The following is a 134,070-nucleotide window of genomic DNA, read 5'->3' as shown; positions in this document are numbered from 1 at the left end:
CGGTGGATCAACTCGACCATTCACAACCTTGCCGAACTCGTCTTCTTGAAAGATCTTTGTGGTTTCTGCTGCTTCTCGATGAGATTTGTCGTCTTCATTGATTTGTTCGGCACATTGATCCTTCCTGCAACCTGCACGTATCTCGGATACTTGATTTATCGAGTCGCATCGCATACCGGCCAATTTCCCCTGATCTCAATTGTGATCATTGCTGCTGTGTACGGTTTACAAGCAATCATCTTCATCATCAAACGACAATGGCAACACGTGGGATGGATGCTCATCTACATATGCGCTTATCCTATTTACAGCTTCGTCCTACCAATCTACTCGTTCTGGAATCAAGACAACTTTTCATGGGGTAACACGAGAATCGTGATTGGAGAGAAGGGTGACAAGAAGGTCGTTGCTATTCAGGATGAAGGCTTCGATCCCCGGTCGATTCCTCTTCAAAGGTGGGACGACTATGCCGCTGCCAACAACCTGCCAGGTCGTCGTGGAAACTCTGGCACTTACCCGGAGAAGGGTTTTGAGTATGGCTACCACGATGACGCCGCAATGATGGAGATGGACGACATGCAGTCAAGCTACTCGTCTGTCAAACCAGCTAGCACGATCCTGGCAGGCTTCCCCCAGCAATCAGGGCCATATATGGCACCGCCTCGATCGTCGACACCGTTCACGGCAATGCACAATAACCGCACCAGCACCATGACTGGCCTTACACAGTTCAAGGACCAACCCCTCAGCCTGCATGGACGGAACATGAGCATGATGAGTTTGGGCAGCCAGATGCGGTTGAAGTCTCCTTCCCCTGTGCCATACCAGGATAACCCGCGGAGCCGCAGCCCGTACCTCCAGGGTGGCATGCAACACTCGGTCAGCAGACCCAGTCTGTTGGGCGTGGGTATGACAGGCAGCCGACCAGCATCAACGGTGATGGACTTCCGCACCGTTCCTTCGGCGGGACCCAGTGACCATGACATTGTCGAGGCGATTCGCGCGGTGCTGGCTGAGGTAGATCTCGACAAAGTCACCAAGAAGCAAGTCAGGGCGCTGGTGGAGCAGAGGCTGCAGTGCGAGGTACCCGCCGGAGAGAGGCGCACCTTCCTTGACAAAGCGATTGATGGAGAATTGGCCAACATGTAATTTGAGCGGATACCTATCAACACACGGATTGAGTCCATTGGGTCATTGGCGTCTATCAATTTTGGTGAAGCGAGGATTTCATAGAAGAATTTGGCCATCAACGACACTGCCCTAGATCGAAGCTAGGGCAAGGAACAAACAATTGGATACAACGGGTCTTTTGTGCTATGTGCATTTGTTGTATCTTGGGATGAGATGATGACGATACTGGCAAAACTTTCCTGGGGTAAAAAAAATGGCATGGGGTGGGTGCTATTGGCGTCGCGCGGCAATGGGCGTGTGGCACACCAATATGGGAGGTATGGAGGAACTATAGGTAGATGTGTGTGAGAGGGAGGACAGAGGAGACTCGGGCGACTTTTTATCATACTACAAGGACGCCAGTCCGTTAATGCTATATACCATACACCTCTATGCGATGTATATATAGGTGCCTGGAACTGTGCTTTATTCCTTAGCGTTTCAATCAGGAAAGGGGACAAGGCTGCTTTAATCGGCCACGTGACAAAACATCGACTAGCCCAGGCATTCCTGTGGCACGTGATCCCGAGCCGCTTTTGCTTGACTGCCAATCGCCTTTTTGTTCATCTCAATTATTTAGAGGTGATTATTGTCATTCTTTATTTATGCCACGAGCAAAAAGGCCATCCATCCTTTGATGTTCATGCATATTGAGACTTGCAATGATGGATACCTCGTGTACTCGGTACATTGGGGAAAGAGCTGGCGGCACTTTGCGAATCCAGTCAGGCCCCTGGCAACCTGATTCTTCCACCTTCATTCATTCGCGAAGGACCTACCACTTCGTGTTGCCTTGCGCCCCAACGTGGCCGCGGCTGATTGGCAAAGCAAGCGCCGACTTGAGCCGCCCGTTGTCGCAAAAAGAGGTTTGGATGGTTTTCAGCTCTCTTCTTTTGTTCTTCGCTGGCCTCACTTTCCAGATAACCAAAATTTGAGTCCTGTGCACTTGAAGCGCTTCCAGTAATGTCCAGGTTTCTTCCTCATCTGCGAATTGAATGAGACCATGGACCCGCTAAGTTTAACAGCCAGCGTTGCAGGTCTGCTCAGCCTTACCATCGACGTCACCGAGATCCTCTCCAAGTACATAAGATCGGTCAAGAAGGCTGAGCCAGAATCACTCGAGCTCAGACAAGAGCTTTGTTCACTCTGTGAAGTACTGAAGCAGCTTGACCAATTCCTCGATGGTGAGAACGGACCACCCCCACGGTTCAAAGACACTTCAGCCTTGTTTACTTCGATCCAAACCTGCCACGCAACACTCAATTCGCTTTCAACAATTGTACAGAAGCTCCCGAAAGAAAGCTCGGAGAAGAAATGGTACCGAAAGTTAATCTGGTGTCTCCAACGTGATGGGAAGATGGATACTATCGCCACAATCCGGCGCTGCATCCAGATATTCCAATTCTCGTTGACAATAGAAGGATGGTAAGTCTTCATCTCGAACCCATGATGGAACTGTAGTGGGCTAATGCAAAGGGCCATCGTTGCCTTAGTGATGTCCTCTCTAAAACCCTGGATGAGGTTCTGGTAAATCGTGAAACGCAGCTAAACACTTCGAAAAACGTCACGGAAATCGTGGAGCTTGTCAAGAAGATTCAGACCGATCTTGACAAAAAAGGGAGTTTGCACGACAGTCAGATGAGCCAACTTCATCAGCGTCACATGGGTATACATTCCTTCTTCGTTTCAATATGATCTTGGGAGAAGCTAATGTTCTTAGCCGATGAACGACAGAAATTGCTGGAATGGATCGGCGGCTCAACTAATCCATCATCTAATCATAACCGGGCTATGGCTCAGAGAGAGCCAGAGACTGGTCTCTGGTTTCTGGAGTCAGACGATTTTAGCGGCTGGATCAAATCGCCGGGCTTGCTATGGCTGCACGGAATTCGTAAGCATCTAGCCCAATACCCTCCGGGTGCCTCCTTCTTTGACTGGACTGCAGCGCTTATTTTTGGGGTCATCTAGCTGGTTGTGGCAAAACAGTTCTCTGGTACACACGCCTTGTCGAAGACTTTATGGGATTTTACATCCTCTGCTAACTTGAATCAACAGCTCAACGATCATCGAGGCTGTTAAAGAATTGTGTTCTGACGGCACAGCTGGAAAGTTAGCCTATTTTTACTTCAACTTTCAGGATTTCCAAAATGATTCTCACAAGGAGGATCTGTCCATGTCCGCTCTACTCCGGTCGCTGCTCAGACAACTCTGTGCCAACGAGCCCACACTGCCGGATCCAGTCCAAGCAATATGCACTCGGCACCGCGGGACCGGATCAAACCCTACCCATGAGGAGCTAACGTCTGCCTTGGACGCTGTTATTTATCACCTGGCCACAGATGTTTATATCATACTGGATGCGCTCGACGAATTTCCAGAGAATACAAACAACGCACAAAGGAAAAAATTGCTCAAATGGATCACCTTAATGGTCGATGGTCGTTTCCAGAACCTCCACATCCTGACAACAAGCCGAAAAGAGTGGGATATCGATGCGGCTCTAGGAAATCTGGCAAATGGGGGTCTCTCCATCCAGGGCTCTGCGGTCGACGGTGACATCCAAAGGTACATACAATCCTCTCTGGAGGAAGGTCCACTTAGCAGATGGCGGGACAAGATCGATATCAGAGCTAGCATAGAGACGAGGCTCACAGAGGGGGCTAAGGGAATGTTCGTTCGAGTTCCATGATTTCCGCATCCGGAAAATGCTTCGACTAATTATCAACAGGTTTCGTTGGGTTGTCTGCCAGCTTGACATGCTGGGGGAATGCACAAACGTCAGCTCCATTAGACAAGCACTGACCGAGTTACCGGAGACTCTCGACGAGACATATGAGCGGATACTGAACGCAATTCCAAGAACAAACAAGGTCGATGCTCGATCCATTCTTCAGTGGCTTGTATACTCGAAACGCCCTTTGACACTGGAGGAGGTCGCAGACGCTGCGGTTCTGAGACCTGGAGATGACCCGAGTGACCCGGATGAATTATGCAACCTCTCAGAAGTTTTGCGCATTTGTCGCAGTCTCGTTACACTGTCGACGGAGAAACAAACGGAGAAACACTTTACCCGGAGGGGTTATTTGGAGGTTGAAGTGGTCAGGTTCGCCCATTTCTCCGTCCTTGAATACTTGACATCTGGACGATCGGCCTACTTCTCTGTTTCTGCCACCGAGGCTCACAACTATATTGGCGAATGCTCCATTTCGGTTCTCCTTCAGTTGGACCAGCCTTCACAATCAAATAAGGATGCCGACGCAAGGCCAGTGACCGAATACGCAGCGCAGTACTGGCACAAACATGTCTGCGAGGTTGAAAAGGTAACCGGCGGACTTTCGAAAATTTCGGACAGTGCATACCGGTTCCTCGGCGAAACTTCTCCTCGTTGCTTTTTGAGATGGCTCCAGATTTTTGATCCTCGAGATTCTATAAAGGAAGACATTTTCAGATTTTTCGCACCCCCCCGGCCGACAGCGTACTTCCCGCTGTTCTACTCGTCGCTGCTAGGCTTAAAGCACGCCACCCGCCGCCTGATCAAGAGCGGAGCTGACGTCAACCAGCAAATTCCAGGGTATGTTAGTGCACTTCATATTGCTGCGGAGAAGGGTCACTATGAGATTGCTCAGATTCTGCTTAAATCCGGAGCAGATGTCAACCAGCAAACTCCAGGATATGGTAGTGCACTTCATGCTGCTGCGAAGAGGGGTCACTATGAGATTGCTCAGATTCTGCTTGAATCCGGAGCAGATGCCAATCGATGGGCTAAAGATTATGGCACGCCATTGGAATGTGGCGTAGCTAACCAACATCTGAGTATCTGCCAGCTGCTTATCGATCACGGGGCCGATGTGAATGCTGCCACCACACATGGCAATGGTAGTGTCCTGCTGGCGGCCTTGGAGCGACTAGGCCCGTCCACATTACATAGTGTCGAAATCGTGCAGCTGCTGCTTACCCACGGTGCTAACGTCAGTGCTCGGACGGCTAGAGGCTGGGGAGGAGAGCGCACAGCTCTAGATTTAGCCTCAGCAAAGGGTTTTCTCGGAATTGTCCAATTACTCCTTGATAAAGGGGCCGATATTAATGCTCCGGGTAGATATCAGGTCGGTACTGCTCTACAGGCAGCCTCGGCATATGGACACCTTGAAGTTGTTCGACTACTCCTTGATAAAGGGGCCGATATTAACGCTCCGGGTGGAATTAACGTCGGTACTGCTCTACAGGCAGCCTCGGCATGTGGGAATCTTAAAATTGTTCGACTACTCCTTGATAAAGGGGCCGATATTAATGCTCCGGGTGGAATTAACGTCGGTACTGCTCTACAGGCAGCCTCGGCATATGGACTTCTTGAAGTTATTCGACTACTCCTTGATAAAGGGGCCGATATTAATGCGCCGGGTAGATATCAGGTCGGTACTGCTCTACAGGAAGCCTCGGCACGAGATCAGGTTGAGACTGTGCAGCTATTGCTCGAACAGGGGGCAGATGTCAACGCTCCGGCTGGAAGAAAGGGCACTGCTCTGCAGACGGCCTGCGCGAGAGGAGCTGTCCAAATGGTTCAGTTGTTGCTCAAACACGGTGCGGATGTCAACGCGTGGACGGATTATTTGTGGCCTCCCGGTCATCACGGAAGAGAAGAGCCCAGCACCGCACTGCAGTGTGCGTTGGTGGATGACCGTGCGGATATCGTGGAGCTGTTGATTGAATATGGCGCAGACATGAATGCGACAAATGAAAATGACCGCACAGCGCTGGATTTGGCGAAGGAGTGGGGAAAGGAAGAATCAATCAAGGTATTGGTCGAGCGCGGAGCGACAGAGAGAGACGCAGTGTCAGACTGAGAGTCAGAGTTGGCGTCGCCGTTTTGGAGTAAAGGGGTAGGTAGGGCATATCACTACGAGTCGAGCGGACGGATATGGAGGATGGTTGGTTAGTTAATTTGAATTATGACCAACAAGAAGAGGAAGATCAAATTAAGCATTGAGCATTGAGCATTGAGCATTGAGCATTGAGCATTGAGCATCAAGCATCAAGCATAACTATTCCTCTTCCCTCTTCCCTCTTTCCTTAATATTTCCATTGATTTCCTATTTGGGAAATATCCCCCCAAGACCCGCTGATCTTGATTGGCTGAAACACGTGAAGCCAGCGCATATGATTGGCTACTTACATACTTGATTGCTACAAGTTCAGGCCTGCGACGAGTACGAGTACGGGTTCGAATACGGGTACGAGTACATGTGTGGGTAGGTGGGTACATAGGTAGGTACACAGTAGTGGTATTTGTACCTCCTCGTACCTCGTATTTTCTCGCACCTCACTCAAAACAGGTCGTGCGTCTTGCTTGGTGTATGACGACACTCGAGACGCAAGAGCTGCGCAGGCACGAGGCGCTCAAAACAGGCACACTCGAGGGGGGCAAAAGCACCCAGAGAGAGAGAGAGAGAGAGAGAGAGAGAGAGAGAGAGAGAGAGAGAGAGAGGAGAGGAGGTGCTCTTCTACCCATCCATCCATCCATCTACCTAATCCAACTCCCACTCCCACTCTACCGGCTACCCCGTCCAGAAATATATATCTTATCTACCTTTTTGTATTGTCTAGGGAAGAGGAAGGGAAGGGCAGGGGACGGGGATCTTTCACGTTCGGCACAACTCGCTCGACCCGCACGACCCGTACAGCTTCTGTCTCTCAACACAACTCTCACGACTCTCACACCCAGTCCAGTCCAGATATACGGACAGACAGACAGAGGGACAGACAGACAGAGGGACAGACAGACAGAGGGACAGACAGACAGAGGGACAGACAGACAGAGGGACAGACAGACAGAGGGACAGACAGATACACGTTATAGTGCATCAGGGAGTCAGGGAGGGTATTGGACCTAATCTATCCTACAACATGTATCTGTCCGTCTCCGAAATGTAACATACCTGTCTTCTTCCTCTTCTTCCTGCTCCTCCTCCTATTACGGCCAGTCAAGATCAATTGTGACAGACGCAGTCGTCATCAAGAGCTACGTATGACAAGAGCTTACACGTAACTACCTGTCCGAACAGAGAGATCACATGGCATACAACTCTGCCCACCAAATGCCAATTAATCGTATAGGATTTTTGTTCTAGAAAGGTATATACAATCTCGCATCTACCACTCACACCCTGTCAGTTTCTCAGCCCTTCAAGAGCCGGTCAACTTGCTCACCTCCGTCCACTGACGAAGGCATCATTAGCAGGTAGTGGTCGCGATTCACATCCTGGTCGTCCTTGTTGACGAACCTATCACCCCGCGTCTATTTTCTGCCAGATTCCCGCTCCAATGTCGAAATGAACCAAACCGACTGGGTATCTCAAAATAAGTCAACGAGAGTCTCGAAGGTCCAAATGCCTGAGCCACCAACAAAAACGAACGATTCCTCCAACTTTTGGCATCAAAAGACACCCTTTCTCTGGCTTTGCCTGAGCCGATTGAGGTGCGAGTGAGGGAGAGGTGAAAGATGATGTCCTCATAGAAGAAAGCAGTCAAACAAAAGAAAAATGCGGCAACCGCATTCACCTCAGAAAGCAACCCCCACACCTGGACTTCGCAGGGGCCCGCCAATTTCTTTGATGATGATTTCGTCGGCATCCTTGATGAGCTCGGCATAGCATGGCGGCACATCAGGGACACCACTGACAATGGGTCTTAATGTCCCACCTCCCTTGGAGACACTCCTTACCGGGCCACTTCGACCTTGCCATTCCCCGGCTGTCATGGTGGTGACACTCGTTGCGTCTGTCTGACTTTGGTCACCATAGGAAAGAATGTCAGTGTCAATGGTGCTGGCGACAGTGGACTCAGTCATTGTCCTGTGATGCTGGCGTGGCCACAGGCTCAATGGTTTGGGTGGTGCTGCTGCTGGCGCAGAGAGTTGATAGAATTGAGTCCGCTTGCGGCGATGCTCCGCGAATGATGACGACGTCGAAGATGATTTAGTGGTACTGATTGAGGAAGAATGACTGCGGTGCGCGAGCCACTGAGAGATACGTTTCTGTGTCTGATAATTGGGATGGAAGTAGCCCGAAGGCGAGTTCATGTCGGTTGGTTTGGAGAAGTTTCTGGCGGGTGCTGAAGGTACTATCGGAGGAGGTGCGGGCGCTTCGGGGGGAATGCGGTCATCTTGCGCTGCTGGAGCTTCAAGGTCCCGCGGAAAGTCGAGCACAGTATCACCAATGGCGACCGACGTCGCAGGAGGGCTAAACTCCTCTTGCATCGGCGTCAGGATAGCCACAGATGCTTCAGAGCGAACACCAGGAAAGTGGATCTGTGGAGGTAGGCCAGGGAAAGATGACCACGACACGGGGTGGGAGTGGAGCGCGTCGTACTCCGAAGGGGGCCGCGACATCGATATGACAGTCGACGAGGTATCGGGCCGTATATGGGACATGCGGCGTTGTTCAATCATCGAGGCAGGTTTCGCAGGAGCAGGCAGTAGAGAAACCTTGTGTGGGAGGAACTCTTCTGACTTTGTCCGCACCAATGCTCGAGGAGGAGCTTTGATATCGCCGCCGTCGGTGAAACTGAGCCTATCGAAAGCTGGAAGGTCTGATAGTCGATTGTTGGGCATGTAGATGCTGAGCTCCAGTGGACGGAACTCGTGAGCCGCCCGTCGGAAGGGAAGCTGCTGTGCCACAGGCAGTGGTGGCTGAGGACCAGAGATGATGGGTTTCGCAGCCTGTCTTCGCAATGACAGGCTCGATCTGAGGGAAGCTTTGCCATGAGAAACCCATTGCGATAACTGTGAAGGGAGCGGTGGTGTAGGAGTGGGAGGCAGTCCGTCAAACAAGGTGAGCTTCATGGGTGGAACCAGGTGAGGTTGTTGGTACATGATGCGCATTTCTCGCTCCACACCTATAGATACGTCAATAAATCCCTCTCATGCTCGTGCTGGGAGAGAACCACAAACCAGAGGGAAGTGGCTGCTTCTCCAACTCTTTCTCATCGTTTCTCGCAAAGAAACAATCGAACAGCTCGAAATGGCATGTTGGCTCCAGCGAATCCTCCGGCGCGACCTTGGACTTCATATTGGCGAAGGCGGAGACGACGTCTCAACACACGGTGTTGCAAGCGACCCGTTGCACGATTAGGGCTTGACCATTAACGGAGATGTCGACGATGCCAGCATCAGTGATGGATAGAGACCAGGAACCAAAGGTCAAGGACAGAAGAGGACGAAAACAAGGAAGGCGTGATGCTTCCAAAGCTGCAGCTGCAGCCCGACAAACTACCACTCTTCCTTGGAGAAGAAAAGAGGTCGAGATGGCTGGCCAGAGGAAGAGGGATCTTTGAAGGCCATGAAACGAAGCTTTCGACCATGGCATGCTGCTGTGGGGGAACCGCAGTTCCCGCTAACACGAGCTCACTTTTTCTCCCTCCGTCTTCTTGTCCTCCCTACCTCGTCCGTTGCAGCGGAGCGGGTGGAGAGTGGCAGGGAGCCCTTCAATCACATTTCTTCATGGGCGCTTGTCCTGTGGTAGAGGGCAGGTGGAAAGGAGGCCTTGCGGCGAGATGAAGCCTGGAGTCGTGGCATTGGAATCGAGTTGGTTGGATGAGAGGATGCCAGCAGAGAGGGTCGCGCCATGTCAGCAATTATCCGAGAGGCTCCAGAGTTCAGCAAGCGCCCAGACCATGGCATAGCGCATTGAGTGTTGACAAAGGTGTCCTCCGTAGACGAGTTGCTATTCGCAGGGGTCCAAGTGTGAAGGAAGATGAGGTGGGCGGCTAGTTGGTTCGTGTGTGGCCAATCGCAAGCCTCAGCGTGCGTTCTCTACAGAAGAACTCGAACTCGCGTGGGAACAAGACAAGATGAAACAATCGCACAATGGCACCAGAGAGAAGAGACAACACTTTGGAGGCTGACATGGCTTGGTTTCAGAATCATCATGTTGATGTTTGAAAGTGGTTCTCCAGCTCGTCTTGCTTCATATTATCGGCTGCTTCATCGACAGCCACAACCGCATTTTGAGCTTCTGCGAAATTTTATACACGCCATCCATAGGTTCGAGGTACTTGTACAGATAAAACACACACATACGTAGCTCGCTCTCCACCAGCAATTCTGATTATTATCAACACAAGTCTCCACGCAGAAAGACAAGGAAGTCCCCAAATCTCATCTCCGTCCCCATTGCAATTTCAGTACCTCTCCATTACTCGGTGTCTGCCATCCATTGATCCATCCATCGTGAGTCTCTCCCTGTCTTCGCTATTGACATACCTCCTCTCTGGCTCCATTGGTCGGTATCGAGGTTGGTCTACAGGAACATATTCCGGTAGGACCGGCCGTCTATCATCCACAAAGACACTTCCTTCGCGACCGACAGGACGCATGCTCTGTCCACGTGTCACGAGTCCCATCGGTTGGGGTTCTTCGTACCGTAGTGCCGGCGGTGGCCGCACGCTTCCCATTCGAATGGGCTCGCGGTAATCGGTCCGCTCATCAGCGTAAACGGCTTGTCGTGCTGGGCGATCCATCACCTGGACACTGGAGCTTCGTCTTGGTGGAGCTGACTCAATGTATTCTCGAGGAGCGGACCCAGGCACAGCGGACATTACAGGTTGCTCGGCGAGACGATGATATGAGACTGGTGGTGGAGCCATCTCGGTGGCATACGCTCTGTCCGGTGCTGCCTCGACGAAAACTGAGCCTGCACGGGCTTGTCGTGGATATTCTTCATACCGCGGCTCCGCTTCGGCACCACGAACTGACATTGCTCGAGGGACAACGGAGGGACGCTCCTCAATGCGGAATTTCCTGCCGTACTGGTCGATGAAAATTCTTTCGACAGGAGGTGGTGGCGGCGCCATAGGCTCGACGGTGTAACGGTGATAAGTGCCGTCACGATCATCGTAGACATCCCGATAGACAGGCGCCGGTGTGCGTACCACTCTCACCTCCGGAGGAGGCTGATCATAATCGACTGCAACCTCGCGGAGAGGGCGGCCTGGTTCCATCAAGGCAGGGCTTTCCACTCGAGCATAAGACATTGCACGTGTGCGCGTAGGCGTCTCGTAGTATTGGTCGACGTATTCTCGCGGTGGTTCAGCTCGCAGACTCTGCATACTTGCCACGCGACGCAAGTCCTGGTCGTCTCTAGCTGGTCTCACACTGGACCTGGACAACGGGCGAGGCTCACTCAAAGGCATCAATTGTTCAACCCGGCGTGGGAGTGGTCGCGAGGGAGATTCCACATACCGTTCAGGAGCGGGTATATAACGCCCCTCTTGAACTGGTTCGTCATCAATGACAATGGGCCTATCCGCTCCGCTAGATCGGAATCTGCCCGAACCAAGTGGCTGGACGTCGTGGAAGGGTGGTGGGGACACGTCCTCCTCCTTGACATCGGGAGAAGTCAAGCCATTTTTTCGGGCCTTGCGTGCATTGCGAGCCTCCCGAGCCTCGAGCTTTCTCTTCTTCTTAGGGGGCAATGCTTGGTTATCATCAGGACTTGGGGGAGATCCTGGTCTGCCAATCCATTGTTTCCGGCGCGGACGTGCATTCTGTAATAGGGGAGAATCCTTAGTTATAGCCAGAGGCGAGACATGGGACGGTTGAGGGCAAATGGGAGAGGTGATATGGTTCCTTACTATCCGCATGTTGGCTTCCGAGGGCGAACCAGGCCTGACCCCACCGTCTTCCAGTTCCGAGTATCTGCGCAGGGGGCGACCGCGTGGATCTCTACTGTCCTGCATTTCCTGTGCTTGAGTGACCTTGGGAGTGGGGTATTGCACCATGGCTTCTGGGGGCGAATACTCTCCTTCCTCTTCATCCTCATCAATGCCCATCGCCGAAGTATCGATGGTCGCAACAGGCTTTGGAGGTTGGACGGTAGCAGGCGCAGGCGGCGCAGCTTCGGCAGAGATGCCATCAGCAGCATCGGCGTACAGCGGCGCGCCCATGACGGCGCTAACGACGCGCGGGCCCGAGGGCTCATCTGCCTGCTCTTCATCAGCGTCCTCAATAGAGTCGCTGGGAGGTCTCTCGGGCGTCGAATCGGGGGCTTTGCTAGAATAGTAGGCATCTTCGTCGAAGGAGTCTGTAGCATCGGCATCTTCCTTGGAAGACGGGGACCTGACAGCACCAGTCACTCTGGCAAAAATGGCGGGTAGGTCAAAGTCTGGTTTCGCCTCGGCGGGCGCAGGTTTCTTGCGGGCATCTGCTTTTCTATGTTCAAATTGTTCTCTCAATGCTCGCTCAAGTCGTTGTCGCTTCAGCTGTGTCTCGGCCCGAACTAGATCATCTGACTTTGTCAAAAGGACAGGGTCAAATTCAGAAACATTACTGGTAGGTTGAGTGGCAGTCGCGACGGAAACACCGTTTGGTTTTGTTTGAGCTTGGGTGATATCATCTTCACGCTTGGCCTGAGCAGCAGCAGCCCCAAGATGGTTGGGAGATGCGCTTGGAGGAAACGGAGGAGGTACATTCAATTGGTTCTGAGAAAGGGTCGATGGGGTCTGAGAAGCAGGCACTCGGAGGGCATGGGCTGGCACTGTCAATCTAGGATGACTTCCAGAAAATACCTCGTCGCGAATCCTCAGTATCTTCTCATATTCCAAAGCCTCATTGACGGGTTGCAGAGAGGTGGGCAGAACGCCGTTCAGTAGAAGGCCAGTGGAAGCGGACATGCCTAAGGGGTGTGCGCGCGTCTGAGCTGCGCAGAGCTGACAGATGGATTCTACCTGGACTGACACATAGCAAGGATCAAAGGAGCAACAACTGAGAGGGAGAAGGCGATGCTGGAAAACGTGTCAACAAGGAACAAACGAAGCCCCAACAAGGTAGCGGGATCACCTCTTGAGAGAGTGATGAGACTGCGGAAGGAGATGATTTCGTGCATCTCTCCCCCAGTTTTTTTGAGGACCGCAACCCAGCCATCGCCAAGCATTATATCACGTGTAGAGTCATGTGTAAAATTCACGTGACCTCAGTTTTCAACTCGCCGCCAAACGCCGCTCATGAATCAACAAGTTGTGCGGAGGAGTCATAGATTTCATCCATGCGTATATCAGAGCTTCGGTGGCCGATTCTAACTACTCCATTCTGTTACGACACTGCATTCTCTGGGGTTTATGGATTTCTTATTGTCTTTGACGTCTCCCCATAGCACTGTATTGGTATCATAGATCTCCTTGCAACCACAGCCATGGGCTCAGTCCAAAATGAAACCGCAACCGCAACGGCCGATAAGCGGGCTATTTTCTTCTTCGACATCGACAATTGCCTCTATCCAAAATCCAGAAAAGTTCATGACCACATGGCACTCCTGATCAACAAGTACTTTGTGACACATCTCGACATGTCGGCCGAGGAGGCGACGTACTTACACCACAAGTACTACAAAGACTACGGCTTGGCTATCGAGGGCCTGTCGCGCTTCCATAAGATCGATCCCCTAGATTTCAATCGAGAAGTCGATGACGCATTACCTCTGGATGAGCTCCTGTCGCCGCATCCTGAAACAAGAGCGATGCTGGAGTCCTTCGATAAGTCAAAAGTCAAACTGTGGCTCTTTACGAATGCGCATATTACCCACGGCACACGTGTCGTGAAGTTACTGGGGATCGACGATCTTTTCGAGGGAATCACATACTGCGATTATTCTCAACAGCCACTCGTTCCCAAGCCACTTCCGGAGATGTTCACCAAGGCAGAGCGGGAAGCTGGCGCAACACCAGAGACCCCGATTTATTACGTGGACGACTCTTATCTGAATTGCCGAGCAGCATACGAGCGTGGATGGACCAATACCGTCCATCTAGTCGAGCCGGGCGTGCCCGATCCACCAGAAAAGGCGAGCAAGTATCAAATTAGCGATCTCTCGCAACTTCTGGATTTATTTCCCGAGCTTTTGAAGACCAGTAACGGTTCGGTATAGGGAGAATGGATACTAGAATATGGTACAATTTTTCCCAAGATAAAAGAATACAATGTTATTCTCCCACCTCAAGGCCGATCCCCGCTGAAAACAGGACAATGCTTGAACGCTAGACATATACAAGGAGATCTTCCCTCCCAGGGACATAATGGTCATCAAATCATGTCAAACAAAAGAAAAGAATAACCAACGCTTGCCACTTAGGACGTGGGCAGCAGACGCCGTTTGCCAGACAGATCACTGGGGCAGAATTTCCAAGCTCCTGCATGCTTCTTGGCATGCCAATTCCTGATCACGGCCTCGATGACCCAAGGTACGTCGGGGAAGCCACACTTCTCTCCGTCAATAGTGAAGGACTTGTCCTGGCACCCCAGTGTCCAGGGGGCGTCGGTGTACAAGCTGTTGTCCTTGGTTGCCATATGCTCCGCGTGCTTCCAGATCTTCGTCAGCTCCTTGCCATCCACAGTGTGAAGGCTTGCAAGGGTGGGAATCTCATCATGCAGATGCTGGATGAGATTGGGCGCAAATGACTCAATGATGTGACGAAGGGTGGATCCGTTGTACTCGGCTGGCTTTGTGATGAAAACATATTTCTGGAAGATTGTGAGTCCCTCGGCAAATGAATTATGGCCCTTGGTGTTATCTTCCATTGCGCCGGGTTGGCCCAACAATTTTTCAATTGCTGGGAACATATAGTCGTCCTCGACATGATGATGGTGATTCAAGGTGTTGAAGAGCATTTGGTTGAAGAGAAGGAAATCAGCGGCTTCTTGGGTATCAGGTTGAACCAAGACTGCCTGGTTCCACGCTGCATTCAGAGCACGGATGATGGTGTTGTGGATCTGGGCCATTTGACGTGCACACCAGAAGGCTGGATGATCCTTTGGCACCGAAGCAGGAATGTTGTCCAGGTGGATGGTGACGATCAAGGGATAATGGTCGTCCACATATCGAGGTACATGCATGCTCAGCTTTGGTATATCACCTGTCGATACCGAGGTTTGTGACCCTGCCGAAGACGAGGCGGTGCGATTTGACCGGACAGAGTTGGAAGAGCGAAGAGATGAAGCTGAGGACTTTTCCATCTTAGAGACATAGAGCTGTCGCTCTGCCTCTGACAAGTAGAGAAGATGGGAATATCTTTTCTGTGTGGGCGACTTTGACCGAGAGCGAGTCGGCGAAGAGTTTGCTCGGGGAGTAGGCTCCCTTATAATGGGAACAGTCTGCATATCGTCGGGATGGAGTGTTGCCTGCCTTGGACTCGACGTTGTCTGTCGATGTCTTGTCCTGTCCAGCCAATGTTGTAGCACTTAATGCTAAAGGGCAGTCAGTTTCTTGTGAGAGGAAGATATGGTGCGGCTAGGACGCCCAGTCTCTTTATGTATCCCGCACCGTCCCGGACCCATGTCGATGACTTTACTAGCCAGAAACCCCATGTCAATGCAGCAACCGGACACTAGGATCTTTGAGACTACTCATTCTGGAAATGCACGGCTACATCGCGGTAAGAGCCAATGTAAGCGGCCAAGGGATCTCGAACCACGCCAACAAACTCTGCAACCAAGGTCCTAGAGAACGCCATTGCAGGCTGTGTCTGGTCAAGGTGGCACCACCCAGCTAAGTTGAGAAGGTTGAAGGGCCCATTTCTCCTTGCCGTAATGGATGGTTGCAAAAGGACAAGCCTTACCTCCAGCGACGTGGGCCGGGAAGTTTGGAACTTTGTTGGTTGGCTGACTGGCTCAGCTGAATGTCGTGATGCAAGCAGAGAGTTCCGAGCCCCTTGCATCTCGCATTGGGTTTGGCGCCAGGTACGGTTGCAAGGGCAACTTTCAAATATGGGTTTCGACACGAGAACGAGACCCAAGAACGTCCAGGCCACTTCGCTAGCCAGGCCAGGGTACCACGTGTTGCCGGGTGTCCCTTTTGCAATTGCATCGCTGAGTCTTGCAATCACAGAGATCACAGGGGTGTTCCAGTCCAAATTTGATGGCTTGTCAAGTAGTTTCCCGAAGTTGTACGACAAGGGCTCATGCCTTGTCTGGCAATCACCTACGTACCTGGCTCGCTGGGGACATCCCAACCAGGTGGTCGGCAATTAGTCTTCGGCTGCGCGTGTAGACGGTCCCAAATTTCAGCCCACTTTTGACAATTTGGCGTGATCATGAGACCCCAAGAGGCCAAGTCGAAGCTGATCAGGCACACTTGGGCTAAGTCTACCCAAGCAGGTAAGGTGCGTACAAAATTGGATGAACCGCGGGGCTTGGTCATTGTTCTTCGCGTCATTCAGTGCTCGAATACGAGGTATGATCGGGCGATCCGAGGTGCAGAGGGTCGCTCTCGGAGACCACGATGCGAGAGGCTTGGAGCAACCCCTGGGCGTGACACTCTCGATGCGAGTGTGCGCAGGTTTCTGGAGTCAGTGGACAACGTCTCTTTCTCATGCTCTGAGAAGGTGATGCAGCAATTCTCTTAGGCTGGAGAAGGTGACGAGCAGGTCTCCGCTCTTCCGCTCAGATGCCCTGTCGAACTTTGATAAGCGGAGGTTGTGGTGTGTCGAGGGTGGGCACTGCTGAGCGGCCACAAGCCTGGTGGCTTTCACTGCCTGTTGACTTATCGAATGGCTGGCTGACTTTGAGTTACACAATTGTCCTCCTGAACCAGCGAACCTTCCATCTTCGGCTGGATCTAGATTTCCATCTCTTGTCTGCGCTGAAAGTCTGCCACATGTCGCCTCTAACCTGACACCGTTTGTCGGAGGTTCGTGTATTTTTGCTCAAAGAGGCTCGCATCGCATCTAGGCATCTGGCATGTCTGGTCATCAAAGGCTGAAACACAAAGAACGACGTTTGGCACCATGTTTCGTAAGCTGACGATATGACTGTGGTGACTAGATTGTGTAATAAATGAGTGTGATCGCCCAAAGTGGAACACACAGTTGCGTACCTTGCAGAGGCCGACGGCCTTTACGCTGATCTTGTTCGAGGAACAGGGAAGGTTCCAAAGGCAAATTCCGGGGGTGGGAATAGGCAACCCACTACTCGGTACACTGGCCTTAGGGCTGCCCATTTTTGATCAACGACTATTGCAGTCCCAGACTGACCGCCTAAGCGGGTGCCCGCTACTCATCCACTGTAGCCTGCAAGCACTTTGATCAGCCAGCAAATTCATCCTTCCCGACGGGAACGGCAGGGACCGTTCTTTGAGATCAGCACCTTGGTGGTCGTCATCATCATCATCATCAGCAGCAGCACCAGCAGAAGTCACTATCACTATCGCCATCTCACTCAGATAATATCCATCGTCTCCATAAATCAATCAGAGATTGATACCCCAGTCCTTACCGAGGATGAGGAACGGATTCGAGAGCCTACGAGTTACACAGAGCCACCCGACCATCATCTCCGATCTATGCGTATTCCAGGGGGGTTGTTCTCCAAAGGGGTTTTCTCGCCCCTGCCAGGGGATGTGGTGCTTCCTCGTCCTCCCAATGCCTTCGATACTCGCTCGTACGAATTTTTCAAGCCCTCCGAACACATTTTGGCCACTGTTCCCTCTCTTCCCCGCGGAAGTGGATTTCGATCCAGAATTGCTTCTTGCGAACCCCACGAAACCAGCCTTCATCTGCTCCCAGGTGACTTAGCGGGCCGTCTCCTGAATCAAGAATGATCTCGGCTGGATGCCGAGCACAACTAGTCCAAGAGCGATGGGATGGGTGCTTTCCACAGAGGCTCCAAGATACCCAATCTGGACCGCAACGAATCAGTCTGCCCGTATCTGGTGCTGTGACTTTGACGCCTTGCCCACTCCAATGCCGAAAGGGGAGAAGCGACAGTTCTGGAACAAAGTATAACAAGTCCTAGTCCCAGCATGGGTGAGGACGGCACAGCACAGTTACCCGAAAAGTATGGAAAAAGTATATAGGGAACTCTACAATCATGCCGCCGCGGACAAGAACATCTGTCTCAAAAGTCGAGCAATAAAGACCCATTGATCATCGCGATCTACATATTGCTTTAAAAGGTTGTCACCCTCCTTTACAACTCGCGTGGTTGCTAACAGAAAATCAAGGCCATGCGCAACTCAACTGAATATTGTTGCGCAAAGCATACGGCTCAATCAGGTAGTCATTACCAGCCGAGTGTGGCATGCCCACCGTGCCCCTGAACGCTTTGGAATATCCAGCCAGTCTTGCGTACTCTTGCCACCAGATTTGAGGATCAGAGCTCGACCCGTGCATGTTTCAAACACCTCAACGGTTTGGACGAATGTTGAGATGTAGTCTGGACTCTGTCGACTGCTGTTCGAGGGAGGATCTATTTCCAAGGGACATTCGAGCCAACATTGCCTAACCAGTCGATTTCCGCCGATAAACGCATACTCTTCCGCTCCTAGCAGAGCCCAGTTCTGCATTTCTTTTGACAGCCAACCTATTCGTTCGGCCGTTACTAAAGGTTTAAACATTTCCGCTTTCCATGAGAATCTGGAGACAGCCTTTTTCTGACCGAGAGAATGGGCAGATCATCGTAGCGCAGACGTTTTCAACGAGTCGTCCGAACCACATGGAATACACGCACTGTTGTGAGGGGGCATCGGACGATTCGATGCGCACCTGGATTGTAAACTTTGGGAGATCCTCACCCCTTTGTTGTGCAGTCTTCCGCGGCAACTGGCAGAACACGTGTGTTTATGGTATAGGCTTTGTGAATTTGCCTTCTCACATGTTCAAACCATATGCAGGTTTTCTGGGCAGATGGTCCAGAGCTAAGCAGCCCACTTACACTTTGCGGTGACAAATGTTTTGGTTGAGCCCACGGACTCCAAGAACGGTTTCGCACTCCTATTTTGACTGCTTGGTCCAATGCGCTCCTCCTATTAGGAGCCCCATTCGCAGGGCGATGAGGCCTTCAACGGCGTCAGAAGTGTCCCCGTTTGACCTCATATTTGATGTTTCGCCCTACGCCGACTGTAAGAGCGTACACCGAAGAGGTAAGAATATCCAAATCGTCACATGAATATTCCAGCCGTGTTCACGGCAGCTTTCACTGCTGAAGGTTATGCAACCGGGAGCCGAGGGGAGTGGTAAACAGCAGTAATGCCATGCCGGCTTGACTTGTTTTCCCTCTATTTGGTACCATATCTCACGCTGTCCCCATGGTTCTGTTAGACATCTGCTCAACAAACATTGCACGCCTGTCATCACATGCACATCCCTTCTCTGGGACTGGGTATTTGACAGTGAACGATGGGAGAGAGGTAAGACCAATACCAATTCTGTCGGATCTGCATCATCGGATGACCACCAGGTAGGTTTGTATGCGTAATACGAGTACTGCTGACCTAGGATTTGCTGTGGCGTGAGGATGCCCAATGTTGTCTGAAGAGGTACTCGAACATTCCCTCTTCGTCCTCGAAGTAGACTGGGCCGACCGGCGGAGCAGGTTCCTGTGCCTGGATATCGGATATTGTGACGGCCCCTTCGAGGACTCCCTCGATCCGCACTTTCCATGACTCCAGATCAATGGTATAGTTCTATCGCGACACACCAGTTAGTTCAGCAAAGCAAGCGGGATTTGGACAGCAAAAGGAAGAAATAGGAAAGAAATGATATAGGTCCGGTCCCCTTACCGAGTGAATGGTACTGTCAGCGTTAGCGGCCAGCCGCAGCCACAAGCTCCCCTCCAGCAAGATTCTCCTCTCACATCTTCCAGCCTTCAACATCTCCTTGATATAGAGATGGTCGAAACGATAGCCCGTCAACAACGTCTTGATGGGGTCGAGCTTGACCTTGTCGAGAAACTCCTGCGTCAGTCCCGGTCCGTCAAAGACGCTGTCGTTGTTATTTCCAGGCCTCGTCCTGCCCATCTTCCGAATCGTCATGGTCTGCACCTGTACCATCTTCGCAAAGACTTGGTCCAGCCAGTCCGAGTTGAAGCAGTGGCTCTCTAGGATGACGACGTGGCGCATGGCCTCGTACGTCTTGGGAGAGACCATCTGTGGCGGAGGAGGATCTCCCGGGTGTCCTGTAAAGTCGAATGTGGCTCTCGGGAGGAGGTAGGGCGTCACCTCTGTGTTCCATTGTCTGCACACCGCCAAGGACGAGAATGCCGGAGAGGGAGTCGACTCGTTCATCTGCATCCGCATCTGCGTCGTCGAGTCGGGGCGCTGGAGCGGTTTAAAGACGAGTGTCCCGTACGCGAACTCGTATACCCTGTTGCGGATTTCTGGTGGGAGCTGGAACCACGACCACGACCACGACGCCATCTTTTGTTTGGTCTTGAGCGGCGTGGTGCTTGAGCACAGTGATTACCGGAGGGTGCGTGTCGATCTTATTTATATACAACCGCTCGTAAGAACCACGAGTGGAGCTGGTTTGATTTGATCCGGCAAGTCCAGCAAGCAAGGAGGATACGCGCGATACGCACAATGACCTAGGCCATCTATCCGTGGGTCTCGTGGGTCTGGAGATGTCAGCCTCAGCCTCATCCTCATCTCTGACAAAGCGAGTGGTAGTCGTGAACAACGACAGGACGGCGGGAGCAGCAAGCAGCAGCGGTGGCACAAGTGCGGCATATCCGGTAAGGTGGCTGATGCTGATGTCCATACCCACGAACATTCAAAGAAGCTGTAGAAGCAAGGAGGAAGTACAAGGGAAGAATCTTGTACTTGGCCTCCCCGACTATCGAATGGCACCAGTATGTACTCGGTATACAGTGTATCCGATATGTGTGTAAGTAGTCCACCATCTTGAGCGAGGACTCCCCTTACCCGCTAACAACGGCAATAAAGCATCCATAAAAGCGCCCCTTACAAGTAATCGAGTGTCTCGTACTGGGGTAAGGTAGTATAACCATCTAAATATTTGCAAATGGGAGTGTACCTCGTAAGATGGCTCGATGTGGTTAAGTGATTACATGTACACGTCCATTCTCCGCGTCCGGTGCCTCTCAAGCCTCGAATCTGGAACACGGCTCGACGGAAAAACACGCACGAATTCTTCGCTTACGAGTTCCAAGTACGAGCGAGTTACAAGTAAATTAGGTAAGATTGGAGGAAGCGAAGGAATCGTCCCGCTCCCACATTGGATGACTTTTCTCCGTCCCTTCTCCTTCCATATTATCCTTGGACTTGACATGTACCTGCACCTTGTACCTGTGTCTATACCTGTCCTTGTCATCCGGAGGGAAGAAAGGAATATTGTGGGGAAAACGGGAGGAGAAACAGGAAGTTTTTGTGGGTTCTGTGGAGTTGGTGAGATTACATTTCGAGTATAAGCAGTGCGCGCGCGCATGCACAGTGCGTCTCGATGAGGATTTTACTACCTGCATAGATACTGCACAGGGACAAAGTATCAGGTATATATAATTCATAATATGGAAGAGCGTCGTGGAATGCTGACCTGGAACCCTAGGACCTGGGGACTTGGAGTATATACAAAACATGACGTGTAAGAGCACAGCGGGATGTTGACCACCGATGGAAAGGGATTAAGGGATGGCGAAATGGAGCAGGGTGACCAAGCTTGCCAGGTAGGATTCGATGGCTCCCTATAAAAAGAAAAGGAAGGACTCTATAGCACTCCCTCTCTCTTTCTCTTGTCCGACAATGCATCCACACATCCGCGGGAGATCGGTTCTATAAACGTCCAGTATGTGTGTATGTACGTATGTAGTGTACGTCGTTGTATCATGCCTGGTGGAGGTGCAGAAGATGGTCTATCTGTATTCGCCCTTGCATCACCGATCAAGAACCCCTTTCTATGTGGATATATAGATAGGTGAGAGTTCCTCGATCGTCGTCACTCCCTGATGCATCATCACTCGGGCTGAAATATGAGAACCTAGTATACAGATAGATAACTGCGTAAAGGGACTGTGTTCCCCTGCTCCTTGCCTCGCATGTCGTCGAGTCTGTACCTCAAGGCCCTGGTGCGTCAATTCGCCTATGAAAGCTCTTCCCGTGTGTATCTATTCCACCATGCTGTCCACCAAGTCCTGAAAGACATCCACACTGCTCAGAAACCAGCCCCTGTCGCAGAATGTTGCCGGAACTTCGTCGACTGATCTGGAGTGCCATCCTCACCGCTCCAATCCGTCCTCATCGAACGCGTTTATCTAACGAAGAGCCATGTCCCCGTTTGGGTCTTCAAGACAATCCGCACATCCACGTAATTCTCGCATAGGGAGTTCAACTCTCGCACCTGATGGGTTGTAGTTTCGACTCTGACTTGAGGTCTCCATGCTGGTTGAGACAAGGATACCACCAGCGATGTGCTCTGGCAGCCCGAGTTGCTCTGCTGAGAGTATAATAGAAAGTCCAGGACGCGTGCATCCGGATCTAAGGTCGAGTTAAACCCTGGCTTGCAGGCTCAATAGGATAACAGTAATCCGTGAGCAGTCCAAAGTTTGGTGCTTGTTCAACAACGTAACCTCAAACCTCCTCCAGCTCCTTGAGCCGTGCCTCCCACGCGTCCACTCCCCGGAGCAACATCTCCAGCTCCTCCTTTTCGTCTTCCAGCTTGATCCTCCTCTCCGCGTCCAGCGGACAAAACACGTACCCGCCCTGTCCGTCAAATTGCAAGATCATGCTGTGGTACTTCCACAAACTTCGTCGATGACTCACTGTCATTAGTGTCGTGCCGAGCCCTTTGGCTGTCTCGTACATCTTCCTTTCCATCTCCAAAGTTACCGAGCTAGTGCATTCGTCCAAGATGGCGTATTTGGGCTTGTGGTAGAAGAGGCGAGCCATGGCAATCCGCTGTTGCAACCCCCCAGAGAAGACGTCTCGCCATTCTTCCACGGCGTCCCATCCATTAGGTCGATTGATGATGGCCTCGATCTCCAAGATCGCGAGAATCTGCCTCAGCTGCTCCTCCGAGCCATTTTTGGCCCGGAATTCCCGCAGGGTGTCCGGGTAAATGATTTGATCTCTCAGTGTGCCTCGACTCAGGTACGGACGTTGAGGAATGTAAAATATATCCTCGAATCTGGGTTTCTTGACAGACCCGCCATAGACGGGCCAAAGCCCACCAAGGATCCTGAAAAGGGAGGACTTGCCACAACCGTTGGGACCAACGATTAACAGGTGATCCCCCGGTTTGATCGCAAAGGTCAACTTCTTCACCAGAACATCGCCGTTGGGACTCACGATGGGGACGTCGGTGAATTCGATATTTTCGCTCTCTTCAATTGTCCCTCGCCCCCTGAGCACCGCGGCGTTTTCTTCCGTCGAAGCTGAGCTGACCAGTTTCTTCTCGAATCGGCCTGCCGAGACTTCGTCCATGACATCCAGCAGCCCAGCAACACGAGATGTATAGCCTGCGAGTTCTGTTATTTCCTTGTAAGAGAACATGATGCGGCCGAAAGCGTCAGAACTGCTCAGCAACATGCGCCGGTTCGTGACAAAAGATTCCGTGTGGTCGCCTCTCGATTCTCCCGGAGTGAGGTTCTGCCCTGGAATCTTGAAGAAGACGGGCAATGAGCAAAGAAGCAGGCCGAGAGCACCCCAGAAGTATTTGATGACAAAGTCTTCCATGAAGCCGTGATAGAACCGTCTCCTCAGAATTCGATTGACATGTTTGATCAATGTGAAATAGCCCTTGTCCAGCCCGTCTTTTTCAGCCTCATGGCCTGCATATAATGCAATCTCTTCGCTGTAGTCGATCAATCTCGTATGTTGGAACCGGAACTCCCCCTCAAGCCGCGCCTCATCGGCGACGTATTTTCCGAATGGGGGTGTCAATGCGCGCATGACGTTGGCGGATATCTGTACAAGTAGGGCCATAGCGAAGAGGCCTTCTCCACCAACGGACTTTGAGAGGGAGTAATTGTAGATGACCATGTCGAGGATGGGTTTTGCGAGGTTTGAGTAGAGCTCAGCGAGGGAATTGGAGAAGCGAGACACGTCGACGGTTATGAGTTGGTCAGCGTTCTTTATTCGATCGTCGAGTGCCGACAGCGTGTAGAAGGTCATGTTGTTAAGATACTTTTCGTGGATGTATTGTGTGAGCCTTGTCCTATAGGCCAAAGCGAGGCGCGTCTGATGGTACTGAAGCATCGAGTTCGTAAAGGTTGCGGGCACGGCCACGAGCATCCACCACACAAGACCCAACACGAACTCTCGCCCTTTGCCCCGGACCAGTGCCGATACGACTTTGCCATCAAGTTCGGCCACGTAGAGGGACAGCAGGGTGCGGATGACGAGAAAGACGCTGTGCGAGACGATCAGTCTCAGCTCTTTGCTTCTCCAGCCGGGGATCACGATCTTCAGGAGCCGCAGGAGATTGCGGAAGAACTCTCTGTTGATTTCGACTCTTTTCTTTCTATGTTCCTCCTGTTGTCTTTCGTTCTTCGCATCTCCGCCTTCTGTTGACAGCTGGGAGTGGCGAGTCCGCTCTCGCTGAATCTCGACCTGCCTCCTCGCTGCGGCCTTTTGCTCTGAGATGGCATTGTGGACTCGATGGATCAGTGCGACGACTAGGGTGATGTACACGGTTCGAGAGATATTTGTGCGATTTTTGAGGTAGAGCGACGTCAACTGAGAGATGATTTGCTTGACACTCCGGCCTGGGGGAAGCAGCTTGGACTGAACCGCCATTGTGCCGGCGGAGGGCGAGTCTGGCGCGGGATAGAAGAAGGAAGCAAAGGTGGTAAAGAGAACCAAAAGGGCTCTATAACCACATCGTCATGACCAAGATTGAGACAGACGCCTGGAGTTGTTATTACGATCCAGCTCTGTTCACATGCTCCATGTAATAATGCAGAGTGCGGCGAGGCGGGAAGCGTCCGGTGTTTGCTGTCGAATCTGTTCATTGGAGGGGGGCGCAACAAGCCTCGGTCAATTCATGCATGTGCTAATAATTGATCCCTACACATCTCCTTACAAGAACATGACGTATTGGATTTTGTGCAGACGGAATATCAATATAGCATGGATACTACCAAGTATCGATACCCATAGCTCCATACATTGGACTACAACAACAACATCCCGTCGCTCGTATCTCATGGCATTCACAACCGCAACGGTCGCGAACACCCTTTCCAAGGCTTGGTTGCTTTCTTATTCTGCCAGTCGTGCTCATTTTCGGGCTCAAAATCCGTCCAGCAAGTCCCTCAGTGTGATCGGTTTCCGAACGGCGTTTGAGAAGCCCTCGTGAAATGAAACCCACACTCGACTTTCATTAGTCCCTAGCTTTACTGGCTGTTCCTTTACGCCTTTACCGGCTGATGTAGGCCGGCTCTCGTTGATGATCCGACCAAAGAAGTCGCGCTTGATTCCAAGGTCCTTCGACGACGCTCCCCTCGCCTTGTCTGCTGGGCTTTCATTTTCCTTGTCGGCTTCTTCATCAGTGATCCCGTTAAGGCCAGATATGGTCGAGCGAGCGTGTCGGGCAACTGAGTTTTGCAATAGTCTCTCTTTCCTGAGTTCTTGATCAAGCACTTGTCTAACTGCATATCGGACTGGTGCGGTGACCGAACATGACTTATCCATGTGATAGCTTAGTAGCGTATCGAGAGGTCTGTAATTTTGTGTTAGCAAGAGACTGATTCGATGGGAAGACAACTTACGGTTCCATCCGATATGCATAGCCGCCGTTCGAGTGAGCACCGCCGCCCTCAATTTCCACGCGGACTTTTTCGAATGAAACATCCAGAGCCAACATGGTTCGAACTGCGTTGCGGATACAGTTTTTCTCAGACTCCTTCCGCACGCTGGCGACACTGGCGGAGCTCCCAGAACCTCCGATCACGACAGGCTTCACATCTGGCGCGAACATCTTACCCACATTCGGTATCAGCTCTGTCGCAATATCGTCCACGGAGCTGAACAATCTCAACAAGGACCCTGAGAAATTCGACTGTAGCTCAGTGAGCAAGGTACGATTCTGCTTTTCCGCCTCATAAGCGGCAAAGTCTGCTTTCAGGCCACTGAAGGGGTGGATATCCTTGACCTCTTCCTCTAGCATTTCTTCATTCCAGGCCACTGTACCTTTGTCGACAGTGGCGAAGAGATGGTGAAACCCACAGGCACTGGTGTTGAGGTAGGGCGTCAATTCCCATTCCTGTCCTGAGAATACTCGACTCGACAAGCAATCGTGAAAGTGAAGCCACTCGTAACTGGCGTTCGGTTTGGACAGTTGGACATCGTCCTGGAATACCTGGGTTGGATACGTGGCAAAGCATTCAGTAACGACCCGGTCATGCTCCCCACAGGTGTCAATCATCTCCCGGAGGGCGGTGATTGCTGCTCGCTTGCGAAGATTCGCGACTCCAACGGGATTACTTTTCGAATCTGCAACTAGTCTCGCGTCGTCTGCAGTTAGAGTAGCTGGAAGGTTGGGCAAGCCGGCTCCTTCTAGAAATATCCGCTCAACAACCTCTCGGACACCGCCTCGTCCAAGGCCTTTCTGTCCCGTTCGAGCTTCTTCAAGCTGAGGTTCGAGCCACTGCCTTGTGAGGCGGGGTTTGTTTTCGTTGGCGCGCAATTTGTGTGCGATCCATTCGGCTTGTACAAGCACGCTCCTGATATCGCCTTCTCCGGATCCCCGAGAGCCTGGCCCTCTCTGCTTTCGCATTGCCAGACCCCAAGCATTTTCGCAAAGCCGACGAACGGCATCATTATCACAAGCAATGCATTCCCTCTCGAAGACAGACTTGACTCGAGCGATGACCTTGTCCAATGGTGCTTTCCGAACATGGACGATTTCAGCGATGGAGCTCGTCCGCAATGGTCGAAGCGAAGGTGCATAGACGTCGTTGCATACCAGGATCAACGGTCGGAGCATTCTGAATTTGTCGCCCTTCTTTCTACCCTTTGGAGCTTCCTGGTTTCCCTTGCCCATGGAGTTTCTCTGATCGAGTTGTACAAGGTCGATCAATGCTTTGACAAATCCGCCCTCACCACCGCTTGCACTAGAACCGGTAGTGACGCCATCGACTTCATCGACAACGACGCAGACAGGGCGTCCGGCTTTTCTAGCTTTGCCCTGTTCTTTGATCCCACGGACCGTCTCCGTTCCAAGGGCATCCTTGATTCTGCCTTTGACCACGTCGCGGCTTCTGTCGTCACTGGCGTTGATTTCGAGCACCTCATATCCTGCTTGCCTGGCGCAGACATGAGCCAGTGTGGTCTTCCCGAGACCAGGTGGGCCAGTCAGAAGCAGGATCTTTCGGTGTTGCTGGCTTGGCTCATTGTCGTCAAAGGCTCTCATTGATTTTAATTTTGCACTTCCCGGGAAGACCACTTCATCCCACCCTTTGAGCCATCGAAGGACCTGTCGATGGGTTCTCTCATCACCCACAAGCTCGGTGAATTTCTTTGCGCGGTATTTCTCCGTCCACATCTGATGTAACATTGCGTTTGAGCCTGCTGATTTCGCATTTGTGAGCGAAGTCGTGGCTGGCTGTTGCTTCTTCCTCTGCTTCTCAAACTCATCAAGCTGTTGGAGTGTCTTAGCATCATCCATAAGCTTGTGGATTTCAATGCCATAATATGCCTTTTTGGCACGGCCTTCAGCGGTGACTGAACGTTGCGCAATGGTCTTCTCGTATGACAAAGCTTCGGCCTTTTGTCTGATGGGAATATTCAATGCAGCGCCAGAAGATGTTTGCAGGGTTACACCTCCGTGTTGCCGCTTTCTGAGTAATGGGCGAAGGAGAGGAGGTAGATCTGGACTAGACGAAGTATGTAGGCTTTGTGATATGCCACTTGTACCTCCGAGGCTTGTGAGATCTTTTGGTGGAGGAAGGACTGGGGCTGTTTCTGTCCGCAACAGTAGGTCGTTATCCTTGGGCCTGTTTTCAGCGTTGTGCTCTTCCTCATCTTCGTCGTCCTCCGCTATGAAGCCGCCAACCATCTTAGTCCTCTTGGATTGCTGTTCAGCGGGAAAAGGTTGGAAGAGTCGGCGCTTCTTTTTGTTCGCCGGAACAGGGAGAGGGGAGGAACTGGGCGCATAGTGTATGGGAGACGACGAGAAGACCATTGTGTCCGATGTGAGGCTATATTCGGATCCTGAAGAGCATAAAAAACCATCAGATTTGTTCAAGGTTGCATGAGTAGAACTATTCGAGTCGGGTTTGTCGTCGAGGTTGCGGAGGTAAATGCTTTCGATGTCAGTCTGGTTCGGAGACGACGGGATGATGTCGAGGCTTTTGGTGTGTCCAGAAGTGCTGTCTGTGTTGTTCAGATCTTCTGTTTCACAGTCGTCAGGTAATAAGAGCATTTTATTTCGGTCTGGACCCGAGTTGCAAAATAAATGGTTAACAGTGTGAACTCTGGTTGTTCACACACGCGCGACGCGCTTCTCCAACTGCAACGCGTAACGGGAGGCGGCGGGACCCTGCAGCTCAACTCCGGAAGTGGTCAGGGCCTTCGTCATACAACGCACCATCCATTATTATTTGCCTGACCAAGCTAATTCCTTTAGACGATGTGCCTCTAAGCGAAACTTTGGCGTGTTTGGGGCTGGACTTGGCAGTGAAGAGGGGAAAATTCCATTGTCAGACATGTCGGGTTTTTTTCGCCTCTCAAATCTCGGGTTCTTCAGCAGTGCAGCGCAGTCGTGATATCTACAATACCCTTTGCTACATTCCATCGAGTATTAATAACTAAAACAATGTCGCATGGGGCATGTTTCCGGTCGCTTCGATCCATTTGTCTCAGAGACACCTATAAAACCCGCCTTGCGCACCAATGCGACCCCCCAGCCGCCGAATACACTTGATCGCATTTATTCGACATACCGCTACCGGTCGCCGCAGGCTGAGATGCCTGGAGAGAACATAGGAGATATCTCCGCGAAGAAGTTTGCGGAGTAAGTGGGAACCCATGATGAAGCGTTGATATATCAGACACCGGTCTAACTCTGAGTGATAAGATTGCGCTGACCTATGCGTGCGAGAAAAAGGTTGTTATCCGGCCCATTGCTGGACGTCTTCGTCGGGCCTGAGCGCCGCCGTTGGTCTCTACACCAAAATCTTCTGGTTCATCATGCGCGCTTCTTTGACGAGTCCTTCATAGTCAACGGTGAGCACAAGCGCATCAATGACGGCAAACTCGAGCTCCGAGACGAGGACCCCAACGCATTTGAACTGCTTGTGAAATGGCTGTACCAGGGCAAGATTGATGATGTCTCTTGGATGCCCAAAGACGTCAAGTGGGACTATGCATTCACATGCCAGAAACTTTATCTCCTCTGCGACACGATAGGGCTGCAAGAACTCAAAAACCAAGCCATCGACCAATTCCGGCGAGGATGTCACGAAGCAGGACTCGTCCCCGGTCCGGAAGAGATGAAGCCCATCTATGAGAAAACCCCTCCAGATTCTCCATTCCGCAAACTCGTGAGCAAGATCGCTGCGAGACAGATCATGGACCCCAGTTCGGAGAAAGATGCAACCAGTTACAGGGAGTGCTTTGCCATCAGCCCTGACTTTGCCGTCGACGTCATCAATGCAATCAAGGAGGGAAGTGGTGGGCTATTGTTTGACGATCCAACAGAGGGTAACGGGTGTCGATATCATGAACACGAGGACGGCGAGAGCTGCCACAAGACGGTCAAATTTAAGGGTCTTTCCTGAGAGGGAGTACCACCCCAAGAAACGAAAAGAGGTCAAGATTTCTAGTCGAGGAGTAATGGAGCGCTTCTAACAGGAGTAGATGGCGTGTCCATTGGAACAAGCAGACCTCAGTGTCCTATACGGGGCCCATGTCCACATGTCTCCGGCAGTGGGCATTTGTGGTTTTACTACCTCGGCGGAATATTGGAGGGCTAATATAAATCGGTAAGAGGTCCAATATCACGACTGAGATAAGCGCAGAGTAATTTGATGGGGATGCCGGTCCGTTACCTTCGTCGCCTCGCCTGTTGGAATCGATATCATTGGGAACACCTTTCGTTCGGTATTGTCGAAGGAGATCCTATCGAGCTGTCCTCAAGATCCATATCTTGATCAAGCCAAGTAGCTTGCTCTCGGCGTTGTTTGTAATCATAGGGACATTGGAGATGATAGAAACGATGGAAATGATTGAAAGTGCCTCTCGTATTTGTGCCCTTGAAGTGTAGGAATTTTCACAACACCGCCTTCCGGACGCATTGGAGAAAGTCAGCCAATCTCTTGATTGAGAAATTCATAACACTACAACACCAGCAGCCATGCGCTTCTGCATTTCTCCCTCGTGAAATTTATTTCAATCTTGCGCGAAGACGAGTCACATATCGTAGGAATCGGCCCGGATTAACTATTTACCATTTAAACACGTGATCTACTAGCTTGGCAGTGGACCGCAGTTCGTTCGCCGCAAACTTGGATGGTCGTGTTGTTCGCGGCGCAGTTCGCGACAGGGTTTCAATTTCCAGCCAAAAACATCAAAACGCACCCCCCGGAGTGATGTGCTCAGCCCACCTTAGAGTCCCAGGCGCTTGAAGTGGTTGAGATAGACTCCGTACACCTTTTGGCACATACCGGGAAGTTCGCGCAAAGCCCTGGAGGACTGGGAGGGCTCAGGTGGTGGATTAATTATCTCATCAGTTTCATGATACCACAATGGCCGATTCACAACAGCCCGCCGAGTTGAAGCATGAGTCTTCAGACGCTGTCGACCTTGGCGCAAATGATGTCGAAGTCGCTGCCGCAGATGCAGAGACACAATCACCAGGTACGCGCATCACCCTGCCGTTTCCCCTGTGCATTTGCAAGTACCGTTTGGCTGGGAAACAATTCTGACGAGACTCTGCAGATGCTCAACCATCAGCCGATTCCAATGGTACCACGTCGGCTAATCCTCTAGATGCCCCCAATGCACCGCCGGCTCAAGATGATCCTGACGGCGAGCAGGAGGATGCCGAGATGGGCGGCGTGGAAGAAGATGCGAAAGTCGAGGACGTTGATGCTGAAAAGGATGGCGCCGAGGACTCTCAAGATACTCCAGCCGCGACACAAGCCACAGACGGTCAGGCAGCACAGGCGAAATCCAGCCTCGAAGCCGCAGCGAATTCTCACCTCGTTGCGCAAACACATCAAATCATCCTCCCCAGTTATAGCACATGGTTTGACATGCACACGATTCACGCCTTGGAGAAAAAGTCGCTTCCCGAGTTCTTCAACAGCCGAAACCGCAGCAAAACACCTGCTGTGTACAAGGACTACCGCGATTTCATGATCAACACCTACCGCTTGAACCCTATTGAGTATCTTACAGTAACTGCGTGTCGAAGAAATTTGGCCGGAGATGTCTGCGCGATCATGCGAGTACATGCTTTCCTAGAGCAATGGGGTCTTATTAACTACCAGGTAAAGTCTCCCATAATACATTGATTGATGAAATACTGACTGTGGCAGGTCGATCCACAAACTCGCCCGGCTAATATTGGCCCTCCATTCACAGGCCATTTCAGAGTCACTGCAGACACGCCTCGAGGCTTGCAACCATTCCAGCCAGCTCAAAATACTTTCACCACCCCGGGAAAGCCACACCCTGCAACTGATCGGGCAGCTTCAGCAACTCCTGCTACCAAGGCAGATTTGAACCTTGAACTCAGACGGAATGTCTACGACGATAAAGGAAAGGAAGTCAAAAAGTCCGAAGAGCCTGAAAAGCAAACAAACGGCGAAGGGGCGACTGCGAACGGCTCCAGTTCAGGTGCCGCTGCAACCAAGGCCATGGATGCAGCTGCCAGAGAGCCCATCAAAAGCTTCAACTGCTTTTCGTGCGGGATCGATTGTACGCGATGTCGCTTTCACTATGCCAAGTCAGATCCCGTTTCAGGCGCCACGAACTCCAACGAGCTTAAGTACGACCTCTGCCCGAACTGCTATTTCCAGTCTCGGATGCCGGCGAACCATCGCTCGTCCGACTTTGTCAAGATGGAAGAACCAGCGTATTCACATATCCCCGACAAAAGTGCCGCTTGGACCGACTCAGAAACTCTATTGCTCTTGGAAGGTCTGGAGAATTTCGACAATGACTGGAACGAGATTTCCAAGCATGTTGGTACACGAACTAGGGAAGAGTGTGTACTCAAGTTCTTGCAACTCGACATTCAGGATCAGTACCTCGAAGAGGGACCATTGAACGGTTCGTCTGCTCTGAAGGCGTTGACAGGAAGGACCGCCATTAGCGAACTGGACAATCCTGTGATGTCGGTAGTCAGTTTCCTTGCTCAAATGGCGGACCCTGACGTGGTTGCCGCGGCCTCGAACCGTTCTATTGCGGTCATGCAGAAGCAACTGCGGGCACAACTCGAAAAGGGCATGGGAGGAACCGAGCAAACCACATCGGGAGACGCGGATAAGGGGCAAGTAAAATCAGAAGACCAGATGGAAGTCGACGAGTCTGCCCCATCGATCGAACAGCCAGGTACTGAAGTCAATGGGTCATCGAAAGTCATCAACGACATCGCCACCACAGCACTGGCCACAACAGCTGCACGTGCCAGCGGTCTCGCCTCCCACGAGGAGAGAGAGATCACGAGAATGGTATCGGCAGCCGTTAACCTGACACTCCAAAAGTTTGAGCTGAAAATGGCACAATTCGCGGAGATGGAAGAAATTGTACAAGCCGAACGCCGCGACCTTGAAAAGGGCAGACAACAACTCTTCCTGGATCGACTGTCGTTCAAGAAGAGAATGAAGGAGATGGAGAACACGTTCCGTCAAGCCAGCCTGAAGGATCCTCAAGAGGGGATGCGCATGATGCAAGAAGCGGTCAGCACTAACTCAGGCCAGAAATTTGGCTTCCAAGCAGAAGGCGACAGAGCTGAAGGTGTTCTCAGTTTTCCTACGGATTCAGCTGACACAAGGACGATGGAGCTCTAAAGGAAAGGATCTGAAGAGCGGTGTGCAGCAATGTCTGGGTATGACGCGAGGGATATGTTCTGCACAAATACGGGCCAATGATTTTCAGGTTTTTTTTTCTCCCTTTACCAGAAGGTTGAGGGTGGTGCAAACCACAGCTTATGCCATGACCGTGGATGTCCGTGGCCGGGGGATAACCTGGAGCCTCTGGGCGAAGAATGCATTGGGCTTATCAGCTGTGAGGGATCATGGGGGTTCTGGGCATGGCGTTCTCGTTCCCAATGTGGTGCATGTACTACATAAATCAGTCTGGAGGGGCCGGCTTGCCCTTTACAGGAAAAGAAAGGAAAGACAGAGGACTCAGGGGATCGGCATTCGTCGAATGTGTTATCAACAAGAGATGCGATACCCGGAAGGGTGTACCGAGCTGGTTTTTTTTCTTTTTTGCATGACAATGGATTTATTTATTGTTTGTAGAACAAGGTACCGACCGAGTATGCTTCCTGTCGTTGTGTTGGTAATTGGCGAGGCTGAGTTTATTTCCTTTTGGAGCGCAAGGCTGTGAAAACGCGATAAACACGCGCCACGTCTCTGCATCGAGCGAACTTCAGCCGAAAAGACCCGAGGCTGGCAAGCGACACACGGCGATTCAACCGACACCGGATCTTGTATTTCCCCCCTTTCATTTTTACTTATTTGATATTACTTGGAAAAATCTTCCGACGCAAAGGAAAGGATCTATACATCACATCGTATCCTGACGTGCACGCTCTTTTTTTCCTCTTGCGACATATAGACTGTCTGGTGTCCTTGCCATCATAATAGTGTCTTTTCCGGTTGTGGACTTTCTCTTGGAGATTTCCTTCTTGGTTCTGCGGAATATTTAGATTCTTGTTACCAGCAAAAAAGTTACCAAGCAAAATGGTGGCCGACGATGTACGTGTTCTCGGATTCCTCGTTCTGGACCCTTCGAAGCGCACTCTCTAACTGTCAAGTGTTGTCGTTCTGTACTGGGCATGTAGGGGTCGAACAAATCTCCGCTCGTTTCATTGATTGCAGGAGGTACGGCGGGTGGAGTTGAAGCGACAATCACTTATCGTAAGTTTTTCTCTCGCGTTTGCGGTTTCGAACAAGGGGAAAGGACAATTTCTCTGCTCCCTGGGGGATGTAGAGGAGTGGTAGACTCAAAAGGTCGAAGGACCAGGGCAAGTTACAATGAGGAAAAAGGTCTGACGTTGCGCAAAAACATACAGCATTCGAATTCGCAAAGACGCGCGTGCAGCTGCACGAACAGACGCCGACTCGAAACCCGTTCGTCGTTATCAAACATGTCATTGAGCAGGAGGGCCCGCGCTCGCTGTACAAAGGGTGCTCGACCCTCGTGGCGGGGACGGTGGCCAAGGATGCGATCCGGTTCATCTCGTTCGACACTATCAAGGCACAGTTCAAGGACCCGGAGACCGGCACGCTGTCACCGCTGAGGAACCTGATGGCCGGGATCAGCGCCGGGGTCGTCGCGAGCACCTTTGCCGTGACGCCGACGGAGAGGATCAAGACGGCGCTGATCGACGACGCGCGCTCGGAGCGCAAGTTTCGTGGCCCCGTCCACGCCACGGCGACGCTCATCAAGGAACACGGCGTCCTCAGGGCCCTGTATCGCGGCTACGTCACGACGACGCTGAAGCAGGCCAGTACCACGGCCGTGCGGCTGGGCACGTACAACATCCTCAAGGACTTTGAGCGGCTGCGCAACATCCCCCAGACCACCGCCACCACGTTTGCCAACGGCGCCGTGGCCGGCACGATCGTCGTCTTCGCCACACAGCCATTCGACACGCTCAAGACCCGCGCCCAGTCCGTCCGGGGCGAGGGGGTGCTGGAGGCCTGGAACGGCGTCATTGCCGACTACGGCTTCCGTGGCCTCTGGAGGGGCAGCACCATGCGGCTGGGGAGGACCGTGTTGGCTGGCGGCATCCTCTTCACCACGTATGAGTGGATTGCTGCGTTGATTCAGCCGGCTTTGGAAAAGACCCGGCTCGCACCTACGACCGCCAAAGAATGAATTCACCCATTCGACTGCGATTCGTCCCGGAGACTCACTTTTGGATTTCGTTCCATGCGACAGTCCAATCCGGGTTGAGGGGTCCCATTCCTGGCAGGGAAGAAAGAGCGAGATCGCTGGGGTTGTGGTGTAATCCTCGACGACTTTACCCCTTCTTTTATCGGGAAATGTTCCTTTGGGGGAGCGGAACACTTCAGCTTTGCGCACGCCACTCTCTGAAGTTTGAACGCATAGCAAATGGGAGCATTGCTCCAACAAAGATATCGCGCAATATCTCTGAGCCAAAGAATGACATCAATGGAGAGTGCAGGGTCAAGAAGAAGGGGCCGAGAACGAGGCGACCGGACTACTTGTAATCCTACACATGTGAGAAGACATGACGAACGAGGAGGGCAAGGCACAGCACAGCACAGCACAACCAGGCCAGGACAGACCGAAACGCTTGAGACCCAGACCAGATAAAGTCTAGAGGGAACGCAAGACCAAACGCACTATCAAGGCATCCACATGATCCGCGGACGGCTTCGTCAGAGCTCTCGCTCCATACCCCCGCGGATCAGTCTACAGCCTCTCTTTCGTCTCTTTCGACAACTGTGCACATACAATGCAGGTGGAGTTTGATGTTAAAGAACACATTCCCACCTATGTACTTGTACACGAGCGAACGAACGAGTTCAACGGGCTTTGGTCATCGGCAATGGAGCAATGGTTAAGGAAAGGGCACTGACTGCTCACAGAGAGAATGGATGGGACAGATCTTGAAAGAAAGAAGGAGGAATTCTCCCTGGCCCGCCTTTCCGAAACGTGCCGGGTAATTCGTTCAAAACCAGTATCGACAGAGGTCAGGTCAGGCCGGGCCGGGCATGAAGGGGGGTAGAGGAGTAGGACAGGAGAATGGGATGAATAATCTCTGGCTGGATAGAACCTCGAGAGTTGCGAAAATTTGGGACAGTGAAACGCAAAAAATTCGGAACAGCTGAACGGCTAAACGGACAGACTCAGACTCGAACTCAAGATTCAGATTCAGAGAGATTTATTTTGTACAACAGACAGCACCATTTACCCATGTATGCCAATGCCCTGTACTTGTCCACGTTCGATGCCACTCCCTATTCCCTTGGAAGTACCGAGTATACCGTCCTTGGTCCTTACCACAGCCACTGACTCAAACATGAGGGTGCACTACCAAGGAAAGTAGCTGAAACATCCGCGAAAGGTGTCCCTGATCCCCTCGAGGCCGCCGGCCTCGACCACGTTCGCTGTAGGCTTCTCAATTGAACCGGCGGTGACCCCGGAATCCCCAACGCGATTATGAACGGGTGGCGGCCGTCTCGACCATGTCCGCTGCAGGCGTCTCAAATGAACCGGCGGTGACCCCGGAGTCCCCAACGCCATCGTTGGCCTCTGTCTCGTTGGGCTCTTCCTGGCTTAAGAGGGCTGGGGCATAATCGCGAGTACGGCGAAAATATATACAACTGCACACAAAGATGAGCTCTACCAGCCGGGAAAGAAAGTTCATATGGAACGACTGTACAGATATGTACCGAGTATCGAGTACATGTACACAAAACAAGAGATTACCCTCGATCGCTGGCTCGCTTGCTCAGCCACGCGCTTCACAAACACAAGACCACATTCGGGTCGATGGAACTACCCCCAGAGACACCCTCTCCAAGGCACAGACACAGCCGGACACACCTATGTAGGCCAGGTGTACGCCTTGACCACCGCGCGGGATGACCTCCGAAGGCGAAGACGCTTTTTGGCCTTTTTCAACCCAGCTGCCCCCATGACCTGTGACGATGTGACGGGCGGGCTCCGGAGTACCCATCTCCACCAGCACCAGCGCCATCATCATCATGAGGCGTTTCCTCCCGGGCGTCCTCATATCTAGGGGTCGTGTTGTTGGTGGTGCAGCCGTAGTCCACAGCGGTCCACGCGGCGACCAAGAAATCGACGGCGAGCTCGTTGAGCCGGTCGAAGCCGGTCAAACAGGCCTGCCAACGCCCGCTCGCATTCGCGCCGGAGGCCGTCAAACACCTTTGCCCACCCGCTCCCGCCCTGGGAGGTGTCTAAACGTGCCTGTTCCCACTCCTGATCCTGGTCCTGGTCCGGCGTGCTCCAACTGCCAGCGTCTTCTGCCTCCTCCGACGTGCCGCCCATGGCAATCGGCGGCCTGGCGATATATGGGCTCGGTGCCCGCGAGGGAGGTTGTCGCTCAGTTGGTCTTGGGGCCGGGTTCTCGACGATAGTGATCCCGGGTCTACTTCTGCTGCTGCTGCTGCCGCCGCCGCTGCTGCTGTTGGGGCCGGCCGCGTCTTCCCTGAGGTCCTCGCTGAATCGGGATATTCGCCCGTTGATGGGGGAGCCACCCAGGACGGCCAACGGGATAGGAGAAGGTCCCATGATCCCGTTTCTGTTTCTATTGAAGGCGGCTGCGGCGGCGGCGTCCTCTCCAACAGCGTTTGACAATGTATTGGTGTTGGTGTTGGTGTTGGTGCTGGTGCTGGTGCCTGTGACCGTACAAGAGGCAGTACCTCGTTTGCGCCGGAGGTTTCCTGATGAGGAGATGCTTCGCCAAATCTGTGGGATGGGAGAGGACGCTGATGAAGAAGAGGAAGCCATGACTGGTTGGAATAAAATGAAGTGTCTGAGTGCCGGGCGCGGTTGCTGCCGTTTTACATATGAGACTTGAGGATCGGGTCGAGGATCGGGTCAAGAAAGCACGGGGGGGGATATGATCAACGAGAGACTGGAGGGAAAGAAATGCGCAGAACAGAAGAAACAGCGAGCGACTTACCATATAACGGTCCTTTGCTCGAGGAGCCCTGCTTTTTCTTCGAGAGATCGCCCATCCATAAGATTTCTCTTACAGAATACTTCAGCAGAGTCACGCTTCTCCCCAAGCCAATGTCAAGGCTGATGTTCTGTTGGTGAGCCAGCCATTTCCGCAGGATCCAAGAATGGATCCGCGAATAACCTGTGGAACAGCCATCGACAGCATCGTGTCGTCTTGTCACGTCGAGCCCTTGTGGCAGCACCTGTCCTGTTCCTCACGCTCACAAGAAAAGCCTATCTCTACTCCACCCAAACCGAAGGACGTATAGAAGTTTGTTCGTCAGGACAGGGGGATTTCCGCACACATCAAAGACAAGGAGAGCTTGTTTGTCTGGTTGTGTGGCAGCCTCTATACGCCAAGGAGAGAGGATCCTGTTGTTCATGCGAAGAACCATAGATTCTCAATTTCTCAGACAGTGGCTCTGCAGAACCTTCGACACCAAAAATAGTAACACCATCATTTTCGAATCCGCGTCAAGCTCGACTTAGACAAAGCTGTTTGCTGGCCGCACAAGAATCGTGATTGTCTCCAGATGTACCTCATCAACATCTGTTGGATAGTGGAACAAGATGGTCGACTCGAGGAGGCACTTTGGTCAAGGCCGACACTGAGCTTCTGGTGACTAGACTGGCGGTATGCGCCTACAATGTCGAGGAGAGGGAGTATATCGGAACCGCAGTACTCACCTATGAGTGGCTGATGCGGCAAACGAGAGCTTTTTTCACATCCAGCTGTGCGCACCTATCGAGGCTCAACGCCGAGCAAACTCCATTTTTTGGCGAGAATGCTGGCTGAGGAAATCCATAAGAGCCTGGAGAGCATGAGCAGCCTGCGAGAAAAGATCCGGAACCAAGTTTGACGTTGCCGCGAAGGTCGAGGGTTGGATCAGCTGGAGAAAGTGGATTTGTCTGCCGAGAGGAAGAAGCGATAGCGGGGGCAACAGAAGGCAGATGGTGGCGACGGCGGTAAGCGAGGGGAGGAGTATCATGAGAGGGAGCACCTGTTTACAGGAAATGTGTCGGTGTTTGGACTATGAACGAAATGGTGGGCTCGAGTTTACAAAGTGGTCAGATAGAGGTTGAGATGATCGGGTAAAAGTGAGAGCGAGGAGGACGGATCTGGATAGACGGAATGGTTCAATGCGGAGCCTGTCGGGGCATTTTCTGGCATCTGGGGGCGGGAGGGTTTACCTGGTTGGTACTCGTAGGGGCAAAGGGGGGAGGTGAGGCAAGCTTATAGGTGGTAGTTTATGCCTACTCCGTACCTATGGAGGAGGTTCCCCCACCTAATGCCCAGACCTGCCTAGACCTGCCTAATTGTCCAAGCAACTCTAAGCAACCCCAAGCAAAACGCCCCCAACAACAAGGGCCTTGACCAGCTGTGCTACACGGCTTGGCTATGACACTCGTCGCCCGTTGAATCCGCCACCAACGTATGCCAAGTTGCACCCTGAAGTCAGCTCACCACTTTGTCTGAAGCACATGAGATCCCTCCGACATTCCACGAAAAGACATCAGAAGAGATGTTGCACTCAGAAATGCCACAGAGTATCATTCGGAACCCTCACAAACACCCAAAAGAGTAATCCCATGGAATGTGCAAAGAACACGATCCGAACTCTTCCATCCCTCTCTCGTGTCTGCGTCCCGATCTATCCTCGTCGAGGCCATCCAGAAGCCGGAATGGAGAACAGTGGTCATATTGTCATTGGCAGCGTCATGATTACATACACCGAAACAGATACGTTGGTGACATCCGTCCGTCCTACTTGCTACCTCCCATGCTCATATCCATCCCCGACTTGCGCCGGTCGAAGGCCGGCCGATGTCACGCTGTCCCATCTGTGATTGACACTCTAGCGCAGCAGACCTCGTCTCTCAGCCTCGTCTCATTCGTTGCTCCTCCAGATCCCCCGCAATTTCGACGGCCAGCGTGCCCGTTGAGACGAGCCTGCGATCCTGGGTCTTTTCCCCACCAAGGATCTGCGCCAGTATTCCACCAACCACAAAAGTGCAATCCTCAAGTCCGTGTGCCGTGTAACCACACCACCTATCTCTCCAAAGGTCGGGTCTGTGCCGATCAGTCACCGTCCCCTGCTCGCGTGCGACCACGAGCTGCGAGGTGAAAAATGGAACCAGGTCGAACCAGCATCCCTTGCAGGGGCCTCATGACCACCCGCCCATTTGTCCTTGTGGGGGAAAAGGAAGATAAAAGGTTGGTCGCCTGCTGTCAATGCGTTGTGTCTTTCCTCCCCCAAGTCTGGCCTGTCCACTATAGTGCGCGAGGCTCCACAAGACTCAGTAGAAGTGTGATCCAGCAACCAGGCAAGAGCTGGGACAGTCAATATGGCTCACATCGAGTCTCCTACCAAGGAGACTGTACCCGCTGCCCGTCACTACAGCGATGAGTACGAGATCGACAACGCGCACATGTCTCCAGGCAAATATGCCGCGACAAGACTCAGTACCCTCAAGCCTCCTATGGCAAAGGCGCCAAACCCTTTCAAGCTTCTGGCCATGCTGAACACCCAACAATGGCTTTTCTTTCTTGTAGCCTTCTTTGGCTGGTCGTGGGATGCCTTTGACTTCTTCACCGTCTCGCTCACTGTGTCTGATCTGGCCGAAACATTCAACAAGTCCAACACTGACATAACTTGGGGCATCACGTTGGTGCTCATGTTCCGTTCAGTGGGATCAACCATCTTCGGTATTGCTGCTGATAGATATGGGCGGAAGTGGTATGGCAACCCCTCTATGCGTCTGTCCATTGAACTTTTTTGCTGACATAGAATCGCCAGGCCCTTCATCATCAACAATATCCTCTTCATCGCCCTTGAGCTTGGCACCGGCTTCACTCAAACCTACGGTCAATTCCTCGCCGTGCGTGCGCTCTTTGGCATTGCCATGGGTGGTTTGTATGGCAACGCGGCAGCCACCGCACTTGAGGATTGCCCCGAAGAGGCGCGTGGCATCATTTCTGGGATGCTGCAGCAAGGTTACGCATTTGGATATCTGCTTGCCACTGCATTTGCTCGTGCTTTGGTCAATACCACCTCGCACGGCTGGAGACCGCTGTTCTGGTTCGGCGCGTGCCCTCCAGTGCTGATCATTCTGTTCCGTCTTTGTCTCCCCGAGACCAATACTTTCGGCGCTCGCCAGGCTCTTCGTGCGCAGCAGGGTAGCTTGGCTGGTACTTTCATTTCCGAGGGACGAGTTGCGCTCAAGAAACACTGGCTACTGCTCATCTACATGGTGCTTTTGATGGCGGGATTTAACTTTATGAGCCACGGCTGTAAGTTGTGTCCTAGAAGCTTTCTACCAGTCACGCTGCTTCGACTTAAGGTTACTGACCAAACAATTAGCCCAGGACTTGTACCCAACCATGTTGACGAACCAGTTCAAATTCTCCGCCGACGCCGTCACCGTTACACAGGTTGTAGCCAATTTGGGCGCCATGACAGGTGGCACCACCATCGGATATTGTTCGCAGATCTTTGGTCGTCGATTCAGCATTATTTTTATTTCCATTGTCGGCGGAGCACTACTGTACCCCTACACCTTTGTCACTTCCAAGGCTGTGATTGCCGCGGCATTCTTTGAGCAATTCTGCGTGCAGGGTGCATGGGGCGTCATTCCCATTCACCTGATGGAGCTTTCTCCTGGCTCCTTGCGGACGTTCGTTGTGGGTACCTCGTACCAACTAGGCAACCTAGCTTCGTCGGCATCTTCTACGATTGAGTCCACCATTGGTGAACGATATCCTCTTGAACCTCTGATCAACAAGGAGGGAAAAGCCGTGAAGAGATACAACTACGGCAAGGTCATCTGTATCTTTATGGGCGCGGTATACGCCTATACCATTTTGCTGACCTTTGTTGGGCCTGAGAGGAGAGGGAGGAGTCTGAATGTGGAGCACGATGAGGACATGGCAGAGGTCACCCACACGGATTTGAGCCACCAGATTCCTGTCCGCGGAGACTCTAGCGAGGACGAAAATGTGATTCCAGGCGAGAAGGTTTGAATTGACGGGCTGACGACAGAGGGCTTTTCTGTGGCAAGATGAGTTGATGGATAGTATGGTGTGCGCATGGTCCCGGAGAAAAGTGAATCTGTTCGGATCAGAAGCATGAAGATGACGAGGGTTTCCATTTGCTCGTTCGCCGCAAAGCCATCACGAGAGATGCAAGAACTGGAATGACTCTGTGCTGGCACGAGATTGACACGACTGGACCGGGATGAATTAATTCCTTTACACCCCAATTACGAACTTCTATGCTGTTCTATTCTAATGTTTTTCATTCGTTAGCCTTGACCTGATCTGCTGTGTCGGTGTAAAGTCCTGACTGACTCGCTTTCTCCCTCCCTCTCTCTCACATACACATCAGAATCCAAGAATCCAAGTCATGACACGCCTTGCCTGGTTCTATGTTCTCCTCGTCCTCGTCCTCGGTCGGGAATTACAGACGAGAAAAAGATTACCCATGAAAGCCAGTCTACATACAGCTAGATAGGTAGCCTACGTATACCAGGTACATTAAGGCACTGAACATATACCTTCATCTGTACCTCGTACCTCGTACATGTACCTGTGCATGATCATTATCACAGACCGCGCGTGTAGATATAGATGTACATATGTACATATGTAGGGTCTGTACAAATAGCCCTCAAAACACAGGGTTCTAGTTTCCCTGTCATTCCTTACTTGCTTGCCTGCGTCTTTGAAGGAGATGAAACCCTCGTGTATTCGCTACTCAGACAAGTGCTCGGTGCAAGTACAAGTAAGGACATGCGCGAAGGATCCGGGTGCGGTACCGTCAAGTACCTATTACCCACCAAGGGTCACCTACAGTACCTACCTACCCACCTATATGAATAGAGTCATCTAGTTTCCAAGTGCGGAGTAACGTAGTAGCTTATCCGTTCCCTGGGGTTCCCCTCCGAGAGCCCGATGAGGCCAGTCAGCTTGATGATACGAGTAATCAGTACACATGTACGAGGTAGATATACATAATACGCCCAAATAGGGAGAACTCGGAGGCCGATGGTTCACCACAAGTCATCATGACGTACGTCGGTCGGTCGGACTTTTTAAAGCCAGAAGAAGGATTTCTGGGGCAAGGAAATGTGCGAGAATAGCTTCGGAGGAGGATCAAAGTTGAGCGTCGGTGCGCCGCAAGCCTATCATGGTGGCTTCTGGGGTTTCTGCGTTCAAGGGTCTAATGCTTTTCGTTGCATGAGTCGGCCATCTTAGATATCTTGGGGGAAGCTTGTGGTATCTTGTGGCGTTGGGTCTAGCCAAGGTGCAATATGCGTGGGCTTGAGATACCGCGATTAGTCGTGGATACTTAGGATTTGCCGCCATAGTCACAATTCTCGTCACTGAACAAATGGCGTTCAGTTGCACACGAAATGGCAACCCATGTCCGGTTCGTTGAGCCATGTTCATCCCATTTGGAGCCGTGCTGCAAGAGATTTCCAGGAAAGCAAGATTTGGTGGGTGTCCAAAACATGTTTTCTCTCGATTCGCAATGTCAACATCGTGGACTCCGCACTGGGAGCTTGGTTTTGGAGCCCTTGCTCATGCATTTCGAAACGCATGTTATCTTTGAACAGGCGTCAAGGCTGACAGTCGCTGATTCATCCGGCTCGGACATTTTCGATAAGCCGTTAGCATACGCTAGTCAAGCAACACTTGACCACAAATATCAATGCCATCAGCCTTTATCGGACGTGTCGAGTCTCATCGCTGTCCTTGCCTCGTCTGAGAGCCATCTAGGAGCAACCCTGTTCCTATGTCAAACAAAACAACGAGGCTGACAGCGCTGGCTAATGGAACTGCCCACGCCGGGGAAGGATGGGACAAATGAGCCAAAACATTCAAAATAGCAAATCCATTGGGGATTCTGTGAGTTGATCCGCCTGGACTCTGTACTCGGTACCTGTCTTCAGGTACATGAGTAGTTGGTTGCCTGATGGCATCCACCATGGTCTCGGCGTGGGGGCTTGAATCTATCTTCATCGTGTTGGGATACGATGGAATAACCCCATAGGATGTCATAGGGACGGCACAATCAGGTCCTTCGTCGGTGCTGATGCGTCTTCAGTGTTTCTATATACTGAATACTGTTGGCATCGAATCACGGGCGGGCTGTATCCCACAGTCTCTAACGGTCCCACAATTCGTGACCTCAACAGAGACTCGTTTAGCATCACTGGGCCTCTTCAGCCGTTGGAAATGGTGCCATCATATAGCTCGGCACCTGAATCTTCTCATTTGCTCTCCACAATCCCAGAACCTAGTTGTGAGGCCAATGGAAGTCTGAGAAAGAATTGCCGAATCACCACGAAGCAATGTCTAATCGTCCCGTATTTGAAGTCTTGTTTGCTCTAAGTTTGATATCGGCTCGGTTGACTGGGCCTGTGCGCAAAACCAGGTTGAGGTTCCACTGTCGGTCGCTATCTGAATATCTCCGACCATCACTGTGCCGCGTCCATCGAACATTCTGTACCTAGTGGATTGCATACGAGTGCTGTACATAATGCCGAAGGTAAAAAGCAGATGACAAGTCCGTGGAGCGCAACCAGTCCTCTTTAACAATACGATGGAGCAGAGGCTGGCTGCCAAGCTTTGTAGGCTCATTTAGACATCGATAATGGCCGCTTGTGGCACTGTGGTGACAACCAGGAAGCGAGATGAATGGCAAGGCCAGCTTCCATGCCTTATCTGGTTGATTAACGGTCGTCCATCGTTCTTCTGGTAGCTATCGCATGCTAGTTTGTCTGCAGGAAGAAGATCTGCTCTTGGGTATCAGCATCAGTATGGTTTATCTTTAGCCCTGGTTGAGAAGGTGGCTGGGCTCAGTAAGCTGTGGATTTCGACATCCCTCTCCCCCTGTCAATCATTTGCTGGCAGGCCGCAGGGCCAACGGGAGCGCAACATATGTAGTTTCGTCCTCGTAGACAGCCCCGTAACAGTATAGGTACACGTCTTGTGTGCCAAAAACCTGCACCTCTTGCCAAATCGTTAGGAGGTTATCAACCAGAGAAATCAACAGGGCACGTTCGATTTGTGAATGTGACCTGCCAGTTCTTGTTGCACTACGCGCCAGATGTAAGATACGAGGTTCTTGAGACTGGTTTGATCGACACTGGCAGGCGGACCTGGGGCTTTTCTAGATAGCAGGAGAGTACCTCGTACACGATGAGTAGACAACCTGGTTCAAATCTCTTCAAGAGGCATGGAGGACGGAGTGGATACTTCGGGAATCAGGGCAGGACAAGGGTCGACAGAGAGGGCCGATTGGCGATGATTGGTGTACCTGGCAGACATTGTGTATCTCTGGGAAATGCGGAAACCCGGCACAAGACAGGAGAAACGAGGTTAGTGATCGACACGAGAGGTTCATGCTCCTTTTTGGTGTACAAAGGGGCAAGACTATCGAGCGGAGAGTGGAAAAGCTTCTTGGTAGACTGATATGGCAACAAGATGGACGATGAGACGACGTGGCTGCCCCGTGAAGAAAGTGAAGAAACCTTCGTGCGTGTCAAGGAATCCTTGGCTTGCGCAACCCTGAGTCGCGTTGCTGGTGTTGCGGCAGTTTCAATCTGCCACCAGCCCAAAAATTTTAGTTAAAGAGAAGCCCCCCAAAATGGGTCGCTACTGTGCCCTAATCTTAGCCAGCCCAAGGCCAGCCATGCCCGGGAATGCCCACTTTATCGGGCCCCCAGTGCCGCTAGTCTATGCTTATCCGGTGAAAGGTTCAAACTGCGCCTTTTCAGGTACAAAGCGCTCCGTACAGAGATTCCCTGCGTGCAGTTATCATGTCCATGCGCGCCTTTGCTATCTGATCATTGTTTCCGTCTTGGTTTCCTTGTGCCTTCATCCTTACCCACGGCTGGCTCGAGGACATCACATCCACCGACTCGTCTCAGCAGACCCTCTCTATATCGAACCATGGCCCCGAAGATGACCTGCAGAGTCTATTCGCCTTCATACGTGTAAGGGTCCGCGTCCCCGACAAACATACGACACTAGACACCACTGCCTCATCCATCTCACCTGTGACCTGGTTCCTGCTCCAGCTCCTGCGTCCTGCAACGCTGGTCGGCTCCATCAGATGGCGTATGCCTCGGTCGCCCAGGCTGAGCATGAGGCCGTATACCGCGAGTCCGCTGCTGACTCTGTCCACCATGATCCGCATTCCTACTCACCCGCCCGTTCTCCAATCCTTCCCGAAATCTCCAGTCCACCGCTTTCCCTGCCACTGTTCGATCAGTTCTCCCGAGATGGCGACCTCTCGGTCGGTTCTCCAACTGGACCAAATGCCGTAGGCGTTGGGTCTCTTCTTAAGTCTTTGTCTTCCTCGCAGTCGTATCAAATGGTGGAAGAGGATGACTACGAGGAGCCCATGCCCAAATATCCAGAACCTCTCGCACTGCGATCGAAAATGGACGTTCTCCCACCCGCACAGGACAAAGCCGCATTCCAGAAAGAGGACCCTCCAATCAGAACAGCCTCAATCAGTCGTCACCTGCCCTTAAATCATCCGACCCCAGATTTACAGTCGCTGCAAGGGGCCTTGGTCAAAAATGTGGAACGCCTGGAAGAAAGCGCTGAACGTTTGAGCATGACCTCGAGCCTTGAGGATGAGCTGAATAAGATGAAGCAAGATCAAAAGCGACTAGAGCGGCAGTCCTCTGCGCCGGCGACTTTGGACAACCCTATTCGACCATCAGTCCAGAGACAGTACTCAACTGGTTCATGGTCGAATTCCATTATTGGTGTGAACCAGACGGCCAGGTTAGGAGGATATTCTCCCTCAGGATACCACATCACGTCTCCGTCTGGTTCAATCCGCTCGGGGCCACGTACACATCAGCACCATATCGAACGGCGATCTTCAAAGGACAATCATCTCAACCATGTTTTGCCGACCTTGGAAGGCCGGCCGTTGCAATTCAGTCCGGAGCGTACTACCTCCATCTCCATCTATCCTGAAGACGAAACGGCGCCCAATCCGCTGCGACGAACGTCCAATGGGTCAGTCCAGGAGGAGAGGCCAACTACATCCGCTTCCAACGAAACATATCGTCAAGCTCAAGCCGTGTTCAACGACTTTGATGGAGTGCATTACGGCGGACCTGTGTCACATGAATCAGCTGCTGCTATGTCACGACGAATATCACTCCATCAACCACCACTTGCACGGGACTCGAAAGCCTACAAAGAACCTCAACCGGGAGAAAGAATGATCTACTATCCTGCGCCAGTTCCAGTCATGTTGAACCTCCCACAGAGACTTTCAAAGTTCAACATTAGTGAACGAGACAAACGTCGGCTCCAGGCACTGAGTGGCATCCCAGATGATGCGCGTAAATCGGCCATCTGGCTCAAAGAGGAAGATAGCGCCAAAATACAAGATCCAGGCAGTACACTCAAATTACCACCCAGTTGCGAGCCAGCGCTTTTTTTGAACAGCCTAGTGTCACTCAGGATCTCCAGCTCAAGAACGGCTCCGCTGTCCAGACGCTGGACAGTGTCTTGGACGCCGCCGCACACGCTCCTGTGTCGGCCTTCACTGATCATCCAATTGCTGGTCATCTTGGGAAGGAAGTGTATGGTCCGGACGCCTCCCCTAGAAAGAGTATGCAATTAGACGAAGCTAAGACAAAGAAACGCCGGAGTTCAATTGGCACAATGCTCAAGACAAGACGTTCAAGCACTGCCCTCTCCAATTCGGGCCTGCTGCGCTCAAAATCAAGAGGCTCTCAAAATCTAGATGTCGACGACCAAGCTAGTGGGGATGAACTTGACCGAGCTACGGCTGCATCTATAGCGCCTGATGGTGATGAGATACCCGATGAAGAAGAGGACAAGGACGTCGCCCCACCAGGATTTTCGACAGCGCCAACGACTCTCCTTGCCGAGTTACAGATGCGCAAGGAACAACAAAGATTGCGTAATCGTACTGCGGCAGACGCCTTCCCCAATGGCATGCACTCGACTTTGCTTGAGCTGGATGCTGTTACGCAACTTCAACAGCGAGCCCGAAAGACCAAGCATGTCACCTTGGCTTGGGAAGATCATGATGAAGCGGACAAGCAGAACTTTGATGATGAGGATGTACCTCTCGGAATCCTGTTCCCCGAAAAGGATAGAGCAGAGCACGCCAATGCCCATAGACCAATTGGTCTCCTTGAGAAGCGGGAAATGGAGGAGAACGAGCCTTTGAGTCAACGACGGGCGAGATTGCGAGGCGGGCAAGTTCAAACTTCGAAATCCGAGGCTAAGAGTCAGATTGAGGAGGGAAGCCGGCCACCATTCATCGAGGAAGTCCCAGGCCTAGCTCAAGAAACCCTGCCCGAAGATGAAGATGAGACTCTAGCACAGAGGGCAGCAAGGATGAAGCTAGAGAAAGAGAAAGGTACTGGAGGCCAATTTACAGAGGAGTTGACCTCACAATTAGGTCTTAATGGCACGAACGACGTCCCCCCACCATCAAAAACACCGGATATGGAAGAAACATTAGCACAGAGGCGAAAGCGGCTGAAGGAGGAAGCAGCCGCCAACCCGCAGGGCATTCATCAGGTCAAACCCATGCATAGCCTGGCTAATTTACTCCAAGCTCATCCTGCTGGTGCCCAGTCAAAACCAGGGCTGCCAAGGACCAGTTCGAATCAGGTATACAACTCGATGCAGAACCCAAATTGGGGCTATCCTCAGCAAAATACTGCTTTAAATGGAGCTTACGGGTATCCGCAGAATGCCGGGTATATGAATGGAGGATTCGGCGCACCGTTGCCCACCTATATGCAACAGACATATCCATACTCATATGGTACTCAACCATATATCCAGGACCCGATGATGGGCCCACCGTTGGATCCCAGACAGCGAGCGCAAATTGATCGCTGGCGACAGAGTATCGTGCAATGATTGCACGAACCTAGCGCATTGACTTTGTCATATATCCCTTTTGTCCCTGGTTGGGTATTGTGGATTTGGAAATCATGAGACCAACCGCGCTCATGGGAGCTTCTGATCACTTGGATGGCATAATGAAGACAATATTGTACGAAAAGCATGAGCAAGATACGACGAGCCTGGCGGTAAGGAGTATCGGTAATACTGCAGGACAGGGGCAGATGTGGGATGCTATTAATTCTTGCAGTAGGTTAGAAACATGTTGTAAGGATATAATATGATGTCTCACTGTCTGCACGGTTAATTTCCACGTGGCTACAAAGGCATGGTTTGCAGGGGTCTATTGATGATCAAAAGGCTGTAAGCGTGGTCGTTCAAGTGCTGAGTTCGGAGCCTTCCACGTGATTCGGGTAAGCCAAGTCTGTTGCTGTGGCAGCCGCACGAGGGTAAACAACGCAGGTGCGATTCCAACGCGGGCTGTCGTGAGGCCAGACCACTTCCACGTCCACATCCGTGCCTTGGCTATGGATCGTCCTGCTGCCCGTGCTCTAGCATCGTTCATGTTTCTATAGAAATGAGAAACTGTATCTGAATAGGCACCGTGCCCAAATATATCTTCTTCGATCCCTCCACCATGGCACCCTCCGTCCATCAGGTTGCTCAGATCTTTGAGGATCCAGAACCTCAACAAAGAGGCCGAAGAGCGAACCACAACCGAGCTCCTTCAGTGGGAGACGTCCTCAGAGGGCGTCAAAGGGACAACGTTAGCCCTGCAAAGCCGCAGAAACCATCCGGTCGAGAAGTTGCCAACTCTGCCAGTCCACTTGGAGAGCGGCACATCAACAGCCCACCACAACCGAAACGAATTGCAACAAAATCAGGAGATGAGCCTGGCCGTCTTGCTCTGTCCCACACGCACAAAAAGACAGGGAGTTCTGTGTCGTTGAAAGGAATTATTTTGGGCAAAGAGAAGAGTACGGATACTGGGAGTATTTCCCCGATCGAGGGCAACACGGCCGACAAGAAACTTAAGAAGGTGAAATCAGCCAGCAACCTGACTGGACTATTGAAACGGAGGTCGAAGAAAGATCTCAGGGAAGAGAATAACAGAAACAGCAGCAACCAAGAAAATTGCCCTCCACCAAAGACAACACTCAGCGAGAGTCCCACTCCTATTTGGGCACAGTTTGCGACTCAGCCTTTGGAAGCGGCCGATGGCAAGATGATATATCCAGCTTCGAAGAGGAGGACTGTTCAAGAGGAGATAAATCTGTATACCCCCAAAGACTATTCCGAATTTCGTCCTGCGGAACAAAGGAACTTTTATGGCTACGGTCCAGCGGCATCACCGGTGTTGGACTATCAGCCACCGCAAAGACCATTCTTGGAGCACAAATCTAGCAGAAGCTCCATCTTCACCGAGAACATTGATGATGATACTGAAGCGAATATTAAACCGCCAAAGAGTAGGGATGGACAAATCAGCCGCCCAGCTTCCTCTTCCAAACCTGATGGGCATCCCATTACACCCATCCAACCTCCATCCTCATCTCAAGCAGACCCCAAAGTCAAGCTAGGCTCGAGGGTTTTCGAGGCAATCCAGACTTTCAATATGAGAGCTCGCAAGGATACCCGTCCAGTCCCAGAGCCTTTGAATTCCGCAACCTCTCCCCTCAGTCCTCAAGAGCTGGACTCGGCGTTTGAGAAAGTGTTGGATTCATTGAACATTCCACTGAATATGCGGGACAATATGCGAAACCTCAAGCCGGATGTCAAGGCCGGCTTGATGAAGGGTGATCGTGTTGGCAGTGGTTCGTCTACGATGTCAGCCATCGCTGATAGCACGGAGGCCAGCTCATCATCTAGGAACTCTCACAAAAAAGAAAATGAGAGGCCAAGGAGCGAGGGTGAGGAGAGCAAGGAAGGCAGACGATCCAGATCCCGATCCCGCCCTAGAAGTCGTATCTTGACACTGACCAGGCGGGAAGAAGACTCTCCTACAAAGCAAGACAAGCCAAGTTCATCCTTGAGATCACGCAGTAAATCCAGGAACAAATCCGCCGACTTGACGAGCTCAAGACCCAATTCGGCGAAAGCAATGTCTTCGACCGTGTCGCTAACATCCCTCAACCCGGCGGACAGCGCTACCACTCCAGGAGATTTCATCCATTACCTTCGAGAGGTACAGAAACCTGCACTTGTAGAAGTCAGCAAGCTTCACAAACTGAGGATTCTTCTGAGGAATGAGTCGATTTCTTGGACGGATCATTTCGTGAGCAAGGGCGGCATGGACGAGCTTGTTCAACTCTACTACCGCATCTCCAAGATCGAGTGGCGCGAAGAACATGAAGACAATCTTCTTCACGAGGCTCTGCTGTGCTTGAAAGGGTTATGCACGACATCCCTTGCCCTACAACGTCTACAACAAATGGAAAATGAGTTCTTCCCAGCACTCTTGCGAATGTTATTCGATCCAGAGCGAAAGGGTCCATCAGAGTTCAACACCAGAGGCGTGATAATCTCGCTCCTTTTTGCTCACTTGTCAGCCGAGGTCGGTTCTAGTCCGGAGGTTGTTCAAGGACGAGCACAGAAAATCCTTGGATTTCTCAAGGACCCCGTACCAGAGGATGGCAAACAGCCGCTCGACTTTGTGTCACAGATGCATACTCCTCGACCTTACCGAGTCTGGTGCAAAGAAGTTGTTAATGTCACGAAGGAAGTTTTCTGGATATTCCTGCATCATCTCAACGTCATTCCCATTATCGAGGTTGATGACTCAGTGGGCTATTGTCGAGCACATTTCCCCCCTCCTCGACCACCGCACCCGGCAGCTCCGTACGTGGGAGGCGTTGAGTGGGAAGCGACGCAGTACCTCGCTACCCATCTGGATCTACTGAACGGGCTAATAGCCTGCCTCCCAACTGCGGCAGACCGGAATGCACTGCGGGAAGAGCTAAAGCAATCCGGGTTCGAGAAAGTGATGGGTGGGAGTCTTCGGACATGCAAAGAAAAGTTCTATTCAGGGGTCCATGAAGGCCTAAAGTGTTGGGTTGCGGCGGCCAAAGCAGACCAGTGGCCAGCGGAAGACGTCAGAGCAGGTCCGCCGAGAGAAACGCTTAGTCCGAGGAAGAGTCCCGTCAAGAAGAAAGGCGATGAGCCTCCACAACTCGCTTTGGATGTGGGTGTTGGTCACGGACAGTCATCGAAAGTGGACGATGGCTGGATTTGAAGCTGTGACACGTACAGGAGCATCAAAGGGCAAGCAGACCGTGTTCAATGGAGGAATTGATTAGATGGTTGTTGGAAAGGGGAAGAGGTTATGACCTTGACGACTTTTACTGTCCCGTGCAAAGATCGATCATTGTTTGTAAGCGAAAATTATGATGGAGTATTAGCTATTGGCGTAACGGACTTGGTTCTGAATGTAATGAAATTTCCCCATTCCCAGAGATGTATTGGTTATCGGTAGGGAAGACAAGATGGGAAGGGGGCTTCGTAAGGCTGCGAGGCTACGAGGCTGAGGCTGAGAGTGTGGCTGAACAGACGGCTGCACGTGACAGCGGAAAAAGAGAGGAGAAACTTTGATCGGTGGGTTGATGTCACCAACCGCCGATTGGAGTATCCAGCCAGCAGCAAGCGGAAGAGGCACAGGGAGCAGAGCCACCAGAACAAGAGGGAGGGAGATGCGCGCAACGCTGGCTGCGCTCCCCCCCATGGTTCGTTCTCGACCACATTTTCCACCGCGCTTGCACCTCGTTGACCAGCTCAGACTTTCTCTCTTTGATGATGCTGTCGACTATTTTGATCATCTTGTTTCCGCTGTTTTAGTCTCTGCTTATTCTGTACCGCCGATGCTGTGATAAATTTGCTAGACTTCTCGCTCAGGCCATCTTCGCAAGGATCGCACACTTTCGCAGCTCTGGTCCCCTTCAGGTCTACCTTCCCACCATCGGATATCCTTATGTCCACGACGACAATGACTACAACCCTGGGCACCTCCAATGTGCGAGGCGTCCCATCTCGCCTGACTCGAACCAATCCTGCCAGAGCCTCGAAAGGCCTCGGATCGACCCTCCTGCGCCAGAACTCACTCGTCTCCAATAGTGGTCTTGCTCTGACATCCTCTTCCACCGCCGTCGCTTCACAAAGCCAGGCCAACAATGACCCGCCAGCCATGTACCCTGCCATTACTCATTTTGCCGATGCGATCTCCGCTCTGCCTCGAGAATACCGCCGACACACCTCACTGCTGAAGGAGGTCGATGCAAAAGCGTGGGGTCCTGAAGAAAATCTACGAGAGATCTTGGAGCAGTGTCTGACGGACAGTGCTGTGACAACGAATCATCTAGCTGCTGCTTCCCAGAGCCTGGCTGGCTCCGTTGTCGCAGATGATACCCTGAATCTCAGCGAAGCGAACAGCGTCGCCGGTGCGTCCTTTGACAACGCCTCCCTCGCCTCTGCGCGATCTGCCGATCCCATCATCATGCACCGCAGACAGCAATACCACGCTCTGAGGCAAAATCTCATGACGATCATGGTCACTATGGATGAGAAAAACCACGTCATCAACAATGCCAATGAAGAGGTGGGGAGACACATTCAGAGATTGGATCGTATATGGCCACACATCGCGGACGAAATATCGGAAGAAGCCAGACTGGGGAGCCTGAAGCACTGGGCCTACACCGAAACGAATCCCATCAAGAAACCCACCGTGCCCACTACGCGCAGAGAGGCTGCGGCCGCTGGCTTAGCCACTCTGCATGAGAGCGAGGTCGCGCATAGAAGCGAAGCTAGGAGGGAGGCGGTTCTTGCAAGGAGGCAACGGGGAGCCGCCAATCATGCCGACTCTGACTTTGACGAATCTAGAGCACCCACGCGCAAAACAACCACGAGCGGCAAGAAGCGGACGGCTGATGCAGCACTCGATCCTGCTGGGCTGGGCATCACCGGCGCAGGTGCAGGCACGGGGAAGAGGAAGAGACCGGAAAAGCCTGCAACTGCGGGTGTGGCCATGGAACGCTCGATAAGCAGTGCACTTGGAGGACGTCCGATGTCTAGGGAGAATTCGCAGCAAGAAAACTCCAAGAAGAGAAAGGCATCCGCTACTGTCACCTCTGTGGCCCGCAAACGGTATGTGTATGATCAGAAAACCGAGAGTGCTGCTAATGATTGGATTTCTAGGATCAATGCCGCAACCCAAGACTCGCCCAAGCTCGCCTCGTCACCGCTTGCTGGAACAACGGGGAAAGAAGCTTACAAGCGTAGTCCTGCTCTCTCTGCAGTCCGCCCTGCCGGTCGAGGACGCCAGAATTCTGCACATACTGTCGAGAGCGTGAAAGGGAGACCTTCTTCCCTGACATCGAGCAGAAATGGGAATAATAACAACAATGTGGCCGCTGGTATATCGGAGTTGGGCAGTTCCGCTGCGGTTAGTGGGAAGAGCACAACAGACACAAAAGCCGAGAAGGGGGAGCGACTAGTTGAAGATGAGTCTGCGAGGTTGAATGACGCGGATGGCGAACAATTAGCGAAAGGGATCGCATCGTCGGACAAGACCACCAGCAGGCAAGATACTGCCAAGGGCGACCTACAAGAGGAAGTATCCGCGAAGGAGGCAGCGTCGCCGCGTCTGCCGCCAGCACTGCAAATAAATGAACTGAAGAACGAGCGCTTGGGTAGAGGCCGAGCTTCCAAGACGTCAACACCAGTGGTTAGCACTTTTGCCGAAGTCGACGCTGCAGAGACGTCGTCGACTGGCGGAAATGGCGGTGGTGCCACGAAAGCCAAACGCCCAGCCAGACCGAGAGTGAAGGACCACGGTCTCCACGATTCTCTGTCACCAAAAGGCTTGCCAATGAAGCGACCTCACAAAAAGAGTGCGAGTTTATCGTTTCCTTCTACCTCGAACGCTCTCGGCAGCCAGCGGGTAAAAGATGAAATGGACCCTCCCACGAAATCGTCCACGCCATCAGACCGCGACCTGGCGACTGGCACCCCGGTGATCAACCCCGAAGCAGGGGAGGTAGAGGACGAGGATGAAGAAATCGACGGACTGGAGGAAGACGAAGAGAGGTACTGCTACTGTCAAGGGGTGAGTTACGGGGAGATGGTGGCGTGCGACAGGGACGATTGTCCCAGGCAATGGTTCCATTTGGAGTGTATTGGGCTGAAAAGCGTGCCCAAGAGCGCCAAGTGGTATTGCGACGAATGTAAAGAGGTACTGGCAAGGAGTGAGAAGACGGGTGGGAAGGGAAAGAATGGTGGCAATGGACACAACGGAAAATAGACACAGGCGATGTTTGGCAACACAAGCCAGGGCGAGCGAATTCTTGGGGGCCAGAGACAATATCGATATGTATACAAAGCATTCGGTGCATGCACCAGTATTACAAGTACAGAGTACCATGACTGTATTCGGCGTCTTGACTGCTCGGCTACTCTGCTCTGCTCGTGCCTGATATATGGACCCAATATTGCACAAGAGTGGAGTGGCTCTTCCGTGCCTTGTCACGGGCTTTGGATGGACAAGAGGGGCGATGCTGTTGAGCCGTGAGCCGTGAGCCTTGAATCTTGTAGCCCTGTAAAGCTCACGGATTTCCCACTGTGTCTCCCCCCCTTCCCCCGTGTGTGGGCCTTTTTCATTTGTCTTTGTCAGGGGTGGTCGTCGTCGAATGCTCAGTTGTCATGAACTGACTGTATATTTTTACACAGGCCAAGTCAAAAATTATACCTATGGGGCCTTTGGAGGGGTATTGTAAGTTCCAGTTTCAGATAATTATCCAGTCACCCGCGCCCCGTTGTTGGTTTTGTGGAGGGAGGGGCGGGAGAGGAGCAGGGAGGAGCAGAGAGGAGTGAGCTAGGTACCGAGTAATTATGTAGGTGCTAGACTCTTGAGCTGCCAGGAAGCAGGCTAAGTGGCTACCTAAGATAAATAGGTTATTTACATCATAATATTCGGTACGGAAGTATGCAATAGGCAATTCTACAGTGGCACTGGTAACGGGGTCGGTTTTCAACTTGACTCGTAAGCGAAACAAGGTGTCCAGATGGGTGCCAGACTCCTTTGTGGAATTGAGAATGCCAGGAATCCACCGGTAATCTTTCTGGTACGAGTGAGTTGCGAGGTACCATCCTACAAAGGTGGTCGCAATCGCAATCGAATCCGGAAGGTAGGTAAGGGGAGGGGGTTTGATCTATACCTGTACATGTACAGGTCAAAGTACAAAGTACAAAGTAGGTTGCCGGCATGGGAGTGGCTCCGGGGGGTTTGGTATTGATCTGCACCACAAGTCAAGTAGGTTGTCGGCGTGATGGCGGTGGTGGTGGTGGCTCCTCCGGGAGTTCACGGTCCCATCGTGTGGCGCGCACGATGGATGCAGAGACCGAACCGACCGTGTGAGGGGATCCAATGGCCGTTCAACACGACAAGACAGGTGCATGGACAAGTAAGTCACTTGCACACAGAGGCACAGGAGCACAGAACGCAAGGGCTCCGGGGAACACGACGCGCTGCGTTGGTGGGGGACGGGGAACGTCCAACTGTCCAATACAAACATCCGTGGACTGAGTACTGTGTACCGAACAAATCCAGTGGCACATTTTTCGTTGGACTACAGCTGCAGATGCAGCACGATTCGGACTTGGATTCGCGCCATGTGTACTTTGGAAAGTGCTAGTTCTGGGCGTGTAGGGATGAGGAGAAGAACATCGTTCGGTTCTGTTCTGGCTGTTCCTTTGGTAGTACATACAAGTACACCTCGCTTTACCTTGATACATACCTAGATACTAGGTATTAGGTACTTGGGACACGGTACCCATCAATCACCACAGAGGTCCTCGCCCACCCCTTATCTGACTTTGGCAACAAACGTGTTTCTCGCTCGGCAACAACAGAGATGGCGCAAAAACCGCAGACTCTGGATGGAAAGTTGGCCATCGTGAGCGGAAGTTCCAAAGGCATCGGGGCAGCTATAGCCGTCGAGCTGGCTTCGAGGTATGTCGGTAGGGGGTGTTGGAATTGACAGGGTCGAACCTTCAGTGTGGCCCATGCGTGTGCCCTATATCTCAGGACGAGCACACAGCTGACAGACTGGATTCTTTGATACAGAGGCGCTCTCGTGGTCACAAACTATCCGTTTGCTTCACTTCAACAAGAAGCAGAGGCCACTTTGGACAAGATTCGAGCCACCGGCGGGAGCCATGTGAGCGAGTGCTTCGCTGTCGAAGCCGATCTATCAACGGTGGACGGTCCAAAACACCTCGTCGAAGAGGCCGTCAAGCGCACCAACGGTCGTAAAGTCGACATCCTGGTCAACAACGCCGGCATCGCCAGGATGACATTCCTCAAGAACGTCACCCTCGAGGAATGGGACGCCCAAGTCAACTTGAACGGTCGTGGGACGCTGCTCTTGACACAAGCCGTCTTGCCGCATCTGGCCAAACCGAGCAGGATTGTCAACCTGAGCTCTAGCGGAGCCCGACAGCCATATCCAGGAGCGAGCGTTTATAACGGGACGAAAAGCATGATTGAGAGTTTTACTCGATGTTGGGCTGTGTAAGTACTTCACATTTGCCCACCCACCGAATGTTCCTTAGCCCTTCTCTTCTCCCGCTAACGGATTCCCTACCAAATAAAAGGGAGCTGGGCCGGGAGTATGAGTGTACCGTCAACGCCATTTGTCCAGGAGCCACGAGCACCGATGCATTCAACGGATTGACAGGCCCTACTCGAGACAGCCTAGAGCCAATGCTGGCCATGACCCCTGCGGCATCCCGACTTGGAGAGACCGAGGAGATGGCATATGCGGCCGCCTTCTTTTGCGAGGAAAGGGCCCGGTGGATGACTGGCGTCTGCTTGGGTGTGAACGGCGGGACGCATATGGCTTGAGCAATGCCCCCTTCAGCGCCATGGGAGAATGGAGTGATCCAGTTGATGTTAGCATGCCAGATGAAATTAATCGTAAGAGCCTAATAGGAGATTTGAGTGCACTGTGAGGTAGTAGATCTGTACTATCAATGCCCACAGCATTCCTCACACCCTTGAAACTATGAGGCTTACCCCTGATGATCTTCCCAACTTGTAACCTTGTTAAATCAGGCCGACCAGACGAAAATAATGCGCGGATACGGGACATCGTCTTGTGGCTTATGGAAGACTTCTCAAATATGGTTTGTGCAAGCATCATACTCTTCCCCGCGTCCAACGTGCGAGTATCGAGGGGGTTTGACTGCAACGGACGCGTCGCGCATGGAAGGAGGACGCGTGAACATGGCAACTAAAGCGCCGGCTGAAAGACGGGCACCCACTTTAGCTCATGATTGTTACATAAGCATCACACAGCCAATCAGCGCGTAGCCTCATCAGTGCCAGCACAGCCTCTGCGACTGACTGACCACCAACTCACCATCTGACTACAGACTGACTAACCTTGTATTATCCTAAGTCGTCGAGGTTGGATCCAAGGCTGAAGGATGAAATCAAATACTCCATAACAAACCCCCAGTCGCTCCGCAAAAAGGATCGAAATACTCCGTACATACACTGATGTCGCCAAGTCTCTTCCGCCCACCCCCGGACAAGCTAGCACCTACAGTACACCATCAGATCGCATCCTTCCCATGAAACACAAGTATACCGATGACAAGAACCCCGCCGAGGCCATGTTCACGCAACCCTTTGGCATTTCATGGCGCAAGGCCCTCGTCTCCCTCCCCCGCCTCGTCCCGGACTTTGTCCTCAACTTCACCGCTTCCGAGGGTCCGCAACCCATCGTCTTCGAGATCCCCTCGCGCGGCAAGCATCTGATCCCGGTCTACGTCTGGGTCCCGCCCCTGCGCAAGCACCGCCATCACCATATCTTCCACTCTCAGAAGAACGCGGCCGGTGCGCACCTCAAGGACGCTCTTCGACCCATCGGCATCGACGACGACCACGATGCGAAGTTGCCGGTTCTGATCGATTTCCACGGCGGCAGCTTCATCCTCGGATCATGTCAAGAGCAAGCACCCTTCTGTGCCAGGATGTGTCGTGAGCTGAATTGCGTCGTCATCTCGGTGGACTATCGTCTCGGTCCGTATGCGCAATTCCCTGCAGCCAATCTCGACGCCGAAGATGTTGTGCTTGCAGTGATTGACCCAAGCAGCAGAGCGTTCAAGCCGCTGAGGGAAGGAATAGTAAGTCCCCCTGTCTCTGAAATGCATACATTGGATTCGTAAAAGTTCTCATATTGAGCTTCATCAAACCGCGGTAGAGACTAATGCCGTTGCATAGCTGTGGGAGATGCTGAAACAAGGACGAAAACCTATCGAACTAGACGAGCAGAAGATCGCCTTTTCAGGATTCAGCTCCGGAGGAAATATCGCCCTGAATCTCGCTCTCAGTATCAAGGACGACCCAACGGCAGAGACAGACTGGGTGAGCCCACTGCCCTGGGACTGGCCGAATGACATTCCCGTTCTCTTGTTCTACCCGAGCCTGGACGCCCGGCTTTTACCACACGAGAGGCCAAGGCCCGAAGGACTTAATCCCCCTTCGGGATTTGTCGAACGATGGAAGATCGAGAAGGAATTGATGCCGACCTATCTACCCCCCGAGAAGAGGGGCCATCCACGAGCAAGTCCCGGGCTCGCGGACATCCGGGCGCGGGACGGCGAGAACTTCGGCCTCCACCCGAAAGCCAGGATGCTACTCGTGCTGCCCCAGTTCGACTCGCTGAACGAGCAGAGCATGACCTGGATCCAGAAGGTGCGCGACGAGGGCCGCGGCGACGACCTGATCGTCGAGGAGGTCAAGGGCGTCGTGCACGGGTGGACGCAGTTCCCGGACTCGTGGATCAGCGACCTGGAGCGGAAGCTGAAACTCAACGCCTTTCGCAGGGCAAGGGAGTTCCTCGAGGACCACTGGCATCTGGATACCAGGCTTGCTGTTGAGACGGAGGTTATCAGTCATGACAAGGACGGGGTTAGACAGAGTAGCACGAGTATAGATACTGCAGCCGCAGGGTCACAGAACTTAGGAGAAGCATGAAATGAATTAATCAATCAATGATAAAACACAAACAGTGACAAGTCGGACCTAGGACCCGCCCGGGCTCGGGGTTTATTTGATATTCGTTTCTCCCGTGTACAAGTGGTATACTGCTACCGAGTATTGGGGGTAGTTAATGCCAAAAACAGAGTCATTTCCGCTCCCATGAACGAAGGGAGGAAGGGAGGAAAGGAGGAAATGAGGCAGGCCATTTAGTGTGCGTTTCTCTCTCCCATGGCCTGCCTCTTTCTTTCTTTCTTCCATTGTTCCATGCATGATACCGTGGTCCGCCCACACGAGGGGTGGCCGGGCAGCTGGGCAGACACTGTAGATAGGCATGCGTATACAGATGCGTGTTCTATGTGTATAGCCTATGCATCACCAACCCGAGGTTTATCAATCTTCAGTCGACTCGGTGAAGGTGTGAAGGGTCAGGATCGGAGTAACCCATGCTTCGCCGACAATCCAGGCCCCTTATCAGAATACCATTGGGTCATATTGTGAGTCTGTTCCTGCACGAATATATCGCTGAGAGTACTGGTCACACCCTCCAAATCCTCGAGCTGCTTGAAGGTTAAGCAGGGTTGTCGCATCTTGTCCGTCAGCCCTTGCTGGATACAGTGAGGGCGTTCCGCAGCGGGTGGGCCAGTCGAAAGACATCTATTGCCCGTGACTTTGTGGTCGTTTGTCCGATTCCAGTCATTGTCTCTCGGCGAATCCCTACTTGAACAGCATGCCAGAGCTATGCTGGACGGTTCGTCGTCGTCCGAGAGTGAAATCCAGTCGGACCAGGTGCAAGGAGTTTGTTGCAAAATCTCCACATGTCTTGCCACTCAGATTGAAAAGCATATCAGCCGATTCGGGTTTCGAAAGAGCAAAATGCAGCCGGTCATATTCCAACTCGTGAATTCCATTTCGTCAATTGTATCCGCCCCTCCCGTCCACACGAACCGCCATCGTGGAATATCGTTAGGAGAACCCGAGTAATTGCGTGGGGAATGTAGAGCTCAATGAAAAGACAGGGGGAACAGGAGTCGCTTTGAAGTTTTGTGGGCATGATTGGGGAAGCAAGTGTGCTGGGCCAGCTTCATCTATCGCACTCTCGAGGCGAGATAATCAAAAACAAAGTAGAATAAACACGTAAAGAACTATTCATTACCATGTATCTGCCCCCGCTCATGCGCCTCATGACAAAGGCCGTACCTTTTCTGTTTGAGTAGGCGGTAGAGAAGAACGCGGGGGTTCCGCAGCACGTTGTTAGTCTGCGTTTTCCTCAATGTTGAATTATTAGTTTGATGCGGGCGTGCGGACGCTGGGAACGACGGCTTTCTCCTGAGCAGGATGGTTGTCGGTCAAAGTGTGAAAAGATAGGCGAAAAAGGCAGTACACCACATCGGATGGATAGTCGGTATGAAATTCAGGAAGTAGGTCAGCTGCTACGTATTGGGTAGTCGAGGCCCGCTAGGCTGACCTAGAATATCTTAGATGACAAGCCTTATTCAGCAGAAGCATTTCAATCGGAAAAATTGCTGCAAGATGCGGTTGGTCGGTCGCACATGTCGTTGGCTTCCCTTGTTGTCGGCTACTCAAGATTGAGATCAGACCCAGATATAAAGTCCGTCAGGGTAGCAAATCCACATGCGCCCCTTCGCCCAGGCTGCGCGGCGGCTGGGGAATCAAATCCGCAGACGCAGAAGCTGCGTATTCTGGGGGATGGAATCAGGAAGTTGCCCTAGGTCTTTTCGTTCTTACCGGCCATCCGCTCGCCAAACGGCATATCCCGTCGAATAGGCATGAATAAGCTTCCCACTCACTGAGTCGTCTAGGTCTGTCATAGCTTCCAGCAAACGGATATGGCTTCAAGTTGTTTCGCTTCCATCATCAAACCTTGCAGGAAGTGAAAGGAAGTCAGGACAGTCTTATTTCCAAGCCAAAGACGGTCTCTATTTTGCTTCCCTAAGCATAAAATAAATGCTCGCGTCTGCCGATCCGTAGTCCCACCTGGGATCTAGTGTCAGTTTGTCAATATCTCGGAAGCCGAATTTCTGATACAAGCCGTGGGCGGCAGGAGACGATTCAAGGTACGTAGGGAGGTGCAGTTCGTCGGCGATGTCAAGGCCCCATTGTATCAACTTTCCTCCTGCACCACGTCCCTGGTATTTTGGATCCGTCTGCAGGAGGTCAAGTACTGTTTGTGTCTCCTCAGTCAAGGCGTACGAGGGCGGCCAGTCCGTGCAGAGTCAACTCACAGCAATATGCCTTGCCACCCATCAGGTCGTTTCGTTTTCTGTGAATCCCGCCGAAGAACTCCTCGCAGGCTTCGACGTTGCATCCAGGACCAAACTGTCGACCCCGACTCGGCTCTCTGGGTTCCTCGATGATGTTCCACTTCGCAAACGCGGCAATCTCGCCAGTCTCAGTGTCGAGCGCCTTCACCCATCGGACGGTTGGATCTTCGTGGAGCTGCTTGATGAGCCCTTCCGCACGCTCATCCTTGGCCTGCGGTGGGAATGGTCCCGGGAACAGGATAGGCTGGAGAGGGTTCGAGGCATAGGCGAGACGCTCGATCTCTACGATGCGAGGGGCATCGGCCTCATCGGCGGGCTGAAGAACGAGAGGCATCTCGACAAGATAATGCTCTCAAGAAGAGGAGTCTAGAGGGGAATGTGAGTAAAAACGCTTTCATAATTACGGTTGAGATGCAGTTACGTGTCGCATTAAAGATTGCTGCCTAGTTTGTTTGGAGAGTTTTCCTGTGGATCTGCAGGGCCTCGTAGATATGAAGGCTGATGCTACCTTACCAAACCCGCCTACCTGGATATCACATACGTAGTTTCCTCTTTACAACTGCTTTGACAGTGTTAGCTTCCATGTGAATGAGTCAGACCAACCCCCGCGGAGGTGCTGGAAGCTCCCGAGGCCGAACAACCCATCAAGCCAAACAACTTGCCAAACTGCGCCAAGTTGACCAGAGACTTGCTACCCCTCGACGCGGCAAGCCACCCACGAGCTCAGCTCCCTGAGTCCTTACTAATGCATTTCTGCCCCTCCCTTACTTGTCTCGAAGAGGAAGTCACACATGTCATCGCGAACCACAGAGCTAAGCCTGTTCCTGGATGACTGTTTCGCGCATGGAGCGACAACCGCATCCCGTTCAGCAAGAAGCTGGGCGATTCTGTGTGAAACAGTCCCTGAGAGTTCAGGAAGTACCGAAAGCGAGTAGTTGCCTAAGAGAGTCGTTGCCGATGGCGAGATCCTGTCCTTCTTTGTGCATGATGGCCGGAAGCACCAGCCAGAAGCTGGGCAGAGCAAGTCTCAGAATCTGTGTATAAAAGGTGGGAGAAGCCCCGTGGTGAAACCATGACTGTATGTGAGCAGATTCGCACCAAACATTCTCAAAGAAGAGCACACTCAGAATTATTCTACCCAGCACCCCGATAACCGACAGAAGAACAATGTCAGCAAGCAGATTACCCAGCACAATGCGTGCCCTTTTGCACAACCAGAAGAAGCAGACTCTAAGCCTCGCCTCGACTGCTCTCCCGACTCCATCCTCGACGCAGTACTTGATCAAGTCACACGCCGTGGCCCTGACGGCGGGCGAACTCCTCTGGCCTCGCCCGGAAGAGCTCACCATTTCGACGCCCGGCGTGGAATTCGTCGCGGAGGTGGTCTCTTCTCCATCCTCTGGCTCCAAGTTCAAGCCGGGAGACGAGGTCTATGGACGGGTCACTTACCCGCAGGCCGGAGCTGCAAGGCAATACTCAGTCTCCGACGATAGCGAACTCGCCCTTCGTCCCAAGAACTTGTCCGTCAACGAGGCAGCTACCATGCCAGTCGGCGCCTTGACCGCTTGGCAAGCGTTGTTTGAACAATTCAAACTCACTCCTCCGACCCTGAACTCTGTAAGGGCCCCGATTGAGCAGCAGCGTATCCTCATCACCAACGCTTCTGGCGGCGTCGGAATCTGGGCCGTCCAACTCGCCAAACTGATTGGTCTGTACGTGATCGGCACCACAGGCCCCAACAACATCGACTTTGTCCGCTCTTTGGGCGCAGACGAAGTCCTCGACTACCGCACGACGAATATCCGTTCTTGGGCCGAGGAAGATCCGGCTACACGCAAGGTGGATTTCGTCTTCGACTGCATCGGCCTGTCCTCGCTCGACCAGGCGTGGCATGCAGTCAAGCGGGGCGGGCAGCTCCTGACCATCGTCCCACCGGCGGATATGCAGTGGAAGTTTCTCCTGGATACTCCTGCAGGCGTAGACGAGAGCGTCACTGGAAAATTCTTCGTCATGCATCCCTCTGGCGAACAGCTGGGCAGGATCACCGAGTTGGCGGAACAAGGGCGAGTGCGGCCCGTGGTGGACAGTGTGTTCAAGCTAGACCAGTTTGAGAAGGCATTTGAACGCTTGGGCAGTGGCAGGACTAGGGGGAAGGTCGTGTTGAGAATTGATGACGAGGACTAAGGTATCTCTTTTGTTCTTTGGTGAAATTGTTCTAGGATGGCGGACTGCAATTTGTAGTTATAACGAGAAATCGTGCTTGATAATGTCATATATATTCTTGCAGTTATTGAAGACTCGCTGACTAAAACCTCCTGATGCCATGTCAATTTAAAATATTTTAAGCGTATATATTGGCCCCATATATATCATGTATGCAGACCCGTCTATTCGTAAAAGACCAGCGATCGCACTTCTATGCTCTGCCTTCCAGGCGCGCCTGCAGGTGTCTGCGGATCCACAAAGGCAGTATGCGGCGTGTACCCGGCTATGCCCTTCTTGCCGCCATTGACCTCGCTGGCCGAGTCGAAACACTTGATGAGCATGACCTCCTCGGGCGTCATGTCCTTCATGTAGAAGAACTTGTGTTTGTCGTTGGGCCGGACGGCAAAGGTTTCACCCTTGACCTCGTAACCGGCAGTGGATGAAGCGGAGTTTGGGTCGGGAAGAACCTCCTTGCCCCGGTCGTCATCGTCGTGGACACCATTGGATTGCCGTTTGGGGTAGAGCAGATCAACCTTGATTAGGTCGGAGGGCTCGGTTGTTCGGTAATCCACGACGCCGAGGGGAAAGTCTGACGCTGGGTGTGCTATCGGACGCCAGATGTTGATGATCTGATAGCGGCCTTTTAACAACTCCTCTGCCTCTTCTGCAGGTAAATGCCTGCGCACCCGGACGGCGGCTGCGTTAGGCGTCTGGTCGACGTGTACTTGCTGAACAGGTTGGCGCGGGGAAGCTTTTTCTCTTTTTCTAATGGTATGATCAAAGAAGACCACTTTCTTCACCCCGGGCAGCTTCTCTCGTAGTAGGGCCTCTACTTCGGCATAATACCCTTCTCGAACCTTTGCGTCGTCTGTGAAAGCCTTCTCTTTCGCCGGGTAATTGTACACAGCGAAGCCCGAGGTGTCAACGGAAAACTTGGATTCCTGCCCGCGAATGTTTTCCACCGACCGCTCACGATCGGTCATTTTAAACGAGTAGCCAGGACCATCGACCTTGCTCCACGGCTTCACGAAAGGGACGTCGCTGTCGACATAGGATGAGGGATCGATGTATTTGAAAACGCCGGTCGTCATATTGACGGTGCGAGGAGCGCTGGAGCAGAAGAAACGAGGATTGGGAGAGGCAAGGCGTCGAGTAGAAGAAGCAGCAGCGTGCGACAGGTTCCTCGCAATTGAGGAAGATGCCCGGATAGTTCTGAGAGGAGAGACTGCGTGCATACAGAGAAGTGTCAGTCGCGAGTTGAGTTGTATCTGAGGCAATGACTTGATCAGGTAAACTATGTTCTTGGAGTGGGGAGCATACCTCGGGAGAAGAGTAGTCCAGTATATTTATCTGACTCGATTGACCTTTGAAATTGTCAGCAGCAGAAGCACATCGAAGACAAGATGACGTTGAGAAATAGAGCGTTGATTAGGTATGAAAGATCGTCCCGCCCATGCCTGTCAATCCATTCAATATTGATATCCTGGGAGATTTTACTACAGTTCCGATGACGCGAGGGGTGAGTGCATTGTTTCGCCTCATCTGATATTGTCTTGATTTCAAAGGCAGCGGAGGGAGATCGGAGAAAGCCTCGGGAAGAATTCCATATCTGGAAGTGACTAAGCGGGACGTCATATCTTGGCGTCTGGCCTGCGATTGGCTGCTTGATTCACCCCGCCATCTCCGCCAATATCGCGCGAAACGCGTCTTGCTTGAATTTCTCGCTCCCCCTTGTCGCGTCCTTGTCAGGGCAGATGTTGCTGTGGACCCCTTTTGTACTGAGGGACATTCCGGGCGCAGGCAGTTGAACGACAGACACAGTCACTGCTTCGTGATAAATCTTCTCCGGCCATGTCAACCTAATTGTCAACCTTCATCTTGTCCTATCGCTGCCCCTTTTCCATCCCGCTACGAACAAGTTGAAAAATGGCGGACAGGGAAATCTACTCAGCGACGTACAGCAATGTAGGGATATTTGTGCCTGTCCCTTTGTTATATCAGGCAAGACTGACATGTGACTGCAGGTTCCCGTCTATGAACTCAAGGTCGGTGGCGACCATGTTATGCGCCGCAGGTCCGACAACTGGGTCAACGCTACACATATTCTGAAGATTGCTGGGTTTGACAAACCAGCGCGGACCAGGATCCTCGAACGTGAGGTGCAGAAGGGTGTCCACGAGAAGATTCAAGGTGGTTATGGAAAATACCAAGGCACATGGGTCCCTCTGACCGAAGGTCGGTCGCTGGCTGAGAAGCATGGTGTGCTTGATCGCACTGCCCAAATTTTCGACTTCGTCCCCGGTGATCGAAGCCCACCTCCTGCTCCCAAGCATACCACCGCTGTCTCAAACCGTCCCAAGCAACCGAAACAGCCTGCCGTTCCACGCAAGGTTCCGTCGCAGCAAAGTAAGTATAGGCACACTCCGTCAGAAAATGCTCGCCAACTTTCCGTAGCCCAACATTACCCGCCTGTGGACGGCTACGAAAGCGCCAGTGTACATTACAATGGGACGGAAAGTCGAGATCACTCTCCAGAGACTGCTTCATTCATGGCAGAAGACGACTTCCTTCCGCTTTCACAAAATTCCACTGCTTCGAGAAAGCGAAAACGAGATTTTGAAGAAATTGCTCCCACTGCATCAGACCTCGAACATACCATGTATGGTGATGAGCTGTTGGATTATTTTGTTACGGCTGGTGATGACCCAGCTGCCTCCAATATCCTACCACCAGAACCCCCAACAAACTTCGATGTTGACAGGCCGATTGATAATCTGGGTAACAACGCGCTCCACTGGGCTTGCGCCATGGGTGATGTTGCGGTTGCACGGGACCTCCTCGCACGCGGCGCAAATCCCGCTGCCCAAAATAAGAGCTCACTTGAGACCCCTTTGATCAGAGCTGTCTTGTTCACCAACAATTACGACAAGAAAACTTTCCCAAAGATCGTGCAGGCTTTGGCTGGAACGATTGTGGAGCGGGACGCTTATGGAGCGACCGTCTTCCACCACATCGCCGAGTCAGCGCGCTCCAGGGGAAAATGGAGTTGTGCTCGGTACTATTGCGAAGTCCTGATCAACAAAATGCACGAAATGGGCTCAAACTACGTTCAAGCTCTCCTTACCTCCATTGACCACAATCACGACACCGCAGCATTATGCGCTATCCGCAATGGATGTGTCAAAGTCGCAACATTCCTCCTCAACCATTGCCCTGAAGCTGGAGACATACCAAACTTGAAGGGCGAGACTGCCAACGAGTATCTTAGAGCTCTTCGAGAGAAAAAGGAAAGCCTTCAACAGCCAGGATCATCGCCCCCACGTGCTGGAGAGTCTTTTGCGGCTAAACAATCGCGCCGTAAGCGACAAAAGGAAGCTCTGTCCCGCGCTGCCTCTTTGGTGCTCGATAAAATCGTCCCTCTCATGGACGCGGGCAGCTACAAAATAGCCGACATGTACGATTTGCAGATATCGGAGCGGGACACGGAAATTGCAGAAGCCAAACACGCACTGACCGAGCTCGAGAATCAACGACACAAGATTCGACAAGAGACCTTTTCGCTGATGGCCAAGGTCGAGGACGTATCCAAGATTCCCACATTGAGACAGGAATATGACGAATGTTTACGCGAGGTGGAATCTCTCCTTGAACAAAAAGAACATGCGGCCCTGCAGAATGAGGTGTTTCAACAAGACCAGCAGACGAGTCCCGAGGCCTTCCGTTTCCCCAACACGTCAGCACTGTCCCCTGATGAAATACGTGCGGTGGTGCCATGGGCAGTTGAGCTCAACAATCAGCAAAATCTTCGTCGACAGTGGGTCAAAGATATTGCCAAACTAATGAGTGAGGCGGGTGCAGGCGAGAAGGTTGGCAAACACAGAAAACTTGTGGCGATTGCTACCGGGCTAAAGGAGGATGAGCTGGACGACATGTCGGTCGAATTATTGGAAAGTCTGCAGGGAAACCAGGCTGGCAATCCCCCGCAAACACCCCCTCATGCTCCTGCTGAGGTTCAAGCTTGAGTCGAGAGTTTCCAAAGAGTGATGAATGAGTCTTTTTCTGAACGAATCACAATGAGAATGATATGCTATCCACACAGTATCCACTGATTCCGTTCTTGTTTCTGTTGTTGAAGTCCGTGTTGCCCGCTGTTCCGCTTGATATCACTGAGTACGACCGTGCCCTGAGATTCAACGGGCCTGTAAGGGATATGTGGGAGGAGGAGATCCTGCGCTTCATCGCTATGGCCTGTCGGGATAGGATGCACACCCGACGACGGCGAAGACGCAACCAACAATCAGATTGGCGGGAAAACAGGCCGTCGGGTTCGTCGTGCGTGAACGTTTCGATAAGGCGGGAGGACGACCGCGTCGTAGGCAGATCGGAGACGGGGCGTTTGCGCCAGTGTTCGCTCGTGAGCGAAACAGGCCAGGGGAGAAAAACAGGCCGGACACGAGGTATCTGAGGTGGCGGATATGGGGCGGGTCGCCGACAGGGGGTTCATCGCGGTGGTGTCTGGTCTGTCGATCGGGTCGTTGTCCAGTGTAAGACATCGACGAGGGTAAAAAACAGGCCGGCGACGATGGGCCTGAGCCAGGGGGATGGGACGGGTCGCCGACTGGGTGATATTGGCGGTGCCATCGACACGCATGTCCAATTTTCTGCTTGTCGCCCATCAAGTGAGATATCAGGTGGCCAAAAAAACAGGCCGTACACTATGTCCTTGAAGCGGGAGGAATAGCCCGGGTCGGCGACGAGGAGACAATCTAGACGGGTATGGAGGATTTATGCCAGTATCCGCCTGTTGTCCATCGATTTGTGCTCACGGATGGACATGACGAAGGACAAAACTAAAGAAAAAAGGGATCGTAGCTCATTATTTTGTCAAAGAGTAGAGAGTCCATAATACATGCTTTGTTGCATGTCAAGCGCTGAAAATCCCCTTCAAGCTCCTCCATGTTTCCTCACCCATACCAGCTCATGTTTTCATGTCACCCTTTGAGCACATTTTGTCCTTTTTTTACAATTTCAAGTTCTGTATTTCCTTGTTCCAGCTCAGCTCTTTCTTGTCACATTTGTGTCTCATCACGTGTGAGATCTCTCTTGTTTCATGCTCTATTTCCAGCCCATTTTCCAGCCCCATTTCAATGTTCTCAGCCATGTGTCTGTTTGTCGAACGGTGATGATGTTGATGTGATTGTGAATGTCATTTGTGAGTGATGTGAGAGGCGTATCTTCATGTTCTGTGTACCATGTACCATGTTCCTTTTTCATGCTCTGTTACACATGTGGATTCCGTTCGCCTCGAACGCCTCGAACGCCCGCCTCAATGCTAATACTGTCCCTCTTCATAGGTCTCTGGAATGGTAGAGATGGAATGTCCAACGTAGACGCTGGGAGATTGGTAGAGATGTGGAGGAGGAGGATTGGCAGGACCCATGAAGCCATTGTGGTGTTGATTCTGATCGATGTGAGTCGGAGTCGGGGAGAAGATACCAGCTGGGAGCATGTGGCTCATGTTGTTGTAGGTCATGTTAGAGTGGCTTGGAGGAGTCATGGTGCCAAAACCGTACGCAGATGCTTGCTGCTGCGGAGTTCCATACATTGGTTGGGGGATTCCCTGATGGTTGTACTGGACGGTTGAGGGTGGAGTGATCTGGTGGGCTGGCATGCAGTGAGCACCGCCGGCTTGACCATGGGCACGGTTGTAGAATTCTGGAGTACCACCAACATTGTAGTTCATGTTATTTTGCTGGAAAGGATAGCTGCGGTTGGGGTTACCGTATCTGTGTCTGGGACCGGTATTCTTCTGCTGAATTCGTGTGTTTGGAGCCATGAGACGACCAGATGGGCGGCGTGCAGAGTACTCCTTTTGTTCCACACGGAGCTTGAGGCCATGCAGGTAACGCTGTGAGAGTGACTGTTAGTTTGTGTGGTGAATTGTTTGCAGTGACGGGATTGACTTACTTCAGAACTGGCAGCGCGGTCGGCGTCATGGGCAGTGGCGAATTCGATAAATGCAAAGATGTTCACCGCGTCGTTTTCTGTTTTGTGCGTTAGATGGACACAGGACGCGACATGTTTGACAATGATGGAACTCACCATAAGTCTTCTTGATGACGTTGACCTGGGCAATGGCACCAAACTCGCCAAAGAGCTCCTCAAGGTGAGCCCGGGTTGTCCCCTCTGGCAGGTTTCCAACGTAGATGGACTTCTGGTCAATGATTGACCGAGGATTGGAGAAGCCACCAACCACGGCAGCGCCGTCTGGGCCGACGCGGAAGCGTGGTTCAAGAGAAGGAGCCATGTACAGTTGGAGACCAGAGGTGTGGTTTTGGAAGAGCTGCTGCTGGGTCAGAAGGCTGGTCACCAACCACCGCGGCTCGAGCACATACCCTGAGAGCATCACGACAGTCGAGGTAGAACGCAAACTTGACATACATGCCATATCCTGAGCCACCGTGGCGTCGGTTTGCCATGTTGGTCGGGGCGACGAGCTCTAGAGGTCCGTAGCGTTCGAGGATTCCACGAGTTTCTGCCTCACTGACCATGGTGCCATCAGTCTTGCTGAGAATCACAGAACCTGGGTCATCGTCAGCTTTTGATGAATCCGAGTATGTGCGCTTGCGAACTTACGCTCTGCCTTGGCTTGTTCGATACGAATCTTTCTGCCATCTATGATGAGTCCATATGCTCCGGCAACAGCCGCAGTGGCATCTTCATCTCTCTGTCACAGTTATTAACAAGTTGATTTTGTTTCAGGCGGTCTTCTTCTGCGCTTACCTGGAATTGGATGAACGCAAACGGGTGCTGGTTTCTGTCACGGCGGATCTTGATGTGATTCGGGCCGTAAGTGTCAAAGGTCTGATGGCAGGCAATCTCAAGTTGGTCCTCAGATCGATACTTGGAAAGACTAAAATGTGTCAGTACGCGCTTGTCTTGGGTAGAATTCTGTAAACTTACTTTGCCACGAAGATGAGTGCGGTTGGTGGGTAGAGACCTTGCGCGTTTGCGGCGGTCGGAACCTGATTCACACGGTCTGGTCGCGGCACGAAACCGTTGTACCCAGCAGGAGCACGCAGATTGTTGATTATTCGACGAGCGACAGTGTTGACAGGGACGCTGCTGTTTGTAACAGGGCTGGGAGCACCAAACACATCGTCTTCAGCACTTGGCTCGATCGATGTCTGGGTTGGTTGCTGGGCTTCGTCAAGCGCGCCGTGGGAGTTTGCATCTTTCAAAGATGCTGGTAGAGAGATTGAGCCTAGAAAATCATCAGAAGACTGTCAAGTTTCATCAGATTCAGGAGTGAAAAGGCGCCAGGTTGTCCCGTTTGCCAGTGTGACCTGAAGGTGAAGGGTCAGAAGAGGACGAACCTTGAGCGGCAGGAGTGTCTTCGATACGGTTCTGCCCGCCGTCGAGCTCGGTGTTTGCTGCGTCCTCTGAGATCATCTTGATCTCGGGATTTGGTGTGGAGGATGAGGAGCGAGGGAAGATGACGGGGAGAGTAGGGAGGATGATTCGGCGAGGAGGAGAGGATGAAGAGGAGGCAAGGCGGGACGCCATTGCTGCAGGCTTATCTGTCTCACAGCGATTGATATCAGTAGGGTTCCAGGTCAAGTTTATAGGCTGAGGGAGCAGTGCTCACCCTGCAAACGGTTCTCTCTGACTGTAGTAGAGAGAGGAGAAGGGCGTTTAGCATTCGAAAATGCTGTAAACGAAAAGATAAAAGTGGGAATATAAAGAGGCAACAATTCAAAGTGAAGTGTGTTGAGATCGCGAGGGGTATCATGAATGAGGGCTTGGCATTCACCAGCGGTCACTCCGATTCTTAGTTCCATTTCCTGAAGCTCACGGGGACGGCCTGTTTTTGGCCTCTCCATCTCCTTGCTTCTGGACCGCTTGTGCTCTCCAGGCGAACGCTTGTATCTGCACCTAAGTGCCACATGCTGTTCATGATGGATGCCTCATCTCATGCCTGCTCAACTGGAGGATGTTTTGTCGGGAGCGGCCGAGCCCTCGGTATCATGCTGCTCGAGACCTCAACTTCATGTCCTTTCTTGAACTCCATCTGACTCCCTCTATTTGGAGCCAGTTTGTTCTTGAAACCCGGCGACACCTTTGTCAATGACAACCCACCAACACTGGAGGCATGCAACTCCTCAAAGGCCATATGTCTAAGCACTTTGAAAGAAAGCTAGAGGTCACCAGCATATCATGCGCAAGTGTCACCCAAACAAGCACCCAAGACGCATTCTGGGACGATCTGTGTCTGTGTATGTCAGCAGTCTGTGCCACTTGAGGTGAGTGATGCCTTGCTCACAATGTTCTGGATGGACAATGACCAAGGCAGGCTGGAGTCACGTCTCACTCTAGTGGTGCACCTGATGTCTCTTCTTGCGCTCCCATCATCTACCTATTCACCAGGAAAGGGGTGACGGGACAGCGACAGGGCACGAGGGCCACACACGCGATGCTGAGCAGTCGATAGCTTGATTGCAACTTTTCCGTGTCTTGGATGAAGGTGGTGATGAAGATGGAGAAGGGGAATATGCGAAGAAAACAACAATGAAAAGAGCGGCAGAAGATTCACGACAAGACCTCAGCCTCGTGGTGATACACGCTAAGCGCTATTAGGAAATGTCGACCGCTTGGCTAGAGAATGAGGTCCAGATTGACTACAGCTAGTGCCGGGATTTTACCGGCTGATCCCGAGGGCGGCAGCGGACTATTGGCGGACGAGAACGGGAGGGAAAAGCACAAGCACGTGAATACCCATGACGTTGAGCAAGCAGTTGCGAGTGTCACGCTACGAAGGACCATTGGGATCAATGCGATGGGCTCGTCATCTCCGAGATAAAGCCACACGTTGCGGAAGAGGATAATGATGTTTGTTCCTACAGTTAGGCGCTGTGCGCCTGGCTTCTGGAAGAAAACAAGCCAGGAACTTGGAAGAGCAACGAAATTTGGTAAGTGAGCCCCAGAGGAGCCATCCAATACCCGGACTCCCTTTCTTGAACCCTGAAATACAATGAGTAGAAGTGATAGGTGCCCTTTACGAGGATAGAAGCATCACTATCGAACAAGCAGGCTAACTTCTCCTGACGGGCAGCTCTCAATCTCGAAGGGCTGCATTTACCTCTCGCCCCATATCCTATCTTCGACTTTGCAGACCCCGAAACCATTACGACGCTGAAGACACTGACCGACCAGTCAGTAGGCGGGTTCTCGACAGCACAACTCACCCAGAAGCCTCGCGATATATCTACCGAACCTCCCACTCCTGCGCACATCCTTTTCCACGGGAACATCTCCACGAAGCTCCCCACAGATCGACCAGACATTCACAGGACAGGCTATGCGGCATGGAGGAATGAGGACCGAGGGCGAACTCTATTTGGAGAGTTGCTCTGGAACGTTGATTCCTACATGTACCTCGCGCTGCGAGTGAAGAGCGATGGCAGAAAATACTTTGTCAACATACAAACGGACTCAATCGTAGAGTCAGATATACATCAGCATCGTTTGTACACCAAATATCACAAGGGCGCAGAAGGACCTAATTATCCGGGTCAATGGGAGACCGTTTGGATCAAACTGCACGAGTTTGTGCGCACGAACCACGGGATCGTCACAGAGCCGCAGTCAGAAATGTTGCGACAAAAGGTGAAGAGCTTTGGCATTGGCTTGATTGACAGACAACCAGGCCCGTTTGAACTTGGGATCGCTGCAATGTGGGCGACAAATCTCAACGAGAGAGGTCAAGTTGATGGGCGGACGGGATGGGAAGAGGGAGACCAAGGAAGCGCAAGATTAAGTGAAGTAACACTGGAGAAGCTGGCGCAAAAGGCTGAAGAGAAAAGGAACCTGCCAGAACAAAGGAAAAGCTTTCGTGAACGAGTACCACACTTTGGGAAAGTTGGCTCGGGAGATACAAAGGCGTTCAGGTAAGCCAACTCAGTGCACCTGGGCAAATGCGGTAGAGAACATGTATGAAAACAAAGATTCGTTTTTGCATCGGAGATTCATGGTATACAGCATGTCATCTTCATTTTAGGTCGTGTAGAGTCTCTTCTAGAGATTTTCCCGTCAAGATTTTGAACGCCTCGAGGTATCTTGCATGAGTTGCTTCAACCACATCATCAGTCATTTCCACGCCCTGTTTGTTTTTGAGTCCACTATCTGTCAACCAATCTCGCAGCGGTTGCTTGTCAAAACTCTCCTGGCTCTGGCCGAGCTTGTAGCTGGATCTCGACCAGAACCTCGAGCTGTCTGGGGTGAGCACCTCATCTACCAGCACGACCTCGTCCGTTTCCTCATCGAGACCAAATTCAAACTTCGTGTCTGCTATGATGATGCCCTTTTCTCTTGCATAGTCTCGTGCTGCCTTGTAGATGCGGAGCGACAGTTCTTCTATTCTTTTCGCATACTTCTCGCCCACAATTTGCGTGGCTTGCTCCGTGGAGATATTCTCGTCATGCTTACCCAGCTCAGCCTTGGTGCTGGGGGTGTATATAGGTTCGGGGAACTCTTGCGATTCTTGTAGGCCTTCGGGCATTTTCTTCCCATTTACCTCACCGGTTTTTTTGTAGGAAGACCAGGCTGATCCTGTGATGTACCCACGGACTATGGCCTCCAGCGGGAACACCTTGAGCTTGCGCACAAGCATACTTCGGCCCTTGAGCTGGGCAGCAACGTCATTCGGGACCGTGGGAGGCAGGTCGAGAGAAATGAAATGAGTCTTGAGGTCAGGGATCTGTTTTTGGAGATATCGGAACCAGTGCACAGTCATCAGCGTTAGGACGAGTCCCTTCTCTGGCACACCCTAAATTATGAGTCTTGTCAACGAGATGGCAGCACGAGAAGCGCCAGGGAGACCATACATTCTTCATGATAACATCAAAAGCCGAGATCCTGTCGGTAGTCACAAAGAGCAGGGATTTTGAGTCGACATCGTACAGCTCTCGGACTTTACCCGAGGCTAACAGAGGCAGGAACCCCTCTAGATTTGACTTGACAAAAGCCATCTTGACGACTTCTATCAGGGTCTCTGCGAAATATCTTCCCTGCGCTGGTCCTTCTGGTGACGGACAATATTGGAAGAAAAACTGCGGGGCAAATGAAGCAAACGTGCCAAACACAGCAAAGTATTTTGCCGAAGTTGAACCAATGAACGATTGCAGTGGCGCCTCAACGACACGATGCGCCAGACTGACGCGACCTTTCCTTGTTTATTCAGATTCCATATGTATTATTGCTAAAGAAACAACTTTTCTCACGAGCAGGAATGGTGCTCGAGCGGAGCGATGCACCTGACTGACGCAACCAGAATGCTACTTGTATATGCGGAATTCACTTGAACTGACGCCAACCGCAATATGAGTCGGTATCTGACTCCAGCAAAAATCGCCCTGCTGGTGCTCACTCTGCTCTACACAGAGGATGTAGTCCCCACCAAAGAAGCTACGGCCGTTTTATCTTTTATCCTTTCTCAAATTATACCTTCAAGCAAGCATTCTCCATTATTCCGGGAAAGCACAGAATTTGAGCATGCGCTCCCAATAGCTGAATTTGAATCGACATTATCCTCACGCCCGTCTGCACGACCTGGACGAACTCTATTTGATCTCCTCCTGAAGAGACTATGGGCAATTGATTGCTCCCATGCGCTCGACGCCTTCATCACATTTCTGCCTTCGCTCTTGACGAAATCGAGAGAACAGTTTCAGAGGGACCGCGAAAGCGGGGACGGATCCGATCAAGTCCACTCACCCATTCTCAGAACATCCCCGCTAGGTGCTTTCATTCGACGCTGCCATTTGGAATACACGAGGCTACAGTTTCAAGACAGCATCACTCTTTGGCAGGATTTCATTGCTTACAGACTGCCGACTCGCGAGGCATATGAGAAGAAGAACCATGGAGGGGGCAGAAACGCTCTTGACTCGAACCTTGCGGATTTGGACCTTGATTCGTCACATCCTCTAGCCATGCTGATGTATGGAAGACTAGCCGAGGACGATCAAAAGTATCACGGAGCATATAGTATGTACGATGTCGAGAAACTGATGGAATTTCAGGTCTCCGAGATCCAGCGTCTTGGTGGGAGATTACCTGACGGAATGAAACTGAAGCTTCAACAAATGGCCAAAGCTGGTACCGTCATACCAAAGCTGGGGAATTACCTCAGCTTTCTTGACTCGTGGCGAGCCGGTGATTACTACTCAGCCTTCGACAATCTGCACAGATACTTTGACTATGCAATGCAGACACGCGAGAGAGCAATATATCAGTACGCATTGCTCAACCTCGCCATTCTTCAAGCAGACTTTGGATGTCACGAAGAGGCACTTTCTGCGATGCAGGAAGCTATTGCCACCGCACGCGAAAACAAAGACAACACGTGCCTTAACTTCTGCATGAGCTGGGTGTATCACTTCGGACGCTCTTTTCCTGAGGAGGCGGACGCCATACGCGACAGCGGCATTCTCGGTAGCGAGGTGGAGGGACTGGCATTCCTGAAAGCACGGGCCAAGGAATCGGAGATGTGGAGTCTCTTGGGGACGACACTCTTGAGTGAAGCAAAACTTGGAATGCAGTACGGAGACAGCCTTGCAAGCGTGTTTGAAAACATTGCAAAGGCATCCTACCTCAATGTGGTGCGATCAACGCATAGCACCGTCGGGCCAATGTTGCTCATCAAAGGTGCGGCCTTTAGCAGGATTGGCCTTGGCCATCTTAGCTGGTGGTGTGGACAAGCATTCTTGCAGTGCCATTCCGAGGACGCTCCGCTCGAAGATCTATTCAAGCACTATTGCCGCATCGCCGGGCTCCTGGTCCAACGCGGCAGATACGCCGAAGCTGAACAAGTGCTCAACAATATTCCATCGCATGTGCATCGGCGGATGAAGTTTCAGAATGCCCTAAACTTCTGTTCTGGTTTGTTTAGGGCTCGAAGGCTGATACTTCGGGACAATCTCGATGCTGCAGAGCATTTGCTCGATCGACTGAGCGGACAAGGGGCACCAGATGTAAAGGTTGCACTTTTACTGTCCTTGCTCGAGATCGAGCTGCTTATCCGCCGGGGGGTTCTCGACCAGGCTCTTGAAAAGGTCGAAGACTTGGCGCAAGGTGCGGATAGGAACCATGAAATCAACGACATCGCCGTGCAGAACCGGCTATTGCTCCTCAAAGCACGAATCTTGATTGAGAGCCGACATCCGCTCAAGGCCTTCTCAATCGTTATGCGCGCAGCACAAATTGCGTTTAGGGGAAGAATCCTACACTCGTTATGGGCATCGATCTGTCTCCTTGCCTCAATTCTCAACCACCTCCGCGAGTTTCTCCCTGCTGCCGACCTTCTCCAGTCAATAATGCCTCAAGTGCTGGAATGCCATGATTGCGAACTCGCCGCCGAGTCATACTCCGTGCTCGCAGACGCAAATATGGGTCTAGCTGGCTCATCGTCAGGACCAGATAAGTCATCTTCGACAAAGCAAAAAGAGTTCATAAACAAAGCAATGGAGCATATCGACCATGCCTATGCGCAATATAGGTATATAGAAGATTTGCAGGGCCAGCTGGAGATGCTAAAGAAAAAGGCAACCATTATGCACTGGAGAGGAGACTGGGTGTTGGCGAATGACACCGCGACACAGTACCTGGGGCTTAAGAAGGAGTTCGAGGCTCAGAACGTCTGAAGGTTGCCCGTCAATTGCCGGGTCAACACTGAAATCCTCAAGTATTGAACTGTATGAAACAATGGGTTATGGTCTTGTTATGCCTCAGTCAGGTCACCACTTCACTTCCTCTGCATGCCTTATGTACAAATCAGGTCCACCTTGCTCAGACGAGCCTTTTGAAGCCAGCCCAGCGCACTTTGGTTTTCATATTTTTTTAGGTCTGCTTGTCCTTCCTGTGATAGTTGACCTTTTCGTTCCAGAAGAGAGTCTTGTCACCATCTCCCCACCAGAAGTTTCTAGTTCGAAGGTTTTGGTAAGGGTATTCAACGCGCTCTTCTAGAGGGGGCATGTGACTCCAATGCTCCCAATGCTCGTTCCAGAGGTTATAGGCGTTAATGCTTGCCAGGATTAGGCATGGGATGACGACGCTGTAAGGATGATTAGAAACCAAGTTTCTTGCTGCGTGGTGAAAATGGGGACTTCATACTAGATTGAGAGTCTACGCCAGAGGTCTGGATCACGTTAGCCTTCTTCCAGATGTGAAGGTGTGGTCAGAAGACATACCACTTGTAGCAGCAGCATGGGCTTTCACGGCAGCTCGTTCACGATTGAAGGCATTGTCGGCGGTTCCAACGAGTTTGCTTGTTCCCTGGCCTGGTGGGCTTGGGACACCACTGCTCGCGAGACGTCGCTGGAAGGTGGATCGGAAGAGGGGTCGAAAAGCAGGCGATCGTAGCTGCTGCTGCGCAAGGCGCAGGCCAATACGCTGGAAGGACATCTTGCACGATGAATGAGTGGAGAGGATGTTGTCGCTGGCAGTATGTTCAAAAGTGAAGAAGACAAGTGAGGTTCGGCGCAGGAGCTCTGCGGAAGCTTGGCACGGCCAATGACGATGGCCTGAGCCAAGCTGTCATTTGAAACCAATATTACCTGGTATCAGCGCCCACAAAGTGGAACAGGTGATCTGTTTACACGGTCATAACAAATAAGCTTTTCCATATCGAGCACCAGAGTGTGAGCTCAATCCGAGCTCTTTCGAACTTCAATCCTTTCTTCAATCGAGCACCTTTCGACCATCTCCACTCCTTCCAACTTCGCTCTGCAGCTCCAGTCCAGCTGGCTCTGGTCGGCCTGTAAACCTTTTCGACTTTACAGACCTGCCATTGCCCATCATGTCGACGACCATGCTGCGCACTAGCGCTGTCCGTTCGATCCCGCGCTCCTACACCTCGTTCCAAGCTACAACCCCGCGAACAAGCGTCCTCAACAATGCCTTGAAAGCCTCGCTGCGGACCTCTGCTCGTCCTGTACGGACCTCTCGTATCGTCGCCATCGCCGCGTTCCAGCCAGTTCCGAGGGCCTTGGTACGCTACGCCCACAACGCCCACGCTTATGACACGGCAAAGGCAGAAAAGGCACTGCATGAAAAGATTTTGCAACCAATCCCACAAGCAGTCTCTCCTGACTCGACAACTCGACAAGTCACTGGGGAAGTGCAGAGCAAGACTGCCGACGAGGAGGATGTGGATATGATGGGCGGTATTCGAAGTGACTTTGTGGGTTGCCGGCACGCGTGGGATGTCACAGTTCGCTTTTGCTAACCCTGGGACACACAGAACACGATCAAAGAGACATTTAGCTTGTCCGCAGTGCCTCGTGAAGCTCTTTATGTCGGTCTGGCAGGTGTCATCCCATACCTGGCTACGTCTCTGACGACCGTATACCTCTCGTTCGATATTCAATATGCGGCCACCCACGGCCAGGGATTTTTCATGTCTGGCGAGACGGCCGAGACATTGCTGCACATCATTGAGCCAATCCAGCTCGGTTATGGTGCCTCGGTCAGTTTACACAGACAAACGCAAAATTTTTCATCACTGACCAGTAGTTTCAGATCATCTCTTTCCTTGGTGCCATCCACTGGGGTCTTGAATGGGCAGGCTACGGTGGTTACAAAGGATATCCGAGATACTCTATGGGTATTGTTGCCACTGCCGTGGCATGGCCAACACTTCTCCTCCCCGCAGAGGTTGGCTTGATTGCCCAGTTCATGGCGTTTACCTTTTTGTACTACAATGATGCCAGAGCTTCTGCTCGAGGCTGGGCTCCTCAGTGGTACGGAGTCTACCGATTCGTTCTCACTTTCATTGTCGGTGCCAGTATCGTGGCTTCGTTGATCGGCCGCGGACAAATCGCTGATTTGGTCACCCGACCTCCGGGACCTGCCGACAGAATGAGGGAACTCAGGGCCAGACAGCTGGAAGAAATTGGACCTGAACCAGTGGGTAGCGATGAAGAAGAGGAGGAGGAGGAAGGTGGTGAGGAGGACGAGGAATAGAGGAATTCAAGAAAGCCGTGCGTTGAAAGTGGAGAATCGTTGCAAAAACCCGCTGATTGTTTGCAGGGAGCAGTCATTGTACATATCAAGGCCAAGGCAGGCAAATCCAAACATTTCATTTGTCTTCTGAACCGGAATGAGGTTTTCTGGTGTGTTTTCGTCTGTGCACAGTCGCCATAATCGATCTATCGAAATGTTCTGGTACGCAGATATCAACCAGGGACATGGCGATTAGTACAACAGGTCACAGTATGGGCTTTGCGGGCCCTCTTGTCGGTAATCCCAAGTCCCTCATTGGTGCTACTTATAATTGTGTGCTTAGGAGCAGCTTGCCACATGCTGTACTCGATCGTCGTCTCGGCGTTGCATCATAGCTCCCGCAGACACATGCATCCCCGCATTTCCGCACTCAGAGTTATGCTCCAGCTTGACGCAACAAACTATTTGATCTCGCCGTTCATTATTGTTCTTTGCTTGCTCTGTTGCTGGTTCCATGGCCTCCTAACTCCCGTGTGAGCTATTTGTTTCCCATGCTATCACGACTCAGGCAACAGTTGACTCATCTCGGTTCTCCAAGCTTGCCTCCTCTATCCAACATGGTACTCTCACTCTCGAAGGTCCCTGCTACATTCATGTTACCCACTGACCAGCACTGGTATAGGTTGATAAATCAAATAAGACCTTCGTCGGCGCAATCGACAATGGTACAACTAGCACACGGTTTCTCATCTTCGACCCTGCTGGTAACCCCGTGGCCGAGCACCAAATCGAATTCGAGCAGTATTATCCGCACTCTGGGTGAGTTCTCTGGCGCGTGAACGAGGCCTGCGTGTGATAAACAACGCGAGGTGGCTTTCCTATCACTTTCGTCTCTCTTACTCCTGACAGTTGGCATGAACACGACCCTGAGGAGCTTGTCTCATCGGTCTGCACTTGCATCGATGAAGCGTGTGCCTCTTTCACTTCTCAGGGCTATTCTCTCTCCGACATAAAAGCCATTGGAATCACAAACCAACGTGAGACGACTGTGGTATGGGATGCCAAAACGGGAGAGCCACTTCACAACGCGATTGTATGGACAGATACTCGGAGCGCACACATTGTGCGCGAACTCAAACAGAAGAAGGGAGCAGACGAGCTCATGGATCTGTGTGGCTTGCCATTGTCAACATACCCCAGCTCCACGAAACTACTCTGGATGCTGAACCACGTTGACAAGGTGAAGAAGGCGTACGAAGAGGGACGACTGGCTTTTGGAACGGTGGACACATGGCTTGTGTACAAGTTGAACGGCGGTGCGGAAAAGAACGTGTATGTGACAGATGCCACGAATGCCAGCAGAACCATGTGGATGAACATCCATAACCTGTCTTACGACGACAAACTGATTTCCTTCTTCGACCTCGACGTCAAGACCCCGAAGCTACACTTACCGAAGATCGTACCCTCGTCAGATCCAGAGGCATACGGCACGCTCGCGTCCACCAAGCTCAAGGGGGTCAAAATCACAGGCTGCTTGGGCGATCAGTCTGCGGCATTGGTGGGACAATGTGGCTTTTCCCCGGGCCGGGCAAAGAACACGTATGGCACGGGGTGTTTTCTTTTGTACAACGTGGGCGAGAAGCCCGTCATCTCCACACACGGCCTCCTCGCCACAGTTGCGTACGACTTCTCGCCTCAGGGCATCAAGCCCGTATACGCGCTCGAGGGATCCATCGCGGTGGCCGGCTCTTCGGTCAAATTCCTCGTCAACAAGTTAGGATTCGGCAGCGAGTCGTCCCAGATCTCCGAGCTGGCGGGCACGGTCAAGGACAACGGCGGGTGCGTCTTCGTCACGGCCTTCTCGGGCCTCTTCGCACCATATTGGTACGACGACGTCAAGGGCACTATATTTGGCCTGACGGGATACACGGAGAAGGGCCACATCGCCCGAGCAACGCTGGAAGCGACGTGTTTCCAGACCAAGGCGATCCTAGATGCCATGGAGAAGGACGCGGGCGTTCACCTGAAGGAGTTGGCTGTGGACGGGGGCATGAGTAACAGTGATTTGTGCATGCAGGTGAGCCTAGCCATCCATCATCAGACCCCTTTCTCCTCTCATTTTTTCATTTTTGTTTTTTTTTTTTCAACGTGTTCTTTTCTGCACAGAACTGTTCTTATAAACTCCGTGACCTTTTTCCGCTCTGCGTTCCCAGCATCCCCCTTTTTCTACCCTGTTTTCTCTATCCTATTTCCTGTTTCCCGTTCTCTATTTTCTGTCATTTGTGTTTTTTTTCTCTTTTCTGACTCTGTACCACAGACACAATCCGACATCATCCAAATCCCCGTGGACCGACCGCAGATGCGGGAGACCACGGCCCTCGGCGCGGCCATCGCGGCCGGCTTCGCCGTCAAGGTGTGGTCGTCGTTTGACGAGCTCAAGGAAATCAACGCCGAGGGCCGGCAGTTTTTCGAGCCCGGCATCTCGAAGCGCGCCAGCGACAGACTCTACAGGAAGTGGAGCAAGGCCGTCGAGATGTGTCGCGGGTGGATAGACGAGGATGAGGAAGAGGATGAGGGAGAGGATGCTGGGAAGTCGTGAGAATGGATGGCCACATTGCATACCTACTTTGTAGGTAGGTAAGTACCTAGGTAGGTATATGATTCGATATAAGACCATACAGCACGCGCAGCGCAATGCAGTGCAGATAAGATGTGGAGTTGGTTTACAGAGAAGAGAGAACTAGCTCAAGAGGTCTGTTTGCATGGGCACTGGACGTGACCATTGATGTATTATTACATCCTGTCAACGGGACAATTATCTTCATCATGCTACATGTCCATTACTCTTTGTCCCTTGATCGGCGGCCTCGTACTCTTCAATCCTGGCCTCCCAGTCTTTCCGCATGGCTTCCATCTTGTTCCACACTTCTGCCCCCTCGGCGACGAAATTTTCAACATCTTCCTTGGTCGCGTCTGTGTATCCTGTTTTCCTTCCCAGACTTCCACCCCACCATTTATCTTTGAAGGGCTTGCCGCTGCCGTTGATGCCCCAACCGGGGACATCGGTGACTCGAACGGAAGAATGGCCTAGACGGTCGGTGGATGACCCCCATTTACATGGCCCGCCGTCTTCGTCGCCGGTGGCTTGGATAGCTCTGTCTCTGATGTCTGCTAGGGACGCGAGCGCAAGCCACGTTGCCGCCGCGGCGCCGAGGTTACTGGTCACGTTGGCCCAGGGCGAGCCGCACCAACGGGCCAGGTAGATGCCTAAGCGGTAGCATTCGTGGATGATCCAGTACAGGCTGATGATGGTGGTGGTACAGATGCCTGGATGCGACACGTGGAAGGTCGGCTCGGAGTGATGTGGCCGCTCTCGTGCAGGCTCTAAGGAAGGTGTCGTGTATTCTTTGACTTGTTTGGCTGTTGCTGGCTGGTTGACCGCGCTCAGCGCCAGCAAGTCTCCCATCCGCTTGGTGTGTTCGTACGCCGCGGAGGATTTCAGGGCTTGGTGGTCGTCGGGGTTATAGTGAGATGCTACCGCCTCGATGGAAGTTGACCAGATGATCTTGCCGCGGGACTCAGGTGCGCATGCGCGGAATAATGGCATGAGCCAGTGTACCAGCATGTAATGTCCGAAAACATTTGCGCAGAAGACCTCTCCAAGGATCGGTTCCTCACCGGCAACAGTCCCCTTGGGGAATTGCGGTTTTGTCACCAGCCCGACGAGACCCAGTTTGAACGTCGGCCATGTTGTAGCCTGTCTGATACCCGTCAAGACTGTCCACAGTGTCAGCGGCCAGTTAAGACCTGACCATCCTCCTATACCGGCATTGAGGACTATTGCATTGATATGCGGAAGATCTGAGGCGAGGAGTTTGCGGCTCAGGGCACGAACGGAGAGGAGGCTCGTCAACTCGACATTCTCGGATTGGAAATAGATCTTGCGACTGGAGGTGGAAGTGTCGCTGTGACTGGCGAGGTGTTTCTCGAGGGTCGACAGAGTCTCGGCGCCCTTTTTGGCACTTCGAGTGGTGAATATGATGGTCAGGGTGCCATCATCGTGGGTGTGAGAAGCAAGGTATTCGTCGACGAGACGGAAACAGGTTCCCAGACCCAGGCCGCTTCAGTGTGTAGGGCGCAGTCCCAAGTCAGACTCGAATCGATTGGACAGAGCGGTTCTAATGGGGGGCCTCGCTTACCTGTTTGCGCCAGTCACCAGGACATATTGATCGTTGTTTGTCATTGATCTCGGTCACTAGGATTTAGTTATGAAGAACCATCCATTGTGGAAGGGTTTTTCTGTCTATTTGGGAAAGAGGTACGACGGTGACGTCGGGGCACCGTTCGCGTTGTGGCGCGACTCGGATCGCGGTCGCACAATCAATGAGTGGCTTACGTAATTCGATACAGTCTCATATTCGACTTCACCAGACAAACAAGACTCAATCAATCTCCTTTTGGACACATACGAGAACGACTGAAAGATCCAAGTTATACGGAAAATCCAGATCATACATTACACCATAGCACTAGAAACTACACAGCTTGTCTTCTCTGTTCTCACACACTTATTCTTTGGTTGTTCGGAGTCCAGCTTCCCAGGTGGCAGTGCGATCGACCCCCCATCCATAAGAGCTGCTGTCTTTGGTCGATGTTCGACGCACATCTCGCTTATACTTGGTGGTGTACGCTCCTCCTGGAGTGGCCCGGTGCAACACCGCCGTATTGTCCCACATAACCATGTCACCATTGTTTTCCCACTCAATAGTCAGCAAGTATTTGTCCTGCGAGACGTGGTCCAGCAACTCGTTCACCAGCGGTCTGCTCTGCTCGATGGTTTCCCCGTCGAAATGATGCACGTATGTTGTGACGTACAGGTTCATGCGCCCCGATTCTTCGTGCAGCTGGGCCAGCTTATGTCGTGCCATGGGAAACTCCAAGGGCTCGAAATCCGCAAATGTGTCTGGGGCTGCGAGCTTTCGGTTGTGGTAGAGCGAGTTGTTGCAGACGAGAGGCTCGATACGTTGTTTCATCTCCTCGGAAAGATCGTCGTACGCGGTGCGGGAATCGAGATACTGCGTCTCCCCTCCGGTACCTTTTGGGGGAAGCTCGACCGCCCGGAGGATCGAATAGTGTGCGCGGCGTGGGTTATAGGCCATGTCTGCGTGCCAAAGGCAGTTGCCCTTATTCGCTCCGACGCGTGCCGGCTCGAGCTCGGTGAGCACGTTACCATTTTCGTCGAGGTTCGAGACGTCGAAGATCTCAGGCTGGTTTGGAAAACGCATCTTTCGTCCGGCGTGCATGTGTGCTTTCACATCATACATCTCGCCAAAGTGGGCGGTGAATGCAATTTGCTGCGCATTGTCGATGTTTGTGCCGCGGAACACGAGGACACCATATTTGTTGCACGCGTCTCGTATCTCGGCTGCAGTCTCTTTCGAAATGGGCTTTGAGAAGTCAACGCCGTGGACTTCTGCGCCAAAGGTCCGGGCGAGAGGAGTGAAGGTGAGAGTAGCTTCGCGCTCACGAGTAATCATTTTGGCAGGAGTACACGGTATCGTAAATCTCACTTTGGGGGGAGGTGATGGTGCACAACCAGTAAGACTGACAACCTTTTCAACCTTTATAGATCCTGAAAGTGGTCCTCTGTGTCGACGATCCCTGAACTAACACAAACAGCGTGCTGCGACGGCTCCTCTTTTGATTCTGGGGACGAGACCGTACTCAAGCGGGGTTTATACTCCCTTACCTGGTTTAGACACCTCGGCCCGAGCTCGTTAGAGAAAGACTGTTTCCAAGCTTACAGCGTGGATTCGGAGATGGTTTGGAGGATGTTGGCGATAGTCCGTGGAGATTTGGAGGTTTGAAGGTTTGGGGCAGCCTGAATCGTGAGGCTCCACGGTCTGAATCTCCGTGGAGAATGCCGTTGACAGTACCTCTCGACGGTGATTGGATTTGTACAGGCTGTCCATGTGTCAAGGATAAGTCGTGGTCTGATGCTTTGCTGAATACATCGGGCAATGCTAACACTCGAATTGGACAGGTCATGAGACTGAAGGAATGAAGCTTCTGTTGGGTATACGAGGAGTCCAGAGAAACGCCTAATCGTCGCCCTCTATTACTACCATCAACAATACTTGATGAAAGTCACCCACGATCGAGATCTCGACGTCTTCACGACGATCCACAACCGTCTTGGGCTGCTGGCACTTTCCAAGACAGCCATCGTTGGTGTTGAAGTGGCCATTCTTGGGACTAATCAATGCGGTCTTGACCCAGTCTCGCCTCTCTATTCATGAAACGCCATGAATGCCACGACACAGTAGGCGAGTACGAGCAAACTGATCTACACAGGACTCTGTTTGACCGATTCCTTCCACTCCACCTCGTACTCTTGCGCCGCTCGAAGCATTCTTCTCTACGTGTGCTTCTTCATTCCGCCCATCCTACAATTTGCCTCGGGGTTTCCCAATGTGGAAGCGATGACATCCGCTAACATGAGTCAGTTGAGACCACACAGAGGCAGAGGTCGACTTCACCCTTTACCCTCTACCAGATGCAACTCCCTGATGATGGATCCAAGCCTACTTGTATGTTCGGCAGATATGGATTTGTGGCCCCCAACCCTTAAGCTGAGAACAGGATTCTGCTCTAAGACGCCAGGGAATGCTCTCGCCGTGGGCTTCCCAACCATCCCGCATTGCCTCTAATTACTTACTGCGGACAAATCTATTGATATTTCGAAGTGCCTCCCTCACAAAGACTCCTTTCAGGGGGAATATTCAGCCGGGACACTCGCCCCAGTCCATGGTGTTATATCCATTTTCAGCGACACCAATGCGTGTCTCACTTTCCTTACTTGAAGAATCAACGGCGAAATGATCTCGAAGTTTTCTGTGAACGGAGTCTGGTCCGGCTTCTGCGTCATCAGACTTATCGAGTAACCCCCGTCCAGGTACGAGACGGCAGGCGACAGGGATCCAGCAGCACAATTTAGACAGCGACAAGGCCAAGCCATGGACGATGACGCTGCTCACGACGAGGAACCATACAACGACCCGCATGGCATCTTGGAGAAACTGTATATCCCCGAGTACCGTAGCTTGGCCACCATCCTGGACCAACTCCTCGAGGAACTCCACGGCGATTAGCAGATAGAAAATGGCTGAAACTCCAATAGGTCCAAAGAAGCCGACAAACATGGCCTGGAGAAGGCTTCCGATCTCGGTCACGTTATGCTTCATGATCAAGATTGCCGGTAAGCGCCGGAGACAAAGGATTAGGACGGCCAGCGACAGTAGTCGTCCGGGCGAGATGATGCTGTTTGTGGTGAATAATGTCCATGGCGCGGCGGCTCCGTACCATATGAAGATGGAGACGTTGAGTAACATATCCGCTGTGGACCAGAAGAGTTCACTGCTGGCGTCCTGCTCGAACCTGCGAGGTAAGTGACAGCTCAAGAGGATCTCCACGGCCGACTTACTGGTCATCCCACGCAAATGTGCACCCGGCGACGAAGCAGGCGAGGATGTCGTCGGTTCCCAGTATTCCACAAGTACCCAAGGTGAATAGTGACAACGCAATGACATATGTCAAGGAGCTCTCTTCCTCGACGAATCCGCGTCTTCTGGCAGCAAAGAACAGCTTTCGCGCAGCGTAGCCGACCATCACGCCATAGACGACGCTGAAAATGACAACGTAGCCCCAAGTACCCCCGAGCCAGGATGTGAGCATATCTAGCGGAGACCCTTGGCTTCCAGAGTGCTTGATCCAATAAAGTGCGAAGAAGAGAAATGGATACCCAAGGCCATCGTTCAACCCTGCTTCGGCTGTGATGAGACTCTGCAGCGGCTTCGGAGTATTGAGCTCTGCAAACCGGCCTTTGATGACCGCGTTGGAGAGGATTGGATCGGTCGGAGCGACACAGGCTCCGATGGCCAGGGCGTGGACGAAGCCCAGACGAGGCAACGTCAACCAGATGATCAGGCCTGCACTGAGCCACATCAACGTCAGAGTTGGGCCAATCAGGTAGAAAACCGATCGCCATGCCTGGGACAGATAGCGCCGAGGGAGCTGGACGCCCGTGAGGACCAGCTGGACCGCGAGCACCAGCCGGGAGAATTCCAGGGTGATTGAGTCGATGTGCTTGCTCTCTCCGCACCCATACTCCTCTGGACGGAGGACTCCCGCAAATTTTGAGAAAACTGCACCTGCAATCAAGGCAATCACTGGGTCGTCTTGTGAGCTCAAGGCCGTGAGACCCCCATCAGGAAAACTCACATGCTTCCGAGAGCAGGAATTGTTGCTTCCATGCCTCAGACACCAGCCCGAAACTCAACAGGAAGCCGCCGAATGCGGCGCAGACCAGGTTGAAGTTGGAGAGGACCAGACCATCCATACTGTCCATCTGAACGTGCACTGGAGGGGTCGGAGAGAAAGGAAGGGGGAGGAATCAAGCAATACTCTTGTCTTTTGGTGACTCCATCAGCGCCGTCTGCGTTGTATATGGAACTTATTCATACTTGCAAAGTGCACTTCAGCATTTCGCACTTCCATTACCTCCCATCTACGATCCCACACTAATAGTCTGCGGATGACGGCGGCGTCCAGCGAATCTCACCGTCTTTCGAAAGATGATCATCAATCCCCCAAGAGAGCACCATCACTGCTGAGTTGGGAAATATCTACTCGGTAGATCCTCGTCAGCCCCATGGCCAGATCCCGTTGGTATCGCGATAGGAAATTCTTTGGCGGAATTGGACGAATCAAAACCGAGGCTGACTCGTGACCAATCATCAATCGATTATCAACGAACGGCACCTCTAAGCATGCAAGCTACCACGAACGCTTTCCACGCCATCCGAACGGCATTACAAAGCAGACCAAGGCGATTTGTGGAAAATATGCAAGTCGGTGCAAGTCAGTGCAAGTCAGTCAGCCTCAGGAAATAGGATCCGGGATCCGGGAAGACGGAACGAACGACAAAGCGGGCCACGCCGTGGATCCTGCGGGCACGCGCGCTTGCGCATGGACGCCTACTTAGTTAGTGATCGCGTCGACAGGGTTTACTATTTGTCGAATATTTTCTGGCAAGGGATCTTGCGACAAGATAATCGGTCATCTTGTCTCTGGGATCAGAGGCGAATGGTGTTTCTCTCTCTGGCTGTGGTGTCGTTTGTGCTCTGATTTGATGGTATTGGGCTGGGAAGCAGCTCCCTGGTTCGAGCATCCATGGCAGAGTAACGCGCAGAGCCTCTAGTTGTTCCTGGATGTTCTATTTTTAGTCGTGCTGCGTAGTCTGCTCATTTGGACAAGGATAATGCACAGCTCGAACCAGGCCTTGAGCTCAAGGGTTGTTTATGTTGCGTCTCAAACACCTTACATTCGACAACTCGACGCCCTCCAAGCGTTTGCCTCACCAACAATCTCGTGCTATACAGAGAGCACTGAGACAGAGAAATGATCCATCCAACCTCTTGAACCCCTTACAATGTGAGGTCGCGACATGGCCTGCGAAGAAAGAGTGTCGAGCATCACGGCAAGACATTCTCTGCCACCTGGAAACTCGATAGTTAGGGGTGGCGTTCGAACACATACATACACGGACGAGGTACAGTAGCACTAAGCAAGGACTAATACATGTAAGGCCACATAGTTTTTGATTCTTCCCACCCCCTCCCAGCGCACAAAACGGCAAAAAAACTTATCCACAGAGCAGCTCAACCCCACTGGTCTGTGATAAGGGAAAACTCACTCCCTTTTTGCGGGGAGTTGGTTTTTTCTCGGCCGGCCGGTTATACTACGGAAATTTTTACTACACTTGGTTGAGATGTCGTCGTAACCGTGACTCGAACTCGTGGTAATTCGGATTTCGCCCTTGTTCTTAGAGAAAAGGGGGTCTTTGCGTGCCAAGATTTGGAGGGAGAAAACATATATACTAGTAATTTTCTGTGGATCTTTGTACCGGTACTGATAGCACATCTCTGTGACTGTGACTGGCGGCCTGCGCGTGTTGACTACGACTTGTGAATCAATCCGATACTTGGCGGGGGTGGCAGATTCACTGATATTGCCAAGGCGCTAACATTGCACCGAGACAGCTGGACCGAGACGCTAGTCCTGTTTGGTACTCTATCCTCTTCGACTCTACATATTTATTAGTTCCCCTTCCCGATTGGAATCCAATCCACTCAGCTGGCTGTCCGTCTCCAGTGGAAATGTGTACATCCTCGCCATCGCGCCTGGCTTGCAGCTCCTCATCATCTCCATGGAGCCAGCGTGCTGTTCAGCAACCTCGCACGACTGGACTTAGTCTCTGCCTCAATCCCCGCGTCATATCCAAGAGCGTGGACAGCGCCCTCCGCAGAATAGCAGGCGGTGACACCATCCACGCCGTCATGTATGGGTGCGTGGAAGACTCCCAGCTTCGCGAGCATCGCACCGACCCTCCTGGCCACCTTTTTTGAACTCACTAATCAGGATTTGTTGATCTCCGTGCCCGGTCTGGGCAGGAGATTGTTGGGGAGATACCACCTACGCCACGTTCCTTCTGTAGGTCGAGTGTTGGTGATGGGTCCGCGACTTTGTGACTTATTCCTTCCGAAAGCTCGCGCAAGGCGTCGGAGAGAATAGCACTCCATGGGTATATCGGGAAGCATAGGGTGGTCAGGGGCTGCATAGCCTGTGGGAACTAGGGGACAAAACATGTCAGATCTTTTTCATTTTCTACTGGTGCAGAGAATCTCCCATCTCCATGGTAGGTGCTATATAGGCACGTCTCACAGTCCGTGTGACTGACTGCTTGTGCCTTTATATTGCGCATGGCTGCTCTCGAGTAGTGAGATCAAGGGTATGTCGGCGCAGAGATAACTATTGAGCAAAGATGAATCTGACATCAGTAAAGCTCTCCTAGACTCCCGTACAGTACAGACATACATACCTTGCCGGTTCTACCTTTTTCTTCTCCAGCTCTCAAATTTCCTTGATGAATCCAACCTCGACGAGCTTGTCCACGGGGATATTCAGCGCTTGCACCTTGGTCCGCGTATTCTCCCGAACCCACAGGAACGCTTCCAGCAAGGCTCTCTTGACAATATTCGTGTGTGGCTTGACACGCAGTTGTTCCTTGCCCACAATGTAGACAACCTGCTTGGTGAAGGCCTGCTGCAGCTCGGACAGTCGCTCCGTCACTTGCGACTCCGGCGGTGGCTCCAACGACGCGTTCTCCGAGTTCACCGTCTTTTCTGCAAGCACCACTCGCTTCGCGTTGTCGTTGTCGCTCATCTGCCCCTGAGGCGGGTTCTCGTGGCCGATCAACGCTTCATGGAGAAGGAAATCCCGCACCTGGTCGTGCAGCAACAGTCCCAGGTTCTGGCTCACGACCTCGTCGTTGTACCCGTGACGGATGATGACGCGGTAGCAGTTTGGCAGGGGCTGTTTCTTGCCGTCACCGGCCCCCGTGCCCATAAAACATCGGATGGTCTGGTACCGTTCCTCGGCGGGCAGGGTGGGAATTTCTAGAGGCCGTAGGTGGAAGAAGATGACCACGTCGGGCGCGGCGTGGAACTTTTGGAGGAAGTGTACAAACGCTGTGGGCGTCGTGGACGGTGCGCCGGACTTGTCGAAAAACACGCCCGTGCCATTGATGCGCGTGATTTCCTCGCCTCCGAAAGCAGGACTGAGTCTAAGTCCGCGGCAATATTCGCTGGCGCTCTCGGTAGGTCTCAATATGTCAGACGTGGGGATCCGCTCGAATCTCTCTGATTTCCACTGTTCCTCTTTGCCGAATCTCCAAAGAACGAAAAAGCAGACCAGGACGACGGAGAGGGCCAGGGTAAACCATGCACCGTTGGGGACTTTGGTGAGAGCGGAGGAGAGGAAGACACCGTCCCACAGTGCAAATATGAGCCAGATGGGCGCAACGACGTAGAGTGGATAGCGCCAGACGATCAAGGCCACCACGGCGACCATGTTGGTGGTGAGAAACGTTACAAGAATGACACAGACTCCGTAGGCGTGCCCGAGGTTGGTCGTGTTGGTGTAGACCCCGGTGATGATGACGGTCCCAATCATGAGGAGCCAATTCGCGATGGGCATATAGATCTGGCCATAGAAAATCTTGGACACGTGCACCACCTTGAGCTGTGGGAAGTAGGATAGTTTCATGATCTGAGTCAACAGTTGGAACGTGGCAGTGATCGTGGCCTGACTGGCGACGATGGCGGCGAGGATCGCGATGATAAGTGAAGGCCAGATGCACCCCGGCGGCACAGTCTTGAAGAACGGGTTGTTGTAAGCATCGGGGATATCAGCAATATAGGCTGCTTGTCCAATATAGCTCAAGAGTAGACAAGGATAGGCAAAGTATAGCCAAGACAGTCGTACCGCCGGGGCACTGAAAGCTCCAAGGTCGGCATAGAGAGTCTCGCAGCCTGTGAAAGCCAAGAGGATTCCTCCCAGGTTGATCCATCCCTCTCTTCCATTCCTCACGAGGTAGTGTCCGGCATAGTATGGGGAGAAAGCCTTCAGCACAGAGGCGTCGTGCTTGGCCAAGTTGTAGATGCCGAAGACGGCATTAAAGAGGAGCCAAACAATGACGATAGGAGCAAAGGTGCTCGCGAGCTTGGTGATTCCAAAGGGCTGCAACAGGAAGAGGACGATGAGAATGGCACAAGAAGATCCAATCACTGTCGCCTGGCTGATATTCGCCGACACGACTTCGATTCCCTGGATCGCACCAAGGACAGATTGGGCCGGAGTAAGGACACCATCGGACATGACGAGAGCAACACCAAACACGCCCAGGACTTTCAGAATCCATTGGACGGTAGGAGAGCGCTCCATTAGATTTCGCGCTGTACGCGCTGGTTTCCGGAGATCTCCAGTCATGTGCCGCTCCATCCTGACCATTTGCGCTTCTCGAGGATGGCGACGAACAATGTTGGCGTAACGGGTCAATAGAGAAAACAGTGCAAATGTGCCACCCTCTCCTTCATCGTCGGCTCGGAGAACGATAAAGCAGTACTTGATGGTGACCATGATCGTGAGCGCCAGATAATCCAGGAGCATGCACCCACCAGATCTTCGTGGCTTGGAGGGGACGAGAAGGTAGACGAGTAGACGTACAGTGGACTGGTGCCGATGTCGCCGTAGATCACTCCAATGGATTGATAGGCAAGCCACAAGAGTTTCCATCCATGGAAAACCTGTCGAGGTCAGAGTGACGCTTGATTTCTGAGGGAAGCCGTCGATGATGGCACCGTACCTGTCTTCTTTTGATGTCTCGCGAGTCTACACTGCCGGTCTCAGAGTCGACGCCAGTGTCTTTGATGTATTCCTTCGGCTTTTCCAGAGACTTGACGGCCGCCACTCCAAATGCCGATGCCTCTCGACTCCTGAGAGTGTAAACTCCGCCACCGTCACCACCGACAATGCTCTGTGATCTCGCGGAAGGTATTGCTTCATTTGGCCGGCCGTTAGAGTCGCTCATGGTGGCGTTGTTTGCTCGAGAAGAGACTTGAGAGACAGAGCAAGCACCGACGATAGTTTACCTCGGAGCCACTGTGTCTTGAAGCTAACGGGCAAGCACAAAATGTGAAGACAGAAAGGATACAAAGGGAGAGCCAGACCAGGACATTGGCTCAAATATATCTCCCAGACGGAGGGGGAGCAATTAGGGCCGGTCCAGTACATTGTTCTCGCGAGAAGACGAAGCGAGCATTGCCACGCTCTAGGGGTGGAGGCTGCAGCCACCTCCATCTAGCGGCGAGCTACCTGTAGGAGGTTTCTTTGATTAGCAGAATGATGAGGTGATTGGTCCATGAGAGAGACCCCCGGCTTATCTGACTGTGGTTCTTGTATTGTTACGGACACGATTAAATGTGTCACAACTGGTCAAGGTTGGTAGTATGAGCGCGGGCTCGTATTGAAAGCAGGGGTCATGTGTGTCTCGATCGAGGCATCCCCTGTCGGTGGAGACTATCTGCATGGCTCAAACCAGCGTGGAGATAATGGTGGATGAAAATAGAGGAGGAGGAAGGGTGAACTCAATGAAGCTGACGGGTTCGTGGGATGCGCAGGCAAAATGCCTCATACCACATTTGAAAGGTTCCGCTTTCCACTGCCCGCCATTCAGCGGGATGAACTCGGTCGGTTGCCCACGTGCTATCAAGGCTTTGCACCTTTGGACTACTTGTGGGTTCGACCAATGTGGTGTTTTTGATAATAGAGGCTATGAAACAGGTCTGGACTTTTGCGGGTCCTGAATTTCCATGTGCTAAGACTCTCTCAAGCATTTGCAAGGGCCTCCAGCATCTGTCTGAGCTACTCAAAGAGGGGGCTGATACTACGACCTCAGCACAGGTTGAAACTCCCACGCTCAAATCCAAGCGGCTCGTCATATTTCCACCCAAGGAAAAGGAGCTCAATGGTATGACATCCTGCGACTCAAAGGTACATAGTTGGTTCAAGGCGGCAAGATTGTCCTTAAATCGATCCTGCTGAGGACCACGAAGAAGAAAGTTAGCATCGGCTTCAATATGTAATCGATTCTTCGAGTCTGCAAGAAGCATGCTCGGACGTACCAGACTGGACAGGTCCCGCTGAAGCGCAAAAGCCACCGGTCAATACAGCCCCGGTGATATCTGTGACTGCAAGGGAGGACGCGAATGGTATCATTGACGATGAAGGGCTGAGTGCATATGGGACATTCTGGTGGCTCTGTCTGGTGAACCGAGTCTCGACAAGTGGACTTGGGGCTCCTTTGTCTGAGGTATGCCCGGACAGGTCTGATAACGTGCGATCTTGCCACCGTGTAACTGTCCATGCCTTCTTCCAAATCCGTGTCCGGCTTCTGCTCTTCTGGATTGTCACTGCTCGGCTTGGAATTTCTTCCTCTTGGTTGTGGGAGCGTCCCAACATGATATTCCACCAAAGGTAGTAGCTGCAGCGTAGATTTGCGAATACCGCCGTGATCGCACATTTGGAGTGCATGCAACTGGCGTCGGTGCTGCATTTCACCGCGAGTCTGGAGAGGGAGTCTGGAGGTTTTAATGAAGACCGAAAGAACACAGACAATCATTACAATGACGATGATAAGAGACACCGTGATGATAGTCCTGCTTCCGTTCATTTTCGGAGGTGCGGATGGATCAGTTGTCATGTTGCCTACACCATGGAGGTAGAGCAACAGACAATCAGACAGAAGCAAGTCGGGGCAGGTCAACGACAAGGCGTGGGCATTTGTGGGTCATCGTTGAAGTGACCACATCCATAGTTCGTCAAGGACATGATATTGAACCAGATCGTAGAGGAGGTACTCGTAGGTGACCTTGGGCAGGGCTCTGGCCAAAGGATCAACTGTCGCATAAATGCCTCAGCTCGTTTCGTTGTCAAAAGTCTGCTCTCAGCATGGGATCAATCCCACCAGGCTCATCTCTGTGCGATGTGGTATCCACAGGCGACCCACAAGCATCTGCAAGGCTCTCAGAAAGGATAAGCTGATCCCTCAAGACAAGCGCATAAGGAAAGATGCCGATGATGCTGATCCAATGGTGGAGGCCACGGTTAGACGGAACAGAATCACAAAATGCCAAGCCTTGGAAAGGGGCCTCTAGTGCCTACTAGGTAGATGGTTCCCGCACTCCCATGCAATTCCTCGTAAGCTCGCATCTTTTTTCCAACGCACATGGGCTGACTTCTCCTCCTTTGGCTTCCTCATCTCCAGGTGGTACTTTTACCAGAAGCTTTTTGTAAAGTCCAATCCAGATCGGAAGATCCAGTGCCAGCCCAAATCACGTGCTCCTGTGTTCACTGCTTCTGCAAAGTCAGACATGTAACAAACCCTTTGTCGTTCTGAGCGAAGACAGGGCAAAGGAAGACTTGTTATGCTTGGTACATGTATGCAGTACGAAACAGGCTGCCTTCCCCCTGCTTTCCACCACACTATTCGCGTACCGTACTTACTCCACAGCCTGACCTCAACTGCTGAAAGACATTCCTGTCTTGATGCAAGCCTGAAGCGGGCTGTGACGACGTCCACTTCACCGGCTCGCAGGACGTCAACACGCGAGACAAAACAACTCTGAAGAGATGTGGACATCTCCGAACCTCTTATACTGCATCGCGACGGGTCAGCTTCTAGCTCCGCTTCCTACTACATAAACCGTCCTACCCTATATTAAACCATTGCTCCGCCCAGACCGTCAAGGCTGTCGGTCTGCACTTTGTTCTCAAACATGGTCGAGTTACCAAGATCCTAGAAAGAAACCATATGGTCATTTACATCAGCATTTGTCGTCCCTCCCGATGCCATGGCTGTGAGCGGAAGTGTTCATCATCATGGACTGCGTGGAGGGCGATACCTTGCAAGATATCTAGCCGTCGTCACAAGTCTCAGATAAAAGCGCTATAATGAAACAACTTCGGGCCATAATCGGTCAACTGCGGGCATTAAGGCCACCGGAAACGTAGTCCTAGGGTAGCTTAGACCATAGTTCGATGGACTTCTATTTCTTTTCGACAGAGCCTAATCCTGCAATGAATGAACCATTCGTCACTGAGCGCGACTTCTCCTAAGGTTCTCGTACAGAATTTGAGGTGTATCCACAGACTTTCTTGTTACTTGGCTAGCTGAGACGGTGGCGCTGAGCATGAAATACCACGACCTCTTCTTCTAGAGAAGATAGGTCTCGACCACCATTCAAAGACTTATTCAGGCGATTTGCCGGTACTCGTACAGTAAGTAATGCTGCTCATTCCACTTCTCTCACGCCCCTGCCCTGCCTCGCCTCGTCTGCACCCTCGTGCACCCGCGATATCGTGGTGTCGTGGCGTTATGGCGTTTTGTGACATAGCATAGTTTAGCTAGATACCTTCTCGTAGGCTACCCCTTCTATTCCGCTCAAAGTGGGTCGTGGTATGATGCCGCCCATGCATTCATCTCCATGGGCATTGACATGTGCATCTACGCCGTAATCGAGGGGAAGAATCCCCATCCAATTGATTGTTGCTTGTTGCCCGTATCTAAACCGTCTCTATATCCTTGAACCAGGGATGTTCCAGGGCCTGACGCGCCGTGATCCGCCTCGCCGGGTCGAGATCCATCATTCGCTGAACGAGATCTGTGAACGCCGCCGTGTCAATGTCCGTGTCAGTGTCCGCGTTCGTCGAAAGATCTAGCTCCGACCACGTCGAAAACGGCCTGTACGGGTGGTATTCGGCTGCGCGATCGTCCCAAAGCCACCTCAAGACCTGACAATTGAATTCCTGGTCGCCGACGTGTGTCATCAGTCCCTTCAATCCTTCTCGGGTTCCGAAATACGAGACCTGGCGCTGGAGGCGGATGACGTGGGGGAATACGCCGAGTGCCTCGAATTTGCGGAAGTCCTCGTCACTCCCGAAAACGACGCGGCCGAGCATGGCGTAGATGCACTACATAAAAAAATTTCAAAGTTTGTATGTTAGGACAGATGTATCTTATTAAATATAATCAGGAGAAACTCACCACGGCTCCAAAACTAAAAATGTCGGTCGGCTTGTTGAGTTCACCCCTGAAATGGCCCTCCGGGCTGCGCCAGTTGTCGTTTCCGGCTGGCATGCCTTTGATGCATCGGCCTTTGGGGAGATGAGCCGCGTTTTCGAGATCGATGAGCTGGACGTGCTTGATTGTCATATCTCCTCCGTTTTCGTCCTCGTGGTGATGGTGGTAGTAGTCGACCATGATGTTGTCGGGTTTAATGTCTGGACAATCCTCCCCAAAAAGTGATTAGCGCCATACCATGAGACTTCACATACGTTGTAATCCCGGCTCAGCAGGAAAGGGACATAGGGAAGGAAGAGGCCATTTTCTCAAAGTGCCTACATACCCAAATGCACGACATCGCGTTCATGCAGCTCAACAATCCCCTGCAGACTGGCTTTGAGGATCTCCTTCCTTGCCTTGATTGGTATTCGCTTCTTGACGAGGTCGAGAAAGTCGTCGTCCAAATACTTGTACACAAAGACACGCTGGTCCTGGATGGTATCAACCGGCAAACGTATATTTTGACAGCCGCGGAGTTGGGGCCAGATGCTTTCGTGGAAGTGAGAGAACATGGCTGGGGGAACGTCCTTCAGGATGAATTTCTCTTGTCCCGACCTGCACTATTTATCAGCTCACTGAATGGATTGTCAGTTGTGAAGGAGGGATACAAACGTTGTCAACCAAACGCGACCGAGGTGCGGTCTCTCTTGAATCAGCGATTTGAAGACATAAAGTCGTCCTGCTGTGCCGATGGCTTCAGCCGACGCCGATGCCAGCTTTACAGTCTTTTCGAGCATCTTTTGTGGGGAATGGTGATGGATGACTCCGATTTTGACTGTGACCTGTGACTGAAATTGAGATTGAGGCTGAAGAAGTGTGTGAAAATCCAGCAAGGGGGAAAGTGGAGTGAAGGTGCTGGGCGTGTTGCCCGTGTTGGGTTTGTGTAACACAAAAGCTGTGATTGTGAATCTGGCCCCAAAGTGTTGGCGACTCGTTTCCCTCCCCGACGACATCTGGAATAATTCATATTTATACGCAGCATTCATTAGCATGGAGAGGTAGGGACAACAACTGTGGCTTGCTTGAGTCTCGCTTGAGCCTCGCTTGGATTGTTATTACGTGGTATGTGGCATAGAGAAAACAGGATGGATGGCCAGCCAGCCACGCATGCTAGAAATGGATCCGCGCAACGCCGATAATCTGTCCACCACCGCTTCCCTCCTGCACGATCAAGACCCTCTCCAGACCGTCAGTCGTGTCGCGCGGCGGGAGGGGCACCACACCTCTCCCACCTCGCCACTCGCCGAGGTTGCGGACGCTCTTGACGACGTTGCGATGCGCCAGTGTTTTGCCGGCGTTCTCGCCTCTCGATACATTGACCTCCTGCAGCGTCGGGTCGTAGATGACCTCGACGACGGTGCCGATGCGGCCGGTGGCGGCGGCGGCGGGGCTGGCTTCGCGGATGAAGACGCCGGCGTCGACCTTGGAGAACAGCAGCCACGGCCAGTCCTTGCTGGCGAGCCGGCCGCCTTGTTTGATCAGCCGCTCGAGCTTCGACGTCGAGTTGCCCGCGCCCTCGGACACGCCGTTCACCACCACCTGCGGCGTGTACACCCTCGACGTGCCGTATGCCTGCGCGTACTCCCGCTGGCGCTCGTCCGCCCCGGCTGTGCCAAACGGGTCCGTCCACCCCAGGTGGTCCCAGTACGTGACGTGGTAGTCGAGGACGAGGATGTTCGGGTCGCCCAGCGTCAGCAGCGACAGGAGGAGCGTGTTGGTCGGCGGACACGAGTTGCAGCCCTGCGACTGGAACGCTTCGACGATGATCGGTCGGTTGGGCTTCGGCTTGTGTATGTGGATCGCACAGTCGCAGTCCTCGGGGTGAGGGTCGAAGATGGCATACGGTGGAGGTGCTGCCGGTTCCTCCTCCTCAGGATCTATCGGCGGTGCAGCGTCCCATCGTGTCCTTGGAGCTTGCTGGGTCTGAGGCGTCTGTTGTGGTCGCTCGTCTTCGTCGTCGTCAAAGCAGCACAAGAACTTCCTCAAGAAGTTTCTTGGCCTCGTAGCGTTGCTGGAAGTCATTGTGTGGAATTTTCTTGAAAGTGGCGAGGACGGGTTTTTTTTGGAGCAGATGTCGAATATCGCAGGTATAGACCACAAGGGATATAGTTTCTCTTATGAAGAATCAACGTTTGCAATCAGTGACACAGCCATGATGAAATATTTCATCGTCGCAGGGAGGCGGAGTGTTTCTGAACACAAAGTCTCTTGGCCAGAGATCATGCGGTAAGAACAAAACAATTGCTCGGCCATGGCTGATTTGATATTATTGAAAGCCACGTTGACACCAGCTCCGATGGTTCCGTGGCCGGGCGGAAAGAACCATCAGTTGATTGCTCTGCGTTTCTGCCATTATGGATGCTTGTTTGCTCCGGTGTCCCTTTGGCCTGGTTGTAGAAATTGCGGCAGGGCAGCTAGCGAGCTGAACGAGGCTTAGATCTGACAATGTTTCCATCATCAAGATCCACTCGGCGAGAAGCTGATGGGCGTTGGCGATCAGCCAATCAAGCCATATTGCGGGGACGGCTGAGCCAGTAATCTCGCTTCTCCCTGTCTTTGCGATGTCTCTTTCCTGAACCTTGTTAAATACCAAGCATGTATCTTGGTGGACTTGAGGTGGAGTGGGTGTATCGAGTATAGGTGCCGCCGCCGCAAATGGCAGATATCGGATGCACCAACGAGTGACCTGCATAAAAACTCACACATCCCTTGAAGACATCTCTCACAGCAGAAAACGAGGCCTGCTACGCCTGAGTTGTATGATGAGATATGTCCAAAGAAGGGCTGTGGTGCCGGGTTTCCGGAAGTGGTCAAAGCACATACAGAGCAAGTCGTTGGGACCGAGACTCTGCATATTGAGCCTACTCAGGAACCAGACTCTCTACCGGAGCATGTTGTCACCCAAGACCACAGGAACGTCGTCGCAAGCCTTTTTCGTCATCCAGCCTTGGTCGTTGATGTGTGTGCGTGTACGTTGGTCCATGTTTGGAGGAATTCTCGCCAACATTCCAGCCTTGACATCGCTACGCTTTGTGCTGGGAAGCACCGGCCCTCCACCCATTGTTCAAAGAATGTCGCCCCGGCTACCACAGGAATGTCTCTTTTGTTTGACAAACGGTCCGAAAACAGAAAGCCCTGGGGAACTATCAGGTGGCTCACCTTCTTCAAAGTAAATCAACGAAGCATTTGAGTTCGGGTCTCTGAAATTTCCCGCAGAGCGCAGAAGACGACTTCTTGCATGGTACAGTCACGGCTGTCGTCGTCGCCTTTCCCTCTGTCTCTGACTGACCGACTGACACTTGAGCGTTGTTCGTCATGAAGCTCTTCATCGTCCTCCTTCATTTCCTTTGTCTGGGCCTTGTGGATGCCATCAGTGTACAGGAAATCCCTCAGTGTGCAGTAGGTTTTGTTACCTCGATGGCAGATTGGGAGTGTTGACAGAGTGAAATAACAGCAAGGATGTCTCTCGAATTCGACCTCTGCTCAGAAATCATGTTCGGTCATCGATATCGCCTGCCTTTGTTCGAGTTCCGCATATGTCAGCGCATTATCTTGTTGCCTGTACACGCAGTGTAATTCCGACGAGCAAGCATGTACGTGAGAGTCGTGCGTGGTGCGCTGCGAAATATACAGACTTCTGACAACGGGTAATAGTGGCTATCCAGTTCAACAAGCAGGAGTGTACTGCTGTCAACGAGACCGCGCCAGATTTTGTGGGATGTTCCCCAGCAGGACTTTCAAGTGCGCTCGCCAGCATGAGTCTCACGCCACCTGCAGCAGCTCCATCAACTCAGCCAGCTTCGACGTCTTCTTCCTCGAGCAATCCGAGCATCTCAACCATCTCGGGTGAGCCAGTGTCGGAAACGCCAGAGCCGACAGCTGGGAAACCGATAACGGCAGCAAGTTTTGTTGGAGCACCGCTGATGACGGGCAGCTGCACGGTGCCGTACTTCGCGATAGCCACAGACGCTGCTGGCCGAGTGACGGAGTATCCCAACGTCGGCTGTTCTCCTGACCGACCAGATTGTTGTGCATATGAGTACGGACTCAATGCACTCATCACGAGATGCCCGCAGGACTATTTCACAACCGCCAGCGCCTGTTGTCCACTGTAAGTACTCTCCCTCCCCGGTCTTAACGAGTCCGCAAGGCTAAATGAGTGTCAGTGGGTATCAGATATATTACACCGCGGTTGGGCAGGATACTCCCTGTTATTCGGTGCCTGCCACGACATTAGTCCCTGCATCCACTCCCGCAATAGCCGGTCTGACGCTGATCACCGACCACGTCTTCTCGCAAAAGTATTCGCTCGTGACGCAACAGCAGGCGAAGAACAAGTTTCCCCCTGGAGCGAAGATTGCCATTCCCGTGTCCATTTGGGTGGTAATATGTATAGTGTGTCTCGCGACCTTCTTCTGGGTTCGGCGAAGACGCAAGGCCAGGCGGGCTGCAGAAGCCAACCGCACAACGACATTCCCGCCCGAAGAGCCTGTTCTGTCTCAAATGTCGATGTCGAGGGCGCCGACCGCGCACGAGCTCGACAGCCCAGAAGGTCAAACAGGATCTCCTGGAGCCGTGGGGGTTGCGAACGGGTGGCCCATCTTCCCCTCCTCGTCGCCGCCTGCATATGACCCGAACGCAGCAGGTCCGGTCGCCCTCCAGAAGCAACCGCCATCGATGCCACAGGAGCTGCCCGGCAGCACATTCATCCACGAGCATCATCCGGTGTTTTCGCCCACCGGCTCAGTAAGCGCACCCACCGAAGCAACACCTGGCTCCCCGCCAGGGACACCCGTGCAAGCCGCTGCGACAGGCACTGAGAAGAGATCACCAGTGCTGTCGAGCGTCACATCACGATCGGATGCTCAAAGTCCGGTATTCGTGTCGCCACTGAGCTCTCCAAGGTTACCCAAGACAGGATGAAGGAGACAAAGGCTGTAGATATCTTGTATTTCTCAATTGGAGTTTTCATTTGCTCGGGCATTTTTAGAGCACCGGTCGAGTAGGGTATTTGGGATTTGAGCTACGACGGTGCTATAATTGTGAAGGTGCGAAAAGATTCAAAGGAAAAATTGAATGGTATACAATGTATGTGACCTCGGTGCAAGGTCACGTCAGACCGAGTGTTTCTGCTTCTGTGCTCTGTATCAGAGGTTCCTGTCAGACCAAAAGTGACATCAGTGCTGGGTAAGGGAGACAGACATGTCGGAGTGCGTGCACATCCATTGTGCACAAAACTATATTAGTATCCCTATTATCAGACACGTGCCCTGCCTCTTTCGGCTGTCTTGACGAGTGCCATAGGTGACATATAATCTATCCCGTATTTCTACCATATACATCATACTTATAGTACAGAGGCACCTACCTGCCCGAGAATCTCTGCCAGGAACAAAGCACGAAGTATAGCCACCTCTCTGTATTCCTTGAATTCAATATGCTCGACGTGCCAGCTGAATTACAAACAGCACATCATCCTGTAGAGGTACAGAGGACAACCCTTTGAATTTCACGATAAGAGAGTCATTTTTACTCGCTAATTAAATCCACGACGAAGACCGACATATTCAATGTCATCTATCACTGACCCGTGACACGCCTTCCTTCTCTCCGCCTCTTCCACCTGTCCCAGGTGGTAGCAGCACGTCAGGCAGCTTAATCCCTAAGCTGCCTTTGGAGCCAACCTCCTTCTCCTTCTTGGGTTGTGACTTGTTTCCTCGCCCATTATCTCCGTTGTCAGTGTCGTCATCCTCGCGAAGCTCCACCTCGATCTTTTTCAACTTCTCCCCGCGTAGAATCTTCATAATTTCCTCCCGGTCTAGTGTTTCGTATTCCAAAAGTGCATCTTTTAAGGCTTCGAGTTCTTTCCGCTTCTCTTTGACAATTCGATCCGCTCGTTCTCGACCGCCTTCCACAATCTGCCGCACTTCTCGTTCGATTTCCTGTTTCGTCTCGCTCGATAGCTTGTCATAGTCGGAAGCAAGATCGACGTTTCCCAACTTGGGGGAATACCCGCACTGGGTGACAAGATAAAATGCGGTCCGAGTGGCTTGCTGAACATCGTGCGAGATACCGCTGGTCACCTTGTTTGGACCATATATCAATTCTTCAGCGGCTCGACCGCCCATTGAGACATCAATCGAAGCGATGAATTGATCGTAACCTCGGCTCACTTCGTCCATTTCAGGGAGAAAGTGAGTGACACCAAGTGCTTGACCACGTGGGATGATGGTCACTTTGTACAGTTGATTGCTGGCCGGAGTAAACAAATTGACCAAAGTGTGGCCAGCTTCGTGATAAGCGGTCTGAATCTTGTCCTTTTCTCGAATCATGCGGGATTTGGCTTCAGCCCCCATCATGATCTTGTCCTTGGCCCACTCAAAGTTCATGGCTGTGATTTTCTTGTACTTCAACCGTGAAGCATGAACTGCAGCTTGGTTGCAAAGATTCTCCAAGTCGGCGCCAGACATACCGCTGGTAGCGCGTGCAAGATTGGTCGCATCCACATCAGCTGCGATGGGCATATTTCTCATATGGTGCTTGAGGATCTGTATCCGACCGCGAACATCGGGCAGAGGCACATTGACATGTCGGTCGAATCGTCCCGGTCGAATGAGCGCCTTATCCAGAGACTCCGGATAGTTGGTCGCGGCGATGAGAATAACACCGGTGCTCGGGCTAAATCCATCCAATTCCGTCAAGAGTTGGTTGAGTGTCTGTTTCGCATAAGCAGGGTCACGTGCATTCCGCTTGCCGCCAACGGCATCCAATTCGTCAATAAAGATGATCGAAGGCGCCTTGTTGCGGGCTTGAGTGAAGAGGTCCCGAACTCGTTTAGCACCGACTCCGACATAAAGTTCGTCGAATTCGGAGCCAGACATGTAGAACACCGGCACACCAGCCTCACCTGCAACGGCACGCGCAAGCATCGTTTTGCCAGTACCAGGTGGGCCCACCAAAAGAACACCCTTGGGGGGCTTGCCTCCTAGTTGATTGAACTTCTCCGGGTTCTTCAAGAATTCGACCAACTCTTGAAGTTCCTCTTTGGCCTCATCGCAACCATGCACATCGCTGAAGCGAACGGTCTGATGTTGGGGTTGTACCTCGTTGTTTTGTCCAACCCTCGTCCGGAAACTACCAGTCATCTCCACGACCATGGTCAGGACCACCAAGAGGAAGTAGCCAGACAAGCCGACCCAGAGAAACGTTCGAACCCACTTCAGGATGGTTGCACCCCATGACTCTTCAACCACCACATAAAGCGGCGCTTCTTTGGCACCTGTACCAGATTTGTTGCTCGGCATGATCACTTGTCCACCATAGTTCTGTCCAGCAACCGCCTGGCCTACGGCCCTTAGCTTGTCTGCACTGAGCCCATTTCCCTGTGTGCCAGTAACATTGGAACCGGGCGTGCCTGGGGCGGGCACCGAGCCGGTCATCTGTAGAGCTTTGAGATATGCCGCATCCGTTGCGGGATTGGTGGCATATCGACCTGACTGATATCTTTCTATGACGAGCTTGGGCATGTTTGCACGGAGGAGGGCGGAATAGAATGCATTTTGGGCGGTGGCACTAGTAGGGTTGTTGTTCGCAGTACGTTCGGCGTGGGCCAACATGTTTTGGTTGGCAAGCGGGGAGGTCGTTGAGAATTGTCGATATTGCTTGTTCACGTTTGAGTTATTTCCTCGCCGTGGGGGACCAAACACTAAAGAAGTGAATGAAGACTGTGTCAAAGGTGATCTTATCGAGCGTTTTCCCGAGGCGGCACTTGGTGAGGCATTGGGAACTCTGGTCGACAAATCCCGGCGCAGGGTCGGTGCCAAGTTCAAACGAGAGGTAACTGATGAGGAAAGGGTTCGAGACATCCAGGGTATTGTTCGGCGAGGATTTAGGTTGAGCGTTTGCGATGGGGTACTGTTGCTCGGAAGGGAGGCGAGGAAATCTGGGAGAACGACATTCGAAGAAAGCTGCGAGGCGTTAGGAACATTCCCATCTCGCAGAACATTTTTTGGTACCGTTGACTGCCCTACATTTTTCCCAGCCGAGTGTATCTGCCGCGAACCCGATACATCTCCTTCGGTGCGCAGCCGCGCCAGGCGATAGCGTCGGAGAGTTTGAAGCGGCGAAGTAAAGAGCGAGGGCAGCGTCGTAAAGACATCTGGAGCAATTGCAGAGAGGCTCTAAGGCAGCGCAACAGTCAGCGGGACGACGAGTCTCTGTGAGACGGCCAGTATACTCACAGGCAACTGGGAGAGGGGAGCCTGTAAAGCCATGATCGGGACTGGCGGCGGCGGCAGGCCGCTGAAGAAACACGAAAAAGAAACCTTTAGTAAGAAGACAAACGGTATGAAGGAAAAAGAACAGCTCGAAGAAAGAGACTATCTAAGGAAATAATGGTGATCTTGACTTGCCACGCCTTGGGCTCTTTGAGAGAGGGAGGTTTGGCAGGCTGGCTGGCGGGCGATGGATGGTGATGGGGGAGATGGAAGCGCAGAGACCAGATGATGAGCAGCTTCCGACTTGCCCCATCGTTCGCCACCCAGGCAAACCTCGACACGTGACATCAAACGTCGACATCTAGTGCCAAGTCTGCGCCTCCGCCTCCACCGCCGCAACTGGCCTGCGCCACACCCGATATCTCAACGTCCAAGTAACTTGCTATCAGATGCGTTTCACATCCACTCCAGCGCCATGCAGCACACATTGATACCACCTTTCTGGAGCTCGAGCACAATGGAAGGCTCGGACTGTCCTTTTTCGAAGCTAATCTCATGCCCTTCTTTGAGGTCTTCCAGACTGACTATTCGACTTTCAGAATATCTACTCATTTCGTTGTGCCTCTTCAAGGTGAGCACCCCTACAGAAGGTGGCTCTATCTCCGCGTTGATATGGATATGCGGCAAGTCAATCGCTTGTGGCCTACCAGGATGAAGGTGAAAGATTCCTGTGGAGAGATCCGACGCGCTTGAGCTTGTACTCCGACGTCCGTTGCTACGGCTGTCGGTTTCAGGCCCTGGATCGCTAGGTTTACCGGCCTCGTCAACGACTTCGGACTCGGTTGTATGATCTGACTGTCTTGGTGTTGTGGATCCGTCCACCAGTGATTCCCATTCGCTGTCTTCTAACCCTGGAACAGCTGGTGAGGCCGAAGATTGGGAAGCATTAGTGCAAGGAACGCTGGTCCCAACCGCTGTAGGGACTGTGGCAACAGCCCTATCGATGCTTGTTGGCTGATCTGATCTCAAGCTTGGGATTGTTGATGCAGGTGAAAAGTTGGGAAGACTCATCAGGTTGTGTCTGCTGGTCAGAGGATACGGACGCTGTGGATGCGTTGTCCTACCGAGCTGGGTGCATTTGCGGTGCATTCCTTGTATGATGGCTCTCAGTATCCTGATGTTTTCGGCGCTATACTCTGTAAGGTCTGGAATAGTCCACTGATCGTACAAACGCCCATGCCATGCCGATACACTGAAAACCTTGTGCTCAGAAATAAAGAGATGGCAGAGAAAACACGCCGCTTTGCTTGTACCGATTATTCGGGGCATGATCGATGATGAGTTGAGAATATGATGAATGACCATTTGTACTTCTGCATGCACGTGGCAATTGACCATCCTCCCCGAAACTGATATAGGGCTTTGTACTGGTAGGTACGGATCAATGAACTCGAGCCTGATACTAGAGAAAAGTGGTCTCGTCCTTCTTCGACGTGCTTCCCGGGATAGAGTCTCAGGGATTCTGTGATAGGCTCCGAGTTTATCGATTTGCATGATGAATTTATTGTTAAACCATACAGATGAGTCGAATCCAGCCTCGTGTAAAGTGGTCTGGAATGGCGTATAGCCATTGGAAGTGGTGATAGAGAAGCATTCAGAAAGACATTCCTCCAGCTCGCGACCTGCCTGTAGGTTGTCTGATTGTAGGATATTTTGGAATCTTGCTTTTAGTTTGGATATTCGGTTCACCAGATTTACGGCGACTGGTGTAGAAGCCACGGCTCGCAACCGCTTTATAGTATTCTCCAGGCGAAGGCTCGATGTCGTGGCCGCTCCACGACAGTGAGAAGGTTTATGACCAAGGAAAAGCCGTATTCGCGAGATGATTCGCCCACGGGAGAGTGTAAGTACTAACATTCTGGTCGTTGAAATACAGTCTGCAAGCGAAATGTCTTCTGAAAAGTCAGCACAGCGACACAGTGGGCTTCCACCAAGTGGATTTTATGCCTACCATTCGATGCACAAGACATTAGAGAATCGCAAATCTGCCGCAAGACAGTTCTGTCCTCTTCACCGATTCCGTCGTTTGCGGCAACACGAAAGATAAGGCCCAAAGGTTCACGAAGCTCCTCGATACATACCGCCGCCACGCTTTCCACTCCTTCTTGAGCAGCTGATATGAACGCAAAGTCATCGGCTAGTTGTCGCTCAGTATGATAAGGCAGTGATCGACAAGTAGTAGAAGATGAGGGAGAATCTCTGTCGGCAGCAGCCAGCCACCAGGATTTTGGTTCTGCTGGAACGCCATCGGTGAATTTGGAAAGTGCAATGACGGTTCGACGAAAAGCATCTTCTGGGAGACCTTTCCATATAGAGGATTCTGGATTGGACGTCCGGACAGGCTTCAAGATCCGCATTATAAAAACAATATCATTTCAAAGACTGTACTCGATGAATATTTCAACATAAGGTCAGAGAAATTCGCAGATGAGGCTGTAACTCGATTTCCTATGAATGCTTCTTCAACCAGTCAGGAATTGCCAGCTGGCGCGGCCAATTGGCGAGCGGCATCATTCTGATCAGACTATTGGACAGATAAATCATTACGATTGATGCAAGATTGTCAGTCTTGCACTGCAATTCACGGGAAGTCTGCGGGAGTGAAGCGTTTTTGCTATATTGCAAGAGTCACAGGAGGCTGATGCTAGCAGCTAAAGAGGTTTGTTTCGGCCCAGCTTGGTTAGAGCCAATTTTAGACCCGTTCAACTCCCAAACCCACCTAATGAATTATTACTCAAAGCGCACCAACCGTGCCGAGTAAGGGAAGGTCGAGTTCCAGGGTGCGGGTGGGTACAAGGCAGGTACCGAGTACGAGTCCACGCAATACCACAATTACGTCCCCATCTGCGGTCTGTGCCAACTTTTCGACAACCCAAGCGCTGTGTGGCTGCGCAATACCTCAACAGAAGCTCGCAGGCGACGCAACTCTCGTTCTTGTATCTAAGCGACCGCCTTCCACTCCTTTCGAGTCTCCCTGACTTTCTTACTGCGCATCTATCATTTGCAAACTGTGTCCTTGCTTGTGACATCGCTCAACAACCTTCATGCAAACGCCGAAGCGATCCCAAAACTGCAGCGTCCCATGAGTTGAAAACCGCCTCAAGTCCTACGAGTCTCTACGAGCATTACTCCCTTCCATATCTGAGCGTCTTCAAGTTCTGCCATCATGCCACACCGTCATATATCCAACCTTCGCCAATGGCTCCTCTCCTCGCCGCCCGCAGAATGGGCCCTCAATCAACTGCGTGAACTCCTAATCGGTGCTCTCCGCCAGGGCCCTGTGCCTAAACATGTTGCGTTTGTCATGGATGGGAATAGACGATTTGCAAAGAATAACAGGATCGAGACTGTTGAAGGACATAACTTGGGTTTTGAGGCATTGGCAAAGGTATGACAGATGATCATGGAGGCCTAGAGGCCCTTCAGTCTGTGAACCGGGTCTCTATCGGGTGCTACACCAATGCTGATCATGCTATGATGATAGATCCTGGAAGTGTGCTATAAATCTGGCGTGCACACCGTAACGATATACGCCTTCAGCATCGAGAATTTCAAGCGCAGCAAATACGAGGTTGATGCCTTAATGTCCATGGCTAAAATCAAGCTAAAGCAGCTCGTTCAACACGGCGAGCTGTTGGATCGATACGGTGCGAGGATACGAATATTAGGCCAACGAGAGTTAATCAAGCCGGATGTCCTCGAGGCGGTGGATAAAGCAGTCGAAATGACCAGCAGGAATGAGGGGAACTGTGTCCTGAACGTCTGTTTCCCCTATACCTCGAGAGAAGAAATCACGAGTGCGATTCAGAGCACGGTGGAGGAATGGACAACGCCATTGCCAGAGGATATCCACGGCAAGGGGAGAAACAGCACTTTTAAGGAGGAGAGAATAGCGAGCACCATTTGGTCCGAACAGTTTTCACAACACACAGCATCGACATCGACCACATCGAGAACATATTTGTCGCCCACTGGGGCGGATAAGCGATCACCTTCATCGAGCACCACGAGCTTGTCATCTTATTCGCCCGACCAGTCTGATCGTGACCACGACGCCTCGTCAGTGTCAACCGCAACAACCCTTCACCACGATGATAACAACACGTCGCCCTCACCACCACTGCGCCCACTAACGACATCTCAAAAGTCGACTCAGCAGACTCCACAGTATCCATCGCCTGAGCTAATCACTCCGGCGACAATCACCTCGCACACATATACAGCCAGTTGCCCACCCATTGACCTGCTCATCCGCACATCGGGGGTGTCGCGGCTCAGCGACTTTATGCTCTGGCAATGCCACGAGTCGACGCAGATTGTATTTCTGGACGTGCTGTGGCCCGACTTCGACTTATGGTCATTCCTGCCTGTGCTGTGGGAGTGGCAGTGGCGCAAACGGCGCGAGCAGAGAGATGCCCAAGAAAGCGAAGGACGGGCAGAAGACAAGAGGAGAGGGAAATCATCTAGCGCCAGTAAAGCGAGGAAAGCTAATGGTATGGTTCAGGTTCAAGTTTCGTGAGGGAAACGATGTTGGAAACCGTACAGGCCATACGGCGGAGCAGAAATGAGCTTAAGAGAAAAAGGAGAGGGATAACGACCGGAATGGAATGAGCCTGTGTATATCCGATCCTATCCCATCGCAATGCCCATTCTGAAGCCGAAGACGCAGATGGATACGGGATCTGCTGACTCCTGTTTCGGACATGGAGCAGCAATTCGCCCTCCGAAGGACCAGTTTTCTCGAACCTCGGACCCCAACACCTGGCATCTTTCATCCAGACCACTTGTCGCACTGATCCCCACTGGCCAGGTCGCCTGTCTCTCTCTTCAAGTACCATCTTTCCAGGGTACCTCCCTCTCACCATCTCCACCCTCCCCTCCCACGCTCCAATGCCACAAGGCCATGTATCACATGCATCACATGCTTCATATGTATGCATGCATGCATGTACGTCCGAGCGTTTGAAAGTTTTCGAGTAGAGGAAATTAGATCCGCGCACATCACGCGCACAAGGACAAAACGTCAGGGAAGGGGAAAAGGTAGTCTCGAAAGACCGAGGACAAGGACAAGGAGTAGCGAAAAGGACGTAAAAGACATGAAGGACATGATGATCGATCGATCAATCAATTAATTAATCAATAACCAAGGTCCGGCTCACCCACGGCTCGATTTGATTTTGATGCCAGACCGAGGGAGGACATACATAATATACGCGCGGGACTCAGGGCGAGAATAGCATTGTGCCCTACGCTTCATGCTACACGCTAACTCGCTACACATGAGCCTGGCTCACTGGCTGGGCTGACTGACTGACTGACTAGCTGGCGATTTTTCCAATCCACACCCCAACCAAACCAGATCCCTTTGATGCACGCTGTGCTTGGACCCAAGACCCCTGATTGATCCTTGTGCCGTAAAAACTCCTGCTTGAGCTGGATCAGAGAATGATGAGACGTAGTAAGCCCTGTCACCCTTTTCGGTTTGTTCCATCTCTTTCTCCGTGGTCGTGTGGGTTTTGATCATTCATTTGTCACTCATGGCCCAACAAAAAATCGACATGCTTCGATGATCTCGGGGTCGCCGTTGGCAAAGTCCCATCCGACAATGCGGCTGTCTTGTGAGCAGCACACGATTTGACGAGCGTCGAACTGCAGTTTGAACACACGGGAGACAGACACCTGGTTCGCCCCATTCGTGGCATTCGCATCAGTATGGCCAACGGCAGGTTGGTTATTGGCTGGAGCCTGGGCTTGTTGCGGAGCTAATTGTTGTTGCGCTGCAGCAGCTGCGGGGGAAGGTCCGGGTTGAGGATGAGGCAGAGCAGGATGATGTGGAAGAGGGTTCTGTTGTTGTTGCTGTTGTTGTTGTGGCTGAGGCTGAGGCTGAGGCTGGGTTTGACCACCCGTAGATGATTCGCCTGATGACAGCCGGTTTTGCATCTGCTGTGTCCGAGTCTGCAGTGCCCGAGCTTGCATGATCGCATTCTGTACAATCTGGGCAACAGCTAACTGGGGTTGTGTAGTAACCACTGGTTGCGCGTAGTTCCCGTGGTTCGGAGAGCTGGGGCTAAGATTGCCAGTGAGATTGAGACTGTCACGCGGAGTCCCAGTCCCGGTCGAGGCATTCAACACCCTCCCGATACTCATGACGTTGGTGAGGCCTGCGCCCAGGTTCGCTATCGATGTCCCCATTGCCTGCTGCATGATCTGTGATGTTGCTGTCGTGACAGCTCGACGGGTTGCTTCAGCAGGATCAGTGAGGTCCAAAGGAGCCAGCTGGGCCGCTGCTGGCGGGGGTTGGTACCCTGCCGCCGTGAGCGATGCGAGGCTGAGGGGAGGTTGCATAACTGGTAGCGGGGCGTGCTGTACGCTAGTGGCAGCACCGTGCCGCGGTCGAGCACGAACTTCGTGGCTCTGAGATGGAGAGTCTTGACGCAACACTTGTCCGATAACCCAGTCTCCGGACGCATTCTTGCGCCATATGATGATTGTCTCGTCATATGATCCCGAAACGATCCGACCCCATTTGCTGCCACCTCCACCTGGTGGTAATCTAGAGCCCAGAGTGAAACGAGAGGTTCCCGAGGTGTCATTCCTATTGTGTCGACTGTGCGCTCTGTCTTCCGCCGAATTCGCTTGCACGAGACTTTCGATAAATTTCCACTCCGCGGCTCTTGCCTTGGCCGTGTCCTCCTCGTCACTTCCAGGGAGGTCACCGAACCCAGCCTGTACGGTCCGCACAAGATTCGTATGGCCTTTAAGCTCTGCCACCTCGGCGCTGGAATAGGGGTCGAATATCCGCACGGTGTTGTCACTACTCCCACTGACGACACGTCTGTCGTCAAACTGGACACAGGCAATTCCCTTCTGATGTCCTTGTAGCGTCCGAATCAACCTTCCATCCTTGACATTCCAGACTTTGATGAGTCTATCACCCGAGGCAGATACAATGAGATCGCCGTTAATCTGGATAGCGTTGACGGCAGCGCTGTGCCCCTCGAGTGTCAGCAGAAGCGTGTATGGTTTCAGCGCCCGAATCGACCCGTTGGCGAGCCTTGCTTCCAAGAGAGACGGCTCCATCTCCGCAGTGTTGACAATATATGATGGCACCCGTGCTTGGCCGCCGCGTCTGACCTGAGGGTAATCTTTATCCGTCGCGGTCAATAACTTCCGATTCCAAATTTTGATGCGTCGATCTTTGGAACAAGTGACCAAATACCGGTGATCGAACCTCAGGTTAAGAACGGACTCTTCGTGTGCAGAGGGGATTTCGTGGATTTTCTGGCCTGTCGAGAACCGCCAGATGATGACGCTTGCGTCGCTGCTGCCGGAAATGATGACATCTTCTTTCTCCGTCGGATCGAATTGGAGACAGAGCACTGACTGAGAGTGACCGGATAGAGGCTTTCCCCTCAAACGGCGAGTCTCCAGATCCCAAACTCGCAGCGTCTTGTCGCGACTGCCACTTACCAACCATTTCCCATAGAATTGGACGGTGTATACACACTCTGTATGTGCTTCCTGAGGATAAGAGGGATGAGGGAGCTGGAAGGTAGTATATCGACCCTTGGTCCAGTTCTGTTCCAGCTTCTGGCGCTGCTTATAAAGATGAATCCAATTCAGCTTTTCCTCGCCATTAGAGCCATAGGTGACGAGCTTTGTCTTGATCGGAGGGTCAGGGGACTGAACACCTCTGCTCGCGGAAAGACTGTCATCTCTGGGGACTGCATCCGACAAATAATCCATCTCATCCCCAGAATCTGCACTTTGTCTCTTGTTCGGCCGCTGTGGGGAATTGTGTATACTGGTAGGAGCATCCTGCATTTCTTGATCATCACTCGACTCGGATTTCATGTCTTCGTCAGCCTCTATCACCCCATGCTGCTCTTTCCACTGAGAAACGTCCGCAGAGACTTTCCGCCCCTTTGACTCCAACCAGTCGGAGGTGGCTCGTTTTTTTAGCTGAGGCTGGCCCGATAGCAGCATTCTTGCCCTTTTAGCCTCCTGTCGCATGAGGGCGCTCTCAAATTTGCCGACCTCCTTGGTGTCAAGACCCCACCCCTCCCTCTTGTACAACTCCTGCCACAACATCGTGTCCATGATACGTGCTCTCCATGTCTTTGAAACCAGTGAAGCAGTCAACAGAGTCTCCGCGTCCAGGTAGGAGAATACCTGTGAGGTGATCTCTGGTGGCAGTTTTTCCAACGGGTCGAGATGCAGGAGTGGTGTCAGCCGCTCGACCACGGCCGCGATTTTAGATGTTCGTAGTGTTCGCAAGACTTCGTATGCGATTTCGGCGCGTGCCTGTTCATTCTGTGTCATGACCCACTCTTGAAAGCTTGCGGCTGTGGCTGTAGCCATGCGCCCATGTTCTTCCTGACTCGACACATCTTCCGAGAAGCCCTCATCTAGACGGAAGGGAGCCATTTCCGCAGAGGCCAACAGCAAGGAGGTATATGATATGGGGTGGTTTCAAGCCGAAATGATATACTGGGGGCGTCGTTATAAGGTGGAGAGAGGCCTATTTGAAGCGCTGAGCAGCGACCGTTGGGTCGAGATGTAGTTGCAGGTGGGGGGATGGGAGATGCAGCACTGCGAGCAGCAACAGGAGCAGCTCATTTAGCAGTCCCGGCAGAAGTAGGAGTCAAAGATCGAGGTCTCGTGGTACATGGGCCCGGGCCCGGCGTGGCACGTATTGGTCAAATGTTGCTCAGAGGAGACTGCAGACTTCGATGACTCGACAAGAATGGTGATTGGACAAGGAACAGTGGCAGCATGGCCTGTAAAGCTATATCCCGACCATGTGTAACGAGATGCTGTAGAGACCACGAGGGGGAAAAGAAGGATGTTTTGTCTGTGGCAGTTTCGATGAGTGTGTGGATGGGCTCATGCAGGTTTGCGACGGTCGATCGCATGTGTTGTGGTTGGCATGATGCAAACAAAGGCTCGAAGCGTCTGGCGGCGTCTCCACCACCATCCGACGCCTGCGCCCCATATTAATATTATTACCAAGTCCAGTGGTCCAACACAACGCCACCCCTACCCTTCGAATTACCATCTTTCCCCATTGTCGATCCCCTCGCTTCTTAGCCATGAAATCTTGTTTCCAACTCCTAGAATTTGGGGTTTTGCGGAGTCCAGACTGGCTACTCCCTTAAAAAACACGTAGATGTGAATCTCTGAACATGCTAAATCATTTCCGGTGCATCTATCAAAAAGGGTATCGAAGCAATAGTCCAAAAATGCACACTGTAAAACACTGGGACGACCAAGACACCTCTACTCACTCGCAGTTTGTGCCCGCCCTTCATATGCTTGACATTCACATCATGGTTCTCATCGTGGTGCCCAATTCCCCCGCCTCACCGGTCCTTCTTAGGTTCCTCATCTTCTGTTGTCGGAGTCATTCGTTCATCATCAGCCATGTCCCAGCTGCTTTCCGTCCCGGTTTCTGCTCCTTCGCTTTCACGCTTCCTTCCTCTTTCCCGCATGGCCCCACGGATGCGCTTGCTGACTTCATCATGGTCCAACGTGGTCAATCTTAAGCTGGTGGCCGAGGTAAGTGCTCCACCGGCAGAACTGCTCCTGCTGCGGCTCTTGGGTGTCGTAGGCCGCGACGCAAAGAAGCCAAATCCGCCAATGTTGTGGAAGGCTTCATTCGAGGGCAGAAACCCAAAGGGCAACATCGACCTCGAACCAGGTGACTCGCCGGTACGATCTTCGAAAGCACCAGAAGTGGGTGTCGTAGGCTCGGTTGTTTCGATTCTCGGCTCCTCGGGCATCTTTTTGTACCTAGATTGGTACGCTCCTTCTCTGTATGCATCTGGCACAATCCGCGCAGCATCAAAGTCGGGGAAAACCTCGGGTCCCAATTCATTGATCACCTTGGTTACCTTCTCGGACAAGGCCTGGCGGCGCCGTTGCAGCTTCGCAAATCGGCTAGAGGAGCGTGGGTTGAGCGCCACAAAGAGTGGCGGTAACGACTTGACCACATCCATGCCTATTTCTCCTATCCTCAGAGCAGCAAAGGTGATGAGGATACACAAAATCAGAAAAACAACAGCAAAAAGCCAGATGGGAACAAAGTCGGGTACGTATGAGCGGGCCACCATCCACCACGGGACCCTGTGGGTATAGTACCCATCGCGCCGATTGTAAACCAGCCATAGGGAAACAATAATGGTATAGTAGGCGTACAGTGCGGGAGCAAATGCCATTGCCACGAGCAGTTTCCATGTGGTGATAACATCTCGACCCTGCAGTTTCACTGTCGATGCCGCAAGAGCTTCTCTGGATTTCTTATACGATATGACTTTGGTGGTAACAAAGACAGGCCAAAACATGGCCAGCCCGGGAAGAGTGCCAATGCCTAGGAAGAAAAGCTCTCCGAGTCGATAGATCAACGTTCCAAGAATGTGCCACCACGGATGTTTGGCGGGGTTACCCCATTCCACTTGATGATCTCGGAGACCAAGGGCGCGAAGTTGACGATTGTATTCAAGGACGTCTTTTTTCAGTTGGACAACGCGCGGGTCATCCTTGTATGTCGTGTACCCTTTCACTAGACGCCGGTTCAACTCCACCACCAACGGCAGAGGGAGTTTCTTCCCTAGCGGATTGTAAAGTCGGCGAGCCGCTTGCACAAGCATCAGGGTGTCATAATCCGGGCTCGATTGTGTTACAGCCACTAAACCCTGGAACACTGTTTCCAGCAGTGAGCCGACCGCGTTTCTCCGGTCGCCTGCCTTATATGCTTCGACTTGGTCGGGATGAACCTCGATAGGATGTCCGAACTCAATGACAGCCCTCGATCGGAATTTGTGGGCGTGAAAATAGTTCATACCGATTGGGATAATCTTGACACCACATCCAGGATGTTGGGCTTCGGCACCCAGGGCCATGATCGCCACACCTGCTTTCAGAGGTAGGAGGTCGGGCCGGTCATGACTGCCGCCTTCCGGGAAGATGCCAATACAGCCACCAGCGTCGAGCTCGTCGAATACTGCATTGTAGACCTTGGTTTGATCCACATACGGAGCAACTTTGAATGAGCAGCCGCGGGATTCAATCTGTTGTTCATTTGTAGTATCCCCACCAACGGTGCCATTGCCGGTCAAGGACTCCAAAGCCTCTGGCGACTTAAAGGGCTTTTTGAGACGAAGTTCGGTCGGGGAGATGATCTCTGCGATTTCCGTGCTGGGGGTCTGGCCTCTCACTTTTGGAAGGACTATCAACCCGCCAACCTCAAAATCGCCATTCGTAAAGTCGGTGCCAACACCTTGAATTAAGGTAGGATCGTTATCTTGGTCGGGGAGGAATATCTTGCCCTTTGCTGGCTTGACTTTGTCGAGAGCCCGGCCAACAGGGATGGCCCCTATCGCTGCTGAGAGAGTCCCAATGAATTTGCGTTTCGTTGATTTTTCAGCAATTAAATATGAAATCCTTCTCTTGGCCTCGTGTTTGAGAATCCGCATCAGAATCAGAGAGTCGACAAACTATGGGGTGTTAGTACAGTGGCCAGGCACGAAGTGTGTATATGGCATACCTGATTAGCATGTGGTGCTGCCACAAGGATGACAGGTCCTGTTTTTGGGACTTTCCATGCTCCTCTGGGATGGACTTCCCGAAAGAAGAGATCTATCAGAACTGAGAGTGCCCATAGAACCAAGTCATAAAGCCATGGTTTTTGCAGCTGGTTGCCCTTCTTCTTGCCTCGCCCGCGCGGGGCAGCCTTGGGGGCAGCCTCCTTGGACGATGGTGCCTGAGACGGCATAGCCCAGCTCTTTCCGAGGACACAATCGAGGAAGGAGACGGAAGGGGCACAGAGAGTTTGCCTGAGTAGGACTCAACGACAGGTTCCGTCGAACGGAGGAAGGGCGAGTCGGCCCATACACAGGAATGCAGGTCGATTGGGGATCCGAGGACGTTGTATGAGGTAGAGTCAAACCGAGAGACAAGATGGAAGAGGCAGGTGTCAAGAAGGAGAGAAGAGAAGAAGGTACAGGAGTCAACAAAGAAGAGCCATTACACTATTGACACTGGAAGTCACCTGGGGAGAAGAGGTGGAGGTGGAGGCGGGAAAAGGCCAGATGTTGTTGAGGTTTTTTGTTGTATGGTAAGTGTTGAGGAAACTGCGTGGGGTGAGAAGCTGCGAGAAACAGGACTCGGACTGGGGATTGGGAATGAAGTCACCGGTGATTGTTTTGGGCGATGATGCCTAATTCTGGTTGGCTGGCACTCTAACTAAAAAGCGCGATCCCCGATCCCTAGGCGCGTCCCGGGGGAAAGGACCCAAGCACTTAGGTTCTTAGGCATTAGGCTGTACTTCCTCTCCAGGCTCTCATCCGCCTATCGCTCACCCCCACTTATGTTCAGCCAGAGCCAACCAACGCCTATAAGGGGCGGTAGGGGAACAGGCGGGGTCACTAAAGCTCCATTGACAAACTGCAGAGTGCTCAATCTGAATGGTTGGCCAACACCAGACACTAATATTTGTATCTACCTCGTACAAGTACAACAATCCCAGAGGCCTCACCGCTGTCCTTGGTTCTTGGATATCTCTTGGTTCCTATATCTGGAAACCTATTCCTCCATTATACGTCCCAGCTGTTTATCTCAGGTCATCTCTCGTCTACAAATACGGCACAAAGTAACCTCATCCTCCCTCAATGTTCGTTTCGATCGTCACCTCCTGGTCATTCCTGGCGGCGTTGGGTCTTGTAGAAGTCAACACCCCTCTCCTCACCCATTTTCGCGCATCTTTCGCACGGATTTTGACAAGCCTTCATCCGCTCGATGGCCTTCTGGGCTTCCTCCTCGATGCGTCTCATGCGCTCTCGCAGATGAAAGTCACGATCCTTCCACCGAGACTCCCACAGATCCTCGACTTGATGTCGGGCCTTTTCCAGCATGACCTCTATGTTCCCTTCCAAGTTACTCAACCGTTTCTTGAGGTCGTCAATGATGAAGTCTTTGGCCCGTAGCTGCTGTCTCAAAACGATGTCTTTTTCGTTGAGTTTCTCCTGAAGTTCCGCCAACTGTTTGTCCTTGATGAGGAGTGCCTTGCGATGCGAAGAGTCCAATTTCCGCATCATCCGCGCGTAGTGCAGGGAAATATCATTCTCGTTGTCCATCGGTAGAGGTGTATTGCTTTCGTCCGACGTCTCGCTCACGTCGAGAGGCATTGGTCCACTGGCTGATGACTCGCCGTCTCTGCGAGTACTGGTAATCTGGGTCGTGGCTGCTCTGGTAGGGAAATGGAACATTCCACGTGCGTCTCTATCTATATAATCTGGGGAGCGTGGTACACCATTGTCAGACATGTCACCAAAGGTTGCGCCAGCGGACCGGATTTGCAGTGGACGTCCTCCCCATGAGTTGGCACGCTGTCGATATAATTGAGGGCGATGACTGGCCCACACAATCTCACCCGACGTGATAAGTCGAGGCAAGCGTTCCCGGTATGCCCTCATTGGAGACGACTTTGGCGTCAGATCGTCTCTGTCGAGCATCAGATCTTCTGAAACCACCCTTCTTCTGCTATAATCTGGATTCCGACCAGACTGAGTTCCAGGGTCCTCTCCATTGACCAGGCTTTGGTCAAACTCACTAACAGGAGTAGACGTGCTCTCGCTGATGACGAGCGTGGCCGAGGACGAGCGGTGAGTAAGCTGATCATGTCGCACGGGTGATGGTATTTCAATAGGTGTCGGATCCAACAGATTGGCTCGGACAACAGCATCTTGATCGATGGCTTGGAATGCTGACCTCGGAGTAACGGCCCCATCCCCCTCCAAGTCCTCTTCCTCGACATCTTGAACACTTGCTTCGATTCGACTGTCTAAGCTCATAACATCGCTTGTTCGCTCTCTTTGGAAGCGCAACGTTTCGCCTGGCCCGGTGTACGGAGGGGGTGCATCAGCCGTGATTTTGGAGCCATCCCGACTAATTCGAAAATACTGGCCGCCGACATTGATGTCAATGCTGCGCGCATCTTCTTGCAATGTCGTTGTGGTGAACTTGGACTGGGTGGAGATAATGGACGAGGCTCGACTGTGTCGATTCACTCGTGCGTTGCTCATTTCTCGCGCCCAAGAGGGTATGCCCTGTATGGGTGTTGCGTCATGATCATTACCCGGGGAGATTGCTGTTAATGGGGGCACCTGATCATCCGCCTCTCCCGAAGATTTTGGATGATCCTGGGTCGATACATTGGACACTCCCCTAAGAGATGGAATGGCACTTGCGAACCGAAACATAGCTTGAGATGCTATGTTATGGCCGTTGATCTGCGAGAGTGAGGCTTGAATTCATTTGTTATTCAAAATCATGTCACTGATCGCGCTAGCAGGGGGACAGTCAGCGGGCGAGGGTCTTGTGGTCATTTCTGCGGGCTGTAAAAGGACACCATTGCGCGCGCGATAGTCAGGGCCTTGAAAGACAAAGTGTCCGAAAAGCGGGTGTCTCGTTTCAAACAGTGAGGATGACAGACTTGACGAGAACGAGGAACTGGATGTGGGTGGACAGGTGCTTGATTAAAACAAGCGGGTTGGAGGCCAGGCTGCCTCGAAAAAAACCCTGCACAGCCTCAGCATCAGCCTCAGCCTTGGCCGAACTCGGTAAAAGGCTGCAAGGCTGCCAAGCTGCTCACAAACAAACACCGATTACACCCGGGGTTGTTTCCTGCGCGGTGACCGAAGAAGTCATTCTCATCAATCATCATCGAGTAGGCTGCCACATTGAAAATAAAACAGGACAACTTACATGAAAGCCGGCAATATACAAAGGAGCTTGACGCTGGCCGGATGGGCGGAAACCATTTCCAGTCCCCCCAAGCGGAGTATCGGGTCTTTACCTAGATGAATGTACTCTGTACGTGCTCGGGACGTGCCTCGTACCGGGCAGAATCGGCAAATGACAGACAAGCCGACCTCAATCACACTTCGATTCCGTCGATTTAGGACAATGTTACAAGAAAGACTGAGCCACCCATCCCATCCTTTCGTAGCCAGCCTCGTGAGTTGTGTCTTGCGACATGTCATCTCTAACATACATGGTACATCGAGCCTGATTTCTAAGCTATCACGGTCAAAAACAACAACAGACGGCCTCCCCTTTGCATTGGTGCATCTTAACATCATACATACATGGCGCTAATCTTGCGAGCAACAAGGAAACGTGAGCATGGTTTTGTTCTTTTTTCGCATCGATGCGGCATTCTTTCTGGGTACGAGAGTCTCCCGGACCTTTCCCTCCATCACTCTTCAGCTCCACACTCAAAGTCGATCACGGGGAATCCTCTCAACGGTAAAAGTCTTGTCGCACCTGATCTCGTTGAGTGTCGAGTCATATCGCATAGAGTTGGTCGAATCCGCATCGCCGTGTGCACTGTCACTGTGGACGCCGTGACTGCCGAGGTCACCCTCAGTGGTGGTGACGATGGACTTGCTGATTGGGTATGTGTCCATATCATAGTCCAAGTCTTTCGCGTCGAACTGACTGCGGTGGTGTCTGCTGGGCTCATTCCAGTACGATGTCTGCTTTTGCGGCTCGGTGGTGCGGGAATTGGTGGGTTTGGTGGCCGGCCGGCTCGTGAGTCTCTGGATGATGGGGAACATCTCCTTAAGGAACACCCAGATTCCGGGCAGAGTCGTCACGTAGATGGACACGGAGGCTTCGCGGAAGTACCAGTTCATGTAGACGTAGGAGATCAGTGAGGGGACCAGGCAGTAGATGGCCCTCAGGATGGCGGCCACGATCACGAAGCCGCCCATGCCGAAGATGATGCCGAGAATCAACTTTTGCTGGAGCGAAAGTCGGGCGGACAAGACTGGTGGGATACCCATCAGCATGATGAGGATATCGGTCGAGATGTTGAAGACGGCGTTGACAATCTGATAGTATTGGTAGCTAGAGCATTGCGCTTTTTGGCGGGTTATGTCAGCATTGTGAAGGGTTTTTAACATGAAAAGAACACGAGAGAAACTCACAATTTTCAGCCGGCACGGCCCAATACTGAGAAAGGGGACGGCAGATGGTAAAGAGGGCAAGTTCATCTCCCACAAAAGCGATACAAACCCAGATCACGACCCCCCAGAGCAATCGTCGCTGTCGTGTCTTGTCGATCAACTTGGCATACAGAACCAGCATGGCTAGGTGTGTCCCTGTCAGCACGCAATGTCCACTTCACGATCGCCCTGGACAATAGGTGGCCTGAAAGGGAAGGGATCAGCCCTTTGAACTCACCAGCCTTCATGCTCCAGATTGTGAGTAGTTCTGCATGTTCAGACACAAAAACCCATTTGCTCCCTCTGACGCGCCCTTCCTTGATCTCTGGCGTGAGCGCAGCCTCCTCCTCAGGTGTCATCAAATTGGATCCTGGTCCTTCTAGCATTTGGTTGAAAGCCACCACAAGCAGCGTATAGGCAATAAAACCGAAGCCAATGAGGGCGTCGTCGACTTCAAGGTGCTTGATGCCCACCCGCTTGATCCTCCCGATCCTGTACATGGCACGTTAGAAGGGTCTTCTCATGAACAGTGGCCGCAAGGCCTTGTTGGTACGGACTGTCGCAAGACCACCAGGAATGCGCCCACGCCATATAAACTCCATGATTCCGGGACGAAGCCGGGATTGGGATTCGTCGACATGAATGCTGTCTTCCGATGAACTGCTCAGGCAGAGGCAACGTTGAGAGGTTGGTGATGGCAGTCGATGTGAGCAGAGAAAGATGGAGAGTTCACTGCGCAGACGGGGTTCGTGGGTCCTCTCATGTTTGAATAGATAATACGAGTGGTGTACGAGATACAAGTAACTTTCTGGGGTCTCTTGGGTGTCCAGCGCCGAAGCGGCCGAGAGATAACAGTCTCAAAAGGGACGTTGCAATATCCCCTCTAGCTCAGACAGCATGTGGAGTGTCGTTCAAAACCTAGTTGCCGAACCCACAAGAAACGGTGGAAAATGAGAAAAGGGGGTGGACAATGACTCGGTTCTCCCACTTTTCACACCATATCAACCAATGCTGGGCATGTAACGAGGTATTTGTCTGTTTCGGGATGTGCGCTGCCGGGAGCCTTAAAGGCTAAAGCTGCGGTACCTGAAGCATACTCGGAGGGGCAGGTTGGCATGGCTGGGCAGGAGGTTGTTGCACTAGTTCAATCGCTGAAGCGTTGGGAATTGGAACCTGGTCAGGGCTTCAAGGACCCTGTCTTCGCCACTTGCCACATGGTAGGTCTGTATCGAGCGACGTGCCATGTTCAGGTACGCGATCTCGCCAGATTCCATCAGAGGGGGGCCTCAACGGCCGTGCTGGGGTGTACCAGGGAGTTCCAGTGGCTCGCGTACAGGTAGTACCTTACCAGGCTTACCAACAAGTACAAGGACATGTACTTTACGTGAAGGAGAGAAACAAGTGAGACCCATAACCGCCTGATTGAGGGGTCGGTGCAATCGACTGAATAGGTTACACTCATGATAGCTGGGTTGCAGAGCATGATTCCATTGACACATGGTTTGCTCACGGAAGGAGAGGGGTGGAGGCTTTAAGTGGGAGACAAGAAAAATTTGAAGCGGCTAGCGCGGAAAATCCCCATCGCGTCTTGGCATTCTCCGCCGCGTCAAACCAGAGGGAGAAGCAGTTCCTGGCTTGGCGGGAGGAAAATCAAGGTTCCTGTCCAATCACATGATCCGGCCGAGGAGAACGAACCCTGTCCGGACCTCCACCACCGACCCAGTCACTTAAGAATCCATTTGTGGCGAGACCAGCTGTACTGCTGCGTACTTGTATTGTGAACGGAGAACAACTTCGAAGCGACATTGTGGAGAAAGACACTATCCAAAGGTCACCAATCTGCCTTCATTGGTAGGGGTCTAGCTTTTCTCCACGCTTTTCATGTACCTACACGAAGTCTAGTCTTACCTGCCCTCTTCATTATCTCTCTTCACTTATGTCAATTCCGCTCTGCTCCTCTTGTCCCCTTTCTAGTTCTTCACTTCCTCGTGCCCGGCGCTGATCCCCAAGATGGCCGACAAGAACGAAAACCCGGAGCTCGCGACAGAGTCAGAAGCTTCCGAGTCGGGGGGAAATTTCATCAACGCCTCTGGCCATGCCCAAGAATTGTCGCGAAACTTCAGTCTTGTTTCCCTCGCCGGTGTCGGCCTTGTCGTGGGCAATGTATGGCCAGCCATCGGAGGCTCGATATTGGTCGCTATCTTCAACGGCGGCCCACCCGGTGTGTGCGCCTCTTCTGGGAGCTCACGAAGCATGGCTAACAGGAAGCACAGGCGTGCTGTACGAGTTCCTCGTCGTCTCCGTCTTCTACTGGATCGTGGCAGCATGCATCGCTGAACTTGCGTCTGCCATTCCATCTTCCGCCGGCGTCTATCATTGGGCCTCAGTCACTCCGGGAAAGCGATGGGGCCGCGTTGTAGGTTTCTTCGCTGGATGGTGGAACTGTCTCGCCTGGATTCTGGGTGCTGCGTCCATGACATCAATTTTTGTGAGTGTTACCAAAGATGGAGAATAGATTGTGTTATTTGCTAACTGAAATGTCGCTCAGTCAAATACAGTCGTTCAGATGTGAGGAGGTCTCGAGTCGGGGATTGTCATCGACATGCTAACAAGCAGCAGGTATGCCCTGAAGCATCCGGATTTCGTTTCTCAGCCATGGCATGTCTTCGTTACCTATGTGATCGTTACCTGGATCGCATGCCCAATAGTATGCTTCTTCAACACGGCCATGCCGCATCTGAATAATGTGGGCATTTTCTTCGTCCTCGCTGGTTTCTTGATCACCATCATCGTGGTGTGAGTACAATCTTTCTCTGACAAACCTTATGAGAGGGGACTACTAACACTTTCCAGGACTGTCATGCCAGGCCAGGACGGTCGACCCGGCCATGCGTCTTCGTCCTTTGTTTGGACCGAATGGACTGCCGACATTGGGTATCCTAATGGGGTGAGTTTTGCCACCTCTCAAAGCAGCGGCAGAGGGATCTTTTCAACCATTCAGCTTACTAACCGAGGCTGGGTTTTAGTTCGTATTTGTTGCAGGTATGCTCAACGGAGCATTTAGCGTGGGAACCCCAGACACTACAAGGTCAGGAACTGTCTGAGAAAGAGAGATCGTGCGACAACAAGTGCTAACGCCCGAGTCAAGTCATCTTGCGGAAGAAATCCCCTACCCTCAACGGAACGTCCCTATCGCTATTGCATGCCAGATGAGCATCGGCTTCATCACCGGCTTCTCCTATCTGATTGCTATCCTGTACGCGATCAACGACTACGATGCTCTCTTCGACTCCCCATACCCGATCGCTGAGATCTACCGACAAGCCACCGGTTCGGCCAACGGCGCCATTGGCCTCCTTACACTCGTCCTGATCTGCATCGGCATCTGCGTGTGTGGACTCTACATTACGTGCGGTCGGACTCTATGGGCACTTTCGCGAGATGGGGCGACGCCCTTCCCCAAGATCCTAGGCACGGTATCCCAGAGACTGGGTATGCCATTCAATTCGACGATCGTGTCCGCCATCTTGGTCACGATCCTCGGAGCCATCTATGTCGGCAGCACCACCGCCTTCAACGCCTTTGTCGGATCTTTCGTCCTGCTTTCAAGTTCCTGTAAGTCGCACTCTCCTTCCACCACAGCACTCTCTCCACCACGAGATGGCGCTCCTAGCTAGCTAGGCTGAACTTGGAATGACCACCCCTTTTCCCCCTTCTCAAAAACCCCTCGCATATCGGCTGCACTGTTCGATGCTAATATCAGATTTCTCCTCCTAATAGCCTACATTGCTGCGATCTTGCCCCATCTCCTGACCAAACGGCGCAACATCCAAGTCTACGGGCCCTTCCACCTCAAAGGCGCCCTGGGCTTCGTCTTCAACTTCATCGCCTGCGCCTACATGATGGTCTGGTTCGTCATCTACTGCTTCCCGTACTACCTCCCGACCGACGCCCAGACCATGAACTACGCCTGCCTGATCTGGGGTGGATTCACCATCTTCGTCGCCGCGTGGTGGTTCCTGGGCGCCCGCAAGGGATACCAGGGCCCGCCCATGATCACCGACGGCGGCAAGGTCCATGTGGCCGACACGCTGAAGAAGGTGGACCTTCAGGCCGTGAGGAACAACAGCCTCAAGGGTGCGTAAAAAAAAGGCAGCCAGAAAATATTTTGGATCTTTTGCGCCTTTGCATCACCAAAAACGTCCTCCGAGATTTGGGCTGGGGTTGGGAATGATCCTCGTATTTTTGGGTTTCCGGCCTCTTTGCCTCGCGCATCTTGGTTGCTTGATTCTCAAAGCGATCTGACCTTCTGGACAGGACCCACAGATTGAAGTTTTAATTTTTTCTGATAGAATATAGAACACTACCTATTTACTTGGCCCGACAAAATTCAATGGTTGTATTTCTACCCAGGCAATGATATCCTGAGGTGTTTAGAGAGATCAAATAAGGGAAAGTGTCACAGATCTGGAACTCTTCTTTTTGACTCGATGAACAGCGATTTAGATCAACCTGCAGATCCTGTACGGCCCGATGCGTTGTTGAAGCGTTTTGGGGGCGTGGTCGTAGGGATCAGGGATTGGGTCTCCCGTCACGTGTACTTGGTCGCTACGCCGAGATTCCCCGTGTACCCGCCGCAGCGAAAGATTACTACTACTATTGCGATTCAGATGCTACCGTACTGTGATAGTGGCCAAGATGTCCGAACTAGACCCTTATATGGACCCTCCTGCCTGCTGCTTCTCGCCTTGTGATTCTGTGCCGAAGTTGCATACATAGACTTCCGAATTCAACGCGGCCTCATTCCGCAAGTACTGCAAGCAAGCAAGAAACTGCCTCTCATTGCCAACTCGGATCCGATTTTTCACCATCAGACAGTCTCCGTCCTTGAGACCGACCCCTGACTCATCCATGAGGAGATCGACCAGTTTGGCCCAGGATGGGTTTCCGGTAAATCGATCCATGATATCACGTATGGCGATGATGTCCTGACGCTGGGGTTCGTTCGGGCGTAGCACATGCAAGACCATTTCGGTGGTTGAGAGTGAGTCGCCGACTGGATAGCTGTTGTAAGGGCTCCAGGGCAGTTCCTCATCTGGGGACGAAACATCCACCACTGGGATCGGTTGAAGCGATGCTGTTGTTGCATGTACTTCACCATCCCGCACGACGGATTTGATTGACGTAGTGGCCATCTCCAAGGTTGCGGACACGCCATGCGGTCTTTCGTCAAGATCCATCAGACCTGAGATGGACACGCCAGCCGTTGAATCTGGAGGAACAGGCCGTCGGAGACCGAGACGATGGGTAAGTTCATGTTTCGCTGTCGATTCCATGGATTTGCTTAGGTCAGCCACAATAGCCTTGTACTGTCTGTAGACAGTCGGATTGGCTGCAGGCGGAGGCCTCCAGGTGAGGTAGAGCTTCTGGTGGCAAGACGCAATGTTAAATGATTGCGGATGCCTTGCGAGAAACAGCTGGCACAGAAAACATGATTTCTTGCTAACCCCGATGAAGCGAAAGAGCGGCCTCCTATAGGGGTCGTTATCGTAGAAATTGACGAGCTGCATCTCAGCATGAACAGGCAGCTGCAAATTGCAAGTCTTTCGGAAATGGACTTCAGGGTCTCTAGCCCCCCAGAACTGAGCCAGGCGGGAGACATAGTGCTTCGCCTCCTGGTCACTGGCAAGTCTTCGAAGCACGCTCGTCAAGGGCATCTCTTCCCCCACACATTTGAATGTGCTTTTCGGAGGGGCGATGGTAGGTTCCACAAGCATCGGATTGAATAGAGTCGGAAACTCGGATGCAAACGCGAGCAAGACCGTGGAGGCAATCGCATACCGTCCAAGCTTGAGGATTGCGCAGACCCATCGAGGCAAGTTGGTGGGGAACAATGCTCTGAGGCACGTTAGGTAAGTTCGCCGAGCCTCCACAGCCCATTGAACATGACGGACAAGATCTTCAGGAGTAGATTCCGAAGGTAGATCTCGTATCGTGAAGACGTGTGCAATCCATTTCGGGAAGCTTAATGCGTGGTCGATTTCTAGAAACGCAGGTGTTGCACTGAAACTCTCGACCAAGTCCTTCACATCGTTACCAACGCTGCGAATATCTTTCAGGTAGGACCGTATTCTGACAGCATCGAGGCTCGTGATTCGGGTCAAGACCTCCTGTTCCGTATCGGATGCGACATACTCTGCGAAAGAGAGCTACAATAAATCGGTGGTTGGGTTGACGTAGTGGTGCTACTCACCTCCGCTGGCAATGCCATTCAGAATAGCCACCAATTCTCGCAACTCGTCAAGTGTGGACTGTGAGACGCCCTGGTTACTTGCAATGCGGACTATCGTTCCTTCCGGATGACCCTCCTCCAAACAAGCCGCGGAGACGGTATCACCATCTTTCTTCCGTGCGCAGATAAGGGCAAAAGAATCGAGAAACTTGCGCTTCAGAAGTCGCTCCCGATTCTGCTCAAGTGTGCTCGAGTCCTGATCGAGGCCATATGCTGTTGGTTCGCCACGGACAGGATCGAGTAAGTGGAGGAGGGCCGCAGCCTGAATGAAGCGACTTTGAGTGTTTCCGGTGATCTCGTGAATCGGCATCGTGTTGAATCATGAATTTCGGATCTGATACCGATATCATCTGATTTCTTTGAGGGCAGAATGATCCACTCCTGCCGAATCGATGTCGAAATGCTTGGTGGACAAGAGAAAGAGGTCGAAATGATGCCGAACAATGGGTGGCGTGGGGAGTGTCTTCGCTGGCAAGTCAAAACGCATTTTTACAAGAGTGAGGGGTCGGCACCCAGCAGCGTCATAAACAGCAGTCTCGGCCTATAGGTTACAAGAAGGGCTGCATGGTCAGAAGCAGGTCGTTGCTTGAGGTCGAGAGGTAGACACTCGGATGACTAACCACGTGCCGCCACGTGTAAAATTCGAAGTTGATTGGCTGGCCGGCGGAGGCTCGGGCCGCGGCAGCGTTGCCATTTCTGTCCTAGCGCCTACGTTTCTATATTTGTTGGTGATTGCGACATTGACGACCAAAGGTTCGTTACATTAACATCAATTCACTCGACGCCGCACTTACTCTGACGACTCGGCTATTTGGCGAGCGGCAGCAGCAACGGCTAAGTGTCTCTGTCCTATGAAGCCCGATGAATGGCACTACTCTTATATAGCTTTTTACAAGGGACGATCTTGACCTCTTTGGGGAGCTTGCCGATGATGGCTCATATATCGCGCTTCTGACGAAATCGGACCTTGGCCCTCTCACTACGACGAAGCACACACAAAGTCTCCGCGGACAATCATGGGGCTACGGCTGTGCTCACTAAAGCGTTGCAGCACGGCAATAGTCTTAACAGACAATTTGGGCATTAGGTTGTCCTCCGAGATCAACAAGGCTCACGTTTGTTCGCCGAAGTCTCATCAGGCTATTCCTTGATCATACGAAGGAGATTTTTTTCTCTCTGGCGAAGACGGAAGCAAAGACGACGTGCCCCTGGCTCCATTCCGCCACGGGATTCTCTTATTCCCTATACGCGACACATATTTGCGCTTTTTCTCGGGCTTGACCTCGGCAATGGTCCTAGGAGGGATGCACGAGCGCAGTTGTTGCGTTCTAGATTCAAGGTTCAGTTTGGCCTTGCGAGATACTCCACCGAACCAGCGATGCATCAACATTGGCCTTGGCACATATTCATTTATGCATACTCGTTGCTTGATAATAATCCTCAAATATACTTTTCTACAACCATCAAGACGACACAAGACAGAGCAACCATTGGTAAATCCAGAATATCAGTTGATCTAGCATTGCCTCTACGCCTATGAGTGATGGTGCAATTGCTTGAGCAGATCACGACTACAACGCCGGCCATTGAGCACCGGAACAGGAGCTGAGAGACGCAGCCATGTTCGCCCTTGGACAATTGCTGCACGATTAGCGAGCGACAGGGTCCTTGCAGAGCGAAAACTTCAATCGGCTACGGATGATGGTCGAAATGGTGCAATCCAAATTGACCATGACGATTTTTTAAACGACGCCGAGTAGGTGGACGCTCTGATCGCCACGTGTGGGAGGACCTGGCCCATGTCAAACATAAAACAGCCGACAGCCTGACTTATAAGCGAGTCCCTCTGTCTGTGTGTCGACATTGAGTTCTTCGAGTTGCGACAGAGCCAGGTCTTCATCAATGGCTATCCTAAACAGGTTCTTCCTCCCTAGAAGGGACAACCCTCACCAAGTATCAGTGAGTGGGACCGATATCCAACATACCGTTGTCGGCGATGGGGAATTCAAGTACACCGTGGAACAGGGTGGTAATGAATCACCCCCGAGCTATCAAGAAGTGTCTGGTGCTCCTGTCGAGACCAAGTCGCCGCTTGGCTATTCTGTTGGGCGGATCACGATCCTGTTCCTTAATATCAGTATGATGATCGGAACCGGTGTCTACTCGACGCGTTAGTATTGATTCTGGACGATGCTGTCTCAAGAAGTACTGACACTAGGTTTAGCTGCCGCAATTCTGTCTGGTGTTGGGTCTGTAGGCCTCTCATTTATCTACTGGGTCCTCGGCTTCCTCCTTTGCGCCACCTCGCTGGCCGTCTACCTTGAGTACGCCGCCTACTTTCCCAACCGATCTGGCTCCGAAGTGGTGTACCTGGAACAAGCATATCCTCGACCGAAGTGGCTCTTCCCAACCACATTTGCGCTGTGGTACCTGATCCTATCTTTCAGCTCTAGCAACTGCATCGTCCTTGCCAGCTACCTTTTCCAAATCAACGGCCACGAACCAACGGCATGGGAGTTGAAGGGGGTGGCTTTGGCAGCATGGACCGTTGTTATAGTGGTCCTTATATTCAACAATCGCTTTGCATATATCTTTTCCAACGCTGTTGGGGCAGTGAAGCTCATTACTTTGATCTTCGTCAGCATAACTGGACTGGTTGTCCTTGGAGGGCACACAAGCGTGAAAAATCCTACGGCAAACTTCAAGAACGCTTTCTCGGGCACCTCAGATAAGCCTTATGGTTTGACCCAAGCATTGGTGTATATCATTTTCTCTTACGGAGGATATAACAACAGTTTCAACGTCGTCAACGAGGTCAAGGTGAGATCCTGTGGGTCAAAAGGCAACAGTGCAACGAAGCTGACAAACTTGTTCCAGAATCCCATCAAGGTCATCAAGATATACTCATCCATCTCGCTGCTTGTTGTGGCAACCCTCTACATTCTGGCCAATGTTGCCTATATCGCAGCCGTTCCCATCGACGAGCTAAAAGCCTCCAAGCAGATTGCTGCCTCCTTGTTCTTTGAGAAAGTCTTCGGCTCGAGTCGTGCCGTCAAGGGACTCAACTTTCTCATTGCGCTCAGTGCGTTCGGGAATTTGCTGGCTGGCAACATTGGCGTGTCAAGAATCACCCGTGAATGTGGCAGGCAAGGTGTCCTGCCATATCCACGCTTCTGGTCCTCGATACGACCGTTCGGAACTCCCGCAGGACCGTATTTGATAAAGTATATTCTTACAGTGATAATGATCTTGGCTCCCCCGGCTGGGGATGCTTTCAATTTCGGTATGTTCATTTCAAGGCACTCTTGGACCAACTCGTCAGAATGCTCATTCTTCATTCACAGTCGTCAGTCTTCAGTTATATCCGGTTGCCATGTTCAATGTTTTGATGGCGGTGGGCATCTACCTTGTCCGCTGGAGACACCGAAAGGCTGGCCTGCCGCGTGGGCCGTTCAGGGCTTGGGACGCTGCTGTCATCTTCAACATTCTTGTCAACTTATACATGGTCGTCATGCCCTGGTACCCGCCAGTGAAAGGAGCAAGCAACGTTAGCTTTTGGTATGCCACCTCTGTCGTTGTGGGCATTGGCATGTAAGTATTCCACTCAAGTTGTCTTGCCGGGACTCAGCTAACGTTCTTAACCACCAGTGTCGGCCTCTGTGGAGTCTACTACTGGGTTTGGATCATCGCACTCCCGAAATGGCGAGGATATCGCATTCGCCAGGAGACCGAGCAACTCGAGGGTGGCGCCAATATGCATCAACTCGTCAAGGTCCCGATCGATCAGCTCCAGGAGTGGGATGAGACTCACGACGCTGCCGGGAGACTCATTATCGATGCGACTCAGGTCGAGAGCGGTGGACTCGTCAAGGGAACTGCTACTGTCATTGACGAACTCAAGGTGTAGATAGCTGTGCCATGACAAAGGGGAAAGCTGCCTTCCTCCCACGCGGTTGGAGATTATCAAAGTGCGAGCTTTCCATATTCAGATTGCCAAACAGCATACATACATAGCTAGGTCTACCAGCGCATTACTCCAAATTGAACAATTTCTCTCTCAACTTTTCTAGCTCATGTTCGCGATTCTCGATACTATGTGGATATATGCGTTGGACCTTGATTTTGCAAGCCCTCATCTAGGGCATGATGGGGCTTAAAGTTCGAGAGAGACGGAGGATATAGACGAAAGAGGGAGGAGGAGGGAGTCGAGTCAATGGGCGCAGTATATATGTATAGGGAGAGCGACGTTGGGTAGTAATGTATCAATTCGTCAGCCAGTGCACAATCATCTTTGTTTCCACAACCTGAACCACATTTTAATCTCCTTCATTACCGGAGCACAAAGTCAATCACCAAACGATACAGTTATGCACAATCAACAAGCACCGGCCTTCCTCGGCATCATCTCGGTCAACTTGCTGTACCTCGAGATCAGCCGCTTTTGGTTCGTCTGCTTGTCCTCGTCGTCGTCTCCACGCAGGGGAATGTCGCGAATCCAAAAGCACCCCAAGAGGCACAATCCGATCAGAGGTAAGAAGGTGATGAACACTCGGTTAATCCCCTTCATTTTGGCGTCCAGAACTGCATTGTCCCAGGCAGGTGCAGGGCCATCTACCATCCACGTCCCAGCTTTGACTGCCGAGCTAACGTCTGTGGGCAGATCGGCGGGCAACGAACTGATGGTCACGCTGTACTGAATCGCCGTCGACACGGCCACGCCAACTGCCGAACCTAATGCCCTGACCCAATTGCGCGTGGACGTGGTCACGGCGACGTCTGGCCTTGTTGAAAGAGCTTGTAATGCCACAAGAGCTGCCACCAACCAACAATTAACGGCCATAATTCATCGACGCGTGAAGAAAGGGGTCGAAAGATGAAATGCACAACTTACAGGGTTGAAAGACGAAACCGACACCCGCACCCTCAACCAGAGCAGCCACCACATATACCCCGATTCCAGTGGTGCGGGAGAATAAAAGCTTCAACCCTGCCCCGATTGTCCACAGAACGAAGCCTAACCACAGGACCGGCATGTACCTGAGATCCCGTGTTAGACATGCACGACTCGGAAAGGAACAAACTCATTAGGGGCATTGTACACACCTCGCGGTAAAAGTCATGGCCGGCGCCGACAAAACTCCGCCGAGGCTCTGGGCAAGAAGCAAAGGCAAGGTAAGGTATGCGGATTTCAGTGGGGCAAACCCTCGGACATCTTGATAATAGATAGGCAGGAAGTACAGGTCTGCTTGCCACACGAACCCAAAGAGAAAGTTCTGCGCGAAAAGCGTGCTGCGCGACAGCGACGAGTACAGACGAAGCGGCATCATCGGCAGCCGCGCCAACTTCCATTCGACGAAGCAGAATGAGACGGTCAGGACCGATCCGACAGTTAGTAACGCGATGACGAGCGAACTGTGCCACGGAAATACGCTTCCTCCGGAGTTGACAGGGATCTGCGAGCAAGATTAGAGAGATTCAGGTCCGCGAACGAGCAACTCCGACCCAAAAGGAATTTGGGAAGATGAAGGTTGAAATTAAAGGCAAAAAGGAGGCCCATACCAAAACGAACAAAATCCCTGTCACCGCAGTCAAGAGGCCCATCCAGTCCACCTTGCGCACCTTGTCCTTCCAGTTCCCCACCACCGGCTTTTGTGGAAGCAGAATCACTAGTGGTGGAATGCACAA

General features: G+C 52.2%; 48 protein-coding genes across 48 annotated transcripts in view; 22 read left to right on the top strand and 26 right to left on the bottom strand.

Moving 5' to 3' along the window:
• The window catches only part of AYO21_07579 (hypothetical protein), a gene marked incomplete at both ends in the record, with an annotated part of 5,360 nt that extends 4,211 nt beyond the window's left edge, over positions 1–1,149 (top strand). Inside the window, one exon of the mRNA XM_022657533.1 lies at positions 1–1,149. This exon is cut by the window's left edge and continues 253 nt beyond it. Coding sequence (XP_022510198.1) covers positions 1–1,149 — 1,149 coding nt within the window.
• A 1,024-nt stretch (positions 1,150–2,173) lies between these two features.
• On the top strand, positions 2,174–6,011 carry AYO21_07578 (hypothetical protein; the record flags this gene model as incomplete). Its single annotated transcript, XM_022657532.1, has 6 exons — positions 2,174–2,595; positions 2,664–2,836; positions 2,891–3,061; positions 3,157–3,163; positions 3,226–3,840; positions 3,899–6,011. 6 exons carry the CDS (start codon positions 2,174–2,176, stop codon positions 6,009–6,011), a joined length of 3,501 nt encoding a protein of 1,166 aa, XP_022510197.1.
• A 1,715-nt stretch (positions 6,012–7,726) lies between these two features.
• Positions 7,727–9,233, bottom strand: AYO21_07577 (hypothetical protein; the record flags this gene model as incomplete). Its single annotated transcript, XM_022657531.1, has 2 exons — positions 7,727–9,060; positions 9,116–9,233. 2 exons carry the CDS (start codon positions 9,231–9,233, stop codon positions 7,727–7,729), a joined length of 1,452 nt encoding a protein of 483 aa, XP_022510196.1.
• A 1,111-nt stretch (positions 9,234–10,344) lies between these two features.
• AYO21_07576 (hypothetical protein) lies at positions 10,345–12,834 on the bottom strand (the record flags this gene model as incomplete). Its single annotated transcript, XM_022657530.1, has 1 exon — positions 10,345–12,834. One exon carries the CDS (start codon positions 12,832–12,834, stop codon positions 10,345–10,347), a length of 2,490 nt encoding a protein of 829 aa, XP_022510195.1.
• Positions 12,835–13,352: 518 nt separating this feature from the next.
• AYO21_07575 (pyrimidine 5'-nucleotidase) lies at positions 13,353–14,084 on the top strand (the record flags this gene model as incomplete). Its single annotated transcript, XM_022657529.1, has 1 exon — positions 13,353–14,084. One exon carries the CDS (start codon positions 13,353–13,355, stop codon positions 14,082–14,084), a length of 732 nt encoding a protein of 243 aa, XP_022510194.1.
• A 200-nt stretch (positions 14,085–14,284) lies between these two features.
• AYO21_07574 (hypothetical protein) lies at positions 14,285–15,049 on the bottom strand (the record flags this gene model as incomplete). The annotated part of the gene is made up of 1 exon (XM_022657528.1): positions 14,285–15,049. One exon carries the CDS (start codon positions 15,047–15,049, stop codon positions 14,285–14,287), a length of 765 nt encoding a protein of 254 aa, XP_022510193.1.
• Positions 15,050–19,421: 4,372 nt separating this feature from the next.
• Positions 19,422–20,345, bottom strand: AYO21_07573 (hypothetical protein; the record flags this gene model as incomplete). The annotated part of the gene is made up of 2 exons (XM_022657527.1): positions 19,422–19,613; positions 19,710–20,345. The coding sequence occupies 2 exons, from the start codon at positions 20,343–20,345 to the stop codon at positions 19,422–19,424; spliced, it is 828 nt and encodes a 275-aa protein (XP_022510192.1).
• Positions 20,346–22,511: 2,166 nt separating this feature from the next.
• On the bottom strand, positions 22,512–24,677 carry AYO21_07572 (hypothetical protein; the record flags this gene model as incomplete). The annotated part of the gene is made up of 1 exon (XM_022657526.1): positions 22,512–24,677. The coding sequence occupies one exon, from the start codon at positions 24,675–24,677 to the stop codon at positions 22,512–22,514; it is 2,166 nt and encodes a 721-aa protein (XP_022510191.1).
• Positions 24,678–25,172: 495 nt separating this feature from the next.
• Positions 25,173–28,305, bottom strand: AYO21_07571 (hypothetical protein; the record flags this gene model as incomplete). The annotated part of the gene is made up of 2 exons (XM_022657525.1): positions 25,173–25,602; positions 25,652–28,305. The coding sequence occupies 2 exons, from the start codon at positions 28,303–28,305 to the stop codon at positions 25,173–25,175; spliced, it is 3,084 nt and encodes a 1,027-aa protein (XP_022510190.1).
• A 544-nt stretch (positions 28,306–28,849) lies between these two features.
• Positions 28,850–29,662, top strand: AYO21_07570 (hypothetical protein; the record flags this gene model as incomplete). Its single annotated transcript, XM_022657524.1, has 2 exons — positions 28,850–28,896; positions 28,990–29,662. The coding sequence occupies 2 exons, from the start codon at positions 28,850–28,852 to the stop codon at positions 29,660–29,662; spliced, it is 720 nt and encodes a 239-aa protein (XP_022510189.1).
• A 966-nt stretch (positions 29,663–30,628) lies between these two features.
• AYO21_07569 (hypothetical protein) lies at positions 30,629–32,899 on the top strand (the record flags this gene model as incomplete). The annotated part of the gene is made up of 3 exons (XM_022657523.1): positions 30,629–30,740; positions 30,822–31,375; positions 31,424–32,899. The coding sequence occupies 3 exons, from the start codon at positions 30,629–30,631 to the stop codon at positions 32,897–32,899; spliced, it is 2,142 nt and encodes a 713-aa protein (XP_022510188.1).
• Positions 32,900–33,799: 900 nt separating this feature from the next.
• On the top strand, positions 33,800–34,940 carry AYO21_07568 (hypothetical protein; the record flags this gene model as incomplete). Its single annotated transcript, XM_022657522.1, has 3 exons — positions 33,800–33,814; positions 33,901–33,976; positions 34,132–34,940. 3 exons carry the CDS (start codon positions 33,800–33,802, stop codon positions 34,938–34,940), a joined length of 900 nt encoding a protein of 299 aa, XP_022510187.1.
• A 1,890-nt stretch (positions 34,941–36,830) lies between these two features.
• AYO21_07567 (hypothetical protein) lies at positions 36,831–37,565 on the bottom strand (the record flags this gene model as incomplete). Its single annotated transcript, XM_022657521.1, has 1 exon — positions 36,831–37,565. The coding sequence occupies one exon, from the start codon at positions 37,563–37,565 to the stop codon at positions 36,831–36,833; it is 735 nt and encodes a 244-aa protein (XP_022510186.1).
• A 2,559-nt stretch (positions 37,566–40,124) lies between these two features.
• Positions 40,125–41,799, top strand: AYO21_07566 (hypothetical protein; the record flags this gene model as incomplete). Its single annotated transcript, XM_022657520.1, has 3 exons — positions 40,125–40,516; positions 40,577–41,070; positions 41,141–41,799. The coding sequence occupies 3 exons, from the start codon at positions 40,125–40,127 to the stop codon at positions 41,797–41,799; spliced, it is 1,545 nt and encodes a 514-aa protein (XP_022510185.1).
• A 4,099-nt stretch (positions 41,800–45,898) lies between these two features.
• On the top strand, positions 45,899–48,717 carry AYO21_07565 (hypothetical protein; the record flags this gene model as incomplete). Its single annotated transcript, XM_022657519.1, has 2 exons — positions 45,899–47,210; positions 47,240–48,717. The coding sequence occupies 2 exons, from the start codon at positions 45,899–45,901 to the stop codon at positions 48,715–48,717; spliced, it is 2,790 nt and encodes a 929-aa protein (XP_022510184.1).
• A 622-nt stretch (positions 48,718–49,339) lies between these two features.
• Positions 49,340–51,934, top strand: AYO21_07564 (hypothetical protein; the record flags this gene model as incomplete). The annotated part of the gene is made up of 1 exon (XM_022657518.1): positions 49,340–51,934. One exon carries the CDS (start codon positions 49,340–49,342, stop codon positions 51,932–51,934), a length of 2,595 nt encoding a protein of 864 aa, XP_022510183.1.
• Positions 51,935–52,681: 747 nt separating this feature from the next.
• Positions 52,682–54,994, top strand: AYO21_07563 (hypothetical protein; the record flags this gene model as incomplete). Its single annotated transcript, XM_022657517.1, has 2 exons — positions 52,682–53,838; positions 53,890–54,994. 2 exons carry the CDS (start codon positions 52,682–52,684, stop codon positions 54,992–54,994), a joined length of 2,262 nt encoding a protein of 753 aa, XP_022510182.1.
• Positions 54,995–56,603: 1,609 nt separating this feature from the next.
• AYO21_07562 (hypothetical protein) lies at positions 56,604–57,595 on the top strand (the record flags this gene model as incomplete). The annotated part of the gene is made up of 3 exons (XM_022657516.1): positions 56,604–56,701; positions 56,816–57,262; positions 57,346–57,595. The coding sequence occupies 3 exons, from the start codon at positions 56,604–56,606 to the stop codon at positions 57,593–57,595; spliced, it is 795 nt and encodes a 264-aa protein (XP_022510181.1).
• Positions 57,596–58,326: 731 nt separating this feature from the next.
• On the top strand, positions 58,327–59,734 carry AYO21_07561 (hypothetical protein; the record flags this gene model as incomplete). Its single annotated transcript, XM_022657515.1, has 2 exons — positions 58,327–58,881; positions 58,979–59,734. 2 exons carry the CDS (start codon positions 58,327–58,329, stop codon positions 59,732–59,734), a joined length of 1,311 nt encoding a protein of 436 aa, XP_022510180.1.
• Positions 59,735–61,677: 1,943 nt separating this feature from the next.
• AYO21_07560 (hypothetical protein) lies at positions 61,678–62,356 on the bottom strand (the record flags this gene model as incomplete). The annotated part of the gene is made up of 2 exons (XM_022657514.1): positions 61,678–61,905; positions 61,952–62,356. The coding sequence occupies 2 exons, from the start codon at positions 62,354–62,356 to the stop codon at positions 61,678–61,680; spliced, it is 633 nt and encodes a 210-aa protein (XP_022510179.1).
• An 860-nt stretch (positions 62,357–63,216) lies between these two features.
• Positions 63,217–64,206, top strand: AYO21_07559 (hypothetical protein; the record flags this gene model as incomplete). The annotated part of the gene is made up of 1 exon (XM_022657513.1): positions 63,217–64,206. The coding sequence occupies one exon, from the start codon at positions 63,217–63,219 to the stop codon at positions 64,204–64,206; it is 990 nt and encodes a 329-aa protein (XP_022510178.1).
• A 203-nt stretch (positions 64,207–64,409) lies between these two features.
• On the bottom strand, positions 64,410–65,318 carry AYO21_07558 (hypothetical protein; the record flags this gene model as incomplete). The annotated part of the gene is made up of 1 exon (XM_022657512.1): positions 64,410–65,318. The coding sequence occupies one exon, from the start codon at positions 65,316–65,318 to the stop codon at positions 64,410–64,412; it is 909 nt and encodes a 302-aa protein (XP_022510177.1).
• An 835-nt stretch (positions 65,319–66,153) lies between these two features.
• Positions 66,154–68,249, top strand: AYO21_07557 (hypothetical protein; the record flags this gene model as incomplete). The annotated part of the gene is made up of 3 exons (XM_022657511.1): positions 66,154–66,192; positions 66,252–66,633; positions 66,682–68,249. 3 exons carry the CDS (start codon positions 66,154–66,156, stop codon positions 68,247–68,249), a joined length of 1,989 nt encoding a protein of 662 aa, XP_022510176.1.
• Positions 68,250–69,559: 1,310 nt separating this feature from the next.
• Positions 69,560–71,793, bottom strand: AYO21_07556 (hypothetical protein; the record flags this gene model as incomplete). Its single annotated transcript, XM_022657510.1, has 8 exons — positions 69,560–70,135; positions 70,195–70,271; positions 70,330–70,570; positions 70,623–70,810; positions 70,864–70,954; positions 71,011–71,140; positions 71,191–71,491; positions 71,604–71,793. The coding sequence occupies 8 exons, from the start codon at positions 71,791–71,793 to the stop codon at positions 69,560–69,562; spliced, it is 1,794 nt and encodes a 597-aa protein (XP_022510175.1).
• Positions 71,794–73,114: 1,321 nt separating this feature from the next.
• AYO21_07555 (hypothetical protein) lies at positions 73,115–74,178 on the top strand (the record flags this gene model as incomplete). The annotated part of the gene is made up of 2 exons (XM_022657509.1): positions 73,115–73,196; positions 73,340–74,178. The coding sequence occupies 2 exons, from the start codon at positions 73,115–73,117 to the stop codon at positions 74,176–74,178; spliced, it is 921 nt and encodes a 306-aa protein (XP_022510174.1).
• Positions 74,179–74,275: 97 nt separating this feature from the next.
• On the bottom strand, positions 74,276–75,254 carry AYO21_07554 (hypothetical protein; the record flags this gene model as incomplete). The annotated part of the gene is made up of 2 exons (XM_022657508.1): positions 74,276–75,052; positions 75,111–75,254. The coding sequence occupies 2 exons, from the start codon at positions 75,252–75,254 to the stop codon at positions 74,276–74,278; spliced, it is 921 nt and encodes a 306-aa protein (XP_022510173.1).
• Positions 75,255–75,605: 351 nt separating this feature from the next.
• On the top strand, positions 75,606–77,927 carry AYO21_07553 (hypothetical protein; the record flags this gene model as incomplete). The annotated part of the gene is made up of 1 exon (XM_022657507.1): positions 75,606–77,927. The coding sequence occupies one exon, from the start codon at positions 75,606–75,608 to the stop codon at positions 77,925–77,927; it is 2,322 nt and encodes a 773-aa protein (XP_022510172.1).
• A 196-nt stretch (positions 77,928–78,123) lies between these two features.
• On the bottom strand, positions 78,124–78,687 carry AYO21_07552 (hypothetical protein; the record flags this gene model as incomplete). Its single annotated transcript, XM_022657506.1, has 3 exons — positions 78,124–78,337; positions 78,397–78,421; positions 78,474–78,687. 3 exons carry the CDS (start codon positions 78,685–78,687, stop codon positions 78,124–78,126), a joined length of 453 nt encoding a protein of 150 aa, XP_022510171.1.
• Positions 78,688–79,081: 394 nt separating this feature from the next.
• AYO21_07551 (hypothetical protein) lies at positions 79,082–80,247 on the top strand (the record flags this gene model as incomplete). The annotated part of the gene is made up of 3 exons (XM_022657505.1): positions 79,082–79,465; positions 79,526–79,750; positions 79,804–80,247. 3 exons carry the CDS (start codon positions 79,082–79,084, stop codon positions 80,245–80,247), a joined length of 1,053 nt encoding a protein of 350 aa, XP_022510170.1.
• Positions 80,248–80,843: 596 nt separating this feature from the next.
• Positions 80,844–82,828, top strand: AYO21_07550 (hypothetical protein; the record flags this gene model as incomplete). Its single annotated transcript, XM_022657504.1, has 4 exons — positions 80,844–80,902; positions 80,962–81,045; positions 81,136–82,306; positions 82,547–82,828. 4 exons carry the CDS (start codon positions 80,844–80,846, stop codon positions 82,826–82,828), a joined length of 1,596 nt encoding a protein of 531 aa, XP_022510169.1.
• Positions 82,829–83,053: 225 nt separating this feature from the next.
• AYO21_07549 (hypothetical protein) lies at positions 83,054–84,472 on the bottom strand (the record flags this gene model as incomplete). Its single annotated transcript, XM_022657503.1, has 3 exons — positions 83,054–84,006; positions 84,055–84,350; positions 84,429–84,472. 3 exons carry the CDS (start codon positions 84,470–84,472, stop codon positions 83,054–83,056), a joined length of 1,293 nt encoding a protein of 430 aa, XP_022510168.1.
• A 325-nt stretch (positions 84,473–84,797) lies between these two features.
• Positions 84,798–85,766, bottom strand: AYO21_07548 (hypothetical protein; the record flags this gene model as incomplete). The annotated part of the gene is made up of 1 exon (XM_022657502.1): positions 84,798–85,766. The coding sequence occupies one exon, from the start codon at positions 85,764–85,766 to the stop codon at positions 84,798–84,800; it is 969 nt and encodes a 322-aa protein (XP_022510167.1).
• A 1,245-nt stretch (positions 85,767–87,011) lies between these two features.
• Positions 87,012–88,627, bottom strand: AYO21_07547 (hypothetical protein; the record flags this gene model as incomplete). The annotated part of the gene is made up of 3 exons (XM_022657501.1): positions 87,012–87,666; positions 87,713–88,457; positions 88,510–88,627. 3 exons carry the CDS (start codon positions 88,625–88,627, stop codon positions 87,012–87,014), a joined length of 1,518 nt encoding a protein of 505 aa, XP_022510166.1.
• Positions 88,628–91,200: 2,573 nt separating this feature from the next.
• Positions 91,201–93,718, bottom strand: AYO21_07546 (hypothetical protein; the record flags this gene model as incomplete). The annotated part of the gene is made up of 3 exons (XM_022657500.1): positions 91,201–93,252; positions 93,306–93,434; positions 93,494–93,718. The coding sequence occupies 3 exons, from the start codon at positions 93,716–93,718 to the stop codon at positions 91,201–91,203; spliced, it is 2,406 nt and encodes an 801-aa protein (XP_022510165.1).
• A 3,533-nt stretch (positions 93,719–97,251) lies between these two features.
• On the bottom strand, positions 97,252–98,547 carry AYO21_07545 (hypothetical protein; the record flags this gene model as incomplete). Its single annotated transcript, XM_022657499.1, has 4 exons — positions 97,252–97,659; positions 97,733–97,968; positions 98,094–98,365; positions 98,423–98,547. The coding sequence occupies 4 exons, from the start codon at positions 98,545–98,547 to the stop codon at positions 97,252–97,254; spliced, it is 1,041 nt and encodes a 346-aa protein (XP_022510164.1).
• Positions 98,548–98,920: 373 nt separating this feature from the next.
• AYO21_07544 (hypothetical protein) lies at positions 98,921–99,832 on the bottom strand (the record flags this gene model as incomplete). The annotated part of the gene is made up of 1 exon (XM_022657498.1): positions 98,921–99,832. The coding sequence occupies one exon, from the start codon at positions 99,830–99,832 to the stop codon at positions 98,921–98,923; it is 912 nt and encodes a 303-aa protein (XP_022510163.1).
• Positions 99,833–101,269: 1,437 nt separating this feature from the next.
• On the top strand, positions 101,270–102,733 carry AYO21_07543 (hypothetical protein; the record flags this gene model as incomplete). The annotated part of the gene is made up of 3 exons (XM_022657497.1): positions 101,270–101,348; positions 101,465–101,921; positions 101,977–102,733. The coding sequence occupies 3 exons, from the start codon at positions 101,270–101,272 to the stop codon at positions 102,731–102,733; spliced, it is 1,293 nt and encodes a 430-aa protein (XP_022510162.1).
• A 650-nt stretch (positions 102,734–103,383) lies between these two features.
• AYO21_07542 (hypothetical protein) lies at positions 103,384–105,426 on the bottom strand (the record flags this gene model as incomplete). Its single annotated transcript, XM_022657496.1, has 1 exon — positions 103,384–105,426. The coding sequence occupies one exon, from the start codon at positions 105,424–105,426 to the stop codon at positions 103,384–103,386; it is 2,043 nt and encodes a 680-aa protein (XP_022510161.1).
• Positions 105,427–105,487: 61 nt separating this feature from the next.
• Positions 105,488–106,083, bottom strand: AYO21_07541 (hypothetical protein; the record flags this gene model as incomplete). The annotated part of the gene is made up of 3 exons (XM_022657495.1): positions 105,488–105,777; positions 105,873–105,990; positions 106,051–106,083. 3 exons carry the CDS (start codon positions 106,081–106,083, stop codon positions 105,488–105,490), a joined length of 441 nt encoding a protein of 146 aa, XP_022510160.1.
• A 3,169-nt stretch (positions 106,084–109,252) lies between these two features.
• Positions 109,253–110,605, top strand: AYO21_07540 (di-trans,poly-cis-decaprenylcistransferase; the record flags this gene model as incomplete). Its single annotated transcript, XM_022657494.1, has 2 exons — positions 109,253–109,474; positions 109,571–110,605. The coding sequence occupies 2 exons, from the start codon at positions 109,253–109,255 to the stop codon at positions 110,603–110,605; spliced, it is 1,257 nt and encodes a 418-aa protein (XP_022510159.1).
• A 1,016-nt stretch (positions 110,606–111,621) lies between these two features.
• On the bottom strand, positions 111,622–114,513 carry AYO21_07539 (hypothetical protein; the record flags this gene model as incomplete). Its single annotated transcript, XM_022657493.1, has 1 exon — positions 111,622–114,513. One exon carries the CDS (start codon positions 114,511–114,513, stop codon positions 111,622–111,624), a length of 2,892 nt encoding a protein of 963 aa, XP_022510158.1.
• Positions 114,514–115,448: 935 nt separating this feature from the next.
• On the bottom strand, positions 115,449–117,859 carry AYO21_07538 (hypothetical protein; the record flags this gene model as incomplete). The annotated part of the gene is made up of 2 exons (XM_022657492.1): positions 115,449–117,581; positions 117,632–117,859. The coding sequence occupies 2 exons, from the start codon at positions 117,857–117,859 to the stop codon at positions 115,449–115,451; spliced, it is 2,361 nt and encodes a 786-aa protein (XP_022510157.1).
• A 922-nt stretch (positions 117,860–118,781) lies between these two features.
• AYO21_07537 (hypothetical protein) lies at positions 118,782–120,167 on the bottom strand (the record flags this gene model as incomplete). Its single annotated transcript, XM_022657491.1, has 1 exon — positions 118,782–120,167. One exon carries the CDS (start codon positions 120,165–120,167, stop codon positions 118,782–118,784), a length of 1,386 nt encoding a protein of 461 aa, XP_022510156.1.
• Positions 120,168–121,361: 1,194 nt separating this feature from the next.
• AYO21_07536 (hypothetical protein) lies at positions 121,362–122,733 on the bottom strand (the record flags this gene model as incomplete). Its single annotated transcript, XM_022657490.1, has 4 exons — positions 121,362–122,008; positions 122,076–122,249; positions 122,332–122,585; positions 122,651–122,733. The coding sequence occupies 4 exons, from the start codon at positions 122,731–122,733 to the stop codon at positions 121,362–121,364; spliced, it is 1,158 nt and encodes a 385-aa protein (XP_022510155.1).
• Positions 122,734–124,103: 1,370 nt separating this feature from the next.
• On the top strand, positions 124,104–126,238 carry AYO21_07535 (hypothetical protein; the record flags this gene model as incomplete). The annotated part of the gene is made up of 7 exons (XM_022657489.1): positions 124,104–124,314; positions 124,367–124,581; positions 124,642–124,661; positions 124,713–124,889; positions 124,947–125,040; positions 125,303–125,708; positions 125,874–126,238. 7 exons carry the CDS (start codon positions 124,104–124,106, stop codon positions 126,236–126,238), a joined length of 1,488 nt encoding a protein of 495 aa, XP_022510154.1.
• Positions 126,239–126,808: 570 nt separating this feature from the next.
• AYO21_07534 (hypothetical protein) lies at positions 126,809–128,695 on the bottom strand (the record flags this gene model as incomplete). Its single annotated transcript, XM_022657488.1, has 2 exons — positions 126,809–128,289; positions 128,347–128,695. 2 exons carry the CDS (start codon positions 128,693–128,695, stop codon positions 126,809–126,811), a joined length of 1,830 nt encoding a protein of 609 aa, XP_022510153.1.
• Positions 128,696–130,287: 1,592 nt separating this feature from the next.
• Positions 130,288–132,292, top strand: AYO21_07533 (hypothetical protein; the record flags this gene model as incomplete). Its single annotated transcript, XM_022657487.1, has 5 exons — positions 130,288–130,555; positions 130,610–131,205; positions 131,263–131,668; positions 131,730–131,976; positions 132,034–132,292. The coding sequence occupies 5 exons, from the start codon at positions 130,288–130,290 to the stop codon at positions 132,290–132,292; spliced, it is 1,776 nt and encodes a 591-aa protein (XP_022510152.1).
• Positions 132,293–132,760: 468 nt separating this feature from the next.
• The window catches only part of AYO21_07532 (hypothetical protein), a gene marked incomplete at both ends in the record, with an annotated part of 2,015 nt that continues 705 nt past the window's right edge, over positions 132,761–134,070 (bottom strand). The window contains 4 exons of the mRNA XM_022657486.1: positions 132,761–133,197; positions 133,277–133,422; positions 133,489–133,838; positions 133,945–134,070. The exon at positions 133,945–134,070 is cut by the window's right edge and continues 705 nt beyond it. Of these exons, the coding sequence (XP_022510151.1) occupies positions 132,761–133,197; positions 133,277–133,422; positions 133,489–133,838; positions 133,945–134,070 (1,059 nt within the window). The remainder of the gene's footprint in view (positions 133,198–133,276; positions 133,423–133,488; positions 133,839–133,944) is intronic.

Source organism: Fonsecaea monophora (assembly GCF_001642475.1).
Source record: "Fonsecaea monophora strain CBS 269.37 chromosome Unknown Scaff59, whole genome shotgun sequence".
In the NCBI taxonomy this organism is placed as follows: domain Eukaryota; kingdom Fungi; phylum Ascomycota; class Eurotiomycetes; order Chaetothyriales; family Herpotrichiellaceae; genus Fonsecaea; species Fonsecaea monophora.
This window is presented reverse-complemented; position numbering and strand designations above follow the sequence as displayed.